At 40.3% G+C, this 144,179-nt stretch overlaps 1 protein-coding gene across 1 annotated transcript; it reads left to right on the plus strand.

The window, feature by feature from the left end:
* The first annotated feature begins 1,663 nt into the window (after nt 1–1,663).
* LOC309703795 (dachshund homolog 2-like) lies at nt 1,664–118,559 on the plus strand. The gene is made up of 12 exons (XM_082528701.1): nt 1,664–2,581; nt 66,703–66,818; nt 86,190–86,300; nt 94,734–94,964; nt 96,982–97,151; nt 98,075–98,180; nt 98,639–98,713; nt 103,740–103,840; nt 104,655–104,802; nt 104,958–105,134; nt 105,725–105,790; nt 116,757–118,559. The coding sequence occupies exons 1-12, from the start codon at nt 1,938–1,940 to the stop codon at nt 116,792–116,794; spliced, it is 1,983 nt and encodes a 660-aa protein (XP_082384827.1). The 5' UTR covers nt 1,664–1,937; the 3' UTR covers nt 116,795–118,559.
* Nucleotides 118,560–144,179: the final 25,620 nt, after the last annotated feature.

A 144,179-nucleotide genomic window follows, 5' to 3' on the forward strand; every position in this document is an offset into this window, starting at 1 on the left:
GAGAACGTGTTGGTTTTCTTTGCCTTCCTTCCTTCCTTTCTCTCATTGTTGTTCCTTCTGTCCTTTTTTGTATTGTTACCTGCTGTTCCCTTCTTTTCATTTCCTTCCTTTGCTCTTTACTTCCAAACTGTGATTTCTTTTTTCTTCCTTCAGCCCTTCTTGTTGCTACCGATTTTGTTCCCTTCATTCCTTCCTTCCTTTTGTCCTTGTTTATACTTTTTTCCACATACTTCCTTTCTCCTTCCTTCCTTCTACACACCTCTTTCTTGTCCTTACTTTTTCTCCCTTCCACTATATATTTACCCTTCCATACTTTTCATTGCCCTTCTTTCCTTATGTTTATTGTTGTTCTTTCTGTCCTGTTTTATTATTTATCTTATTCTTCCTCCCTTCCCATCCTTACCAATCTGTCTTTGTTTTCCGTACTTTTTATCATCACCTATTTTGTTCTCTTTCTTTCTTCCTTTCTTACACTGTCTTGTTTCATTCTTTCCACATCTGTCCTTCCTTCCATTTACTTTGCTGTCACCTCTTATTCCTTCTTCTTTTCTTTTCTTTACACCTTTGTTCTTTTTTTTATCATCACTTCGCCTTTGCTCAGTTTGTTTCCCTTCTTTCCTTATTTTATTTGTTTATTTCACTGCTCTCCCTCTCTCTTCCCCCTCCATTCTTCCTTTCTTGTTCCTTCCTTCCTTCTTTTCTCTTCCTGTCATTCATTGCTTCCTTTTTGCCTCTTATTCCTCTTCACTTTGTTAATTGTCACGTATGTTGTTTCTTCCATCCTTCCTTGTCTTACTTTTTGTCTTTTTCCTTTTGTTTTCCTCTACTCATGTCCTCCTTCTCCTTCCTTATCACAGTTTTATTATTTCTTCCATCTCCCCTTCCTTCCATTTCTTTTATTTTTACCTGTCCACACCTTCACCTCATCATTTGATTTTGATCTTCCTTCCTTCTTTCCTTCCTTCCTATTGTTGTTCTTTTCATTCTTCTTTACGTTTACCTACATTATTCCCTAACTTTCTTCCTTTATTTCCTCCTTTCTTCAATCCTGCCTTAAATTTCCTTTTCCTTGTTTCCTTCATTAAATATATATTCCTTTCATTTTCCGTCTTTCCTTGTTGTTATTGTGACCTGCTATTCCTTCTTCCCTCCATCCTTCCATCCTTCCTTCATTCATTCCTTCGATATTGCCACCTATGCACACTTCTTCTTTATTTGTTTTTCCTTCCTTGTTATTTCCATTCTTTTAATCGTTACCTGTGTTGTTCCCTTCTTTCATTCCTTTTCCCTTTTCACCTGTTTTTCCTTCTTTCTCCCTCCTTTCTTCCTAAACCTCAGCTGTTCGCAGGTCATCCTGCACACGCACAAACACGCAGCATGTAATTAAAAAAAAAAAAACTCGAAGAAGAAAAATAAAAAGTTCCCGTTAGAGACTCAAGCAACTCGTGAGAAAGTTCATGAAGCCGCAAAGCGAGAGATCTGACCGATACCCTCCACACATACACACACAAACACACATCAATGGGGGGCAATAAAGTCCTCCTCTCATTTCTACACCAATCATCTTCACAGTCCTACAAAGGACCGCGTCTGATTGGCCCAATGTTTAGTCAGTCACGCCTACAGGAGGCGGGGCTACGGCGAGGGCTGACCCGGACTCTGCTCCAGTCGCTTTTACGCACAGACCGGACAGTCCGCTTTCCACGCACGGATACCCGGAGCGAGAGCTCCTTCTGGATAGAACGAGAGGCGAGTGGAAGCTGAGGCGAGGAAATCAAAAATAGAAACGGAAAAAGTGAGCGGAAGCCCAACAGCAGAGACGCACAAGTGTTGTTTTTCCCTCTCCCAGCTGGACAGAGCGAGAGGACGAAAGAAAGTGCGTGTGAGAGTGTGAAAGCCTCAGTGCGTGCGCGCGTCTTCACCGCTGACCTTCCGTCATGTCGCTCCCCGGCTCCCCTCCGCTCCTCTCGCCGGGCTCGGGCGCCCCAACTCCGGTCGCGCTCTACCGCTCTGCCCCGGATGCGCTCCACACATCCGTCGCCTCCACCGGCACCTCCAGCCCGGCGCACACCAACTCCCACTCCCACTCCCTGTCCCCGTCTCCACGGCTCACCAGCAGCATGCTCAGCGCTTTCCTGCCTGGACCGGGAGGCGCACTGGCCGGCTTGGGGAACGGCGGCTCCACCGCCCCTCTGGGTCCCCTGAGCGGGTTGGGCTCGCTGAGCACAGCCGGCCTGACTCCGGGCTCCCCCAGCCTGGCGCAGACTTCGTCCGGCTCGGGTCTGTGCAGCGAGTGCAAACTGGTGGAGGTGCACGGCGTGAAGGTGGCCAGCTTCAGCGTGGACGGCCAGGAGCTGATATGCCTGCCGCAGGTGTTCGACCTCTTCCTGAAGCACCTGGTGGGCGGGCTGCACACCGTCTACACCAAGCTGAAGAGGCTGGACATCACGCCCGTGGTGTGCACCGTGGAGCAGGTGCGCGTCCTGCGGGGACTCGGCGCCATCCAACCCGGCGTGAACCGCTGCAAGCTCATCTCCAGGAAGGACTTCGAGACGCTGTACCAGGACTGCACCAGCGCCAGGTCGGTCCGCACTTTACGCACTTTTTCATATTTCAAGAAAAAAAAAACAAAAAACAAAAAGAGTTTGTCTAATTTTCAAACTTCTTCCAGCGTGATTGAATCGCGACATTTAGAGAACTCTGAGTCAGTTTAGCGGCGGTTTCATCCCCCTTTTAGGACTACAGCCTTGGATTGGCTCTGCGTCCGCACGTTTAAACTTGTGTACAAAGTGGTCCTGCAATATGTTTTTTAATGAAATGATTAAATTTACTGTGACAAGCATGTTTTTGGTAAAACACCGAGCTGTGGGAATCCTGATCTTTTGATATGAAGTTTTTCTGCAAAATCCTCCCGAAACTTTCCTGAAATAAATCATCCAGAGTCTTTCTCTTAATTTTATCCCACTCTTGTTTCTCTTTCTGTTCACAGCTCATTCATATTTCTATTTAGACTCCTGCTTCCTTTGCATTTCTCTCTCTCTCTCTCTCTCTCTCTCTCTCTCTCTCTCTCTGTGTGTGTGTGTGTGCTTCTAGGGTGCATTTTTATGACACTCTGCAAACATTTGTTGGAGGCTCGGGACTGTTTTTGATTAATGGTTATCTTCCACACTTCCTGTTCTGTTATCAGCACTGTTCCTTATTTTACTTTGGATGATGCTTTTACTGTATCGACTTTGGAAGGTGTGTGTGTGTGTGTGTGTGTGATGCTAAATGAGCACACAGACAGACACATGTTTCATTAGTTTGGTGTTTTTTTACAGGAACAAAAAGCTTATGGCAAACAAATGCAAAGTAAACAACCCGCTGCTTTGTCCTGTTTACACATAATCCATTACCTTATATCTCACCAGCAGATCTGTGTGTGTGCGTGTGTGTGTGCGCATGTGTGTGTGTGTCAGTGAAAGGGAAAGAGCTTTTCTGTGTCTTTATGTGGTGTATGAAAGGTAATATGTGTGTGAGAGGCTTTAACGGGAATCGAGTGGATGTGTGTTGCAGAAATGCAGCATTGATGTGCGTTTGTGTGTAAATAGGCTTTTCACTGTGTGTGTGTGAATACTTGCTGTACACCTGCCACCTCACCTGTCTGAGCCCACAGCTTCTATTTAGCTGGCTTCAAGTTCAAACTCGAAAGTGTTTGTTTTTTTTCTCCAGTGGGTTAAATTTTGATGTGAATCCACAGAACGAAGCAAAAATAGTTCACAACACACATTTCAAATGATTTCAAAATAACTAAAGAGAAGTTAGAAGCTGCAATGAACTCTTTGGACTTGCTGTTGCTTCATTGCATTCACATTTTAAAAAAATTATTGTCACTAATATAGAAAAGATTAAATCAAGTTTTGTTCAGACAATCAAACCAAAGAAGTTAAAATATTTCTCCAGTTTAGCGCTGAGTAGAAGAGGCCTCACAGTTTTTAGAAATGTCTTTTATTTGCTCAGTTCTGTTGTTTTTAACTGTGTCGAGCCTCATTTACAGAACATATTGGAAGACGTTTAAATCAAAGTGTTTTTGGTTTTACACGATTTGTGTTTAGTTCTTCTTTTAGGCACCTCAAACTGAATTGAAGTGAATTCGTTTTGGACAGAAAAAAATGTAACTGCCACAATTTTTAAAAAACCTTTTGCAGCATCTCCTGTGAAATTTCCGATTTTCCGCACCCTCTTTAAACTCTGACGTTTACTGTTTTCCACAAAGATGACTTTAAGACTTTCTCCCCGCTTCTTTTTTCCCTCTTCATATAGATTTAAAGTATTTCGGTTTTAAATTTAAACTTTAAAGATGTCGGGGAAATTTGACATAAAGGTTAAAAAAAATTGGTAATTAGTCATGTGAGAAGGACAGATGCGTTCTGAGTTCAGAAAAGCAGGTTTAAATGAGTTCATCACTCAGACTTGGCCTTTTTACCAAAATGGTCACAGAAGTTTTTCTTTTATTATTATTATTTTTAGCTGTATTTTGCTCTGATGGTCGTCTTGGAAAGAGTCAAGTGATCCAGTACCAAAGTTTAGAAAGATCACCTTCAGTCAGTCTGCGTTCTCAGTTTAAGTAAAGTGAAATTCATTCATTACTTAGAAAAACACTGACGATTTAAAATATTTAAAACCAGCCTTGAGTTCTGGCCAAACTCGTGCCGCGATTGTCGAGTTTATTTGATCACCTCTGCCGAGGAGCTCGTGCTAATTGCTCGGTTCGCCCGTCTGTTAGCGGGAATCTTCAAACCATCTGCAACTCGTTGTGGATGGAACAGGTGGTGCTTGGCCTTTCTTAGAAATTAATATTTTCTTTTACCGCTGCGAGGCGTTTCACGTCAAATCTTCACAAATACAAATCAAATTACATCCCGAGATAATCTGACAACTCGGTTCGTGCCAAGAATTACCAGCCTGGGTGGGAGGCGCTCGTCCTCGGACTGCTCTTGTTCTTAATTTTACACTGATGGGCTCGTATGCATTGGGCTGTCTCATGCCATGTTTTTGTTGCTGACTCTGGTTGCATAATTTATTAAAGTTCACTGTCCCTGTGCAGGAAAAAAAACACTTGGCAGCCGATTTCTGCGCTTTGTGCCAAAATTTGCACTTCTGCTTATGATCATTACTCTGATGTTAATGTTTTCAATGTCAATCTCTTATAGACATCCATAAATCTGCTTAGAAATCAGACATAATGGCACACCTCACAAAACCTGGAACCTACCTGAGAATCATCTATAGGTTTACGTCACTATCAGTGTGATCCACTGCGAGCTGCCTGTACAAGCAGACGGGAGCTGCTACGTCTAGCTTTAATGAGACCAAACAGGCAGGCACACTGGACCCCATCAGCAGCTTCTCTGATGGCTGCGTTATTCTGGGGGAGGAATTTTGCTGGCCCACCTTTGCTCTGACCTTTATTGTGTGATAAAGCTCTTCTCCTCTGATGGGAGCGATCCGTTCTGGGGTGACACTGCCTCCCTATCCGTGGGGCACCAGAGATGACTGAAAGGTTTAATTATGATGGAATTTAAATCCACTTTTAACAACCTAAACCAAGTGCTTCACAGCGCTCTCCACGCTCATGATTGAAATGCTAAGTGTGGGAATCTTATTTGGGATAATGGTGCTCGATTCCCTCAGGTAGACTTCCACAGACTCGGATAATCAGTGCTGAGGAGGGGTGGAGGTGTTCTGGTGGCTGAGGATTTGAGGTGGATATTTACCACTAATACTGGAAAATGTTGGGGTAACGTTTGTGATAATCTCTGGGCTGCATCTCTGTCAGTGAGTTAGTTGCTGGGGTGGCGGTAGCTCAGGAGATCAAGCAGGTTATCTAATAGTCAAAAAGTTGGTGGTTTGATCCCTGGCTGCTCCAGTCTGCATCCAACATAGCCTCAAGCAAGACAGCAAACCCTGAGTTCCTTTCTGCTGCATCCATCAGCGTGTGAATGTTGGACAGAAACCACTTAGGTAGGAACAAAACTGCTTATATGACTGGGTGTCAAAGGAGAGTAGAAAAGCACTGTGTAGGAATTGATCAAGTCAAACGTGGCTTGAGGAGTCTTTTAGTTACGGCTGTTTGGCCCGTTTGTAGCTGAGGCATCATCTCGGTGAAGAAGCGGGCTGTTGGGAGAACTTGCCTTCTGTGGATTTCATCTCCATTGTCTTCTGTCTCTTTGTGTAATCCTGGGCTGGCTCCATGATGTTGAGATCAGGGTGTGTGTGGGTCAGACCATCTGTTGCAGGATGATTTGTAGCTGAAGATGGTTAGTTTTTATGACTCCTGCCGAATGTTTGAGCGTGTCATCTCGCTGCAGAATGAATTTAGTACCAGTTGCGCCCGCTTTCTGATGAGAATCCAAACCTCTCAAGCGCCTCATATATTGCTGTGTTTCCAGAAACTCCTTAACAGAGAAAGAAAGAGAGACAGTGAAAGTTCACGCGAGGGCTGCAGCTGGAAGCGCAGGATGTCGTCTGCTCAGTTATTTTTGTTGATGGATGAACGGCTTTTTGTTTGCGCTCGTTCAGTATCGGCTAATAATTAACGGCAGATCATGTTGCTGTGGAGTCGCTGGACTGGTGATGAGTGGCCTGTTTGTTTCTTGTTTTTTGTTAAAGCTGACCACACACACTAGGTTACACTCTATTAAGCATGACATGTTCAGTCCTCTAGCTATTTCATAAAGAACAGAACAGGCAAGGTTCGTTTTACGACTTTGCCTAAATTCACAGGTGTAGTTCTGTTTTGGGCTAATTTTCTCTTCTTCCCAAACCTTTCTCCTCTCAATCTCAATCACCCTGCCTCTCCTCTCTTGCCCTCTGCTTCTCTCACACACACTCACTTTACACAGCGGTACATGTCAGGGGTAATAATGGATCATGCGAATGCACATGGAACAACACGGCTGGAGATCCATTGTTGTTGAACGCACAGCGAACACACACACTCCTCTCTCTCCAATCATATTGACATTCTTCTAATGCCTCTCGCTCTCTCTGTCTCTCACCCTCTTTAATGCCCCCTCCTCCCGGCTATTCCCTCCCTCACTTAACATTATTGTCTGGGAAAAGAAAGAAAAAATTAAACGCTCAAAAAAAAAAAAGGAAAGAAAGAGAACTCCCACTGGGCTTCTGCATAGTTTGTCTTCTCTGTAACCCGTGTGTTTGTGTTTCTCTGTGAGTGTGTGTGTGTATAAAAGCAATCACCGCTTCTATCCACTTGTACCTCTGGTGTCGGTTTTGTTAACTTATGCCTTGTTTTGTTTTAATTTAAAGTGCTCTTGATGTTGTTTTTATTAAAGATCTGCCCTTTTATTGACGTGAAAGAAAAGAAACAGGAAAAGGAGACCTGATGCGCGCGAGTAAGAAAGTGAAACAAAGTTCCCACACTTGCAGCAGCTGAAGTCTGGCAAAATGAATTATGAGTTATTTAACTCATTCACTGCCATTGACGTCTATAGCCGTCAATGGCAGTGAATGAGTCAATGGGTTTAACTCATTCACTGCCAATGGCTGGCAGTGAATGAGTTAAAGGAGGTGACATCAGCTGCTTGTAACCTGCGGACGTTAAATTGAGCTTGCAGCGCAGACCTTCAGATCATTTTATTCTTTGTTTCTGCTGGAGAAAGAGGGAGGGACGCATTTTTAATGTCTTCAGTGTCTTTGTTAAACTTTCCTTTAAATAACTTGAGAATCGAGCCTGGTGTCACAAACGGCGCGTGAGAAAGAGGTCAGGTCATTTTGAGTGTTATTGCGGGATCAATGTTGAGAGTGGTGCCCACCTGAGTGTCATTTTACGCCATTAAATGACATGTGAGAAGTTTAAAATGTGTTGACGTGACAAAGGCAAAACATACTACCTTTGGGTTGAACACACAAGCATATTTTGCTGCTCGTTTTATTAACTTTCCATCCAACTGATAAAGTCACAGTCTGAGATTTATTTTGTAGTGCACAATCACTGTGCTCTAATTTTGAAAGTTTAGTTGCTTATAACCGCCCAGGCCTGACCTTCCCTGTCTTATATTTCCCCACCTGCTGGTTGACCAGGTTGTATCATGAACTCCACCAATGCCACCACCCCAGACCGCAGCCAGAGGCAAAATCAGATTTCCCTAAACTGATGTTGTTGTTGTTCCTGGATCATTGTAATTAACGTCGGTCCACATTCAGCACTCCAAGGGACCAATCACACTGTTGTGATGTCATAGTTTTGCAACGTGGAAACACCCTCACACCAATTGCACAACCCTAACCCTGACCATGATCACGTCTTGACCCTGACATCACAAATCTATGACATCACAACAATGCGATCGGTCCCTTGCAGTGTTGAATGTGGACCCAAGTTTATTTCGATGATCCAGGAACAACACCAACACGGGGATATTGGGTGCATTGGATACCACAACCTGCATTGGGTGTACAACTACTAGAAATGTTCTAATGCAGCCCACTTGCCCGCTGCGAATGCGATGCAACATTAGCTGTGCTAAGCACATTAGGCATGTTCCTTATGACTAATTTGTTAGCTGTTTTTAAACAAGAGAAACCCTTATTGACACCCTCAAAAAACATTTAGAACATCCCTTCAACCGTCCAAGTTAAACATTAATCACGCCCCTCATTAAACAAATCAAATGTAGCTGAAATATGCAGCACATTGACCCGAGTATACTGTTGCACAAAAACACGCATTGTCAGATCAGTTTGCAGAGTTTGGCTAACCTTATCAGTGCTAGCACCAGAAGCCTTGGTTTCTTCTTTGCTAGCGTCTACACCCTGGTGCAGAACAATTTTACGCATCGGTTCAACTGCTTTTGTTATATTCTAGTTATATTTTATCCTGATGAAGCCGACAGCCAGGCGCTCATTTTTGTTTTTACATCAAAGTACAGCAAAGGAGTGCTAGCTAACACGGCTGCCATTGATTTGTTTTCAACCTCCGTTTGTTTAAAACTTACATTCAGAGGGAGCGAGAGAGGGGGCTAGTGATGTTGTAACATCTTTAAACTAGCAGCTTAGACGTTAATAAAATGATAATAACAATAATACAGTATTTCTGGTGCTAATGCGTCGATGTTAGCAGTGTTAAAGCGTCTGGTCAGCATACTTTGAACCAAAGAGTTCACAGGTTAAAGAATGGTTAACGGTCAGGTAACGTAATACTTGACTCTCGTTACCACAAGTTGCACAATTTGATCTGGTTGCCACATCACTGCTAGTTTATTTGTGTTTGCGTGCTCCATTTCGATGGAGTCGAACTCTGCACTCTTGCAACAGATCATTTTAACTCAAACCATAATTTTTCCGCCCCTAAACCTAATCAAGTAGTTTCAGTGACTAAGCCTAACCAAACAGCATCTGAAAGCCGCTCCCAGATGAGACTCATCTGAGCAAAAGTCTGTGTTTTTATGGCACCCACGAAACTCCCCTGTATGCAGTTTCAGGAATGCTCACAGGGATCCTTTAAGACTGTTGATGTGGTCATGTTGTTGGAGGACTGGTTGTTTTTGTTGTATCCTTGAGAGTGTTTGTGTTGCCCTCTAACTGAACTAAAAAGGTGGAGGACTGGTGTCTTTACTGCCTCCTGAATGTAAACATTATTTTGCTTAAAAACGAAGCAGACGATCTCTATCAAACCGCAGAGCTGTTTTGGTCTGAGTGTTTTCTGCCTCCTTGTCACCTCCTTGCTTGTGTGTGTGTGTGTGTGTGTGTGTGTGCGTGTGTGTGTGTGCGTGTGTGTGAGTGAGAGAGAGAGAGAGAGAGAGAATCGATAGTGAGTGACAGGTGGGAGGGTTGCTGATGTCGGAGTGTTATTCTGGTCTCTCCTTATCACGACAGGCTGTTAGAGCCCACACACACACACACACACACACACACACACACACACACACACACACACACACATACCGATGATGGAGGTCGCATTGTCTGCAACGCAGGGGGAGAAAAGTCGTTTTGGTTTGTTGAAGCGTTGCAGCTTCACACACTCTCGCAGAATAACATCCGCACACACTCAGCGTGAACTCCTTTCATCAATTTGCTGTTTTTCATTCTTTTACATGGGGCATTAAGTTCTTTTAATGGAGCACAGTGGTTTGTAAGACACACAGTCAAATGTGGTCAGTCGCTTTGCCTTCTGCCTGAGGTGTGTGTGTGTGTGTGTGTGACGGAGTAGAAAGCACAAACAGAGCTATCAGTTGTCACACTGTGTCAGGTTACATCTGTGTGTTTGTGTGTCTTGTTCTTGTCATGTGTGTCCTGCTGGTGCTTGTGTGCGTGTGTGTTGTTTCTGTTGGTGTGATGTTTCCCACGCACGCGTGCGCGCAAGTGTGTCTGGTTTCAGCTCCGCTTTGTGCTGTTGGTTAATTGATAAAGGTTAAAGCGTTGGCCGGCGGGGAGCTGAGGTCACCTCGCTGCAGTGTGACAGTGCGCGTTAGCAGCGAGGAGGTGACCAATCGGACGTAATCTTCACACATTGCATTAATCAGATTGATCCGTGACAAAGAGGTGCTTTTTTTTCCACCCTTTTTTTCTCGCAGACAGGCACAAAAAATTCAAGTTTGTTTAGAAGTCTCTTATAATCGCCACACAGTATGAGAGTTTTATTGTTGTTCATTTATTTGATTTTCTGAAAGCATCTGCTCACATTAATGCACACTGTGAGCCCGACAGGTCAGTTAGAGTGCTGCTTTTCACCTGTTTAACTGTAACTGGAGACGCCACAATACCAAACATGTGGCCGTTGGTAGTAGTCCAACTGAAAGAACGTGGTCCTCAGGTCCAAACAATCTGTAACGTGTCCCTGATAATTTGACTCGCACACAGAACAGCAACAATTAGGTCTCGTGTTTTTCTTTCCAACAAAATAGTTTCCATTTTTAAAGATGTAAAAGGAAACGGGCTACAGTATGATCTGCAAAACCTTAACTCATGAAACTAGTGTTCAACTCCAATGTGGCAGCACAGAGCTTTTCCTCCATCAGGGTTTCCAGTGTGATGAGTCCCACTGGGCAAGGAGCGACACTAAGACAGCAACTACCAACTAACCACTAACTAACCTGAAGAGTTACACATATGAGTATCTGAGAAATTTTAGTTATTGTTAACACATAATTGAGAATATCAGATTTTAACTTATTGCAATCTGGATTAGAGCCTGACCGATATCTTAAAACTGATACTGATACCAATATTTGGTGGTTTTAAAATTTCCCAAACGATGTGTGTTATGTGTGGCTAATTATGAGTAAGCTAACATGCCAGTGCAGTTTAAAAATATTCTTGTTTTATTGTCACAGCAAGTTGTGGATTGCTCGTTTACGCTCCGGATCAGCTGGTTGTTGTTTTTGCAGCATTCCAAAGAGTGCCCTCTGGTGGCCAAACTGTGCAACATCAGTATTCACAACATGGTTGTTCCTCCCATCTCTTCTTTACTACCTTGATTTTCATTTATCGTTTCATTCATTTACAATATACTGGTGCTGGGTTATTAGAAATAAGGAAAGTATCAATATTTGATTTATTTCGTTCATCCGGCTGATTGACCAATAAGTTTATACCGTAGCAAGGTGTCTGTTGGTTCCTCTATCTGTCCACTATTCAAAACAATCACTACTCCTGCTATCTTCCTTATTTAGTCAGATTTGGTCACACTGATCGTGTAATTGATCTTCACTCAAACTGCAGACAAGTCACACTTGTCCTTTTATGGCAATAATGATGGATTGTTAACTGGTTGGGCCATTGTCATTTGTGTTTTGTTTGTACATTGCTTTGACTTCATGTCTAAAAACACCAAAAATGTAATTAAATGCCAGTTAAATTCAACCTAGTCTCTTACAAATTAATATCTAAACATTTCTGAAATGTTTTATATGTTGTAATTTTTTTCCAGTTATTGAGCTTGACTATAATTGCTAAAGGGCATGCAAGCCTCATCATTTTCGTATCGCAGACTCAGGGTTGTGTAGGTTCCTGTATTTTAGCGAGTGAAAGCAGTTTGCTTAAGGTTTAAAAAAATCTGGTAATTTTGATTTAACATAAGTAAACACAGTCTGTGTTTTGACTGTGGGCTTTCTCTCCTTTAACTTCTAAATACGTGCTTTAAATTACGGTGCTGATCGTGAGCTCAACAAAGATGCTTAACACCTATAATTCGTGCTGATATTTCAGGCATTAAAGAAAAAATGATCAAATGAACAACAATTAAACGACAGCAAAAGACTAAAAAGTGTTTTCTCTGCCCTTATCAAACTGCTGTTATCGTTTAAACACTGTCATGAAGAAAGAGAGCTGACATTTCGGTTGCCATCGAACATACATGTGGCTTGTCTTAATCATTAAATCGACTAGCTCGCATCATGTTGATAAAACACGTAATTATGGCCACAGTTATGTTTACTCAAAAACATCTCTGTGTCGTATCAGCAGTATATAAATATTTCTGGGAGATGGGCTTAGACAACTGCACAGCTCATCTCAGATTATCGGGTTCCTCACACCCTGTGTACAGTTTGAATGTTTATCACATTTTCTATCCAGCCGCTTGGTGGCTGAGTGTGTGCTTGTGCATCTCTGGGGCCGAGGAGGTGGTTTCATGCTTCACTTACCAACCTACCAACCGGCCAGGGTGAGCGACACTGAGGAAAGATGCTCTCTCTCTCTCCTCCTGTTTTCTGGATGAAAACAGATAGAAGAGAGTGAAGGATCACAGAGAGGGAGGGAGAGCGTGAGGGAGGGAGGAGTGAAGATCAAAGCAAGAAATATGACCCTCTGTCACCATGGAAAAGAACTGATCCTGTGTGTGTGTGTGTGTGTGTGTGTGTGTGTGTGTGTGTGTGTGTGTGTGTGTGTGTGTGGACTGAACAAAACGGCAAAAGGGGAGAGGCAGGTCAACGTGTGTGTGTTGGGAAATAGATAATGTTTCACAAAGGCTGCTTCAGTCTCCAACTTTTGAGCCAGACTCCAAAAGCAGGGGGCGAGGGACACTGATAGTTCTAAAGAGAGAGCGAGAGAGGAAGGAAGTTGATTTCAGCAGGAGAGCGGGAAGAATAACAAAAATACAAACATTTTCTATAACATTCTGACTCTTTTTGTGAAACATCATCTTTTAAAACTGCTCATCTGGCCAGCTGTGGGTCAGACATGCTAAGTCTCTGCTCCCGACTGGCAGACATCTCCTATACTTAACCATTAGTTACGTAATTAGTAGCAACAGAAAAGCAGCTCTTTTAATAGTAACCTGCCTTATAGGCTGGTACATATATGGCACTGAACACTCACAGTGCTGTTGACTACATTCACACAGTGCTTTATTGTGTGTGCCCGGGATCGAGCCACCAAACATCAGAAACACCCTAACATTTCAGTCTGTGTCTGCAGTGTAATGTATATTTATTTCTGGCCTATCAGATACTGTTGGGTTGAAATGCCTAAAGTGCCCCTTGACCTTTGGTGTTCTTGTTACCCTGCTTAGTCTCAGATACAGATAGATCCTGCACTGACTGAACAATACTAGCAGCTAATTTAGTTAATTAGTAGAACTAACTTGAATAAGTAAAAGTGAAAACACGCAAATATTATGACTGTTATCATAATTTCATTGTGATCTGGGGCGCTGCTGCTGGTACAGCCTACTTTACTTTCTCTTCATGCTGGATAAACTCCTCGCTCACTCTTTTTCCTCTTATGTGTTTCTTCTTTTAAAAGTCAAAATTTATTTTTATAGCGTCAAATCACAGCAGCAGTATGAGCAATCACTTGGCGACAGTAGGAAGGAAAAACTTCCTTTTAACAGGAAGAAATCTCCAGCAGAGAACCAGGCTCGGGGAGGAAGACAGTTTATTAAAAGTTGCCATTATTATTTATTTCTAATGTATTATTATGTTATATTTGAGATTCTTTCAGATGATGGTTCTAGGATGGTTCCCCAGGTCACACACCTCTTCACCATCCCTTTCCATAACTATTTATTATTATCATTATTATTATTGTTTTAATTTATTCTGTGGTGTGAATTATTGCTCTTTGTCAAACCTATCAGTGGTTTTGGTCCGTCACTTCCTGTTTGTACAAAGATTTGCACAGTTATTGTCTTTCTTCTGTTTACTCTCACACCTGTTGCGACAGATGGCTGGCCGCCCCTCTGTGAGCCTGGCTGTGCATAAAGTTTCTTCCTGTCAAAAGGGAGTTCTTCCTTCCCACTGTCACCGTGTATAAAACAGGCGCGACTCATAAACTAATGTGTCACAGTCTTTGTTTTCATTTTTTTCTTTTTCCTTTTTTTCCCACTGAATGTAAAAATGCTCCAGCTCGCTGTGGACAGCCGGCGAGAGCTGTAAGAAATGGAAACCATTTTTCAGATTTAGCTGCTCGGTGTGGACGCACTCCAAGTGACAGAGAGAGATCGAGGGACGGGGAGGTGAGAGAGGAGGGAGGGAGGTTGTTGTCTGCAACAAGATTATTTGATGCCTGTGAACACACACACACACACACACACACACACACACACACACACACACACACACACACACACACACACACACACACACACACACAGTCTCTTAGGTGCACTTAGCAGATTGGTTTAGAAATCGCATTAGGGAGTGTCACAACAGCTTTTCCTCTCGTTCACCAGGTAATCTCTCCATCTCTCCTCCTCCTTTCACCTCCTCCTCTTCTTCTCTTTCTTTACCCTTCTTCTCCTCTTCTAGTTTTATCCTTTATCGGGTTTAATCTTATTTTCCATCCTGCACTTCTCTTAACTCCCTCCTTCTCATCTCTCCCGTTCTTTTCTCGATTCAAACCTTCAAATATTTCCACGTCATTTTCTTCTTTTCTTTCCTTTCCTCTGAGTCTCCTCCTTCTCTCCTTACTTCCTGTGTCTCTCCATCTGTTCATCATTTTCTGCCATCTTCCTCCTTTCTTCCTTTGATACTTCATTTTTACTTTTTTCTCCTCTTTCTTCCTCTCTTCCACCTGCCCTGGTCCCGCACCTCTTTTTCTCATGTTTTTCTTTCAGTTAATCTCACTCCTCTCTTATCCCCTTCCTTTTCCTTGCAGTCATCATTCTCCAACCCGTTCCTCCTTTTCTGTCCCTCTTTACCTTCATTCCCCTATCCCAGTGTGTCTTCTCCCATCACTCCTCCTCCTCCCTTTTTTCTTACAGCTTTCCATCTGTCGCCCCTTTCCTCCTTTCTTTCCGCATCTCCCGCCTTTTTTCTTTTCTCCTCGCTCTTCTTGTTGTTCTTCCTCCTCTCCTCCTCCTCCTCTTCTTTCTCCTCCCTCCCATTCTTTATTTTATTCAATCTTCTTGTCATTTACCCCTCCCTCCCTCCTCTTCCTCCACCTGGTCTTATCTCTCTATTTATTGTGACAGCTTGTCAGAGGTGTGCGTTTGTGTGTGTGTAGAGAGGGGAAGAAAAAGAAAAAGCGGTTGACAGATTTACAGTTTTGAGCGAGCGGCATCCGCAAACTGCAATATCAAAGCAAGGGAGAGCGAGAGAAGAGGAGGAGGAGGAGGAGGTCAGAGGCGAAGGAGGAGATGAAAGGAGAACAGAGAGGAGGAGCTGAGAGAGGGTAAAGAGAGGGCAGCTAGGGGGGATGACAGGTGATGTGTGTGTTTGTGTGTGTGCGCGCTCTCCCACAGACAACATATTATTAATAAAAACAGGAAGAAGACGTAATTACTATCCATTTTTAAAACACAGTGACGTGCAGATGAGAGAAAATAATTATAGCTGAAATCAATTAAAAACATGACAAGAGCATACATACATATCCGAGTGAGTGTGTGTGTCTGTGTGTGTGTGTCGCCCACCACTGCTCGTCATACAGAAACTTTACCAGACAGCGTGTTATTAGCAAAAACTTTGTGTAATTTGTCATGAGCAGTGTGAAAACATGTCAGGAGCATGTGAAATTCAAAGTCACTTCTTCGTCTTCTTCTTATTGCGCGTATTTTCATTTTTTTCTCCCCCCCCCCTTACTTTTTATGCATGTGTGCAGCTTTTGTATGAGTGTTTAAGCTTTTATTGTTGTGCCTCTGTGTGTGTGTGTGTGTTTGTGTGTGTGCTTCACCACCTCCCCGCGCGTCAAAAAATCCTTCCCAGACAGCGTGTTATTAATGAAAACGTATAATAATCCATTTAAAAACATGTCATCATGATTAGAATAATAACAGTGGTTAAACTGACTGAGACGTTTATGGAGGAAGAAGTTCTCATCATTCTACCGGTGTGTGTGTTTGTGTGTGTGTGAGTGTGTTTGTGTGTGTGTGAGTGTGTGTGTGTGTGAGCAAACAAACACGTTAGCGCTGCAGTTGAGTGCCAACTTCCCAAACTCCTGCCGTTTCTTCTTTTGTTTACATATAATAAAGAGATTCTGGACAAGAAAATGATGTTACAACAAGCGCTGTTCACCAAATAAAGTTTGGAATTTGACAACTTGGTCATGTAAATTATATATTTTTTCTTCTCTCGTCTCGTGAGGGGATGAAGTCTGTACCTGCAGTTTGAAGTCTAACATGTGCAAAAAATAAAACAAGATCCCGAGGATTTAGACTCGAATACTTTCTCTGTTAGTCAAAGTTTTGCTCCGTTAAGTCAGTGAGAAACTTGAGAAACTCAAGTGATGTAAAACGTAAGGAAACTGCTCATATAGTCAGGTTGCCGGACTAAATGCATCCAGATGCCTGCACTGAAGAATCTAGTATGTATTTAGGAACAGGTGACACGTAACACAGGCATTTAAGGAGCTTTTACAGGATCATATTTCATAATCATGAGCGTTAGCTTCTTATTGTCAATAAATTCTATATCTTATTCCTCGGTGACATAAACCTAATTTTTACTGTCAAAAACTGTAGATCAGCCGCACTTCCACTGTTCTGCTGCCCCGAATACTCACGACAGCATCATATTTGTATTGATCTGCAGCTGAAGCGTTACACAACATGGACAAAAGTACTGGGCTAACCCGCTTCATCTTTGAATGCAGGTGTTTTGAGTCCCTTTGCCACAGGCATGCAGTCTGTCTTTACAAGCACTTAAAGAACGGGTCGCGCTAAAGAGCTCGCTGAGTGTGATGCTGTGATCAGATGCCACTGTGGCAACAAGTCAGTTTGTGACATTTCTTCCCTCATATATACTCCACAATCAGCTGTAAGTGATAAGATTACAAAGTGGAAGTGTTTATGAACCACAGCGGCTCAGCCTCAAAGCGTCAGACCACATAAAGTTACAGCGCGGAGCTGCAGAGTGTGTAAAAGTCACCAGCGCTCTGCCAGCTTAAAGCTCCAAACCTCCTCTGGCATTAACAGCAGCACATTAACTGTAAACCAGGAGCTTCATGCCATGGCAGCTCCTGGAGGTGTCATGTGTAGGTGTTTCAGTACTTTTTGTCCACATAGTGCAGACCCCAACAAATGTACCATTTCCTCCAGTTTGGTTAAACGCAGCTGTGCTCAGCTTTGGTAAGAAATAATTAAATCTGTATGAATTTAAATTTCATATTTTAAAGTTGTTGTGAATTTGTATCTTAAGTAAGAAATAATACGTTTAGGGTTTAACGACTTTAATGACTGTCTTCCTTCATGGGCCATGTACTATGCAGCCCAGTTGGGCAAAGCCAGTAAAACCAGTGGAAAGTACAACGAAACAGACATTTATAAAATACATGAACAACCTCAAATGTCTTAATTTTCCTGTATTTAGTTGTTTTTTTATTACAAATAAAAGCAAAGGAATGCGTTAGCACGGCTCCTTGACTGAAACCCACCAAACTGGGACAAATGAACAGTTTGATTAACAAAAACTCTGAGATGATGCTGAAGATCACCAGTGAACCACTTCGGAGTAGGTTCAGGGTTAGGTTTGTAGTTTAACTGCATGCATAGTTTCAGAAACGTAATCGCAGCTCTTTAACATCCATTTTGATCCTGGATTCTCCTGTGCGTATGGCAAACAGGTAACAATACCATGCATACATATGAACGTCCTCCCACACTTTCAAAAAATGTTTCTAACCTCCTGTCACGCTTTAAAATTCTCATTTCACTGAAGTAGTTTTCATGCTTCAGTAAAATATGTTGTATAAGTTGATATAATTAGTTCCAATTTTTTGTGCACGGCTAACACGATATTATTCTGTTTATTGTTCTGCTTACGGTGTATACTAATGTGAATGAGATATACGTTTAGGTGCTTGTTATTATGCCAAAATAACACATTTCCTATGAAACACTGCTAGTGCTACACACTTTACTTTCTAAATTAATTGTATGTGCTGTAAAGCAGCTTAGTATGTTCTGTATTTTAGTTTCAGCACAACTGCTTCATCTATCCTTTAAGATCTTTGTAGCAAGTCCTCAACCAAACCTAGGATCTTCAGTCTTCATATATGAGCTTGTTAAACTTTGCAGCACCTGCACATTAGCATTTTTTTAAAATACATTTTTACCACTTTAAGGCTTCCTCAATTCACAGCTTCACCTGCAGGGAAAAAGCTCTCATTGTGAAAACAATGTTTGTTATCCCAGCTATGAGCTTGTCATTTAGTAGCAGCGTGGTGTGTATGTGTGTTTGTATGTTAATTTATCTATGCATGCTATTGCTTATCACATGCTTTGTGTTGTGTGTGTGTGTGTGTGTGTGTGTGTGTGTGTGTGTGTGTGTGTGTGTGTGCAGGCACACATGCTGTCGTTTTGATAGCTTGTCATTGAAGCGATCCGGTCCACTGTAATTTTCTACTCCAAGAAAACAATGCAACAATACATGCTTCGCTGTCATAAAAAGACTCAGCGCTCTGTGTGTGTGTGTTTGTGTGTGTGTGTGTGTGTGTGTCCATGCTTGTGTCAACTGGACTTGTGCAACGTCTTTATGTCTTTCAGGCTCTGTTTTCTCTCATTTTTTCTCTTTGCTTTATGTTTTCTCTTGTATCTATTTTTTTTACCTGCTGCTTGAATGTTTGACGTATTGGTGTCACCAATAAATCATTGCACGAAAGTGGGGAAAGAGGGACAGGTAGAGCAGAATTAGACACGCAGTGGATGAAAGGAGGTTTGTCATGAGATTTTCCTGGAAAAGGTGGAATGATAAAATCAGTTTTAGAGTCAATTTTGGTCTTGGGTGTAACTTTCAAAGAAAGTTTTGTTGTTCTTTTCCAAAGCTGATCCTTCTTTTTTCTTTCTTGAATGGCTTTTTAAGTCAGCTGAGTCTTCATTGAAGTTGATGCAGTGAAGTTAATCATTAAAAAGTTTAATGATTTAATGATTAAAATTCTTGTATGTGTAGAAAAAATAACACAACTGTACATTAGCCATATTTTCTATCTGCAGCCTGGCAGGTTGATGAATTGTATGAACGTTTAGAAAAACATCCTCACAAAAGCCCATAAACACATAGTGGTAAAAACAATGACATAAAACATGAAAAACATAAATAAAAAGTTACTTTTAATGATGATGTCTGTGTGAAATCAAAGTCAACCAAACAAACATGTGAATCGCCTGCAGGAATGCAATAAAGTGAAATTAAACTGCAGCTTAAAGCCAGTAAAATCACATACTGCAACCTGACATAAAAGCACAGTGGGACCAATAAAACTACATACTGTAACATGAAAGACTGCTGAAATATAGAGCAGTCATGCATAAAGACCAATACTGTTCATTCATTAACTCAGTTTTAATTATGGTGGTGGGCAGTTTAGTGTACAATTATGGTTTTGTAGACCATTCTGGCCACTTATTTGCTCCTATAACTAGCTGGCTGTTTCCTGTTTTAACTAGACCACCTTTTAAATACAGCTCAACTCTTTCATCTTGTCTATAGTGTTGCAGGTAGAAGTTATGCTAGAAAGCCTGGTGCCAGTCCATACTGCAGTAAGTAATGGATTTCATTACTGAACTCAGTTAAACAGTTTAAATTAAGAATGTTTACAAAAGTTAGAAGGTTTTCTGGCATTAATTCATTAATTCAGCCATCAACTGGTTGAACTGCACCAAAAAATTTCTTAGGATTGGTTTGGTTGCTAGCAGGTTGCCATCGTTGCCCATAGTTAACATGAAGATGTTGACTAGCCACAAATTTAATGATGATATTTACTTTCTAAGTATTGCTTGGCAAATATTGGAAAGTGTTGGCAAGTGTAGTACTTGGCATCTTAATGCAAAATATGGGTAACTATGGCGCTCTGCAAGAAATCAAAGCAAATGTACAGGGATTTTTGGTAGAGCATCATACACCTATTCACAAGCAATTTCACCGAGTGACAAAAAGCAACCAATCCCCAACTGGTTTGGGAATACACTTTTCCCCTCGTGACAGAGGGACACCGACTGGTCTCTAGGCCTGTGTGGCCTGGGCCTAAGCTGGCAGTGTTGAGGTAGATCATCTAAATATGAAAATAGAAAATATTTCATTAAAAATGTTTAATTAAAGCTGGTGAAGACTAATTTTCACTGGGAACTTGGAGTGTTTGAAGGGTAACCCAAACTACACTAAAATTTTCTGCAAATTTGTCTTACTAGCATATCTCCAAAGGTTGCTTCTGTTCATCTGGACGTAGCTTTTTGTGGGAGAAACGTTTCGTCACTCATCCAAGTGACTTCTTCAGTCTCAGCTGACTGCAGGTTTCCCCAATCTTATAAACAGGACATTTGCATAATGACTGAAACCAGCCCACTGAAGGAACAAAGGGCTGGGAAGTCAGTCTGACCTGCATCCAAGTGACTGAAGAAGTCGCTTGAATGAGTGACGAAACGTTTCTCCCACAAAACGCTACGTCCAGATGAACAGAATCAACCTTTGGAGATTTACTTACCTGGATGATTGAGCATGCATCAAGACGTCTTACTAGCATACTTATTGATAACTTGTAAGTGCTCGTACTGTATTGCTCTACATCTCTATTAGGTGCTGGTATAAATGAGGGAAAACTTACATTTTAAGTCTTCTCATAAACTTTGTTTTGTAGCTTAAATACAGTTTAAATATTCCAAGATCACATCTTTAATTTGAACCCACATATACCGAGCCCTTTATTATATTCCCAAGTAATGTGTGTAGCTTCATAGCAGTGTCAGCTAACACCAAGACACAAGGTCAATAAATCAATAAATTCAAATGTTCATCTGATTAAATTAATGTATGAATTCGGTGTGTTTATTGGTTTGAAAGGTTTATTTTCATTAGGTGGTAATCAATTACGCTAGCAGGCTGTTTTTAAATTACCACAATCTGATAATAAAAGACTGAGTAATATAGATTCAGTCACTGGAAGACCACTAACCAGGCTTAGTTTAACTCTTAACCAATTTTATGAGCTCTTGTAGACATCTGACATTTTAGAGTCCAAGCAGATAGTAGCTAAGCTCAGAGTTTAGCCACAAATACAAGCTGACACAAATCAATGAATCAGGGACTGAAGGTAATCAAAATCAATTTGCTTTAAATAAAAAGCCTTCAAATCTTAATCAAATGTATAAAATCTTTAACACGGCCGACACAGCAATTTAACACCAGCAGAAAACGGTTAAGCTACGGGGCTCTGTGCTAATCTGAGGCTGCATTAATCATTGATTTGGTGTCTGCCGGTAATTGATATGTAAATAGCATGTTTAACCTTCATTTACATGTGCGTTTGTGTTTGTGCCGAAGTCGCACACAAATGAGTGTGTGTGTTTGTGAGAAAGCCGGAGCGAGTGTGGGAGTGCAAGAGGCATGTTGAAGGAGGGGCAGGGGGTCGCTTCCAAGTTACAAAAGAAGTTAATTAAAAATGAAAAAAGAGATCGAAGGGAGGGAGGAGGAGAGGGAAGACGGGAGTGGACGGAAGCAGTCGGGGGTGGATGGAGCGGGAGGGAGGGGAAAAAAGAAAAAAAAGGAGGGAGGGAAGCAGTGTTTTATTGAAAACGGGTGGACAAACAGTGTGTAATTGGCTGGGGCCGCAGGGGCTAAAGGAAAGGTTCAAAGAGAGGAGAGAGCGATAGAGAGCAAATTAACAGATAGAGGAAGAAAGATGAAGGGGAGGAAGAGGAGGAAAGGAAAGAGATGACAAGGGAGAAAGACAGGGAAAAAAGAAATTGTTGACTCAGAGAAAGATGAGATTGGTGGATAGAAGAGTGAACTATGTTGCTTGGCCAAAAGTATGTGGACAGCATAACACCAGTGCATGGTTGTTAAACTTCTTATTTCTAAAGCACAGGTATAAATCCTCTGCTGGAGAACCCTCCTCTCATCTGGGAAAGTTGACCAATAGATTCTAGGAGACTTACCTCCACGAGTGTGTTGTTTCAGCTTTGAGTGAGATAATAACAGACAATCCAAGTAGTCTGGTTTGAGTTATGGATCAATGAACTTTGGAAGATTTATCCATCTTGTTATGTTGGACGTTGCACTTCATTTGGACAAAGTTATCCATTGATTTCCGGTCTTGAGGTTGCACTTAAATTTGGCCTTTCAACTCTCCCGAGGTGTGGGATGATGTTGAGGTTGGTTCTTTGTAGAAGTTAGTTGGGTTCTCAAACTCTACTTGGAAAACATTCTCTATGGGTTTGAGTCTTTACGTAAGGCAACAAGTCCTCCAACTAAATAAGAATCTGATATCCACTAACCATCATCCCACCCGTTATCTGAAGAATAAAAGTGCAATAGTTTGAGTTCATGGAGAATAAAACACTGCATTTTCAGATTATCTCAAAAACCAGCAAACATTCGCTCCTTGGCAGAACTATTTTATGCAATTAGGAATATGTAAATGGTCAGAAAGTTATAAAGCTTATGTGTTTTAATAATCATTATAGGACCTATTATTATATATTTGTTGTTAATTGACGACTCTTGATTAAAATAGCTATTAGAGTCCTTCTCTGAGGGACATTACAATGCTGTTTTCTGCCGTTTTCTAGCTCTTTCAGAGCTAAACTGAAATTTTGAGTTAGTATCTTAAAAAAATCAACTCACTAAGAGTCTGGAACTTTTGTCTTGCCGATGAGTAACTTAAAATTTTGAGATACATATTCTGAGAACCCAAAACATCTGGGGGAACAAATTGTAAAAATCAAATCTTGACTTACAGACAACAAGAACATTTTTTCCAGAGGTGGAAACAAGCGTCCACACATAGATGATAACAGCAGTCACATTTGGACAGTTTCATCCAGAATTTCTATTGATGCCTGCAAAATCTTTGGCTCCACATCTCGTCTCACACTGGGCTGTTTTGCTTCATCTCAGATAAATCTAAAAAAAAAACAAAAAAAAACAGGGCAGTCCAACTACTAGTTTAAGTGTAGTGACTGCCCCTCAGGTATATAAGGTTTATTAGCATGTGGTACATGCATGTCTGTGTGCGCACGTGTGTGCTGACGAAGGTTTATCAGATTCTCAGGAGGCGAGGGGGGAAAAAGCCAGAAGAAAGAGAGGTAAGGGAAAAAGACGGGAGGACGGAGGTATTCTCTCGCTCCCTGTCTGATTGAATGGAAGCTGAAAGGTCGCGACCTCTCTCTAAACACTCCACGGTTCTCAGCATTAATCAAATAACACTCAAACACACGCACACACACTCTGAAAAACACACACACAGTCCTGCGCTGACCTTCACACACTTGCATTCACGTACACCGATCATGCATACATTTAAAAACACACACACACACACACACACACACACACACACACACAATAATACAGGCTTACGTAGGCAGATGCAAATAGCGGGGTGGCTTGCATGTGACACACACACACACACACACACACTCTATCAGGTGAATTTCGATGGGATTATACACGCATGTGTCACTATATAAACAGTGTGAAATATCCTGTATGTGTGTGTGTTTGTGAATATGTTTCTCTTAGTCTGCATCTTCTTTGTGTGTCTTCCTTCATGTGTATATATATATATATTTGTGTGTGTGTGTTTGTGTGGTCGTAACAGTGACATCTGCACCGTTGGCTAAACAGCTTGCGAATATGCTGATAAAAACAACGCCGGCAGCCAAATTTACAACACCTATAAAACACACTCCTCTCTCCCTCACACACACAGACAGAGGCTCACACATACGTAAACACACACACGTACACTCAGAGGGCGTATTATAGTGAGATTTACGGTGTGTCTGTGTGTGTTTGGGTTTATTGCAGTTTACAGGACGGCAGGATCGTCTGTGTAAGCAACAACTACTATCTCTGTGTGTGTGTGTGTGTGTGTGGGAGAGAAGTGTGTGTTTTGTTTTAAAAGGACATCCAGACTCAGAATTTGACTGTAAGACTTTATTTTGTTTTGGTCGCAATTAAATTATATGTTCGTGTTCCTTTTTCTCTTGTCGTTCCTTTTTGTTTTGCAGTTGTTCATCACGCGCAGCATTTGTCGCCACTTCTGACCTTTGAGCTGTTTTAATATTGTGTGTTTTTCTCTGTTGGTGCTAAATTAAATGGGAACATGATAGTTTGTTATCTGTGTCGTTATATTAGTAGGAACGACTGAAGGTTTCGTGTCGTCACCTCAGTCGACAGTTGGCTGCAGTAATGTGCTGAGGACGTTAGCGATGTGGTAGTAAAGGCCAGGACATGATGACTGTAAAAACGTAGATTTACAGTGCATGCAGGCAACAACAACAACACAGCTCTGTCAGCACACCTTAAAATGAGACATTGTGTATATATATATATATATATATATATATATATATATATATATATATATATATATATATATGTAGTGCAATTTCTGTGCCCCATACACCGCACAGTTACAGGAAAACTCTTATTTATTTACTTTTAATGATATTTGAAGAATAAATCTAAACACGGTCATTGTCCTTAATCGGTGCATGAGTACTGGTCACAGTGGTTTGATAATACATTGTTCTTTACCACACAAATACACATGAATCCTAGTCTAAACATACCATAATTAATATAATGACTACATTAGTACTTTGAGGATATGAAGTTAAATGACAGTCCCATGAGTCTTTGTGTTTGCAGAAGAAGTTTACATGCACCACTTCTCATTATGTGGGGTAAAAAGTACAGTTAAATTAATACAAGCAAGTTCAAAAAGTACTATAAATTGCAAAGCTGGTGGGTTAAATCGCAGGAAGTCGGTCATTGTTGAATGTTAATCCTTTATCCAGAGATAAGAGGGAACCAGGTCTTGTTTAAGTCTAGTCACAAATAACACTGTATATGGGTAGGAACCCAAAGCAGAGCATCTGAACAGAAGGTAAATATTAAACATTTCCTCCCCTTCCTTAATCAGGATCGCCATTGTGCCATCGGGCAAGGCACTGACCTCCCAGCTTCCAGAGCGATCTGCAGCTCAGTGTGCCTGTGAATGTGTGGGAGTGTGAGAACGTGCAACAGGAAGTCATTAGAAATGAGTGTAAACATGCTCATGAAACATTTTTGCTGGATAAATACGGCACCATTCTCAAAAAGAGTCAGTGCACTCGGAGCCGGAATAAAAGGCCACGTGTGTTTATGCAGCCCTATATCAGGAGCTCTTAGCCCTGTTTTTCCAGCATGTAACCCACACTGAGTAAATTTAGCCTCAGCCTGGGACTCGGACAGAGACAGAACACACGTGGCTGTCAGGATCGAGTGGACCAAAGCTTGTAACCTGCTGCATTTTATAAGAGACCATCAAGTGCATACCAATTAACCAAATGCTGTTTTTTTATGTCAACAATGTAAAAGGAAATAGCTGAAAATTCACCTTCCAGTGCTCATGAGTTGACAAGAATGCAACACGCAGTTTGGACACCTGGCTGAAAGCATACATGACAGGTAATCATCCCTCTACAGGCTTGAAATGTGGCTCTATAACGGTGCTAGTGGCAGCCTGTTTTTAGAGTACAAAACAAAACATAAATACATACTTTTCAGTCCACTTCTGAAGCCACATATACTGTATTTATTCTAATGTTTGTATTATGAAGGTTTTATAGAAACGAGTACCATGGCAAGTACCTCAGCGTTTATGTCTACAGATAGTTTGTAGCACCTGTCTGTAGATACTCCTGCATCATAACAAGAAGATAAGAAAACAGGCAGTAAATGTATATGAAAAGAGCCAGTAAAAGTACTAGAAACCTATTTGATGTACCCCCACATGCTAGACTCAAGCATCCTGTCATCCACACTGTTTCTCATGCTCAAATGCATGTAACTACTCTAAATAAACGTTATTTGACATCGAAATCATTTAAATGGCATTTCCTAAAGCAGTCAAACTGTCATTGTTTAGGTCTGTTTTGTCTAAACTATAAATACATTCATGTAAACCAGGGGGTTGTAAACGTTATCCGGCATGCTCCACTATACAAGCCAAAAATAAGCTTCCCACACCCACATTTTTTTAATGGTCATTACCATTAAAGAAGAATCCAGAAAATTCATGTATGTAGTGAAGGAGGACATGCAGAGGGTTGGCGTGACAGAGGAGGATGCTGGGATAGAACAAGATGGAGGCTGATGATCTGCTAAAGGGAGCGGCCGAAACAACGAGAAGATGAAGACCAGTAAAAAAAACCCAAACATTTAGTTAAAGGTCATCAGAAAGCATCCAAAAACTATTTTTATTTATTATTCTGTATTTTCATAAACATAGTTATGTAAAGCTTCAGTTACACATGCTTGGAGATTGAAACCCTGCCAACCAGCGTGTATTCCCCAACCTATTGGTGAGTGGTTGTGATTTTAAGTAATCTTTTATGAAATCATTTTAATTCCATTTATGTTTTATATTCATTTGAACTTTTCAGGTATTTACATTTTTTTATGAATTCATTTCAGGTTCATGAGTACACCTTGTCGTTGCTTTACCCTCTTTTCCACAAGAACCTACAGTATTTGCCTCGGCTCGTCTTAACTCTGTTTGGATTTTAGGGTTTTCCATTAGTTGGTAGTACCTGATACTAGGTACTTGTTTTTGTACCTGCTTAGCTGGGGTTCCAAGTGAGCTGAGATGATTGGCCATTGCTGTCACTTGATGAGTCATAAGAGCAAAACTGCCATGTTTAAAACCCGTGCCCCTCGAGTCTGACAAAAAGCCATACAGCGTGTATCAGGTAACCGTCACTTCGACATCCTCCATTGCTGTGGTGTGCCTGTGCCGCATAAAAATGTATATAAATTTTTTTTAAATATATATATATATATATATATGTATATATATATATATATATATATATATATATATATATATATAATGTGTGTGTATATATGTGTGTGTATATATGTGTGTGTGTGTATGTGTGTGTGTGTGTTTGTATATTACAACAGTGAGCTTGAATTCTGTGTCAAAGATTCAAGTTGCAGTTATTTATATGTCCTATCACCTTAAATCTTCACTCAAAGACAAGTATCTTTGACAGTGTATATATAGATGTATTATACATAAGAGACAAATGTTGTTCCTTCAGTATGTTGGCATTACTAAATTTGGCTCAATGCTTACATACATGTGTAAAAAGAAAATGTACGAGCTGTGAAAACTGTTTCTGATAGAATGAAGAGTAGACTGATATATTAAATATTCCTTTATTGGGTGAGAAAATCAGACCATGTCATAACTGCTTTAAGTCATACAGAATAGACATCAGAGCCTTAAACAGGCTGACTTCTGCTAAATGGGTCAAACTGGGCAGAAAGTATACAAACACATAACATCCTTATAAAATATGATGTAACACTATAGATCAACTTACCTCAGAATATATAAAGCATATAAACAATTACAGCAATATGATGCAACAAACACAGCAGTGCTACTAATCCAAAATACTCAAAGCTTCATAGAACTGAAACAAACATTTATTTTTAGCTCCATTCTGCTGCTGATACATACTTTAGGTTTCTGAATGTTAAACTTGTTGCTGCCTTTCATAGTGTGTAACTTGAAGGCCCTGAGTACTTTCTCCCACACTGAAAACACTGGGAGGATAACATTATTTGAACATTACCTAATAAGACTGATTCAGGACAGACAATTAGTTATGTTAAACTTTTCTAGCAGTCCTTCACAAACAGGGAACAGTCTGTCTATTCTCTCCATCTGTCAGCTGCTGCTGGCTCTTCCTCCTCCTCTTCCTCACACACTGCTGAGTTTGTCCTGGTGGATCATCAGGGGTGCAAAGCCTCACAGATGATGTGCAGCAGTGGGTCCCTCAGTCTGTCCTCACTCTGGACACTTGCAGTCGTCACACATGGAAATCAAATGTGTGATAAGCTGCAGGATTCAAACACAAGTGTAACTTATAAATACATGTTCATACTTTTATTCCACAATCAGAGAGAAAGAAACAGAGAGAGAGAGCAGGACAGACAGACAGGTGACAGTCTCAGGTGTACACACTGCTACAAACAGGAGGATTTAGTTTGTGTTATTACGAGTGCTAAACAAGAAGAGTTCCCAGATGGTACAGTGGACACATGTGTGACTCCTGTGATTAAAGCATCTTTCTTTCAGCTTAACGAGTAAACCGTCAGCTCGTTCAAACACACGTTAAAGTCCGTTTGGCTCGACACCACCGAGCAGAGGCAGCAATATAACATAGCTAACATTAACAGTGCAGTGAATCCTGCTTGTGCCGTGATATTCAGGACTGGAGAAAAAGGAGAGTGGAAAAGTACGAGTTGTCATCGAGCAGAAACGGGAGCTGGAAGCATGTAAATATAATAATAACCACTGCAGCCAAAAAGAGAGCCTGACGAGCCCAGTTGTAAGTAAGCTATTAAGACTCGACTGTACACCGTGTTCATGTTTTCCTCTGAAACAATAAGCTCCACTGCAGCAGCCTTTCAACACCTCTCTCTGTCTCTCGCTAGCAAACTTGACCCAGACAACAAAGTAAAGCTATTTTTCAACCAGAGGTCCCTTTACTACCGTTCGAAGCCGCGGACCTTCAGTAATAGTAATAAATCACATTCACGTAGTTGTAAACAGCATAATAATTTATTAAGTAATCCAGAGTATTCAGAATACGTTACTCTCATTGAGTAACGTAATGGAATACGTTACAGAATACATTTTGTGGCATGTATTCTGTAATCTGTAGTGGAATACATTTTAAAAGTAACCTTCCCAACACTGGATAATATATGTAAACTACCCTCACATCAGGACAACTGAAAGTAGCAAAAAATAGATTTAGAAGTTTATTTTTGGTCATTTTTCTGGAGAAAAAAAAAGCACTTAAAAGCTCATATTATCAATACAGATGTGTAATGTTGAGTCAATATTAGCTGGACTTTTCCACGTTTGCTTAAATAACTATTGTGTGTTTTACTTTGGTCCTTTTAAGTGTTTCATACTCAAAAGTCTAATCTGTGGTGTGGGGTAACAGTTGAAATCCAATAGGATAAGCTGGTCTTTAAGGTGTTTACATGGCAGTTTGCAATAATAAGAGGCTTAAAGTGGCTGTAATTGAATTTTTGGAGTGAAAGTAAACAGTGATGGGAAGGTTTGGTGGGAATCGAGCTGCTCTGAAGATGAATATTTTCAGCCTCAAACTCAAGTCTGAAGTAGGAATGTTTGTGAATCTCTTAACTCGTCTCATGTTGCTACTCTTTTTTTCTCCCTTCCTCTCCGCCTCCTCCCTTCCTCCACTCCCCCGTCCGTCCATAACCATCTCCCTCTCTGTGCTTCAAATTAGACAATGAAAACAATGAATTTGGTGTCTGTTTCTTTCTCTCCCAGTCTCACCCTCCCCCATCTCGCTTGCCCTCTCTTGCTCACTCACGGTGACCCTGCTTCATACTCTCTTGCTCATGCCAACAACCAATACTTAACCCTTTTTTTATTCCTCTCTTTTTCTGTCTTTTACTTTTCCACTCTGTACTCGGACATCCTTTTTTCACCCTCTTCTTTCCTTATTGGCGTCTAGTCTTTTTCTATTTGTCTCTCTCTTTCTCTCTCTTTATTTCTATGTGATTTCATGCTCCAGCTGCCCCATTATCAGTCTGTCTGAGGTTGTGTTAACACCAACAATACTGCTGCACACACACTGATAGACGGATAGATAGTCAAGTAGTCAATGAGCAGATCTGATCCCTGCAAACTGCATGTTTTATTTTTCCACTGCGGCCGATCCAAGTCGAGTTTAGACAGAAGTTAAAGCTCAACTCGAGAGAAGACTTCTGAGTTTGTCAGCTTTCTGCTTAACTTCATAACACATTTTCAATCTCATGCAGTTTCAAAAGAATGTAATCATAAACCCGAACAAAACCCAAATTTTAACAAGTCACAGGTGTTGCGCCAAGTGGTTTCCCTTTTGTTTCCCCCCACAAGGTCAACTTCTTAAGCTGTTTATGGAAAAAGAAGTTTGGGTTTCAAGTTTAAGTTCAACCTGACCAGAAACAGAAAAGCAAATGAAGCAATGCAGAGTTAAAAAGTCTCTAACTAATTTGTTTTGTGCTCTTAAGCAGGATTTAATCAGGACAAGCTGCTGGTGTCATGTGTAACTGTGAAGCTCACAGACATGTTGTTGTCTCATCGTGTTTCTGTCTTTCTATATTTTCATTCCTGTGTTTAAGCTGCGTGTACGTGCAGCACATTTAAAAAAAGAAGTTAAAACTTAAAAACATGTAAAGAGGAAAATGCATAAAGTCTTTTTGAACATCAACAGTTTTTATAGATTTAAAAATCAGGGAGTCTTTAAGCAACAAATCTTTAGCCATCTCATTACATTTACTTACACTCAAAAGATTCTTGGCCCCCAATAAACACAAAGCAAAAACATATTAAAATGCAATTGAAACATATAAAATCAAAGCTTTACTTTTTCAAATAAAGTAAAATATATTCTGGATAAACTGAATCTATATCAGTCTTGTAAATTTCATTTGACCAGAATCCAATAAATGTAACTTTTTACATTGTAAAATTACTTACATTCAGTAATTTTACTTATCGATTGATTGGTTGTACATTTATTGGCTGCTCAGAGTGGTTCTATATTGTAGTGGTTTGCATGTGCCAAGTCAAACATGTGGCGGCTCCTTATGTTCAAGGATGAAGCTAAAAGTAGTTGTTGTTGGCAGATCTTTGAAGAAGAGGGCTTCAAATTGTATAATTGCTTGAACTCATGGGAAGAGCGTATGTGGTAGCTTTAGTCGACCCTCTGTGCGGCTGCATCGTCACAGCTAACCTCCTGATCCTCAACAAAATATTCAAAGTTTCTAAGTGTGTCCTTTGCTTCCTAAAGGATGCAAATTTAAATACGACACATGTAATTTCTGTAGTTTCTTCGGAGGCCGTCCTGGCACCTGCAGACGTCTCTGTTCTGGAGACGTTTTCCACCAACTCAACCAGAAAAGACACAAAGGACTTACTTAGTAAAAGTCCCCTTATATGTTGAATTTCTGCCTGGTGCTTAATTTTTATTTTATTTTTAGATAGATAGATAGATATAATTTTATTTCGAACATGCAAATATAATTGAAATAACAGCAGAAAAAACAACAACAACAAAAAAACTTAAAAATCATCAAGTTTTCATGTATTTTATTTTTCCTTCTCTGTACATAAATGAAGACACTTAAAGTGTTCCCAGTCCAAGTGTAACGATGTTAACAGCAGACCAGCTCAGCAGTCAGATGTTTCATCAAACTTATTAATAATAAAATGAGCATCAGATTATTTATGATTACCTAAAAATAAATTTGTTTACCTTCTGCTGGAAGTGGCTGGTTGTGATTCTTGTTGCGTGGCTTATGGTCTGAAAATAAATCTATCCATGTTACCAAAGGTCCCTCAGAGACAGGACTATTTTCTTTAGCCCAAAAGTGCTCCGTTTGAAAATAGGAGGACTCGGATGGAGTCCCAGAATTTAAAATAAATAAATAAATATATATATAAAGCTTCCTACTTTTATCAAAATGTTTGAGTTACTCTTTTTTGAGGATTTTTTTTTAAAATTTCACTCTTTTATTGTCTCTCACTTTAATTCTGCTTGTTGCTAAATATCATCCAACACAAACAAGGCAAACAATAGCTGCTACACAAATATACCAAATAGGAAAGTCTCACTACAAATAAACGTTTACACGTTACAGCTGGAAAAACGGAGTAAAACAAATTCACCAAATTAAGAAAGAGCAGAGTTTAGATTTAATCCACTCGGGTGTGACATCGTTTTCTACGCGACAGCCTGGCTGTGAGTGTAATATCAAACACATGTGTGACATGTTTCTGCAGGACAGTGGTTTTTATCGTCACTCTCTTGACCTTTGATCTTGTGAAAGAACGGAAGAGAAGGTGGGGAAAGATTGATGTTGGAATCAAATGCAAAGTTTCTTTCTCTCTTTCCATAATAGACGCACAGACAGAACGTCTTCTTCTTCTCTCTCCTCCTTCCTTCTTCATTAATCACTCCCTCCCACCGCTCCCCTCTCTCTCTTTCCTCCCTCCATTCATCTCGCCTGTCGGTCGTCTGTCTTCTTCCTCTTCTTCTTTTCTGCTTTTCTGAATGATGAGGTGCTTCAATCTCTTGTGAACCCCTTCATTCTTTCATGTTTTCCCATCTTGCATCCCTCTATTACATCCCTCTTTTTTCCTTCTTCTGCTTTTTCCCAATCCTACCTTTCCATCCTTCTTTCCTTCCTTCCTTCTCATCTTCCTTTCCTTCCTTCTTGTCCTTCCCTGCCCTCTCCCCGTCCTGTCATCCACCTCTCCTGTGTGTGAGACCCAAATCTTTTCAATGTTGTTGTTTAGATTCCTTCAGGATTTATCAAATCTCAGCCATGTTTGTAGTTTTTGTAGTTTTTGGACAGCAACCCTTTTATCTGTCTTCTTCTTCTTCTTCTTTTTTGCGCTAATGTAAAGAGAGAAGGAATGTGTATTTGTGTGTGTGTATGTGAACATCCATAACACTAACATGACTTTTACGCTTGTGTGTTTATCCTGTGCTTTCATGTGTGTTTTTGTTCAGATTCACTCCTCTGTAACACTTCCAAAATCTGACTTGTGTGTGTAAACTCATCTTTTAACTCAAACACACAGAGCTTAAAAGCAGCATTTCCTGCCTCAGAGGATGAAAGCTGCATGATTATTTGTCCTTTGTGTGTGTGTGTGTGTGTGTGTGTGTGTGTGTGTGTGTGTGTGTGTGTGACCCACTTGAGGCCAACAAATACCACAGGCCTTGCTGTTCCTGTGAACTCATTCTTGATTTTTTTTTTGTCATCAGTGTGTGTTTGTGTGTGTGTGTGTTTGGGAGGAAAGGGGAGCGAGAACATATGAGCCTGAATGCGTGCACCTGTGTGTTTGTGTGTGTCTTCCTGATCGGATGGTTGTAGATTAGAAGTGGAGAGTTCAGAGAGCTCTGCCAGCCTGTAGTGTGTGTGTGTGTGTGTGTGTGTGTGTGTGTGTGTGTGTGTGTGTGTGTGTGTGTGTGTGTAAGGTTCATTCCCTTATGCTTTGTTTTGGGGTGACCTACAAAAGCCACATTTGCTGCCACATTCTCCTCTCCTTCTGCTTCTGTCTTTGCTTCATGTTGTAGTAACATTTTTACCATATTGTACTTTATTCACTCTTAACTTAAATTAGAAATTCCTGAAATGACCAAGAATTAAAACAGGAGGGAAGCAGTGAGAGGAAATGGTATTGGATAAAAGAATTTTAAAAGAGTCAGTGTTGACTGTGATCCAAGGTCAAGCTCAGCAAATCACGTTATGGACCTAGGAAAAGTCTTTTTAAGTGGAAATGCCATTGCATCAAACATCTTACTGCTCTTATAACTGTTTTGCTTGTAGTCGTTCCGCTTGTGCCTGTTTGCAAAGAATCTAAGCCTGGTTCATTTTTGTAGCTCTAATTTACAGATGTCCCCTGAACACATCACAGAGGCAAAACAAAAACAAAATATTATTCAGCAGGTGTCAGCAGGTGTCTGACTGTATAGAAATGTTGGGAATCAGAAGCTGTCCCACAAACAGATGGGAGTCACTATGGGAGAAACTTTACCCCCAAAAATGAGAACTGCTCATCCAAATAAACTCGGCCCTGTGTTTACTCTGGCTCCCAGCAACGTGAGGATGAATAAATGCTGAGACAGGCATAGGATCAAAGGACAGAGATTTCACAAATCCACATTTTTCTTTCTTTAATGAAGTAATTGAGCAGATATGAAACTACGCTAGTTTTGATTCAGAGCAGAAGATTTTTTATAGACTTTTATGTCGGTCTGTAACTGTCTGTCAGACACATGTCTCAAACCAACTAATCATCTAAAACCTCCAGTTTTGTAATTTTCCAAGGAAAAAAAAAGAGACTGGCTACAGTATCTCCAGATTAAACGTCAGTTTTCAATGACCCAAACAGTCTATCAGCAGATATATTTTACCCTGTTGGGTGGATGGGATAGCTCCAGTGGATGGACAGAAAATAACCAACAAAGTTGTAGTTTGGTCAGAAGTTTTCATTGTGACCACAACTACAGCAAAATAAACTCAATGCTGTGCACCTGCATGCCTGTTTTCTAAGTCATTAACGATGCTGTACAGTCATCCCAGAAAAAGAACAATTGAAAGAAATCATTAAAAGATCTAAATTACCATGAGATTCAAGCCAATGAATGAGTGGATGTAAACTTCTGACCAATTGATTGCACAGTTAGACATTTTTAAAGTGTAAAGTTTCCACATCACACACAGTTAGACACTTTACAAAGGAGATGGCTATTGTGTACCTGGCAACAGTGCAATATTTGTTGCTTTTATTGTAAACTACTGGCAGCTGTTATGCAATCAGCTTCTCTAAACTTCCTCTGTTATCATAGCGTGTTATCTGACTTCCTGTTTTTTTCTTTTCTTTCTCTTTGTGGCTGCTAGTGCTTCTATTTGAAGCAGGAGTTTAACTTTAAATTGTACTTGAAGTTTTAGGGCTCAGTTTAAACAAACAACAGGCCAAATCAAATGAGTCTATTTGTCTCACAGACTGTATATAAAGTTGGATCTAACCACCGTCGCCATCATCACTCACTGGTTAGTCTCTTCAGTGAAGAGTTGAGCATTTCTTCTCCATTTTCATGTTTTGAAATTGGACAGTATGACTTAAATGAGCCACACCTTAATTTTTAATATTGCTCATCCTCCTAATGACACTAATACACCAATAATTTACAAAATCGACTTCATGGTTTATTCAGTAAAAGCCTTGAAAGTAATAGCTGAGAACATAAATTAATTTTAGTTTAGTTTAGTATTTACTGAGGTCATACACAGCAAATCCAGCATGTCCAAATTAACACTGTCGGATTTGATTTCAACACTATTAAAGTGTCCATATGGGTCCACACCAGAGTGTTAATTTAACTCTTTTTGGAGAGTTGGTACGTTAACTCTGATTTAGTGTTAAACACCAAATCTGTCTGGAGTTGATAATTTAACACTTGGTGTTAAGAGTTTATATATTAACTCTCAAAGAGTATTTTAGTTTAACTACGTAAGAGTTATCTTCTAATTCATTCTAAAAAGCGGGAATTTTACTGTTCTGAACTTCTAGAAATTTTTTTTGGAAATAAACATTTACTAAAAAGACGCAATGGTTTTTGAAAAACATTTATTCTGAACTGTGCACCACAATTTCAAAACATCTTCTGAAAGATGTAACAGCATACATGTTCTCACTTTCATTAGAATTTTGTTTATCAAAAGGTCTGACATGGTAAATGCAAATAACAGCATTCTCATCACTTATTTCTTCAATACAATATGCATGTCCTTCATTCATCCCTTTGTGGAACTTCAACGCACTTCTGCTCTCCCCCATATTCCATCTTCACAAGCATATCCTGTGCGGAGATTGAATAAAAATTAGTTGACGCTAATTAATGGCACAAATAATCCAGTAAACAATTGCAGCACAGAAAAAAAAAATGAATCCTCTTTGAGCCATTACTTGTGTAAAGTATTTTCCCAAAAGACAAGGACGCAGGCAACAGGTAATACTGAACTAAATGTAAAACCTCAACCTTTTTAATTTTTACCTAAACCGTGTGCACAAAACTCTGGAGGGATCTATGCTAACGTAGAACCCAGTCAGGACGTCTGCTACTGCTGTTTGCTCGTTTTTTGTTTTTTTAGCACCATTATACCAACATTTCACATTCTAGACATTGTTTTAGGTGTATTTGACCAAATGTTTGACTGAAAATTCACATGCAAGCTTTTTTCAAGGCTGTGGTATTTGCCCGCAAACAATACCTTTCAGCTAGCTAAAACAGAATATTATGCTATCACCGAGCAACATGGCTAATGCCTTTCACACAGCTTTGTCTCAACTCCAAAGAGCCACAGAAGTAAAAGCTAATAATAATAATTGAAACAATCGTTGAAAAAATGACTTACCAAGCATGGCAAACAACTCAAATATGTAGAGCAAAATGTTCTGAAACGGCTGCACTTCAGCTCCGATTGGAGCCGTGCTGGGGGCGGAGTCTGTGAATTTACTCTGTTGGTGTCATAGCCCCTGTAGGAGTTCAGAGTTAAGAGGTCAAGAGTTAATGTTTCCATTTTAACACCTCCAGATTTGACAGAGAAACACTCATTTTTAACACTCGATTTTAACTACTATCATTTTACACCTCAGAGTTACATTAAAAGAATGTGACTCTGCTTAGAGTAAAATCAACTCTACTTTTGCAAGAAGACTATTAACACCAAAAAATTTAACACTTTTGAATTTGCTGTGTAGAGCAAAAAGGAGGGCCCTATTCTTATAAACTTCTCTGTATTTGGACTTTTTTTAAGAACCAAAGATGCCATCCCCTGGTGGCCATTACTAAGAAACCAGGTTTGAGGCATACCTCCATAGCCTCCACCTTTCTTTAACATATGGTATAAAACTTCTCTATATTCATTTTTTATTTTTCTAACCTATAAGTCGAGTTTAAGATGATTCGTACTAAATTAATTAAGAAATTTAAGACTAAGAAAAAACCTCGAAATTAAAACGTATCTTAATCAGGAACCCTGAGGAACTCCTGCTTAAAACTATCAGTCAGAACATGTTTGAAATTTCGTTAATTCCAGCAGTTAACTGTAAGTGGAGCAAAATCCTGGGGGTGGAGTTTTGTCAACTGACTGAGAATACAGTCCTTTGACTTTGGTTCCAAGTTAAATTGACTGAACTTCTATTTAATATGTCCATTAGCAGCTGAAGTGTTTCAGGATATACAATAAAATTTTTCTCTTCTGCATCTTCTAACTTAAAGATGTTGTAGTCTTCTCCACCACACGTCCGAAATCCCATACTTATGCTTGCCACGTGAGAAGTATGAACACAGGAAAGGCAGTAAACTAAACCAAATTAAACACGTAGTGCTGTTTATACCCCGCTGCCTTCAGGGCTTAACTACTCTCTCACTTATATTTGCTGTCACTCAGTGCTGTCCTCGGGGCATGTCCTAGAAATGCTGAACACAAGAGCACCTCAGACTGTGTGGTGATGATTCAAGCATGCCAGACAAAATGGACAGGCCCCCCTTACTGAATATTTTTGGCTTAAATGAGAAAATTGCAACTAAAATCTTTCATCCTGAGCTTATAGTAGCTTAACTTGCTGGTGGACACACAGCTGTAGGTTTCACTCTGTGTTTGGTGTTATTTAGTCCAAAATCAGCTGACTTCTTGGAAATTTGAGTCTCTGTGATCAAAAGCCATCTAATAATTATGCCATCCTGTGGTGAAATCATCATCACAGTTATATTCCATCGGGAACAGTGACTTCATCATAGTCAATGTCATCAAAGAGTCCGATGACTCAGATAAACTTCTTAAATCATAGAAATTATTAATTTAATCCCTGTCATTATAATAATATAGAAGTATATGGAAATAGAGATTGCAGTGGGGGCAGGGGAGTCTAGTCATCATTCTACTGCTCAGTGACTCGATAGTGTAGTGGTTTACACATTTGCCGGACAAGTGAAAGTTCTGAGTAGAAACAAGTTAGACTCGATATCTGCGACTGGGAGTAGGGATTATTTTGTTATAATTTATTGTTGTGGTCGATTAATGTTGAGGTTTTGCAGACATATGACCACGAACCACATGACTTAAACTTGTCTGCTATTCTGGATGTGTGAAAACCATGGTGACAGTATCAGGTCAAGTGAACAGGGCCCCAGTCACACAGGCCTAGAGACTGGTCAGTGACCCACTGGCAACCACATGATGCTTAGAAAAATATATATTCTCCAACCAATTGGCAAAAACCTCCTTGTGATTGCTTTCGTTGCTAGGATGAGCTGCAGACATAGTTTGAAATGTTAGTGATGGACTTGTCTACAAACACCGTATGGCTACTCTTTTCTTTGCAACCAGTTTCACCCACCAACAACCAGCAACCTCCAGGAACCACAGCCTACACATTTCCCTAGCAACACCACATCCAATATCGGGGACAACTCTTGAGCAATGGTGTCAGGTGAGAAACTTCCAATAGCACAGTCTAGAAAGTTAATTTATTCCCATAATTTTAGGACCCTGTCTTTTAAGTAAAGGAAATCATATTTGTGGAATAAATAATTATTTAGCTGTTTATGAGTGTACAATGACAAACTTGAGTACATGGGTACTTTATATAGCTGCAGTTCTTCCCCCTATTTTTCCGTTTCCAGTTCCATAAACGTACTTTATTAAGTGTGAACAGAACAGAACTTCCATGAAACTATTTGTTTACTCTTGAAAACTTGGAAAAAAAATGTAAAGGTTAAACTACAACAGAACAAGTAAAAGAAAACAAAAGTGTACTAGTCACCTATGAGCAACCACATTATCAACCAAAGCCACAAGACATCCAACACTGACTGCTTCATTTGCATAGCCGTTGTCTCATGTGTTGTTAAATAAAAAAGAACAAAACAGGAAAATTATCAGTCAGCTATAATTAATAGACGACTAATGCTGACTCCATTAAAGCTTGTAGCTGGTTAAGGCTGACTCAGCAGAATGTGGAGAGCGCGGTGGCCTCCCTGAAAACAGATTAACTAGGCTACGACAGCATAATGAGGGCAATAACAAGCCAGTTTATTAAAGAAAAACAAAGTTTGGTTTGCTGTCCGTGAAATGTAGTCAAGCAGAAAGAGAGAGTCACGTTTTTACAGGCCGTTTGCTTCCAGGAAAGGGAATGAGTGTCACAGACAGAGAGAGAGGGAGAGACGATGTGTCACTCCGGGCCTGATATTTACTGGAAACACCGGTGAACTCATAAGCAGAGGCTTTGTGCTGTTTCACTGGTGAGGTTTTAGAAGCAGATACAAAGAGGGATGAACAGAAACAGACTCTATCCATTGGTAGATAAACCTAGAACGACTAACGCAGAGGGGAATGTGAATCAACATTATCCTTTAAGGTTTGGTGGGATTTTAGGTTCAAATCATTTAACTACTTAGAGGTTATGCCAGAGTCAGGCTGCATAATTTCGGCACCATCATGGGCCCATGTGACAGATGTAGCCATGGCAGTTGATGATTTTATCTGGCGTAAACCAGTATTGCATCTTAACACCAGCTTATCTCGCCTGATATGTCAGCTTCCATAACGTGTTTGTGACGCCCAACAGGAAAGCTGATATCCAACCCAATTTCACTCTTATGTCATCACATACTGAGACTTGGTTAGGACCTGTAGGTGTCCTCTTTAGGATTATTTATTAATGTAACAGGGTCTGTAAGAGTCCCTAACCATCTGAAATGGAATCAGTGAAATCAAAGGAGGTGTAACTGTCATAATCAGAAATCTGTGTGAAGCAGGTGGGACAAGTTTGCTTTTTAAGATGTCTTTTAAAATTGTGTCTCTTTTAATAAACCTAACCAAGTAGATGTCTTATCATCCAGGTAAAGAAATCCCAAAAAAGATTGATTATGTTCATCTGGACGTAGAGTTTTCAGTGGGAGAAACGTTTCGTCACTCTTCCAAGTGACTTCTTCAGTCTTAGCTGACTGACGGTTTCCCCAACCTTATAAAGGGTGCATTTGCATAATGGCTGACACTAGCACCACTGACTAACAATGGCCGTGAGCTCAGTTTCATTATCGTTAATATGCAAACTGTCATCACCATTGGTTAATGACCAATAATCATTGATCAGTGGTTTGAAGAGTAATGAAACTGAAAACGCTGCCTCCAGATGACCAGAATCAACTTTTTTGGTAGATGCTTCGATCTTGATGACTGAAAATGTTGCAAAACAACACGAAATTCAGATTTTTTCTGATCCAAAATTGTGTAACATGTTGACACACCAACGTCCTCAATAAAACACACCATGAAATGGAAGAAACAGATTTTGGGTTCAACCAATTCTCACATGAAGGCAACAACAGGGAGAATTTCATGGTTTGAACCAGGAGTTGAAGCTGTAGCTGCTTTCAAAATCATTTCAGAGAGCTGATTGACCCGGAGCAGCGTCTAGCTGTGTATCTGAGGTAAAATCGGATTATTTTACTATTTTCATAGAATGGCATAGTCACTACCGGTACACGTTTAGAGCTACAGTGCACTTGTTGCCAAATGCCGTAATCTGATTGGTCAGATCTGTTGAAAATCCAGCTTGATTTGAAAAAATAAATGCAGAAAATCTGAAAAATATTTTAAAATCAAGAAATATTTAGATGGATTTTACGCATCCAATGTGTAAAAGCCTAAAAGGTTGATATTTTCCATGTTTTTTTTTATTTTATTTGAAGTTTACTGTAGAGATTTGCCTGTAGATTGAGGTGTGTGTTCGTCATGCTTCTAAAGCTTTAACATTGTGTCATTGGGCTCGGGCTACAATAACATTTGTCCTCTGCTTTATTGGTGTGACTTTCATTTCATTTCAGTGACTTATTTATCATATTTAGTGTTTTACTGTCTAACTGCTAATGTGGCTTGTTCTGAGAAAGCACCTGACATGTTCTGAATCTGGTGTTTACATAGCATAACATCCTGGTTTCTATTGGACTGAGGTAGCTGGTTAAAGATTTATCTGTGTTTCTGAAACAGGACGGGTGTTATATGTTTAAACAGATAAGTGTTACATATATTTAACATAAAAATAAGGACATAGCTGGGATACTAATAACTGTTCAACTTGCAGCTCACACACCGCTTTTACATTTTCATTTCCTCACGCCACCATGCTCCAGCTCACCTGGTGTCGTTTAATGCAAAATGACAACGCTCCTGGTTTGGAGACCTGCAGAAATCCCCTGATGGCAGAAACTGTGTCATTTTGTATTAAATAGATTGTGTTTTGGAGCATAATGTTCTTGGGTGGCTGCTGAAATGAAGCATTGCGTCACTCTCAGCTAATGTACCAGCTGCAAAAAGGAGCCTGAACATGAGAAGGTCTCTTTTGAGAAATCTAGTTTTTATACAAATTAAAAGATCAATGTTGTTTCTTTTTATTTATCTTATCAACACGACATCCAAACTGTAGCTGTAAAGACTCACAGGAGTGATCCATTAAAAGTCTTCGGCTTGAAGTAATTAGAACAAGACTGTTTATCGCTGTAACCATGCAAGTCAGGTCATGAGATGTTTGTTATGAATGTTTTCTTGTGTTAAGGGTTGCTCTAGGCCCTAGTCACACAGGCCCAGCGATGGGTCAGTGGCACCCTGGCAACATCCAGTTGCTAAAAAAGCTTATTCCTTCAAGACTTGGTGAGTGGTTGTTGGAGATTGCTAGTGGTTGCTAGCACACAGTTGCCCAATCAAATCAAATCAAATCAAATCACTTTTATTGTCACATCACATGTGCAGGCACACTGGCACAGCACATGCGAGTGAAATTCTTGTGTGCGAGCCCCACAAGCAACAGAGATGTGCAAACACAACAACACAAACGAGCAAAATACAAGAATGGCCAACCTGAAACTAATAAATATATGTACAATATATAATAGTGTATGCATTTCTGGATGTGTATACTAAATATTTTCCTACGTGTGTGTGTGTGTGTGTGTGTGTGTGTGTGTGTGTGTGTGTGTGTGTGTGTGTGTGTGTGTGTGTGTACACATTTTTACAAATTAAATAGTAAAAAAAAAAAATAAAATAAATAATAATAATAATAATAATAAAATATATAAAATATACAGAGTTGAATATGTGCAGAACAAGTGGCATTTATATACAGTGTGGAGTGCATAATGTTGAAGTTCCAGTAGTGAAGGTGAGGTGTCTATGAAGTGTTCAGCAGTCTGATGGCCTGATGGAAAAAGCTGTCTCTCAGTCTGCTGGTACGGGACCGGATGCTGCAGAACCTCCTTCCTGATGGAAGCAGTCTGAACAGTTTATGGCTGGGGTGACTGGAGTCCTTGATGATCCTCCCCGCTTTCCTCAGGCAGCGCTTCCTGTAGATGTCTTGGAGGGAGGGAAGCTCACCTCCAATTATCCGTTCAGAGCACCGCACTACTCGCTGGAGAGCTTTGCAGTTGTAGGCGGTGCTGTTGCCATACCAGGTGGTGATGCATCCAGTGAGGATGCTCTCAATGGCACAGTGATAGAAGGTCCTGAGGATGCGGGGGCTCATGCCGAATCTTTTCAGTCTCCTGAGAAAGAAGAGGCGCTGCTGCGCCTTCTTCACTGTTTTGTTTGTGTGTACTGACCACGTAAGATCCTCAGCCAGGTGTACTCCAAGGAACCGGAAGCTGCTCACTCTCTCCACAGCAGCGCCGTTGATGGTGATGGGGGTGTGTACTTCTCTGCACCTCCGGAAGTCCACTATCAACTCCTTTGTCTTTGCGACGTTGAGGGTGAGATGGTTGTCTTGACACCAGTGGGTCAGGGCGCTGACCTCCTCCCTGTAAGCCGTCTCATCACCGTTGGTGATAAGACCCACCACTGTAGTGTCGTCCGCAAACTTCACAATGATGTTGGAGCTGTTAGTGGCTGTGCAGTCGTAGGTGTAGAGTGAGTACAGGAGAGGGCTCAGTACACACCCCTGTGGAGCACCAGTGTTCAGTGTGATGGGGGATGAGGTGATGCTGCCCAGTCTGACCACCTGGCGTCTGTCAGACAGGAAGCTAAGGATCCAGCTGCAGAGGGAGCTGCTCAGTCCTAGATCCTGCAGTTTCCTGTCCAGCTTCGAGGGAACGATGGTATTGAATGCTGAGCTGTAATCTACAAACAGCATCCTCACATACGTGTCTCTCTTCTCCAGGTGTGACAGGGCAGTGTGTAGTGTCAGGGCTATGGCATCATCAGTGGACCTGTTGTGGCGGTATGCAAACTGTAGAGGGTCCAGTGAGTCGGGTAGTGCAGAGCAGATGAAGTCCCTGACCAGCTTCTCGAAGCATTTGCTTACGATGGGGGTCAGGGCTACAGGTCGCCAGTCGTTCAATGAGGAGATGGTGGAGGATTTGGGTACAGGGACGATGGTGGCCATTTTGAAGCAGGCTGGGACTACAGACAGAGAGAGGGAAAGGTTGAAGATGTGCGTGAACACTCCAGCTAGCTGAGCCGCGCATGACCTGAGGACGCGGCCGGGAATCCCGTCCGGACCAGTAGCTTTGCGTGCGTTCACCTTCCTGAAGCACTTCCGCACATCCTCCTCAGACACAGTGTGCGCACTGACGTCATCCGCGGTGCGGAGTTTGCATAGTTTGCATTAGAAGATATCGACGTGTCCAAAGCAATAACAAGAACCTTCCTGCAACCAAGTTCACCTACTAACTGCCATCAGCCTACAACAGCAACTCACCAACCCCTCGCCCACTGGGTGGGGGATGTCTAACCCTGTGACCAGAACAAAGTGACAGCATGAAGCTGTCGGTTAAAACGTTCTACACATTAAATTAAAAAATGCTAATTTATTTTTCTTTTCATGGCATTGAGATGGCTGACTTCATCGATATTCTTTGTAATTCATAAATATGAATTTAACAGAGCTTTGTACTGTGTAGGCTGTGTAGTTTTAACTAAAATCTTGCCTGTAGCTTTACTGTCAGTTCACATAGTTGTATCTATAAATATATAAATAATAATTTAGGCTGTATAACAGGCTTGGGTAGCTATTTACATCTGCTTTTGAACAAAATTTTACCTAATGAACAAATTTTGGACTATTGCACATTTTTGATGGAAACATGCTAAGTTTATTTGGGTCAAGTAACTACAAATGTATACGTTGCATCTATTTCACATAATACATTTCACGTTTTTTGAGGAAATTTTTGAATGCCTCAGAGAGATAATTAAAAAAAATAGTTCTGAAGGACTAAAATCAACACAGCAAAGGTCTCAGCAGCTGCCAGTTGAACAACAGACGAACTAAGCAGATGGCGGTGAGGTTGTACTTTGAAATGTTAGCGTGACCCCACAGCAACAGTAATAATGAAGCTAGTGAACTCCCCCTCCCCTTCTTCCCATCGACTAACTGATAACAGAGTTAACAGCCTAATAAAGTGATACAGTTTGTGTGTAATCAAATACCATTGAGGGCCGTATAAAGAAGGACACTGTTAAAGCTGCAGACCGAGCCGCTCGGCTTCCTCCGACAGAGCTTGTTGACGCCACGTTTGGATCAGATTAGATTAAAATCACTCGGGCAGAAGGAGTTAAACACCACTGACAGATACATGTGCATCCAGGAGAAGGTGGAAAGTCTGGTCATGTTTGTTCTTTCTTTTTGTTTTTTTTCCCCATGTTCACCTATAAGTTAACCAAGTGAACAATATGTCCATAATATCGCCATTGGAGAGTGCTGATCAATATGAGCAGGTCAATAAAGACTTCACCAGCTGCTGTTTGTGGCTTTACTTTCTGTTTTGAAGCAGGATCCTGCCCTCCCCCTCCTCCTTTTCCTCCAGCCGTTCACCACCAACAACAAACACAGCTGAATATTTAACCTACGAGGGATGAAAAGCCCCTGTTCTCATGCCAAAAAAAGCACATGACAAAGCAGTTTTATTGTTCCAGTAGTTAGTACAGTGATATATTGCCTCCTCACTGGACGTTTCTCCAGGATCTCTGCTCTAATTAGCCAGATTACTTCTCGCTCCCTCTGTTGGGAAAATTTGATTGTATTGTTTGTGTCATCTACAGACCACCGTAGCTTGAGGGGATGTAACAGTCTGTGCCAAAGATGGGTGGTCCAGTTGGAGGTCAAGAAGGCCACAGATGATACTTGATAATAACCTTTTATTAAAGTAGGTTTATGTCAGATTTTTTACTAATTAATATAAACACAGAATTCAGCAGAGTTGAGCAATGAGAAAGGAATACATTTTTTTTGTTTTGTCCCATATATGTTGTTACAAAGGTGGATGCTCATGTTAAGCACGGCCAATTTTATAATAATGAGGTTTATATACAACGTTAAAACTTTTGTATCTAAATGATGTCATTGAGAGAAGACATGCCAAAGCAGAAGCCCCACCCACCTCCCATTGAAATCATCTGTTGGTGAGTGACAGCCAATCAGAAGAAAGTTGTCTTAAAGGGAACTAAAGTGCTTGTTACAGATGATGAACTACACAAAGGCCCAGTATAAATGAACAGGTATTCGTTTGAAATGCGACTCATGCAAAGCTAACATACTTGAGTCCAAGAATTAAAAATATGGCACTCAAAATGAGCATGCTGAAAATTGACACTGGAGAACAGACTGGGGTGACTTGTACAGAGCACAGGATTGTGTGTGTTTTAATAGATAGGAAGTGCTTCAAGCTAGGGAAAGACTGTAGTTTGTCAAGCAATTGACTTTTTGTGTGTTAAATAATTTCTGAAATCTTTGCCTAACCTAGAAATAAAGTGAAATAAACATTACAGCACCAAAGCATGAAGATTGGGAATTCATAAAAGAACCATCTTTTATTTTGGTAAGTACTATCATTATACAGAGAATAATCATATAGAGTGTGTTCTTTACATTCAAACTCTGAAAATGTCCCCCAGATAAGAAGAAAAATAGTATTAATGTGTTATTAACGTAAAAAAGAATTGTATTTTAAAAAACTTGGAAAAAACTCTTTCCTAAGTTAAAGACCTTCTTACAGAAAGTCATTATTTGATTGGGGAGAGAAACTGGGCACTCCATATTTTTCATCTTAATTTTCTGTGCCAGAATGAATAATGAGCAATCACCCACGTGGAGCACACAGTAAATAACGACATCATCATCATCATCACAGAAGCAAAATCACATGGCAGAAAGCAACATAAAACCAGCGCTGGAGTCTAAAAATGAAGTTGGGATGACTTGATACCATATCTTTTTGTACAAATTCCATTTGTACAAAAAGATATGGTATGGGATTATCATTTTTATTTTGATACTCCCATGTTTGTCTGACCTGCACTGCAGTTAACAATAAACAAATAAAAAGGTATGTATTGGGTGGAGCCTTCTTAAAATCAAATCAAATCACTTTTATTGTCACATCACATGTGCAGGTACATTGGTACAGCACATGCGAGTGAAATTCTTGTGTTCGAGCTTCACAAGCAACAGAGTTGTGCAAAATACAATAACATAAACAGGCAAAATATACGAATGGCTAAATCTGAAACTAATAAATATATATACAATATATAATAGTATATATATATAATATATATAATATAAATAAAATGAAAGTCTTCATATTTTCCTGCTATGGTGGGTTTTCAAAATACCTCCAAATGTTTCAGTTTTGCCGATAAGCTGTCTTCTTTGTGCGATTATCAATGGAAACTCTGACTTTGTTTCCTGGCTGGGGAGTCCTTGCTGCTGAAAGACGTCCAAGTCTGAAACTCTGCACTTAAAGTCACTTTGTCACCATAAACCGTTTAATGTTTCTGACTCCATATCAGCTGTTATAAAGGGGGAAAAAGGGGGAATTAAAATGGTTTAAATGGGTGTGTTAAAACCCGGCAGCAGCCTGAGAACGAGGACGGTCAGCCGTTAATAAAGTTGATATGTTAGTTCATCACTGTAAAACTTTACAACTCTTTGAATGTTTATCATTTTTTATAATAACCAGCTCTCTCTGTGTGTGTGCGTGTTTTATTACATTACAGTTATCACTTTTATAATGGCTAACCGTGTGTGTGTGTTTCCTTACATGGCCAAGCAGACCTACCACCAGGGTGTAATAGAATAAAAGCTAATCGCTGTGTGTGTGTGAATCTGCAATAATAATATATTCTGGGAGATTCAGAGTGTGTGTTTATGAAAGAACAGAGCTGTGTGTGTGTGTGTGTGTCCACTGTGACCAGTGTAAACTAATATTGATTCAGCTGTTGGTGTTATACACTAGTCATAAAACTGGACTTATTGTAGGATCTAGGCTTACCTTCTGACTCTGTGTGTGTGTGTGTGTGGGGGGGGGGGGGGGGGGGGGGGGGGGTGCTTTCTCATGTTTCTGTGTGTGTGGGTGTGGCGGGGTCCTGGGTTGGATTTAGACCATGTGCAGTTTATGTGTCAAATGCTTCACATTGCAAATCAAGAGCAAAAACAATCAAACTTTGAACGGTTCGCCGTTGCCCCCGTGTGCTAAGGCGTGCGGTTGGGTAAAAGTAGTTTTTGGGTTTTACGATGTTTCAGATTTATCTTTTCAGGTCTAAGTGTTCACAAAGACTAGCATTGTGGTTTGTTCCAGTCAAGCATTTATTAATTCATCAAATCCGTCAGTTCAGTTCTCTGTGCCTTTGTTAGTTTTAGGCTAGCTTTGTTTGTTGCCTATCTGATTGGCATTTTGTTTTTTCATTGAAAAATCATCTGGGCTTCAGTTTGTGTTGCATCATTTGCTCAAACAGGAAAATTCACTGTGAAGTTGTTGTTGGGGGGTTCTATTTTATGTGTTTGTAATTGCTCTTTGTAGCTTTGGTAACACTGAAGGTGATTTCCTGGATCTTTTTGGGCTTCATCCCTGACTCTTTTGCCTCTTTTCCACTGGTACCTACTCAGTTTGACTCAAATCTACTCTACTCTGTTTTGCTCACTTTCCATTACAATTGAATACCATCAACGTGCGTGTGGTCGTTATAGCAACATGGCCAAATGTCCCGTGATATCACTTGTATGCAACACAATAATGGAGTACGTTGAGGTGATGGTATACCTGCTGGTTCATACATGGCTTTTTGTCAAACTCGGGGCCAACAGGGTTGGTGTTTGTTTAACCATTTCCCTCGTTGTCGGGTTTCAAAAATGGTGGTTTCAGTTTTGTTAAGTAGTCGCTCTCATGAGATTGTCTGGGCTTGCTTGGAACCCCGGCTGAGAAGGTACTAAAAAAGTACCTGATATCAGATGTTAACAGAAATCTCTAAAACAGAGTTGAGTAGGTACTGGTGGAAAAGGGCTGTCTTTAGTCATTAGACTCAGTTTTCCAACACAAAAACTTGCTTCATACGGAGGCCCTGACATTATCTGTCGCTCTCTAATGGTGCGTTCAGACCAAATGCAAAGCAAATTTGTTGTGTGGCACAATTACAGACAGTAAAAAGTCAAATTTGCATATGGTGAAGTGAATTCAGATTCATATATTTAAGAGAAGTTTTGACCAACGTTTAAAAGGTTTTAGAAATTCTGGCCCAAAATGGATTCTGTTGATGTCCCAAACAATCATCATTGCAGGATGAGGTTGATTAAATTAAAGTGTTCCAGATGTATATTTAAATTTTATGCACATATTTACTTTAGGTGGGAACAATACTACTTTATAGGTACTTCCCAGACCGCAGAGTAACCAAAAATAAATAAATAAAATATGGCATCCATAAATCAAGAAAAATGGTAAATATTTTGACTTATTAACTCTAAATTTCAGGTTATTTTCCTTTTAAAAGGAAGTTCTTTTTCCCTACTCTTCCCAGGTCTTTGCTCATATGGAAACATCAGTGTAAAACACCTTGGGATAACTTTAGCAGGGAATTGTTGCTAAAAAACTACTGAACTAAATAACTGACGACTACTCAAATGATCATGTTGTGTTTATAATGGACAGTAAAAGAGTTGGAGGTTTGAAGAGATTCTAGTATAAAAGTAAAATAATGCCCCTGTTTATTTACAGAGGGCAGCATTTCCCTGAAGCCTATTTTTTAGGGCAGAAAGCGCTGCTGGTGTGGGTGAAGGAGAAAGTGAGAGTGTTTGTCTCTTGGTGTCCTTGCATGTCTGTTTGTGCACAAGAGAAAGATTCAGACTGTTTGTGTGTGTCGCTGTGCGTCCACGTGTGTGTGTGTGTGTGTGTGTGGGGACGGTGAGTAATACTGCATGTGTCATTCTGAGTCCCCAGAGTTTTCTTCTTCTCTTCTTCCTCTTCTTTCTCTCTCTCATCATGTCCCTCCTCCCTCCCTTGCTCTCTCCCTCCCATCTGTCTTCCCTTTCTTTCTCTTTCTTTATTTCTTCATCGCTCTCTTCTCTCCTTTTTCTTTTTTTTTTCTGTGACATTCCTGTCCGGCACTCAGAGTGTCATCCTAGTTTTCTGCTGACTCGGTGCTTCGCTGACACACACACAAACACACACACACACACACACACACACACACACACACACACACACACACACACACACACACACACTCCAGCTGTTGCGAGTGGGGGCGTTTATTGGATTGTCTGTGTCCTCTATTTGGATAAGGAGAAGGGAAAGAGGGAGCACGAGGAAGAAGGAAGGGAACAATGGAGGACAAGAAGGGACAAGAGAGGCAGAGGAGCAGAATTAAAGGAGGATGGAGGAAAATGGAGTAAAAAGTACAGCTGAGGGGACAAATTCAACAAGCTAGAAGCAACTGATAACAATTATTAGAACGTGATATGTTTTCCATGTACTGAATTTTTCCATTAAAGATTAACAGGAACAGAAGGTCTTAACGAAGATGCATCTAACGTGTATGTGTAATGAGCATTTTCCACTATTTTTGGGCTCCTCACAAACAAAAAAAATGTACATATAAATCAAGAAATACTATAGTGTTCAAACAATTGATACTTTCCTATTAGCAAGTGTATATTTTTATATATTTTAGGTGTTTAAGATTGTTTCATCTTAAAACATTTAGCAGGCAAAATTAAAAAAAAATCTTTTTTACACTGTACTTGTTAAATGAGGGAAGAGTTTGAACAATGGTTATTGTGCACATAATGTCTGCGTGGTGTTAAAAATCTGCATAATAACAATGAAATTTATGTCTGTCTGGTGCTAAATAAAGTGATCAATTCTCAGTGTTTTACAGTCTGATGACAGCACAAGGGGCCGACATGATCTGCATTGTGACAAACACACGTGCACGTTATGTTCGAGCCCCTCCCCAGAGAAATCGTTGAAAAGATAAAAATGGGTGTTTACTGGTCGACAGGACAGTAAAACAGATGAAGGAGCATTTATTTTCTTCGCATTATTCACAATCACATCTGCAGCTCCCACGAGTGTTTCCGTAACTGCGGCTTCTGAATTTTAAGGTGGCCACAGGGCTGACATGTACACTTATTAGTAATATGATTTTTAATGCTTTCATATTGGCATGCTTTTGCCGTATGGCAGGTGTTTGAAAATCCCATAATACTGACCTGTTTACCTGGAAACTGTAATTTATATCATAAAGATTTGTTGTAAATAAAAGAAACATAAAATAATAATGTAAGAGTCATATTTCAGAAAGTCCCAGTGGTGAATAAACCTATGTACTTAAAAAAAGAGTAGGTATTATCAGGTCATTTGACATCCCTCTTCTGAAATTTCCCTTTCACGGACATTTACCTGGACTCAAGAATGTAATGTAGAATGGCTGAATAAAGGTTCAATAAACACTGCGTTTAAAAAAAAAAAAGTAATTCTTTCATGGTTCAGGTTTGAAAGAGTTACGGAAAATATGAATGCACTCCAATCAAGTATATTTCACTGATCGCAAAACATGATTGTAAATGATTATTTTTTTAAATTTAATGCAACCCTTTACATTTTATTTATGTAACAAAATTACTTTAAAAAGTTTCACATAATTTACTTAAAGCTGACATTTTAGGCTTGATTTTAATTTTTTTAGTGTGGATACTGAGTTGTTTTTGCATGTAGCACGCAGGTGGGAGACAAAACAATGACATATCATTTGTTTTGTCGCCACTACAGGTTATAGTTTAGGCAAGTGTGTTTATCTTACAGGAGGCTGAAAACAACCAGATGACCACTTGCTAGTACGGCACAGTTTTCATGCCTGTGCACATTTGGTGAGCTTTGTACCGAAAAGCTGGCAGTTTCAAGGCGGGTTAATGTCCGATTTAAGTAGGACATTTGTGTTTTCACGTTCACCTGCATCAGGTGATGTGTAGAAAAAATCAGGGCTGCAGTTCTCATGGCTTGTGTTACTCAGGTGCCAAATACAGCCTCATCTATGGGTCTACACATTTTTCCTGCACTTCCTGTACATCTGATAGAGATCATTAACTTAGACATGTAACTATGATGTACGATAAAAGCTTTCATCTTAGCAAAAGCCCTTAGTTGCCTACACATGACCCCCATGTGGCTTAAGAACATGGCGCTGCTTACATTTTCCTTAAATCTACTGCGATAATAAATTGATATAATTTGACCAAAATTTCAGCAAAAGGCGATTTGAACTTTCCGTGGTGGTCTGTGTGTTCCTTTAAGCGAGGCCAGCGGGCAAAAGATGGACTGCGGAGACCTGAGACAGCAAAGAGAGGGAGCAAGCGGTAGAAAGACAGGAGGCGAAATGAAGAGAGGCTGAGATAAAAGATGGCATAGGTAGGAAGAGAGCGATGGAGAGAGAGCAGATGCTCTGAAAAGAACAATGGAGGAAGAGAGAGACATAAATGATGGTCGGTAAAAAAGAGAGAGGGAGCAAAATGAAGAGAGAGGGGCAGATGAAAGATGACAGGCGTGGGAGGCAGTGGACGAGTGAGAGAGATAGACTTAGAAAGGCAGCAATAGAGAGAGAGAGGAGAGATAAAAAGATATTAGGTGGAGGAAAGAGCAGCCGAGTAGAGAAAGAGTGAGGGAGGGGTGTGAAAAGGAGGGAGAGAGAGAGATGACAGGATGAAGAAGAAAAGGAGGAGGAGGAGAAGAGGTGAGCGTCCTTGCACTGTCAGGGGCGATCGATGGCACATCATTTACATTACACTGACTTAACTGCAGAGAGAGAGAGAGAGAGAGAGAGAGAGGAGGGGAGAGGAGAGAGAGATGGAGAGGGGAAGGAAGAGATTGATAGAGAGAGAGGGAGGAAGGAAAGGACAGGTAAAAAGGAAGAGGAGGAGGAGGGATGGATGTAGGGTGAGGAATGAACAGTCAGAGGAAAATTAACTACAGTTGGGGAAAGATGGAGGGATGGTGGGAAGAAGGCAAAGAAAGAGATCTGATGAAGGTTTCTCTTTCCCTTTTGACCGCGAGGCTCAAGCAGTGCTAAGGCCTTTACACAACGAGCACATCGCGAGAGAGCAACATGAAATTCTGAATTTATCAGATCCAAACATGCAGTGTAAGTTATATATGTATATAAACCTATTATATTATATTATATATTATAACTATTTTGTGGAAAAGCTTTCCTCAAAAAATTTAACTGGTCCTAGTGTTTCGAAGCAAGAACAGGAAGAAGGCAGCAGGGAGGATTTCATGGTTTGACTTAGGAGTTGACGCTGCATCCCGACATATTTCAGGATGTCAGTGGGGCAGTTTGAGCTGTTGGGACCAAATCTGAGGAGACAGATTTTAAATAACTAAAATAAAACTGGAAGCTAGACTCTTGAAAAGACATAAGATAAACACTTTCCTTATATTGGAAAACAAACTAAAAAAAAAAGTTAATTTGGTAATTTGGTAAATGTGTTCTCACAGTCTGCCTGATGAGGGTGTGATGGATGTTTTTATTGTGCCCTCGGATGTTTACAAACCCTTCATCCTTGTACTGATTTTCCAAAACCTTTCCTGAATCTAAATGAAATAAAAAGTAATAAAGACTAAAACCAAAACTAATAAACACTAACTAAACTTAAACACTTTAAATGAAAGCAAACCCCTTTGGACACTAGCAAAAAGTCAAAACAGACCACAGTACGTCAGGCTGAAGGACATCACGTCTGACACTGTGGTCAGCAGCACAGGAGCACCACAGGGAACTGTGCTGTCCCCTCTTCTCTTCACCCTGTACACCTCTGACTTCTGCTACAACTCTGAATTATGCCATATTCAGAAGTTTGCAGATGACACGGCCATCATGGGGTGTATCTGGGATGATCAGGAAGAGGAGTACAGAAGTCTGGTGAGGAACTTTGTCGCATGGAGTCACACAAACCACCTGCAACTCAACACCTCAAAGACTAAGGAACTGGTTGTGGACTTCGGGAGGTCTAGAGCAGGTCCACTGCCGGTTCAGATAGAGGGGGAGGAGGTGGAGGTGGTCAACAAGTACAAGTACCTCGGGCTGTGGGTGGACAATAAACTGGACTGGTCATGCAACACAGAGCACCTGTATAAAAAAGCCCAAAGCCGACTGTACTTCCTCAGGAGGCTGAGGTCTTTTAACATCTGCAGGAAGCTCCTGAGGATGTTTTACCAGTCGGTGGTTGCTGGAGTACTTTTCTATGCTGTGGTGTGCTGGGGGAGCAGCACAGCAAAGAAGGACTCATCCAGGCTGGAGAAACTGATCAGGAGGGCTAGCTCTGTGGTCGGCATGAAGCTGGACACTCTGGTGACAGTGGCAGAGAAAAGGACATTAAAGAAACTGATGGACATTATGGACAATGCCAGACATCCTCTGCACACGGCCATTAACAACCAGAAGAGTCTGTTCAGTGACAGGTTGCTTCTCCCCAAGACAAGAACTAACAGACTTAAAAACTCCTTTGTCCCACACGCCATCAGACTGTTTAACTCCTCTCTGGAGGGGAGAGGGAGGGGAAACAGGAGGACAAAGGAGGGGGGAACAACTAAGCTGTAGTGCCTCTTCACCTCACTGTACAATACCTTTTGTGCAATACTTTTGTAAATAGTCAACAGTGCAATAGACTCAATACTTGAAATGTGCAATTCACTTGTATTTTTATTTTTTATTCCTATTTATTCTATTTATCCCCTTTGTATATTTTATTTATATTTGTTTCTGTATTTATATATGTGTGTGTGTGTGTGTGTGTGTGTGTGTGTGTGTGTGTGTGTGTGTGTATATTTATATATATATAACAATTCTGTAACTGTAACTTCGGTCGTTGCTGTGCTTTTTTTGGAAATCGAATTTCCCAGAGGAACCCACCCGAGGGATTAATAAAGTTCTATCTTATCTTATCTTAAAACACAGTAAAAGAAAAACTGATAAGCAAATACAAAACTACCACATCTGACCCAAAGCTGTGTGCCTGACATAAAATAGTATTATTTTAATATTTCAGCATCAGTGAGCTACAGCACACTTGTTTTTAAATGCAGTGATCTGATTGGTCAGATCTGATTATTTGCATGTGAAAAATGTGATTTCTTCTTTATTTCCATAAACAGAAGATAAACAGCACTGTATCCTTTTTGGTGGGGTCCTTGACATTAGGCAGTATACATCTGCTGGTGATGATCAGCATCTTTAAACTGGCAGGTATTTGCCACCACTTCCTCACCCAATATGGGACAGTTGCCCAGTTTAACATTATAATGTGAGCAGAAGTCCCAGTATAAATGAACTGGAACCAGCCAAGAACATATGCTCCTTAACATGATAGCAACTTTCTCTTTTCACATATTAACGTCTTACTGTTACTGTGAGTTTCATAAATATGGGATAAATTAGGGATTAGCTAACCAGATACTCTGCTGCTAAATGTTTATCTAAAATCCTTTTAAGTCTCATTTGCGAGATTGTGTGGTGCTCTGTGTGATGTTGAGCAGTACAGGAACTGTCTTCTACAACTCTCAGCACAACTCCAAACCGTGCCACCTACAGGAATACTGTGAAGATTACTGCATGGTTGGATGAATTAGTGATGGTCAGGAGGAGGAGGAAAGAGCACTGGTGGAGGATTTTTGTGAAGCGGTCTGGGAGGAATCATCTGTTGCTGAATATTAATAAGACCAGAGAGATCAGGCTCGACTTCACAAGGAAGATGGGGGCTTCCTGGCCCATGTCTGTCCTTGGACAGGATATTGATGTGCAGGTGTACAAGTACCTGGGCATGAACAAGAGGCAGAGATTTTCTGTCGCTGTGGTCAGCTGAGGAGCATCATGAGAACTGGTGACACCAGTGAACTGAATGATCTGATCAGGATACCTGGTTCTCTGATTGGCTGCAAACCTGGAAACCCCTGAAGCTGAGGTCACCGAGCATGCTGTTATCCATCATGAATAGTCCTGACTCTGCACCTCCAACAGGACAGGCAGCGGAGCATCTTTTCTAACACACTGAAGCAGCACCAATGCCACAAGGGCACTTGCAGGAAGTCTTTCTTACCACATGCTAACAACCTTTTTAACACAAGATATCTGTTTGGCAGAGAGTCATCTGCCAGATGTTATTATTACAGTATACCAGTGGAAGCAGATGGCTGCCCCTCCCTGGTTCTACGGTTTCTTCCTGTTGAAAGGGAGTTTTTCCTTACCCCTGTCACCAAGTGCTTGTTTGCTTGTAGGGGCGTTGTATGACTGTTGGCTTTCTTTCTACTGTTGTAGGGTTTTTACCTTATAGTAAAAAGCACCCTCAGGCGACTGTTGTTATGATGTGGTGCTGTGAAAAAACTGAATTGCTTCCATCTTGGATAGAAAGTATCAAAAATTAACATTGCTAATGCATATGTTAATTATAGGACATTTCTTTTTAACAGTGACTTTCAAGCTGAGTGATTTAAGGATTTGTTAGCAATTAAGGAACTCTCTCTGATTTTGTCTTTTATGATTTCTGTGTAAGAATAAAGAACATTAGGGACAAATAAAGGAAAATAACAGAGGTTGAATGAGAGGAATAGAGGGTTTTCAAGACTATTCTGCAGACTAAATCTATTGATTATTGAATTGTTAGATAATCTATATTTTCTATGAAAACCACATAAGTCAGGGTCTTTGGGGAGCTTTTATATAAAGTTGCAGGTTTGCTTGAAGTGAAGGCGGCTTCCCAGCTACAGTGTAACCATCCATCCAGCTCCTCTAATCCTCCCTGTGTTTCTCCTTCCCTTGCTCCGTCCCTCCCTCGCTCATACCATATGTGACATTCCTTCTCAATGTGGCGCATTGAAAACTTCCTGTTGTTATAGTTTGTTATGGAGCACTTCAAAGAGACGGCAAGGGAGGGAAGGCAGGGGGTGGGGGGGGCGGACACACAGAAGAGGAGAGAGAGAGAACATGGAGTCTGTTATAGTTTTACCTCTTAAATGTTAACATGTGAGAGCACTGTGTATGCCTGTATGAATTATCCCTGCCTGTGTGTGTGTGTGTGTGTGTGTGTGTGTGTGTGTGTGTGTGTGTGTGTGTGTTTGCCCACATGCCGAGGAAGTAAGGTAATGGCGCTTAAAGCCATCACACACTCGCACACACTCACGCAGACATGCAGACACACGTTAGCCCATCGACCTGTATAACTTGTCTCGTCAGCGATTGTGTGTCGCTCAGTGTATGACTGTGTGTGTGTGTGTGTGTGTGCCATGTTTAATATTTAATAGGTGCTGGTTAAAAATGCAGGAGTGTTTTTGTCTCTTGTCCCGTTGCACACCTGTTCCACTGGAGAGAGAGAGAGCGAGAGGGGGAGATGGGTGGTGGTAGATGTAGAAAATAGAGATGGATGCAAGAATGGCAAAATGGCTGCATAGATGACTGATATGTAGATGGATTGATAGAAAAAAGAGGATACTAAGAATGGGTACGGAGGATGTGCAGATAGATATTTATAGACAGATGATAGAGAATGTGTGTTTGTGTGGATAGATGCATATACAGATAAAGGATGAATGGATGGAGAGGTAGAGGACAATGATTCCTAGAAGGATGGACTCTGATATAGATACAAAAATACGAATTGATTGGTACAGCAAAGAAAAATAGACGGTGTAGGTAGAAAAGTGGATGATTGGATAGATCCTTTGATTGTTTGATTGAGTGAATAAACAAATAAATTGTGTATAGGCGACTGGAGAGGCCACTGCTTTTTGGGTTTTGTTTTTTCAAAGTGGCCAATAATTAACATGTAAATTCCAATTGCTTTTTGAGAATTGCAGTTCATACACAGACATTAGCAGAGATATGCCTAGTGAATGACCACCGAATATAGACTTGTTGCATTGGAAGTCTTGCGGAACAAAGCGCCATTGTCGAAGCCTTTGGCTCAGAATTTTCTCTGACGTCTCTTTGTCCTAAAAAAGATTAAGTCTTAGACTGAAAACTTTGTCCGTGGTGGTCTTCAATGAAGTTTCCTTTCAGTCTGGGACTTGATACGTGTCTGGGAAAGCAGCTGTTGAACTTACAGGTCATGCAACCTGATAATTCAGTAACACAGTATCCTCTCCTTTTTGTCCATTTGGAAGAGTTTGTAAATGAACTTGTGAATAGGCGGTATCAACAATTATTGGTTGTCTAATTGCTAAATGTTAGCATACTTGCCAAACCTATAGAGCATATGGTGGCATAGATGGAGATACAGTTGATTAAAATATGAATAGATGGATATGAGATTTGATACATGTATATACCGATCAGTCACAACATTGAAGTAAATATTTGTTTTAGATTTTAGTTTTGAAGCCATGGTATTCTGCCTACTACTGTATAGATTCATCTCAGCAGGTTTGTCCCCTTCAGGAATGGTCATAGGACCTCTGGGGGTGTCCTGTGATGCCACTTGATGGTTGAAAAAGGGTCCTTTTTGGTCCTGTAGGGCGATTACCTCCCAGGATTCGGTTTGTTCAGGGGCATGCTGTGGATTCTTGATATCATTGGGATTTGGAAAACCTTGATTCTGGGTGAACAAACTTGGGCTCTTCGTCTTCAGAGAAGGAAGATGCAGTAGTTGGGGAGCACCATTGCCATAGAGAGTGTGCTTGGTTTGCAGCAATCTTCAGGTTTATTAGTACTTGTCAGAGTATATCCACATGAATCCCAGAGCCGAGTGCAAAGACTGCATTATAAAAAGATGGTAAGCGCTACTTGACCAATCAGTGGCTTTAATGTTAGGTTGCAGATAAAGGATGGATGGAAAAGCTGGATGGATTGTACATGTGATAGATAGACTGCTAAATGGACAAATGAATAGAAAAATAAGATGGGCAGAAGGATAGATTAAGATTTGAGCAGATGTGAGAAAATAAGTATAGGATAAAAGACAGGAAGTGGTAAGATAAATAGTAAGTAAGCAGAAATGGATAAATAGGGGTGAAAAAGAAGCGAGGGATGAGAAGAAGGAGAGAGGTGTCATCAGTTAATCAATACAGGATCCCTGTTTCCCTCCACTCTGTGTTTTAGGGTGATTTTTTTTCCTCCTTTATTATTTTCGCTCTACTTCCCTTATCAGTCAATACTTATTATTGCTTACCTTACTCCAGTGCTCTCTCGCTCTCATTCTCTCCCTGTCTTTCTTTCTCTTTTTTCCCCACCTCTTCCTCTGGCTCTTTTTTCTCCATGTCGAAAACGAAAGACAGAAAAAGAGAGAAGGAAACACACACACAATGAAGTCATTCATCTGTCCAATCAAAGAGGCGGAAGCCCAGAAGAAAGTAAACATCCATCTCTCTCTCTTTCTCCCTCTCTCTTGTGAGTCCGTGAGCGTCCATGATTATGATGCCTTTCCTTGTGAGTGAGTGTGTGTCTGTGTGTGTGTGTGTGTGTGCGTGGACAGACATGTATCCCATTTCTCTGGTGTCTCTTTAAAAAGAATGGATTGTTGTTCTGCTACAAACAAAGAGTAAAGACACACAGAGAGGGACAGAGAGGATGTAAGTCAGTGACACGATTTATGATGGTTGAGAGGTGCAGGGAGACAGAAAACGGAGAGGGAGCAAGAGGAAAATAAGGAGGAAAAAGATGGATGGAAAGAAGGAAATGTATAAGTGTCCACCAACCGGCGGTTCTGAGACAAAGAAAATAAACGATTAGCAGAGGTTGTGACATAATTTGACCTGAAGTTGTGAACGAGAGAAAGTACGTGTGGGGACGAAGTCTAAGACACTGCTGAGTAGAATGAAGTGTGAGATGCAGAATAACCAAAAATGTAATGTCCCTGTATGAGGACACAGGGTCTCAGGAGGCTATGCAACTGTAGCCCTGCAATGTATGCTAGCAGGCAGCTATCAGTTAAATGGGGACAAGGCTTCAGTGTGCAGAAACACAAAAAAGTGCCACAATCGAGAAACCAAACACATTTTCAGTAAGACTTGGAAATAGTGACCAAGCCCAAACTTACCAGACAAAACAACCAAAAGAGTGACTTTTTTTTTCTCAGATTTTCTGTACTTAGTCTAAGGAGCTTGGAAAGAAAAGACCTGGATGACTGCGAACCTTCACAGACATCTTCCTGTACTTAGCATTGCAGCAACAAGAATCACCCCCTGCTGATCATTAGCAAACATGTAGTTTGAAAACACCTTATCACTGGCTTCACTTTTCAGACCCAGAAGTCCCCCACAGGTGTGTTAGCCAGACTGGCGACCTATCCAGGGTGTACTCTGCCTTTTGCCCTATGGCAACTGGGATGGGCTCCACCTACCCATGCGACCCTGAATAAGCAGAAGATGGGTGTTAGCGTGTCCCAACAGTCGGCCTCAACAGCTGGGGATCAGATCGCCAGGCCCTCCACCCTAGACATACGACACACTGGAGAGAAGATTACGTCTCCTGAATGGCCTGGGAACACCTCTGTGTCTTTTAAAAGAACTGGAGAAAGTTGCTGGGCTTCTTAGGGTGTTGCCCCCGTAATCCATCCCTGGATAAGCAGAAAAAATGTTAGAATTTGTAAGTGCTGTATTTGGAGCATTCCTACAACAGACAGATGAAAGAAATATCCAAACAATACCAAAAATATATAAAAATAACTGAGTAACATTTCAGGATTATAACATTTTGGACTGTGACTATAAAGCTAAAAACTGACACATAAACAACAATAAGGCAAAGAATGCATCTGTAATCCTAAAAAAATATACTTGTGAAATATTTAGTTAATGTAAAAAAAAAAAAAGGAGTAAAAATGTTGAATAGATTTTTTCAAGGGATTCAACATTTGAAAGAAAATCTTGACAAAAAAGAAAACTCTAATAACAGATAAAGTAAAAGATAATGAATTTATCTAAAACTCACTGAGAACCCATTTTATCCTGACACCAAAAATCCAGAAGTTACAAAAACGTTTTACTTATTTGATGAGGGGAAAAAAAGGAAACAAAATCCAAGAACAAAGCCAAATTTGGAGGGCCGAGAGAGAAAACCAATAAATGAACAAGAAGAGGAAAAACCAAAAGAAAATGAGGAGGGGGAAAGATTAGCATGCTGATGGTGAGATGGGAGAAAGGAAAGAGTGAAGATGAAAGATTTTAGTTAAAGAGGGTTGACCCCTCGCTCAGCCCCACGTATTGACCGCACTAGGCTTTGATAAACTACACTGTGTGTGTGTGTGTGTGTGTGTGTGTGTGTGTGTGTGACCTCTGCACGTTCTGAGCTAAATCAATCTGTCAAACGTGTTAGCGAATCCGTGCTTATTCACCGCCATGCCTGTTTGTGCGTGTGTTATTTGAGTGTGTGTGCAGGCATCGGTGTGTGTGTGTGTGTGACCGACCCTGACCGGCCATCAGAGCCAATGACGGAGTATTGATCAAGGCTCCGTCACCATAGAAACGGCCATTTGGGAGGACAGGCGATGGGGCGCGTGTGTCAAAGTGGGAAGACTTACTTCAAGGTGGCTCATCAGATCGTTGGGGGTGTGGGCGTGAGTGTGTGAGTGCGTGTGTAAAATGTCACCTTCGTGTTTTCCATTCGTGGCGTGTTCTGGTGTTCTCGGCCAATTAAAAGGTCATCAAATAACCAAAAAACATCAGTGGCAAACATTTGGAAGCTACTGTGTGTCTTACTTTAATTAACCTCCATAAATCATTACCTGTGTAATTATGAGACAATATTATAATTACTGTAAACAAACAGGAGCAGACTGTGTCTCCTGTATAATTTTTCAGCCACATAGTTCGTTTCAGTCATGATTTACCCCAGCTCGTGTTTTATTCTGAGAGCTCACTTTAGCTCCACTAACACTCATTAGACTGACCAAAGTACTTTTTTATCTGTAGGAACACAATAGCAATCAATGAATCAGATCTAGTATAATGCCACATGCATGTGTGCAGCAGCATCATTAAACACACTGATTAATAAAGCTCTAAATCTCTCCATAGGGGAATGAAGGACTCTAGTTTGGACTTTATTCCTTTTTAACGATGCATAATGTCTGAAAGAAGTTCTAGGTTCAAGGTTGGCTTAAACAGAACGAATATCTGTAGTAACGTTTACTCAACTGTGAAGTGATGTTACAGGATTTAAACCGGAGATGTGGGTAACTTGAGATGGCTGTTTCTTCTTGATCGTAATGAAGCCCATCCAGTGTTTTCAGACAGAGACCAGTGATGAGTTACTGCTGTAGTGTTTGGGCACTGTGACAACACAGAATATCTCCATAGCCAAGAACATACATGTACCATACCATGCTATGGTTTAAAAGATGAATGTAGCTTCTAGTTCTGAAAAATTAAGCCAACCCTCAAGCACCTTGAGCCTGTATTATTTCTTATGGCCAGCAGGGGGTGAATCCGGGTCTTCTGATTATATAAAAGTCTATGGCAGGGGTGCCCAATCCTGGTCCTCGAGAGCTACTGTCCTGTAGCTTTTAGATGCGTCCTTGTTCTGACACACCTGAATCAAATGAATGGCTTGTTATCAGGCCTTTGCCAAACTTGATGGCATACTGAAGAGGTAATCAAACCATTTGATTCAGTTGTGTTGCAGTAGAGATGCATCTAAAAGCTGCAGGACAGTAGCTCTCGAAGACTGAGATTGGGCACCCCTGGTCTATGGGAATGTGACCACATGGCTTCCTCTCTCTGTCGCCGCTTTAAAGGCCTTTATGTTCACTTTATGGGCTCAATTGTGAGTCCACTTTGTACATTATGGTCATTTTAACAGGCAAAGAAGAGTCTAGGGTTTGGTCATTGTCTAACTATTTATCAATCACAAGTCAATTTCTCAATCAGATCCGCCACTCGCTCATCGCATCAGGCATCAAAACACGGAAAGAAAAGCTTAACTTCAGGATTCTGAACTGGACTTAACTAACTAGTGGCTGACATCACGGTGGCTACATCCATCGGTTTTTCTAACCACGAGGAAGTCGGACATTCTGTAATCCTTTATACAAAAAGTCTAGTTAAATTTTTGAGACTGTTATTGATTATGAGTCTTAAAGTATAACATTTGGACAACAGGGGGTAACTTTATCTTTCACTTTTCTTTTGTCTTCCACTCCTTTCACAGTGGAAGTGATTCGTTTTATTTATACTTCTACTGACCCTTTCAATCTTCTTTCTATTAGTAAAAACTGAATAATAGGAACAGTTAGGTAATAGGATCATTGACGAGCTTAACATTTGTAGCTTATGTTTCTAAAGTTGTCTCATGCATAGACCTGTTGGGGCCAAAGTTCTAATATCCTCCATGCATGCATTCTTCTTTTGCTTATCTAATCCAGAGTCACGGGGTGGGGAGGCTGAAGCCTGTCCAAGAGGCAGGATAAAGGGTTAGGGTTTGGCCAGTCTGTCGCAGGGCTAACAGGGAGAGACAACCATTCACACCTATGGGCAATTTACAATCTACTAACCCCACTAACTACATGTCTTTAGAGCGCTGGAGCTGGAGTATCCACAAAGAACCCACACAGACACAAGGACAACATGCAGAGAGAGACCCGTCCATTTGAAATAACCACAAATATATCTCAGTTGGGCTTTGATGAAGCCATTTCCACTTGTTCCATCTGAGACATTACACTATAGATTCGCTGTGGTCATCATCCTGTCGAGGGGTCCTTTAACATTTCAACTTCATCTTTCAGACAGATGGACTTGCTCTATCCTCAAGCACTCTGTGTTATGATCCTCAGCCCTCAAATCAGCAAAGCCCAAGGCATAGCATTTCACCACCAAAAGCTCAACAATTATTCTCAACAAAAGCTGTCTTTGGTCTGTGCCAAGCATATCTGCTTCTGCTATGGCCAAATAACTCTTCTGACTCACCTCTCCAGAGCACATTTTGCAATAGTTACACCTGCAGACCAGGCAGGATGAACGGCGCCGATTCTACTGGATCATTCGTCACACATTAATTAGAGTTGGGCATTGTTTGGAATTCTATGATAAAGATGTCCGCAATTATAGGAAAACTTTGACTCAAGGTCTAGCTGGGACTTGCAGCATTCCCCATGGAGCAGTTGGCAACATTTATCTGCATCGCACATGAAAATTACAGGAGACTACAAGGACAGTCTTCCTGTATTTGGGATGAAAAATTCCACAAAAAGAAGGCTGGTTGTGTTGATCCACATCCACACACATGCACACGCCAAAAGGGTCTGATTGGAACCAGGCTAAGAGAGGCCTAAACCTTGGTTGAAATGGAAATGAGAGATAAATGTGGACAGGTACAGAGGTTAAGGGTGAAAGGTCACCGGCATAACTATCCCACATCTTCAGTGCAGAAACAGGAACCTGTGGACAAGAAGTGGTCTTGTTGCTGTTTGCAGTTGAGGTTAAGGGTTAACAGATGAATGTAGGTCAATGGACTGGCTCTGAAGTTTCTGTGTGTGTGTGTGTGTGTGTGTGTGTGTGTGTGTGTGTGTGTGTGTGTGTGTGTGCATATATGTAGCATGTATGAGCATATGTGGTTCCATTTTTTTCCAGCTCATGTCTATGTGATGTGTATGTGTGTGTGACCTGCTCTTTGTTCCTGTGTTCGGTGCAGTAAGGAGAGTGGACCGTTGACGAGGATTAATGCCCAACATATGGCAACCCTACGGGACACACACACACACACACACACACACACACACACACACACACTGCAGTCATTACTCTGAACAAAGAACTGTAAGGCTAATGAGAAGGCGATATCATGTGTCCTCTATACACTCACACACACACACACACTGCATGAATTCATGTGGATGCGCACAAACACACTCTAATGTTGCTTACACATGGATGGATGCAGATGAGCACACACACACACACACACCTGGTACTGTAACATGTATCCATTGTGTGTATGTGGGAGTTGAAAGGTAGCAGAGGGTTGTTGATGGAAAGGTTTTAAGGTTTGAATGCAAACACCTGCGCGCGTGTGTGTGTATCTGTAAAAGAGAGAGAACAGGGAGTTTATTGCAAAGATGAGTGTGTGTGTGTGATTGAAGGAGGACGAGGTGAAGCAGAGTTCAGAGGAAAAGTGAAGGTTCATGTTTTCATTTCTTCATGCTCCTCTGCCTCTCTCTCTCTTTTTTTCGGTTTTTGTATGTGTGTTTGTGTGTGTGTGTGTTTGTGTGTGCACGTCTTTTTTCTCACATACAGATCACACCCAAAAACATTTGCAGACGTTTTCTCTCTTTTAGCACACTTTCTCTTTTCTCTCTTGCTCCGCACCTCCCAGTGGGATTTGACCGATATTCAGTACTCTGCTGTTGTAGTAGCTGACCCGTCTGTAAGCCCACACCCTTGTTAGGTGCTTTTCAGACTTGCACCCACTTTCCATTTATCTGATGGCTTCATGTTTGAATAACAGCCCTGATGACTTTTATGTAAAAGTCATGATGACAGTCGTACTAATTGGAGAAGGTGTGTTACCTGTAAAACTGTATCTCCAAAATGAGGTTAATTCTGTATTCATATCTGGACACTATGAATGATATCTACGCTAGGGCCTAAAGACCATTTACTAGGGAAAAACAAAGCTGTTTCTCAGTATATCACTAGAAACACAACTTAATGCACTGAGGGCCACAATTAAACATACAAAATTATGATTTCATAAGTTGGAAAAGCATGTGCATATGTTTCACTTTTCTATATCAACAGCTGGTATGAATAAAAACAGTAATATTTGTTTTTTCTTTTATTGATGTACAATTAAAAACCAAATACATTGCTGTCATGTGTAGATCTTATCCTTTTAAGGCATTATTCTTAGTGTTTTCAAGGTCTTTGCAAATGACATTAACATAACAGAGCAGTGCTGCTTTTGTTGGGACAGTGTTGGTATAAAGACTATAAAATCCAACTAAAAGGATTATTTAAGAACACTTTTACAATCACAAAACAGTGCGTTAGTTATCTGTGTATTGCCCCCAGGTGGAGATACAAGACTAGTGTCCCATCTAAAAATGATGACAGAAACTTATAAGCTGGATGCATAAATTTCAGATTTTGTTTAAAAAAAAAGTTTTATTAGAAGTTTGACCCTCCAGGTTTTTTAGCGTAAGTACTGGAGTCACTTTTCAAATGACTTTGTTAAACTGTGGTTGCACGACAGCTACAACACAAGTGGCTCAGTATTTCTTGGTTTAACTGTCAGCAAGCAGATGAGCTCCATTCTACTTATTTATTTAATTAATTTTTGACGGGGTAGATTGTGTACCACACATTTGCCATATTTAGCACTGAAGTCGTTTCCCTTTGTTTCAAAGTCAAGTAATAAAAAGCTAGTTAGCTATACAAGCTAACGTTAGTGCCTTCTGTTAGCACAGGGAAAGTCACACTTTTGTACTTTCATTACAGAAATCTTAGGTTTGGAAAATAAAGTAGAGTGTACCTGCTTCTATTTTTTCTAATCTCATGCAGTGGCACTATGTCGAAGTCTTGAACAGGTTTTATTTTTTGGCCTCTCGCTCTCTCTCTCTCTCTAGGTGTAAATGACTTTGGATGGCCATCTGTTACTTAGCTACCCTGCAGAGAGTTGGCCTGCATGCGCACCTCCTCTGTGTGTGTGTGTGCGTGTGTTTGTGTGTGTGTGGCTTCCTTTATGTTTAGCCGCATGTGTTCAGTTACAGTATTCTTGTTTGAGTGTGTTTATTTATGCCTACGTGCACATGCATAATACAGTAGGTTGTGTGTGTGTGTGTGTGACAGAAATAGGGGGGTTGAGAGAGATGCTGGAGTGTGTTGAGTGTTTATTCAGGTTCACTTGCTCATGTAGAACATGTATCCCAGCTTATGTATGTAAAAAGAATGCTGTTTTACATGAGTGTTAGCATATTTGTTCCTCCTCTGTCTCTCCGTGAAGACTGTAAACTCCTTAAAGTCCATCGGCAGCAATAACAATCTGCATATCTAAACAACATTTAAGTTTTCTGCTGAGTTTCCTTCCAGGAGCTTCTTCACAGGAAAAAGTCTGTCAGCCATACTCAGGATTTCAGAAACACTTGGTGGACATGAGACTTTGTACTTCATAGTCTTTCAGTTGCTCAAAGGGCAGGATGAAATATGTCGGTGAGGCAGCTTTTACTTTTTTGCTCGGAGTCCTTGGAAACTTGTCTGCCCGACACAGCTGACAGTGTTGATATCTTTATATGGAAAACAAAGACCTCAGATGTGAAACTGATATACATGAACCTAAGTGCTTTGAATGATACCGTATTGTATCATGTTTGATGCAGATGGTCTGAGAGGCGTGCACAGATTATAATGGCTTCATTTTTCTGCACTCAACCCTGGAAAATCTTAGAAACTAATCTCCTTTTCTCTCTCTCCCCCTCCAGCTCTCGCCCAGGCCGTCCTCCCAAGCGTTGTTCTGGTGCAGGGATCCAGGAAAGCCCCAGGCTGCTTCACCCAGGCCTCCCCGGCCTGCTGTCCCCCAGCCTGCTGTCCCACACTGGTAAGAGAAAGAGACCGAGACATGAATGATTTTCTCGTTTTTAATGCATCTTATTACCTTATTGGGATTTATTTTGAGTCCTTTTTTTGTTGTTCCAGCAGCTTCTGAGGACTCTGTGATAGTGCCCTCTACTGGTCAAAGTAATTATGACAGAAAACAGAGAGGAAGTTGTGTAGGGAGGAGGTAGGGGTGGATGGATGGGTCAACAACTGCTGTTTGATGCAAATTACTTTCAATAAATACTCATCTAACCCAACCAAACACAGGTGGAAAAATCTGGGATCGCATACAAGCATAAACTGTGTTGATTTTTAGATTATTTCCAGACTGAAGAATTTCAGATTCAGTGACTTGTAGGGACTGAAATCGTCTCTTTGATGCTTAATTTAAACATACAATGCTTTTCATGCTAACATGTCCCGCGACCTGATGTTGTAAGTCTTGTATATGGTTTAGGACCAAAATACATCAGTGACCTCCTGATCCAGTATGAACCTTCCAGATCCCTCAGGTCATCTGGATCCGGTCTTTTATCAGTTCCCAGAGTCAGAACCAGACACGGAGAAGCTGCATTCAGCTTTTATGCTCCTTATATCTGGAACAAACTCCCAGAAAGCCTCAGATCAGCTGAAACACTCAGTTTATTTAAATCCAGGTTGAAGACTCACTTATTCTCAGCTGCATTTGAATAAAGCACCAAATCCACACTTTTAAGCTTAAATTTCAAAACTTACACTAACTACTGATCTTATCTATTTCTGATTTTATCTGTTTTGATTTTATATACTGTTTTGTTTGTTTGTTTGTTAAGTGGGCTTAGAGCTCTGGGTAGCTCCCCAGCTGGGTCTAGACTGGGTCTAGAGAGTATTTTAAATTCAGGGAATTTAAAATAGAAAGTAGCTCGTCCACAGAAGGACTGGTAGCTCCCCTTACGATAAGGGTTCAGATCGCGCGAACAGGTGTGAAATGTGTGTGTTTAGTTAGTTTGTTTGTTTGCTTGTTTTAATCAATTTTAAATCATGCTTTTTATTTGTTTTTGTTTCTAATGTCTCTGTAAAGCACTTTGAATCACCTTGTTGTTGAATTGTGTTATACAAATAAATTTGCCTTGCCTTGCCTTGACTTGCCTTTCCATGAAAATGGAGAGCACAGGTAATGAGGCGGGTTTTGCAGATGACAGGTCACATACAATGCAACGTAAGGAGGATATTTTCTTCCTTTCATACAAGATGCAGTGATGAGTGACGACTTCATCACCTCTACCACCTGTGGTAAAGCACAGCGATACACTGGATTGCTTCCATACCAGCGGTGTAAGAGCAAACAGGAAGATAACTGAAAGATTGTGGGGAAATCTGTGGGAAAAGTTGTTTTTGTGCCTAAAACTGCAAAGATCTCTAAAGTGATCAATGGTTAGTAGGAAATGAATGTTCCTGTTAGCTTGGGCTGTGTAATTAGCTGGTGAGGGCTGTAGATTTTACGAATGCTGTGGGCATTTTTGCACTGAACTGGAAGAGAAAATTCAACTTTTAACCAATTTAAGCTCCTTTACAGCACTTAAAGTATTGGCTGAACACAGATTTTTGTTCACATATTTTTTCAGTCATTAGTCAAGGACATGCACTCAATGACCAGATGGACTTGAGTATGAGCAATAAAGGATTTTCTGGTGCATTTTCAGGAAGAACTAATGAAAAGCTCGGTGACCATTAGTTTCCATGAATTTCTAATTGGGTTTATGAGTATACCTAAAATTTGATTAAGAAATGACTTGTGTTCCCTTTTGTGTCATTAAGTTTGCACATGTTTATGAATACGTGGTCACAGGAACTTCAGTCGTGTTTTTTAATGTGAAATATTATTTATGCATAGTCTTTACTTTGTTAATACTGCACAACAGTTGTCATATCAAAGTTCGTGTTTCCCCCTCGACCGCTCTAAATTTCGCTGCTGGTCGGTCCTGAACGGCTCGCGCTGGTCGGCTCACTCTGTTACTGCGTTTCCGTGTCTGTTTAATGGACCTAATGTGTTTCCCGCTCTGTGTTTGACACGTGTTTCAGTTTGCGAATTGGTGACAGCTGGTAGAGGAGCCAACTGCTGGCCTTTAATGGAAAAAAGTATCACATTGTTATGCTTATAACCTCCAGAGAAAATGACCAGTAATCCTCATAAAGCTGCGCACTGACACATTTCACTAATTTTGAGCTTTCACATTAACATCTACCATGAATCCCGAGCGGGCTGTATTTTAAGGAAACACTCATATGTTTTTTAAATTTTTTTGATCAAATGTGTAAACATCTCTGTAGTGCCTGTAGTGCTGTTTAAGCATCTAGATTGTGTGGATGCAAGTTGCCGAGTTGTAGAGATACGGACGTTGCTCTGAGTACTCACAATATGTTGCTCAGAGCACCATAAAATATATTTGTACGCTCAATAGGAATGTCTCCTTCCAGAAATCATGAGGTGTTTTTATGCGTACCCTGTTGTGAGCAGTTTCATGTAGAAACAGTTTTCTCCGTACCTTTTGCATCTGCCAACCAAAGAAGCGTGCAGATGGGTCACTCCGTTATCAGATCAACCAAAAACGAAGGAGGTCCCCACTCGACCTCCTCAGAATCAGCTATTACAAGCATATTTAATGAAGCCATGTAAAATATAAAACAAGAAAAAAACACAGTGTGTCAGAGTATAGTAAATAATGTGGATCCATAAAAGAGAGCATCTGGGCAGGGCTGCAGCCCACCTTTTGGTGATCTGTGATGTGAAGTAACCAACACGCATCGGTACTCCGAATGTTGGAGCTCTTTTCCTCTATCCTCATCCTTTCTTTCTGAGCAATCGAGATGGCAAAGAAAACAAAATGAAAGGCTCCCTCTTTTTTCCCCCTCCTGTAGCCACAGAAAGTGGAAATGGAGGGAACGCAAAGGATAGAGGAGGGGGAGAAATGGAGAGAAGAAAGGAGGGATGTCGCCAGAGGAGGTAATGAAACCTAAAAATGACTGCCAAAGTACTGAGGAAAACATGGTTGGAGGGACCAAAGAGTGGGAAAAAAAGACGGAACCGAGGAAGAGGCAAGGAGTGTGACAAAAATGGCGCGATGGAAGATGGATAAACGAGTGGATGACACAACGAAAGAAAAAAACGGGTAAAGCGAAGGAGACGAGGAGGAGGAAAAAGACCTGCAGAGAAAGAGAAAGGGAGAGTGAACGAGTGCAGATTGCATGGTGGTGTGATGAATGACACGTCTCTGGGGTCCCACTCCTCCATCTGTCCATCCTCCCCCCTCCTTCCCTTGCTGTGTCCCTCTTTTCTTCCCTTTCCCTTCTTCCTCAACTCGTCTCCCTCCCTCCTTCCTGCTCTGTCATCCAGGTTTTCATGCTCTTCATTTTTTAAGTCTCTTCTTTTCCTCCTGCCTGCATCTTCCTTACTTTATTACTTCCTACTTCTTTCACTCCCTTCTCTTCCCCCCCATGTCTGCCACCTTTCTCACTTTATTCTTTGCTTCCTTTATTTTGTCACTTTATCCTCTTCAATCTCCACTTCTTGTCTCTCCTACTCCTCTCCTTTACTTATTCTGCTATTCTACTTCCTGCTTTCCTTCTTTCCCCTCCTCCTTCTTTCTTCCTTCCTCCCTCCCCTTTTATTTCCTTCTCTATCTCCTCTCTATTTTCTTCCCTCCTCTTTTGTCTACTCATTTTTGTAATTGCTTTCCTGTGCCTCCTCTTTCTTCCTTTTTGTTTCTCCCCCTCCTCATGCTTTAATTTCCTTATATCCTTTACTTTCTTCTGCTTAATTTGTTCTTGTAACCTTTCTATCTTCCTTGCCTTATTTTCCATCTTCTTCCATCCTGCTTCCTTCATCTTACTGTCCCCTACTTGCCCTCCATTTTCCTAACCTTTGTTTTCTTCTTTTCCTTCCTTAAACTTGCTCCTAACTCCTAACACACTTCCTATCCTCCCTTCTCATTTCCCTTCATTCCTTCACTCTTCCCTCCTTTTTCCTATAAGTTTTCCTCCATTTTCTTCCTTTCTCTTCTTGTTTTTTGTATCCTGCTTGATTGTCTCTTGCCTTGCTTCCCTGCTCTGTTCACATTTTTATTCCTAAACTCATTCCATTCATCTTGACTCTTCTTGTAAACTTTTCTATCCTTCACTCTTCCTTCTTTTTCTTAGTTCCACCATCCATACCTTGTCTTCCCCCCTTTCCTTTGTCTTCATATTCCATGATTTTCTTTCCATGTGCCACTCATTTGCTGCAGTTGTCTTCTTTCTTTCTCCATCATTCCTTTTTGCTTTCCTGCTCCCTACCCCATCCCTTCGTCATGCCCTCAGCGTCATTCTCCTCACCTTCTTTTTCCCGTCTTTGTATTCCTCCTTCATCCCCTCACAAGCTCTTAATTTTTCCTCACTTTCCTTTTTTCGTGTGCTGTTTTTGTATCCTCCTTGCTTCTTTCGTTCTCTCCTTCCCCCTGTTCCCTCTCCCCCAATTATGTCCTTTTTTTAAAAGAAATCCAAGCATCTTTCTTTCCCTCCTGCTCCCTCTATCAGCTTTCTTCTCTCTCCTTTGTCCTTTCTGCTTTTTTGGGGTCACTACCCTTCCTTCTCTTCTTCTGCTTTCTTTCCCTTCATTTCCTTTTTTCTTTAATTTGTCCTTTCCTCTTTTATTTCCAGCCTTTCTTTCCTTTCCCTTTCTTTCCTCCTTCCTTTCATTTTCCAGATCTTCCTCCTCCACCTCTTTTTCCTTCCTGTTGTTTCTTCTGTCATTTCTTCAACCCTGAATCCCCCCACGCTTTCCCTTTCTCTTCCTCTGCTCTTGCCTCCTTGACTGTCTCCTTCCATCTTTCCCCTCTCACCTCATCGTGGTCCCACACTAAACTTTCCTTCTCTCCTTCCTACCCTCATTTCAATCATCTCCTCTTTCCTTTCCTTCCACATTGTGAACCTCCTCACTTCTCTTCCTCTGATCTTCATTTTGCTTCCTCTTCATTCTCCACATATTTGCGTTTCATTCTTGCCGCTCTCGTTCCTTCAGATCTTTCCCCTCCATCACCTCGCCAGTTTTTCTCCTCCATCCTTCCCTCCATCCCCCTTGACAGTGACTGTTGGCCTCCTTCTCTCCTCCCTCTCCCTCTACAGGATAAATAAAACATGGTTTTGTTTAGTGACATATGGACACAGCTCACTGTGGCATACTAATGACACACACACACACCTGATATATGTGTGTGTGTGTGTGTGTTTGTTAAACATTAGTGGAACCCAGAGACAACATTTGCTCACTTATGATCGCTCATTAGCTCACACACACACACATACACACACACACACACACACTCACGCACATGCATGCACAACATATATAAAACACACACACACACACTTGGCAGTTGTCAGATGTCGCATTCTGTCTCAGTCACACACACATGCAGAGTCCGTCGTCTTAGTGGCCCTGCGTCCATGGAGACACCACGTTGCTGGGGGAGACGGGCTGTTGTTTACGACCTCGCGGGCGCCACAGCAATGGGGGGCATCGGCCAATCGCAGATGGACATTTATCACACGGTTAGGAAACGCAGAGAGAGGAGGAGGAGGAGAGAGTTTGGAGGAAATGGTGAGAGAAAGGCAGAGGACATGAGGGCGGAAAATGAAGAAGAAGAAGAAGAAGAAGAAGACGGGACAATGAGGAGGGCAGAGAAGAAGGGAGATGTTGGAAGAAATCATGGATGAGGGAGGAGGTGGAAAATGTGGATGGAGTACTTTAAAGAAAAAAGTAAAGAAACCAGCCGACGAAGACGAGAGAAAAAAAAGAGTGAAGAAGGAAAAAAGGTTCAAAACTGAGAAACAGAGAGGAAGGAGACAAAAACAGGAGGATGGAACGTAAAGATGAGAGAGAAGAAGGGAGGGCAGGAGGCGTCAACAACAGCGAGAGAGTGATATCAGTTTAATTGGCCTCATCTTCCTTAACAAAGACGCTGCGATGATAAGCGTGGGAGTGTGTTTGTGTGTGTGTGTGGTAACCTATGCAGGGTGCTGCGGCACTCATTTGACTTGTTAATTCACTTCAAAAACAGCTCAATGGTTCGCCTTGTCTTCAAACACACACACACACACACACACACACACTTACAGGGATGCACAAGTGTGCCATTTTTTTTCTTTTTTAAACACACACCTATAACGGACTTTGTATCCATGCACAATTGGTGCGTAAACACCTTTCTTTAGCACAGTCTTGTGCAAATACATCCAATTTGAAGTGATGAACACATCTGGCTGTATGAAAACACACACACGCACGCACGCACGCACGCGTGCACACACACACACGCACACTCTGTGTAGGTTACAGATGAAGTGCTTTCAATCTTGTCCTAAAAAGAATACACTTGTCTGAGGACTCTTATGTGCACCTGCAGAGAGAGAGGGAGAGAGATGAAGGAGGTGGAGTGGGAGAGTGAGAGGGAGGGAGTCTGAGGAGGACTGAGGTGACATTAAGTTTTTTCTTTTTAATCCTTCCCCTCCTGCTGCATCACTTTTTAATCACTCTTTCTTCATAAAAGCCAGTGACGTTGGCCAGCGCCTCTGACAAAGGAGCCTATTATGCCCTGTCTTATTTTCAGGCAGATATACAGTTACAGTGGTGATGCTGATATTAGCCATATCCAAAAGTTTGCAGTAATAAGGTCAGTGTGTGGCGTACACTCAGTTTCAGGCTTTCATGGAGGGAAAATATCCTTAATATGGGCATCTCAGGCACAGTGAGAACAGAAGCCCCACCCACATCTGCTGTTTGCATGGATCAGCCAATCAGAAGAAAGTTTGCTTACTGAAAGGATGGCTTATTTCAGATCAAGGTTAAACTGAGGAGCCACGCATACACCCAACATAAGATAAATGAGGATTATTTTTGAAGTGTGACTTTTGAACTTTAATCTGTAACTACAGACATGACTATGAAAATGAGATCATAACTACTGACTTTTAACAGGAAAGTGAACCCACAAACGTCAGGCAGTAAAAAATACAAATCAATCACACCAACACACAGACATCAACTTGAACAGTTAACAGAACATTAATAGTTAATGGAAACTATAATAGCCATCACTAATAGGCGATGTATCTTCTTAAACATTCGTTTTTTGGGTATAAGGTGGACTTACATTTACCTGTAAAGAGCCTCTCATCATTGCTAATGACTTTTAAACTTTCAGCTTTGCTTTGGTTTTGGCATGTAATCAAGTACTAAAAGCTCTAACTGGTGGCTTTATTAAGCATTAAATCGCTTAAATTGTTCATCTAATTAGACAGTAAAGTCCCAACAAATATTTATGAGGCCGACAGAACCCATAATCATTGATTTTTACTTCTGACCTTTAACCACTAAACTGAGAACTACCATTGAGCAGTTGACCGAATAGGCAATAACTTTTGACTGAATATGATGGTAAATCTTAGTAGGCAACAGAACCCCAAACTCTAATAGTCTAAACTAAATAATAAGTATATATCATAGTGAATAGAGCCCTAATACTGGATTTCATTATATTACCCAAAGTTTACATCAAACATTGTCTTCAACGGGCTTTCAAATCTTGTTTCTATTTGACTCAAGTCCCTAACCTACAAACCCAGTTGTTATAGCAGTTCATAAAGAAACCTAATGGAAAAGTTTGTATTGATTCGGGAGAACAAATGCAATCCCCAAGCCTTCTAGTTTGAACTGTTCAAAGTCAAAGACTTTGCAAAAACAATCACTCTCCAGCTAGTGTCTATTTCCATTTGAAATAGCACAAAATGGCGGCTGCAAAATGGCTGCAAATGGGCATCGTGAACATTCAGTAAGAGCTAAAGATGGGCGACCTAAGTGCCAGAGTACTGAGCTGAAATCTATTTGACTCAGCACAAGAGCAATCGACTGCATTTGTAAATTGGCACTCTCGAGTGCTCGCCGGAAGAAAGCGAAGGGGAAAAACAAAAAAAAAGCCAGAACAGTGTGTTTCTAAATTCAGAACACAAAGAGCAATTTCTCTGTTTTCCTGTTTGTTTTATTCAAAGTGTCACTCCATCTCTGAGAGCACGTTCAGAGCACTTCGTCAGAGATGTAGGTGCAGTGGATTAAATATTTACAACCGCAGCCAAATGGGGTGGGTTTCACGCGAGCTCGGGAGGGGGGTTCAGGACTGTTGAATATCACCCAACGGCCTCCACCAACAAACTCAAAGCTATTAAAGACTATCCAGACCCACTGTGGAGGACACTGTCAGATCTCATTTAGGATATCGCCTGCCATGTGGTGGATGCTTTTATCAAGAAAGGCCTTTCAGTAGCTAAAGAAGGTACATGTTTGTGATGCTAAGGAATTAGTCCAACTATTGTATTATGTAGGACATGGACTTAAAGTTTTGTGTTTAGAAGTAGGTTTTGGGTGTAGCATGTGAAATGTAGCATGACGTTGAAAATAAAATCAAATAAAAACCACCCACTCCTGGTTACCCAATTGATGAGTATTAAGTCTTTATTGAACTTTGTCTTGCAAAAAGTTTCAAGTCTGGATTTTTGGATTTTCTGCTTGTGCTTTTTCAATAAGTAAAGATTAAACAACTAATGACAACAAGGCCTTTTTTTATTTTTTACTTTTTTAAAATACCAAATCAGATTTTATTCAGAATTAACAATCCTCATCTTTGCATGCAACAAACCCAAATCCCAACCTGCTATTGGCACTTCAGGGTATATTTAGGAAATATTCAGCAAATATGAACGTCTGTAATTTACAATTTCACAGACCTTGCAGTTGGAGGAAAGTTATGATACCATAAATTTGATTCTTGATGCTAAATAAAAGAATACATATACACACAGATCTGTCCTAACATTAAGACTCCATGTTAAATACTGTCTAGGTTTTCCTTTTGCTGCCATGATAATAACTTGAATAATGAGGTTTTCATTTACTAATATGTGCAAATGTTCTTACCCTGTGCAAGAAAAAAGCACTTAAGCAGAATTGTTGTTGGATTTATGACGTGTGTACTGGCCTGTCTTGTTCTTACCACCATGCATATATTAGCAGGTATCATCAGACTGCTTCTTATGTCAGTTTTCTACTTGAGTAGAGTCAAGGCACATATATAACATGTCATATTTACCCATTCACACACACTCAATACAAGCATTTTTACCTAACGTGCACACTCTGAATGCATTAGGAGTAACTTGGGTTTCAGTATCTTACCCAAGGATACTTCACCATGCCAGGAATCGAACCACCAGCCTTCCGGTTAGTAGATGATCTACTGTACACAATCGCCTCAAGCTTACAGCAGCTAGTATTCCCAGGTGGTCTCCCATCCAAGTACTAACCCAACTGTGCTTTGATTCTGAGATCTGATGAGATCAGGTGTGCTCAGGGTGGTATGGCTGAAAGCCAGTGAGCGTACCAGGTGCCACAATTTGCAGCCAATCTGCATGCTCCCTGAACACTGCCAGAGAGTCCAATCTGACTGTGAAACCACACGCTCATTGGCTACTAACTTGTCAGTCCCAAGTTATTAAACTCATTTGGAAAGTGTTTACTTAGGTCAACTTTGGTTACGTTCACGTTGCAGGTCTTAATGCTCAATTCAGATTTTTTCGATCAAGTCCGATTTTTTTGTCTCCTTGTTCACACTATAAATAAAATGCAACAGCAAACGCGCTCTAGTGTGAACGCTCAAAGCGGCCCGCATGCGCAAAAGAAGACGTCACACACAATGCGCTCTGTTTAGACCCAGACCAAACAGTATTGCTGGACTGGTGGCCCTTAATATAAAGACTTGTTTCGGACTTTACGTTTCCCAATTTTGCTTTAAGTTTTAAAGTTATTTTGTTATTTACATATGGCCCAATAATTATCCTTATTGCTGTTTTAGAGGAGCAGTGCTTCAAAGGATAGTTGCAGATTTCTGTCAGAATCTGCAGATTATACAGTTCAAATAAAATGTTCACGTTTCTCCAACATTGTCTTCCCAACAGTTTCACTGACATCTACACGGGATGACCAGGAAGCGGCCGCGATGTCTTCTCGGGCGCTTCTCCGGCGCTGATAATTGGCGTCTGTCTTGTGTCAGTGACGTAAAAGACAGATTTAATGCGACTTGACCGTTCAAACAGCAGTCGCTTTCTAAAACATCGGATATGTATCAGATTCAGTACCACATACGAAAGTGACCCAGGTCGGATTTGAAAATATCGGATTTGTGCCGTTCACACTGTCATACCATGAACGGATATGGGTCACATAGGGTCAAAGAAAATCGGATTTGATGCGCTTTCGCCTGCAGTGTGAACGTAGCCTAAGAGAGCCGTTCTTCCCATTGACATATATCAGACCGGAAATCTTATTGGCACCACAGGTAACGCCCTCTGGTGGCTATTAAAAATGAATGCAAGTTCTAGAAACTTCCCGTTTGTCTTTATTTTTCAGACTCAGTAGCTATATCCATCTTCGACATTGTCTGACACTGGACATATCAGCGTGATTCATATTACCTCCCTGTGGTTTCATTGCTGTAGCCAATTGGTGTAAGTGACTCAAATAATTGGATGTTGTAACATAGGATAAACTTTATTTATTTAAAAATGAGATCTAAAAGCACAATGGTATATTTCCACATACTGAACAGTAGCCTATTAATATTACAGGCCAAACAGGCTAATAATAGCCTTTATGAATGTCATGCATGGAGTATTGCTGTAACAGATCCCGTTTTAGCAACTTTCAAACAGTAACGTTAACAGATTATTAATATTAAGTCACTTTATTTCTGGACACTAGTTTTTAAAAAGTGTAACACCATCTCAGTGCTGGTGGGAAAATCCTTGCACTTTCTTACAATCTAGTCCTGACTTTTGCCAAGTTATGCTGATGATTCTCTGTTTTCTCTATTGAGATCTGCTCTGTACTCCTTGTTTTTTCACTCCTCCTTTATCACTTCTCCTCTTCTCCTTTCCACCGTATGTCCTTCGGAAAGCATTACAATGCACAAGATGGAAAAAAGAGATGGGTAAACGATGTGCAGACAACCCACAGGGGGATGCTGAAACACACGCACTTGAAGACAAACTGGAAAATATATATATTCCCTCTCTCTGTCCTACACACACACAGACACACACGGAGGCTATATGATGCGTGTGCCTTTGAAGCAGTCTGTCAATCAATCACACACTAATTCCCAAGGTTTCGTGGTCGCCATTAGGGACGGGGGTCGATGCTCGGTAACCGTGGACACAGCGGACAGCCATTGATCTGAGATAGGAAGAGAGAGAGCTGTGTGTGTGTGTGTGTGCGTGCATGTGCGTGTTTGATAGTCATGATGGAGAACAGTATTGTGGCTCTGGCTTTGCTATTGATCGTCTTCTGGTTGCATTGAGGCGGAGCGGGCATTCTGACTCTGTATCTGAGTGTGTGTGTACATGGAGATCAAATGTGTGTACGTGTCCACCCATGTGTGTTTCCTGTATCTGTAAATGCAACTCTGTGTGTGTGTGTGTGTGTCAAGGTGTTCCTCAGAGTAATCAATGTGTAAATGCAGTCCTGACCCCACAGAGGGACTCCATTTTCTATTTTAACCCCATCCCCTTGTACCTCTCTTTGTTTTCTATTCCCAAGCGTTCATTCTCAAATTTGAAAAACTTGAATGGAACATCTTGACTTCAACTTTCAACGCAACAAAATGAAAGTGACTTATTTATGTTCTGCACTTGTGCCCACAAGTACAGGACAAAATATCTCAACAACTTTTTTTCAGATGAAAACTATTAATGAATAATAAGTCTGTCATTCAGACGACAACAAATACAGATACCATCCATCCATTTTCTTCCATTTGTCCAATTAAGGGTGAAAGTGGGTTTGATGTGGGATACACCCTGGACAGGTTGCCACTCAGGGCTAACACAGAGAGACAGACAACCATTCACACCTATGAGCAATCCAGATGGTGAATTCAAAGTGTTTAAAGTGGGTTTAACTGACTGTCACTGTTTCTGCATGGGTTCTGTCCGGGTACTGGTGCTTTCTCTACAGTCCAAAGACATACATGTTAGGTTAATTAGCCATTCTTAATTGCCACTAAGTGTCTCTTTCTTTGTTAGCCCTTTGTCCCATTGGCAACCTGATCAGGGTGTACCCTGCCTCTTGCCCTGTTGTGGCTGGGATAGGCTCCCTGCACCCCTGAATTGGATAATTAAAGGAGCTTCTTTGATATGTAAGGCAAGGCAAGGCAAGGCAAGTTTATTTGTATAGCACAATTCAACAACAAGGTGATTCAAAGTGCTTTACAGAGACATTAGAAACAAGAACAAATAAAAAGCATGATTTAAAATTTGTAGTAAAAACATCTATGATAGCATCACTTTGAAACCAGGTTGCTTTTAAAAAACTGTTCACAGATATCCAGTAAGATGTTTACCTGTTGAAAAAAGGTAAGGAAGAAATAATAGATTAGATTGGAGTTCATTTGTATTCAAAGAAAAGCAGCAACATTTTTGATGAATTATGAATATATATATTTTACCTTCTTTACAGTTACTCTTTTACTCAAAGACATTTGATACATTAAATCATGACATTCTCATCCATCAACATGGCAAACGTTCAAATCTTTCCTTTCTAATCAGAAAAATGATTTTAAAAAACTTAGTCCTTTCCAACAGGTGTTCCACAGGGATCTATTCTCAGCCCACTTGTTTTTCTTCATGTATAAAAGACTTCCCTCAGCTCTGGAGCAGGTTTTCAGATGTATGCTGATTACATGGAGATGTATGAATGAGGTAAAAATCATGCAGAGTGCCATGTTAACAGCTCTGTAGCTTTAAAAATAAATGCTTTTCTCAGTGTGCCAACATCAGCATGCTAACGAGCTATATTGTTAGTGTTATACTACAGCATTAGATGAGGTTAATCAAAATTACGTTTTTGCTGACATTTTGAAGTAGGACCCAGGTTGAAGTGTAAACCTGATCGTGATGTTGGACAAAAACTTAGCTGTTATGAAGGGAACATTTGTTTCAATCCAGTAATTTTGAGGTTCTCTCAGTCACAGTTTTCCAGCTAGCATTTACTACTGTTCCTCGGGGGAAAAATTAATGGCATTCAGTCTCATCAAAATATTCAACTTAAAGGTACAAACCTAAATTTGTTGTTGCATTGGTCTAAAGTGAAGCATCAGAATATACACAATTTTATAGTTCTCGATCCAGTAGTTGTTGAAACCATGAAGCCTGAGAAAAGTCAGTTCATTCATTGATTAGTATATCATTTTAAGGATTCATCCTCAGAGAGACACAAGTACATGTGCAAACTTTTATGTCAGTCCAGCTAACTCAAAGCAACAAATGCTAAATTCATTGTTGCAATAGAAGAAAAGTCAGAGGTTTTGACCTGTTTCATTTGGGAATATTAACACAGTGTCACACATATTCACCTAACAATTGTACACTCCTGAATGAACCGTAGTGGTATGAATTTCGTTGACACATTGACACTGTCCTGGGTAAAGAGCCACATATTTTCTTCAAATCTTTCCCATAATATAGTTTTGTTTCATGCTTCTTCGTTCTTTCCCTTTTCCCCATAAAACAGCAAGTTTTTCCTTTCACTTTTTTTTTAATCTATCTGACCTTCTTTCCTTTATCAGTCCCACTTTTTCCCATGCCATTCCCCTTTTTTCCATTTTCAAACTCCCTTTCTATGTTTGGGCCTTCCTTCATATCGTCTTGTCTGAATGTTTTTCTTCATTCTTCCTAATAGAAGACTTGTCTTCACTTTTTTCCCCTTGAACTATCACTAAGGTATTTCACCCATTAAATGAAAGATTAATAATACAAACATGTCAGTTGTGTATATTAAATTACAAAAGCTATTTCTTGAATTTATACAGAATAATTTTAAAAAATCATTGAAAATTACGTGACATGATTTAATTTAGAATCATGTGCTTTCTTTAGCGTTTTTGGGCAGCAGTTCGATGGCGTCGACTCAAGAAAAAAAACTTATTTTTGCCCTCTTTTTTTCCATCATCTTTCTTCATTTCATCCTCCTCCTCCTCTCTCAGCAGGCAGCAGACAATACGTCTGGTCACTCTCCCTCAGGCTCTCTGAATAGACCTCTGTCTTTCTTTCGGTCGCTCTTTCTTTCTGCTCGATCTGTTGTTTTTGCCATTCGTGGACTGATTAACAGTCCGAGTCATTGTGTGCTGAAGAGGAATTTCAGTTTTGGCTTTGCCCAAGTTTTCTTTTTCTTTGATGTGCAATGTTTTTTAAAAACTGGAACTGACAAATATGTAAGTGTGTAAATGTTTTGTCTTATCACCTGGTCCAAAAGTAGGTATGATGTCCAGTCTGTACAGCTTTCACCCCGAACTCAGGGATGTTTTTATTTATTTTATTTGCTACATTTCTCGTATTTGCTACATTTGCATAAGAGAAATGTCACATTTTCATAATTTTTGATAATTAAAAATCCATTTAATTTTCTGTCAGAGAATATTTCCCTTCACAAGTGTTACTTTATATTATAAATTATAAAAAGTGTGAAAACCTATGAGTCAAAATTGATCTAAAGCTAATGGTTATTTTCCATATTACAGTTTTTTACAGACGCTAGGACACATTTCTCAATACTTAGGTCACTTTTGCAAAACTCCTCACACAGTGAGCACAACAGAAGTCTATGTGGGCTAAACTGAGGATCTGTTATCATTGTTTTGGCACAAAATGCATTCAATGACTACATCTCTCAAATTTCATGAATTATTTTCTCACTCAGACACAACAACTGCCAAAAATCTTTGTACGTACAGGACATTTTGCATGTGCTTACATACTGTTTTCAAAACTGTTAAACTTATGGCCAAAACAATAACACAATGCAAAACTTGAAAAGACAGCAAAATCCAACAGCAATATTTTATTGAAACATATTTTAAATCTAAAAATGCAGTTTAACCAGCCACAGCTGATTCTCATTGTAGATGAACATCTACACATTTTAAATCATGCTTTTTATTTGTTCTTGTTTCTAATGTCTCTGTAAAGCACTTTGAATCACCTTGTTGTTGAATTGTGCTATACAAATAAACTTGCCTTGCCTTCAATTTTTCAACTCCTTCAATTCTGGAATGCCAGAAGATTCTTTCCTAGGTGTATTGCCCTAGATGACATAAGATGTGATGTGGATGAGAACCTGTGGCCAAATGGAGGAGACCGAGTAGATTAGCATTACTATTGTATGTGTATCAGTGGATGGTGTGTATACAAATTCTTGTATTTTGGGATTACTCAGTGCAAAAAATTAAAAATACATAAACAAATATTAACAAATTCTGCATGATGTCTGATTCATTCCAGTAACATATATTGAAATTATAAAGAGAGATGTGTCCTTGTTTTACACAAGAAAACACTGTGTAATGCTACATGTTGTTAGTGTTTTTTAGGTCATTGTTTTGTGGGTGACAAAGTGTGTTTGTCGGCTGTCAACCTTTGCTAGTGTTCTGGAAGAATGAGTTTATTTGAGACCTGAATAAAGTGTTTTGGTAGTTGTAGTGCATTTTGAATGTGAAATGAACTGCTTTGCCAAGCTGAAGGTCAGTTAGGAGAATTGTGTGAAGAGTTTTGCAAAAGTGACCTAAGTATTGTGAAATGTGTCCTAGCGGCTGTAAAAAAAACTGTATTTCAATATTGTACTGCATTCTGCTATTATAGTATATTATTATTATTATTATTATTATTATTATTATTATTATTATTATTATTATTATATATTTTCTTAAATGATCCTATATTTTTTCTTTTGGTATGAAAATTGTATAAAACTGCCTCCTCATCCACAGGATAAGATGAAATGCACTGTATTGATCTAAAAGTGGATAAACTCTTGGGTTAAAGCAGCCAAACCATAAGCATTAGCAGAATAGCTCAATGAAATGAAATAAAATAAAATAACACAAAACCAAAATAGCTCCATAAAGTTTCTGCCTTTTTCAGCTTATTGTGTTCAGTGTTTTGGTAATGTTTTATACAGTTAGCATTTTACACCTAATGTTTTTGATAATAAAGTAAAATTAAGTAAAAAGATAAAGAGATAGACACAGTAAAATAAACAGGCCGTTTTAAAATAACAGAACCAGAAAGCCTGTTTAAATACACAAGTTTCTAACTGCCGTATTTTCACGACCATAAGGCGCACTGTGCTAAAAGGCGCAGTCTCAGTTATGTGTGCCCTTACTGTATTTAACACACACATAAGGCGCACTGGACCATAGGGCGCATACAAGTACCGTATGCGTATTTAAAAATAAAGCGGGAGCAAACCTGAATTCGGTACCTTACTCACATTTCTATTGCCGGTAATCGTCATCATCAACAACACACAAGCATACAAGTGTGCGTATTTAAAAATAAAGCAGGAGCAAAACAAAGTTTGGTACTCACATTTTATCATCAATCAAACCCATGGAAGTCCTCATCCTCTGTGTCTGAATTGAACAGCTGCGCTAAATCTCCATCAAACATGCCAGGTTCACTGTCTTCACTGTCAGAGTCACTTTCCGTGCCGTGCGGCTCCTCGGAAACGATGCCGGCTTTTGTGAAAGCTCGAACAACAGTGCCAGCAGACATGTTAGCCCAAGCATCTACAATCCATTGGCAAATTGTGGCGTAACTCGCCCGGCGCTGCCTTCCACTCTTAGTGAAACTGCGTGGAAAAAACCACCTGGTCTCCTTACATACACCTCCCTCAGCCAGTCTTTCATCATTTCCTCATCCATCCAGCCCTTTTCATTTGCCTTAATGATGATTTCTGCTGGAAACTTCTCTTTAGGCAAAGTCTTTCGCTTAAAAATCACCATAGGCGGCAGCTTCTGTCCATTAGCATGGCAGCCAAGCACAACAGTAAAAGAAGACTTTTCATACCCCGTTGTGCGTATCGCTACCGTGCTGGTCCCCTTCTTCTCCACAGTGTGACTCACCGGGATGTCAAAAGTGAGCGGGACCTCGTCCATGTTTGTGATGTGGCTTGGCTGGATGTTTTTGTCGCCGATGTGTTTGCTGCAGTAGGAGCGGAAGATGGCCAGCTTTTCCTTATAATCCGCTGGAAGTTGCTGCGCTACCGTAGTCCTGGTCCGGATGGAAAAATGGCACCGTTTCATAAAACGAAAGCACCAAGACGGACCTCCTTGGAAATGTTCAATGTTCATCTCTTCAGCTAGTGAAACTGCTTTTAGCCGAATGGTGACCGTCGAAACGCTTCTCCCGCTCGCTCTTTGCTCGATAATCCACCGCTCGAGTCTTTCCTCCAACTCGGGCCACCTCGCCTTATGTCCGCGGAAACTCAGCTGCGTTTTCTTGACCTGCCGGAGCTTGTTTTCCAGCTTCCTCCATTTGCGAACCATCGATTCGTTAATCTTAAATTCTCTCGCCGCTGCTCGATTTCCATGTTCCTCCGCGTAGCTGATGGCCTTCAGTTTAAACTGTGCTTCGTAAGCGTGTCTCTTTGCCATTTTCAGGGTTGTTAAAACAACGACGTCCTGCATAATGCACATACCTGTTCTTTTATACAGGTATGTGCGATTGTCCCGGTATATACGATCAACGCCCACACTTCACCCTTTAACGTTCTCATGGTGTTCTCTACTACATCCTCCTTACAACACATAGGGCGCACCGCGCTATAGGGCGCGCCGCACTTTTTGAAGAAAATCTAAAACTTTTAAGTGCGCCTTATGGTCGTGAAAATACGGTGCTTTTTAAGAGTCCCAGCGGAGGTCATTAAATAAGAATCTAAATAAATAATAGAGCAAAAAAAGTGAATGTAATACAAAAAGGAACTTACTAAGTTAAAAACTGAAAAAAAAAGTTACGAGATATATCTAAAAAATCCAGTTGATGAGTTTTGTGCTTATTAATAACTGCAATAACTGCAAATTTAACGAATCTAAACATCACAATAACCTTGAAGGTGATAGGACTCACAGTGCTCACCCTTTCTATCTATTAATCAATATAACAATCATGGGTTCACTCCAATACCCTGTGAGGGAAATGTACTTTTTTATTGTACATTTGCTGGCTTATAGGACATTCAATTAAAATATTTTGATAAGTATTTCTTTTCACTTCTGAATTATGGAGATAAATATTTGTATATTAAAGCATTACATATACACATCCACACAATGTTAAGCTGGTAGAGACAGTTATAACTGCTTCATGTGCTGCTGGGGAGCTTAACTTTGGAAAACAAATCCACCTGTTACGAGTACATAAATGTGCTTAGTTACTATTACTACTGATTAAAGATCAGGTCTAGTTTAACCTGCACACAACTTCCTCTCCTCCACACCTCCCCCTCCTCCCTCATCTATCCCTCCATCCTGCTTTAAATTAAATTTCAAACAACCCCCTTTTCCCTTCCCCCTTTTCCTCCTCCATCCCTCTATCTTATTTTCTTTATAGCGTACAGACAACTGTACTGTGTGTAATGGACATTCCTCCAAAGCCATCAACCGTGACCGGGGCAAAGCCAACTGACCTCCACACACACACACACACACACACGCACACACACACACACACACACACACACACACACACACACACACACACACACACACACACACGCACGGATAGCAGTGATAAGCATGCATGCATTCCCTCACATTCACATTTATACATGAAAGCAAACTGTACAGACACACTCAGCACAATGCAAAAGCTCACGTGCACACTCACACACATAATAGGGGTTTTACACAATAAGACACACACACACGCACGCACACACAGGGTCATCTCTCTCACTCTGCTGGTTGTTGTGTATAGAAGTCAGTTCCAGGTCAGTGCACAGAGCCAGGGATCTTAGTTCATACAAAAGGGTGTGTGTGTGCGTGTGGGGGGGGGTCAGTGTGTGTGTGTGTGGGGGGGGGGTATCTCCCTGTATGCGTGTCACATTCTGCATGTGTATCAGCGAATACACATCAGGCCCAAGGCTCCTGAAACTGCGCTCACAACCTGAAACATTTCAGCAAAACACTGGCACTGAAAAGAAAATTTGACAGCGACAGCCCAGTGCAAGCATCTGTGTGTGTGTGTGTGTGTGTGTGTCCCAGCTTCCTGCAAGTCATCATGGGTAAAGGCAGGTAGGACTTGGGAGGTCCAGGGACGCTGTAACAAGTGTTGTGATTGGTTATTCATGAGAAATGGTTGAACTTGAGAGCAGCAAATGCTTTAATTTGAATTTTGATTGACTGGCATGACGGTGAGCCTGAAGAGCTATGCCATGATGAAACTAACCGTGTGTGTGTGTGTTTGTGTGTTTCAGGCCTGACAGCTGCAGCCATGGCCGAGCTCCAGAAGCTTCAGAAGATGAAGATGATGATGAGCCTCCAGAACGGTAATGAGTCAGACAACGAGGACTTACACTCCAATACAGGTAAGACAAACACACACACAAACAAACACACACTTACATTAGCATCCAAAGTTATTGGGTACATTTCAAGTCTAGTTAGTCAACTGTTTCTGGAAAGTTCCTGTGAATATCGGTGCTAAATCGGTGGCAAATTTGAGTTTTTAAGCCCAGTTTCTTTTATTATGCAGCATAATGAACACTAGCCTGTTTATTTTGCAGATGTTAACATCATTTAGCAGCTTATGATATAGAAAGAGGGAGCTCATTGCTTTAGAATTCTTTTGCTTTTCTGCAATTCCATGGAGCGATTATTGTATTTTAAACCAGGCTAAACTGGCAAGCTGGAGACCTAAATGAATAAGCCTGACCACTTAACCGTTTACAGTAAAGTGACAAACATGAAGCAAAAAATTAACAACCAGCGACGGACTCGGCCATTTGCAGACAGCTACAAACAGAAACTGCTAAAAGCTAATTCAGCATACTTTAAAAGGTTATGTTTGCCCAAGTCTAAACAAATAATTAACTGTATCCATGGCACCATTAATGCACACCCCCACTGCTACACTCTCTGTCGCACACACACATACTCCCTTTTGTAAGGTCTAAGATCCATGGCTCCGTGCACTACAGAAAAAAAGGGCTTGTGATGTAGCGCACAGCCAAGTACTGTAATTAAATCCATGGCACATTAAACTTGTAATCTCTAAATAATAAGTGCGATGAAATCAATTAATATCAACTCTTTAGCTTTTTAAAATACTAAGGCACACACACACACACACACACTTTTCCATCTATAAATGAATAATTATTAAACCCAGCAGCTTTGAAAGCAATAAACTGTTTAGTTAATCAACAAAAAAAAGGAAAGAGCAAAGTAAAATGCAATGTAAGTGTAAAAATATTACGATATGTGTGAAAGTGAGCCAGTCTTCAACAATGACCTGAAAAGACTTTAGTTCTTGCTAATCATTCAGCCTGCTCGCCTCACTTTTTCAAAAACTGAAGTGTAAACCGACACGGATCAGTAAATGTAAGAGTGGACTGTCAGAACACAGATGTTGTGTGGAAGTCTCCAGGGACACAAGTACATGGTCATAAGAGGTGTTTAAAGACTCCAGGAGCCAGTTTTAATGAAAGTTGGTCACAGATGGTGTTATTTTATATAAATTAGTTATTTTGCGTTTATTTCTGAGTATGTTCAGTCACTTGAAATTCATAGGTGCTCACAAGCCAGACAAGAACTGTATAGGTACAACATAAAATATACAACGTAATGTGAAGACAAAGAGCTGAATTCATGAAACTTAATGGTTGAAAATAAAGTAAAAAGGTTTCTAATTAATGCTAACAGTGCTTGATAAAGTTATTTTCAAAGGAATTCATTTTTCTTTTAAAGAAATGTGGTAAAAAAAATACTCAAGTAAAAAAAACCTGCTTGTTGTATTATATACAGGAAAAGGAAAGTATACCCTCTTTCTAAGGTTGTATTAAAAATTATAAAACCTAAGCTGAAGACCAACATGACATATTACAAAATTATTTCATAGAAACGAAGCCATTCTGTTGTAGATTTGCTGCTGTGCTTGGGATCATTGTCCCGTTGCAGTTTAAACCTAAGTTAAACCAAACTTTAGCCATCAGACCGACCCATAAGGGCCTTACGTTTGACCCCAGAGTCAATGAGTTCATGTCACCTCAGTGACTGCAAAGAGCCTGGGTCCTGTGGCTGCAAAACAAGCACAAATCATCACCTCTCTAACTACCATGCTTTACAGTTGGTGTGAAGTCTTTGTGGCAAATATGTTGCTGTGCATTATTGTTAAAGAACTCCACTTTGGTCTCCACCGTCTAACCAACTTAGAAGTCTTGAAGTTTGTTCACATGAAACCAAAGCCACACTGTCATTTTGTTTTTAGAGATTAAAATTGTTTGGAAATGTCCTTTAACCCTTCCCAGATGGTTGGACAGCAAATTTGCTTCTCTAAGATCATTACTGATATCGTTCCTTCTTGATTTTGTGTTAACACACACCTGAATGCTTCCGACCAGCAGTTTGCCAAAACTTCAGCTTTCATAGAAGTGCTCTATACTGACGATCAGTCAATCCAGAGGGTGAGTAGCAGCCGTGTGTTGCCAGGTTCTGTTCTTAATGGGGTAAGCCTTGGTAAATATGCCCAACCTTACTGTGGAGTGGTGGTATTTATTTAAAAAAAAGACAAATCAATTGCACATCTAAAACAACATAAATTAATGAAGAAACGTTACAGATATAACAATGATTTAAAAAAAAACAATAATAATAACAGTCAAGTTGTGCTTTGGTAGTGTAGTCTGTAACTCTCGTCTTATTTGAATTTCAGTACACCACAAACAAAATTTGGGATCAGGGGAAATCATTAAATTGCAACTCTTTGAGATTTCTGCCTTTTTGTTAATGTAAAACCTCCATTTACTTTCATTTTGAGGTCCCTGAAGATCGATTAACACCATTTAAAGTTTCTTGTCTGCCTGATGACTGCAGGGTAAAGCAAAAAAAGACAGAAGACAGGAAGGAAATAAAAGACAGACAAAAGAAAAAGAATACTTCAGACAAAAGTAATGAAACTAAACCTGAGTGCCTGAATTCCATGGAAATTTGCTCATCTCTTATGTAAGTTCTGGTCAGATTACAGCCTGACAATAGCTGAAACATTAAACAAATGTATTAATCAGTCCTTTTTTTTTTAAATTTATAAGTATTATGTTTTAGTCCTTTTTCATAGGTAACTTAGGCACACACGTGTTTTCCGGCTCAGTCAATCTCTGCTGTGTTTGCTTCTCTGAATTATTAAAAAGACAGAAAACAAAAAGCAAAAGGAAAAGAAAGGAGAGAGCGTGGGGTCCTTCCTTCTGTTTCCACCCAGACTCTCCTGTTTCTATTTTTCTTTCTCTTCCTTTTCTTCAGCTGACCTGGCAAATGGGCCGATAGAGTTACTCTATTCTCTCATTTTCTTCTGTCGTTTTTTATTTATTCCTTCCTGCTCGTCTCTGTGTTCTTCTCCTTCTTTTATTTCATTCAGAGTGATTTTTTTCTTCTTTGTTTTGTTTCGTGAGTGCGTGGAAAGCCTTCTTTTCATTGTCCGACCTTGTTTTCTTTGTAAGGGACACTCACACCGGCCTGGGAAACTGTGGCGGACAATAGCGCAGAGGAACGAAATGAAAAAGAAAATAAAGCGAGAGGAAAAATGGACTCACGAGGAAAGAAAGGGATATTTAGGGCGAGAGGAAAAGGGGAGAAAAAGAAGAGATATTTTGCTGTTTTGATGGGTGAAAGTCGATCGCTCGGGCTTGTCCAGATCATGGTGACAGTCACGTTTTTTAAAATGTATTTATTTGTATTTCCTCTCATTAAAAATGAGAAAAACACAGATTGGAATGATGGAAAAATGAGAAGGACCAATTTATGTGTGAATGGAAAATATATCTTCTTTTTTTTCAATGGAAGAACGAGGAAGAGGAAGTTTAGGAAACAATGGCAGACATGGGAGGAGAGGAAGTGCAATAGAAAGGACAGAAGAAACAAGAACTTGAAATAACGTGTTCGTGAGGAGTTGCGCAATTCATATATTTGTATTAATCGCAGGTTTATTCATAAATACAACGCAACTTTTTATATTTTTTTAAGCCTACTGTCGACACCAGCAGGCAGAAGGATAAGAAAATAATTACAGAAGCGTTTTGCACATGAGGACAAATGCATTAAAACAGAGAGTGCTGGATGGTAGGATGAACCTGTTTACGACCCTGAGCCACATTCTTTATAAGCTCGGGGTCTTGATATCTCCGTGCTTCCCATTCCTGTCCACTCAAAGACATTACATGTAATATAGCAAGTAAACATAAAATATAGAAAATATAAAAATTGTGATTCTCCTTATTTTTACTCATAAGGTTAATTTTTAGATGTTGCCTTCAACTTCGAAATCAAAAATCCTCCCTTGGACAAGATATCAAAATGGCAGATAATTATTGGTGCGAGTTGTTTGAAAGACCATCAACCAGCAAGCAGAACCTAACAGTGAGTACCTCAGAGGGACAAAGTTAGAGACGCAAGGCTTGGATGGTTTGAAAAGGAGGGATAGTTGATATATTGGACAAAGGATGTTGAAGAGGAAGAGCTCAAACGAGTTACATGGATGTAGCGAAGGAGGACATGCAGAGGAGGATGCTAGAAGTGGGGTGATATGGAGGAAGGTGATCCACTGTGGTGACCTCTGAAGGGAGAAACCAAAGGAAGTGGAAGAGAGTTCTTGGCGTTAAAAGCATGTCACATGTGTACAACAATTAAAGAACAAATGCTATAAGTGTACACAAATGGTGTAAACTGTCCATGGTTCAAGAGACCACCCCTCTGATTGCTCACCTGAATCTTCTTTTTCTGCCGCCTTCTTGAGGAGAGAGGACAGTTGACATGCTGCTGCAGAGTTAAACCTTTGCATCGTCGGCCCGCAGTTATTTCTGTATCATTAACCAACATGAAACCTGACATTTAAATCATAGCGCAACACTTTTTGTGCCATTCTGTGAGTCACATCAGCACATTTAAAGTCTTCTTTTTTAAATGTCATTTCACATCACGCCATTTGTTTGTCCACACCGATGTTTTGTGTGACGGTGTGATTTGGTGTGTAGATGCAGATGTTCCACAGTGTCACACTGGAAATAAAACACTGTAGGTGGAGGTGAGAAAGAAGATGGAGTTAATAAAACCTATGAGGAGGAAAAAACTGCAAATACTTCATAGCAACATGGTGATTTCATATAGAGCAACTTTGTGGCAGCAGCTTTGGTTATAAAGTGCTTGTAACATGACATATGTCTCCATGGCAGCTTCTAACCATTGAACAGTGAGAACATGTGAGACGCTGGGCCAAAGCATGTCAGCAAAATTACTCACGTGTCAGGTTTTTGTGTCGAGTTAGAAAAGCAAACAAGTGTTTTTTCTGTATAGAAACGTGGATAAATACTAAATAACAAATCAATAAATATGTTGAATCCTGGATATGGATTTGTAAGCAATGAAATTTGAAGTAAGGGGGTAGGAACAGGAAAACTCCTTTTCGAGCACACACATTCTGTAGACATCGATATATACATGATGATTTTTAAGTTTTGTTTTTTTCTCTTGTTATTTCAATTATATTTGCATGTTCGAAATAAATCGTATCTATCTAATATAAATGAATGAAATCAGAATTTTTGAACAAGAGCAGTGTTATTTCAGTGAGGATTACTCAAATTAAAAGGGCCATAAACTCAAGAGTGAGAGATGAACACATGGGTAATTACTATTAAACCACATTGAGATGATATTTTCTTGGTATTCACAAAGGAAGGTAACGCCATATCTCATTATTTTTCAAATCTGCCTCTAATTGCTTTATTAATGGAGAAAGAGCTACATTACTCGAACTCCTGCTGATTATTATAGAGCTGCTGTGATAGGAGACAAAATCACTAATTAGATTATGTTTGCAAACGTTCACTGTAGTGAAGGAAGCAGTTAATGTATAAACAGTACATTTGCATAATGACTGAAACTACTTGCACTGACGGTGAAAGTTTAACCTTTTAAAGCACAACTTTTCCTTTGAAGGTGACTAGTGCCTGCAGACCAGCACAGTCTCTGGGCCTGTGTGACTGATGCCTAAATAAGCTGTAGGAGAAGAGAAGTTTTGTAGCAAACTTAATTTGACACCATAGTTAGTGGCATATAAACCTAAAACAGGTTCGATCCATCCTGTCTTCTGCTTACACTTATTAGGGTTGTGGGTGGGCTGGAGCCTATCCCAGTTACCATAGGTTGATGTTTTAAAAAGTGAATAGGTGGAGCGATGACTTTAACCAAAACATATTTCTTCCTGTTCATGCTGGTTGTCCTTTTGTAGTTTAGCATCAGAGGAAATGATAGGGGTCATGCAGTCCTTATTGTGTGTGTCAACTATATCTGAAGCTAATGAGGGTTTAGGAATCTGAATTCATCTATCCAAGTGGATATCCTCTGGAGTGGAGTGGATAGAGGGCAAGTAACAAAAACAGCAAATTCTTTTTCCTAAAAAGACCATAAGGTCAGAAGATAAAGTCTCACAACCCTCTTATTAGCTTTAAATAACTTGCTTTGGGTTTAGTCCCCACTCCCTCACACTAAAAGCCTGTTAAGACTGGATTTTATTTTACCCTAATGTTATGAACAAGAGGAATGATTACTGACCCCAAAATAAAGGAAACAAGAGCCACAACTTTGCAGCAGCTAAATTGAAATCCAGGTGTCAGAGCTGCAAGCTGTAGCCTCAGAGCAAAGGTGTAAGTTTCTAAGAAAGTTGGAGAGAAAAAGGAGGAAGAGACACACAGAAGACTCACACGGAAATGCAAAAAAGGCCCAAAAAAGTGAAAGACAGAGAAACATGGAGGAGAGGCAAAGAGAAAAAAAGAGGCTGGGAGGTAGAGGACAAGGCCAAGGAAAAAATGAGAAGAGAGAGAGAGAACATCTGCCCATCTGTTTATACTTCTTTTCTTCCCCGGTGTAAATGGCAGAGGGGATGAGGCCCAGCTGTCATCCACACACACACACTCTTACACAGACACACACTCACAGAGCGCAGGGAATTCAGTAGGCAATAATAGAGAGAGACGGTTGCTAATTCAAACTAATGGAGGGAGATGAAGATGGATGAGAGAGGGAACAGGGGAGCAGAGAGAGAACTGTGCAGAGCGAGAGAGGCAGCACTATACAGAGAGAGAGAGGGAATGAAGGTGTGAAGTGAGAAAGTGATTAAATTCATTTTGGATCCAAACAACGGAAAAAAGTTGTGGTGATCATCATTTTATCACAATAATAATGCTTCAGTCAGTCATTTACATGCGTGTGATTGTTTACAAGCTAAATGTATTTCATTTATCATTTTTAATTATAAGAAACAGCATTTTGGACACTTTCTTTATTCCCTTTTAATTTCACAGACAACCAAATGTTTCCTGCTGTTTGAAGAAGCTTTGAAAATGTACCAGGATTTTTAGATCAATTCTATCGATCGATATATCCATCAGTAGTGGTCTGAGTTGCTCCACAGAGACCTCGGCCTTTCTGAGAAAACATGTAAAATTAAATTTGGCTTCTTTTTTTTAACCTGATTTATGTGCACTTCGCTCTTTTCATATTTCCACTGTGAGAGTGTCTTTTACATTTTGACATCATCTATAGTCACGCTAATCTCTCTCCTTTGCTCTGGGTTTTTGCCATGTGCTTAACTCCTGTGCTCCCCGCATACAGAGCAGAGCTACATTATGCTTCAGTCACTTGCTTTAAAACAGAAATTCAGAAACTCATCAACAAATAGTGACGTAGTTGCTGCAGGATGGTAGTTTAACTGCAAAATTATACAGGTGCTCTGCATTATTCCTTTTATATAGGAATATAACCAGAATGCAACCAGTCAGCGTCAAGATGAGTCGAGTCCTGTGCTGTAAAGAAACGTGTCAGAGACGAGCTGCAGTCATCGGCGCAGACTCGCTCAAGTTGATTGCAACTTGTTGGCAATCTGTCTAAGAGTGATTACAAGTAGAGTTGGACCACCAGTCACTTCTGATCTAAAGTGGTGGACGAGTTGGTCACTGCAACTACTTGCAATCAGTCAACAAAAGCAAAACAAATCACTGGGCAACCAAACATTTTTCCTGGTTCCTGTCATATTATACTATAGTGAGCCATTAAGTGCAGGGTACCACTAGCTGGTTGAGCTGGTGATCTATATATTGAAAGAGTACTTGCTGCACAGGCTTTAGATAAAACAACCATACTACCTATTTAATTCATGGCCTTGGTAAACATTTCCTTGAGAGTTCAGGGTCTCAGTAGCTAATTTTAAGTCTAACTAAACAGGAAGTGACGTTCAGTTTGTACATTATTGTCCACCTTAGGGTAAAAAAGGATGATAAAGCAGGGCATGCTTTACAATAGGCAGGTTATTGAGATCTACAGCCTACTTGCTGGTTTCACAACAGTAAGATGGCAACAACAAAAATGCTCAACTCAAAATTTGTAATGCCTTGCTAGCCAGTGGGTGGCTTGATAGTAACTACATCTTTTATTTACAGTCTATGCTGAACACAGTTTTGTAACAGGTGTCGTTATGAAATGTCAGCTTTTCTGTTTAAAGGTTTAAAGGCTGTGGTTACAATTTTGGAGGGCTCTAAAATAGTGGTACCCTGTCCGACGCTGTTGTAAGACTGTAACAGAAATTAACTTTTAGCCACAGTACTTTATAGGGTCCTTCTTTCCCCAGAAATGTACCCAGAGATGGATGAACCGATGAACTGTTGTTTAAAAACGAGGGAAAAAAGACACACAAACATGTATTTGTTTGTTATTTTTGGACCATTTGGAATAAAAATATCTCCATCTCTACCCAGGAGGAAGTGAGTGTTCCTGGGATAAGGAGCGTCTGACCAGCCCCCCTGCTGGTGCCCACAGCGGAGGGCCGGGAGGAGGAGGAGGTGGTGGTGGTGGTGGAGGAGCACCACCAGTGGGAGGAGGAGGAGTAGCTGGTACTGGTGGTGCAGCGGGAGGTGCCGGGAGGGGGCCCGCCTTAGGAGCTGTCAATCAGCAACAGCAACTCCAGCAGCAACAGCTACTGGCAAACAGTGAGTGCACACATCCACGCCACGAGAGACAAACCACAAGGAAAAAAAGGACAACACACACACACACACACACACACACACACACACACACACACACACACACACACACACACACACACACACACTGAAGGTGTGTGAGTTTGTGTGTTTAAAGGGTGGCAATATTTGTTAATGTACGCCATTTAATCTGTTCCCATCTCCTGTATTAACACTCTGCCGGGATTAATCAGCACACACTCTACTAAATGACTCAATTCATCAACACCACACACACACACACACACACACATAAACAGAGACACACTCATACTCCTTTTCTAACTGCAGAAGTAATATATTTACACACAAACAAACACACACACACAAAAAGAACAGCGGCGGCAACAAACACTCACATTGATTATTCTATCACTTCAATCGTCACGACAACAGCAATCAGTGTTATTGTTTCATTGGAATGAAAGCAGCCGCTGCACATTTGTGTGTGTGTGTGTGTGTGTGTGTGTGTGTGTGTGTGTGTGTGTGTGTGTGTGTGTGTGGGACAGCTGAGGCGTCTGCTCAAGTGTGTACATCTAGCTGGGAGCTCGTCTTGGAAAATAAGTGGCCTATCTGAGGGTCAAGGGGGGGGGGGGGGGGTCACTGAGGTTGGAGGTCAGAGGTCAAGGTTGGACTTCTAAGAGGTTTTGGAAGGGGGGTTTTAAAGGATGAATCGAAGCTAATGGATAGTCCTAACAAACACGGTGAAATGTGTGGTTGGTGATGTGCATCTGTGCATGAGGTAAAGAGAGGAAGACGAGGGGGAGGGAAAGAGGGCAAACTGAGAGGTGGATAAGAGGAGGATAAAAAGGAGAGCTGGGCAAATAAACGTAAAAGTGTTGCTAGAGATAAAGCACAAAACCTGGAGACAGGACATGCACCAGTACAGGATGTATTCAAAGAGCGCAGGCAGAGAATAAAACAGAAAAAAACCTACAAAACTGACCTTCTCTTTTTCCCTTCTTTCACCTCATCACCCTTCAAACCTCTGACCTCCGTGTTTTATTGGTCTTCCTGTCTTTCTTTCTCTCTGTCCTCCTCTGCTTGGTTAACTTTTGTTAGCGAGACATTCGACACTGAAATGACACCTCTCCTTCTCCCTCTCTCCTCAAGGTTAAGTTCAACCTGAGTTCACAGACACAATCTCAGACTGTGTTACTGTCTCGTTTTCACCATCAAGCTTCAAGTAACCAAATGTAAAAAAAAAGAGAGAGAGAAAAAGATCTCGTATGTAATATTTTACTTGGGTTAAAAAGAAAACATATTCGCATTTTCTTCATTTCATGTCATATTTCTGCTGTTACACTAGTGGATGCTCCTCTTAAGTTAAGCTGCTTTAAAGCAATGGTTTGCAAGCTTTTTCTGGGAGGCCGCACTTGTGTTGTGCCTCACCACCTTTATAATTTTTTTAATTTTCTCATTTGTTTTTATTCTTATTTTATTTTCACTTTATGTTTTTAATCCTGTTTGATTTCAGTTCTTTGCCAGGGTGGATTTCCTTGTTTTAGTTTGCTTTTTATTGCTTAAAAAATGTTTAGTTTTGCTTTAGTTTTTATTAGTCTCACTGTTAGTTTTAGTCTTTTTTTAATTATTATTGCATGGCGGACAAATGTCAGATGAACACTCAAATAAATGCCTTTGTTAAAAGTTTTTTTCACATATAGCTTTAAGTTTTGTGTTTAGCTTTGGTTAACTATAATAATCTTCTGCTCCACAGCCAACAACTCTTACCAATCACTATTTGCAAAAAAAATTCTCAGTTTCATTTAACTGAAATCAACGTCAGCACAATAGCATCAGCAAGAACTTTTCTCTGAAAATTTAAATAAATGATATGGACTCATCTTGGTTTCACTTCCTGTCTTTCATCTAGTTATTATCCACGTCCCACCAGTGGGGTCCACCTCACAGTTTGAGACCCCCTGCCTTAATGTCAGGTTGCCTCAGAGTGAGGAGAGTTTATCCTCTTTTTGTCTCTCAGGGTTGGATCTGCCTTTTATGATGATGCCCCACCCTCTGCTGCCCATGGGGCTGCCGCCTGCGTCTGTTGCCATGGCGATGTCACAGATGAACCACCTAAGCACCATTGCCAACATGGCCGCTGCAGCCCAGCAGATACACACTCACGTACACCGTGCACCTGTCATCAAGGTAACACGACACGCAACTGCAGAGGATCCGACTGGGATCCATGAGGAACTCCTGTGTGAAAAATCTTTTACATCTTTACATAAATCTTTTATTCGAGAGTTTGTTTGCCATTACAGTGCTCTTTAGTCTTATGTGGCTACTGCAGCCCACCAGATGATTACCATATACCCTACTTTTCTAAATATTTAGGCTGCGCAATAACACAGTAGACCCAAATATAAAGATTAAAGCCTTTTATAGAAGCAGATTGAGTCCTTAAATTGTTAAGAAAAGCTCATTTGGTTTAAATTGCAGTGCAGTCAGTATCAGCTTTAATTGACCAAGTATGTGTACACATGCAGGAGTTATTTTTCTTTTGCTCTAAATGTACTTCACATTACACAGACAATAACAACACGTACGTCATGTTTATACACATACATGCAGTGGTGCAGACTGTGAAGATGTTGGAATAGATGTTAAAGTTTCTAAAGATGTGTAATGATGTATTGTTTCATAATAATAAATACATATTTTAAGTGAAAATAAATACATGCAATAATTAAATACATTTTTCAAGCAAAATATCCGGAGGGAATTTGGATTTGGGAAGCTTGGCTGTGTTGTTGTCAGTTTGATATCTTTAAGTTTTGGATTTTATTTTATTTAATCAAATTTCTGACAAAATATGAATTAGTTGTATTTCTACAACAAATACACATTCATTTAATCATCTCACGTAAACATCTGTGCAGCGGACCATCCAAAGCCAGTCTTACTCAACTTTGTAATTATCAATGAAAAATTTAATAAAGTTTATCTTTATGACATGTTGAGAATGATTATAGAGAGAGAGAGCTTTAATCACTGGCAGCCAGTTATAAGCCAGTGTAACATGTTTGAATCTCTCCACTTACTTTCATTCATTGCCTCTCCTCCTGCAGGAGAGAGTGTGCGACAGCCCCTCGCTCTCCCCGTCTGTTGACGAAACCAATACTCCTCTGCAGTCGCAGCCCAGCAGCTCAGCCTCCAGCTCGCCTGAAAGACTGGGTACACACACACACACACATACTCATCACACACACAGCAAAGAGGCAGATTAAATGCAAAAATCTGAGAAACCATGCAAAGTACTCACATTTCCGCCTCTTGAATCAGAGGATTTGCTGCTTTCTTTGTCACATCAATGTAAACTGTGTACTTTGAGCTTTTTTTAAGTGATTTGCTGACTGGTTATCATGAAAGTAAGTTTTTAAACATAAAAATAAATCTTTAATGGTTTTAAGCGTCTTAAATATGTCTAATTTGGTTATGCTGTCTTTCATTCTTGAACACAGGCAAAACATAAGTTTTTAGTAATTGTCTTACATTTTTTTAAACAAAGCAGCATGTATAGTAAAGATCTTACACACTAGACAACACACAAGTAGGAAGATGTACATGTATGCAAACACATGCGTCCACACTGTAATGCCCACACATAACCAGAGCATGCTTTCGTTCAACAGGACTGGTGTCAGCTGATGCAGATGTTGCGCTGACCAACTCTACTCCACCCATCAAGAAAATAACAAAGGACAAAGGTTGGACCACACACTCGCACACACACTTAAATATAAGTGAGGATATTCCATTACTCGCCTTAATCTAAGCCCTCTCCCGGTTACTTCTGACATCTGATAAATTTCCTCACTTAGGAGGGCTTTCCTCATCTACTGTATTCACACGCACACATGCAGAGACAAACACACACTGAGAAACAGAAGAGTCAGGATGTTCTGCCCCTCCTATTGATCACCTGTCTCCAAACCATCAATCAGATGAGCAAGGGAGGGAGAGATGGATAAAAGATGGATAGATGGATGTGGGGTGGGGGTGAGCGAGGAAAGCTAAGTGAAGGAAGCGTGGCTAAAAGGGGTCAGGAGGTCACGCACTAAAAGCAAGCAGGGCCTCTCCTTCCTCCTTCACACTCTTTCTTCTCCACCCCCCGTCCGCTGTATTTTCCATTCTTATAACACATTATTCTTGTAATTCCTCTTTCTCCATCCTCACCCCCTCCCCCCACTTCCACCTTTCACGCTCCTGAAGCTCCACTGCAGACATCAGCAGGAGTGCTACTTCCTTTAAAATCAATAAGGGCTAAAGAAAAATAGATAACTCGGTCTCGAAGATTGTCTTCTTAATCCGATATCTGCGGTGGAGTCAGGCCACGTGACCCCCCCGCGCCAGCCCTCCTTCATAAATGTGATGGTGTGTTGCCTTTTATAGTAGGCTCTGTGAACCAATCAGAACTGAGGCTTTTTAGACTGTGTTGATGTTAGCTAGTGAAAGCATCAGAATTACTTTAAGAGCTTTAAGGTTCACAAACACAATTTGTTTCACATAATTCAGTTGTTGCTTTTTATCTATCAGAGGAACTATCTAACACATAAACACTCTGCCATGTATGGATGAATATGAAAGTTTTCCCAGATGGAGGTTCCTAATACAGTTAGAAAAGTGTTGATTACAGGTGGCAGATTTCTCATAATCTTTAAAATGATTCATTTAAAAAACGCTTTTTACCACTCGGCCATTAAAGGTTGATGTTGTCGACACCTGCCTTTGTGAATACGATAATTGACCGGTTCTTATATAGAGCTTCTCTACCTGAGTTCTCAAAGCACTTTGTCCAACTTGCCTCATTCACCCATATAAGCACTTTTTTTCCTGTGCTTAAGTGTTTTCTATCTAACATTCACACTCCGGAGACCAACTTGACTTAATATTTTCTCCAAGGATGTTTAGACTGAATGAGCCCGGGATTGACGCGCCAGCCTTCCAATTATTAGATGACCTGCTCTACCCCCTAAGCCAGGGGTGGGCAATTCCAGGCCCCGAGGGCCGGTGTCCCTGCAGGTTTTAAATGTGTCCTCCTCAACATGTCTTGAAGTTCTCCAGAGGCCTGGTAACAAACTAATCATGTGATTCAGGTGTGTTGACCCAAGGTGAGATTGCCCACCCCTGACTTATACCATAGATGAATCCACTAAAAATCACAGATTTCACTAGCTGGGCCCATCTCCTCGTTTTAGGATTGACAACGTTTTAGTAGGTAAAGGTGAATGCTTGGACATGAATTGGCCTCGAAGGGGACTGGCGACGGCTCCTGGGCCTGGCAGATCCCCATGTACTAAATAGAAGTGAAGAAGTTAAAGAATTGAGTACAAGGAGGGAGGGAGGGTGGGGCACGTAAGCGAGAATGAACAGTTGCAGAACTGGTGAAACCTATATAGATGGCAACCGGAAGGAGCGTGTTTAGAGGCGTGGTCCCGCTCCTGAAATTCAGATACATAATCTCCAAAAGTTTGAATCTTGGGTCAGAGATCAAATTTTTTGAAAATCTTGAACATGAAAATCTTCAAGAACATGATCATTCGAAAGATGTCATGTAGGATTTTCAAACTGATACAACAGGTGTATACACTAAGAACCTTGGATGAGTTTGAATCTTGGTGAGTTTAAACTCTAAGTCGAGGTCAGTGATGAAGTTTTATCAAACTATTAATGAAACGGAAATTAAATGTAATTTATTCAACTTCCGCTGCATTTTGTGTCCGTTTGCAGCGTTTTTCTATTTGCTGGTGTTTTCTTAAGTTACAGTCCGTTTGACCTCTCAGGACCACCGTAAGAAAAACCTAACTTTGTGAACATGATAACTCCAGAACAAGGCGACGTAGGATTTCCAAATTGTTACCATAGGTGCTTGTAGTAGAAACTAAAAGGGAAGCACTGACGGCCACCTTTCATTTTTGGAAAATAATGGGTGGGAATAAACCAGGTGCATTAAGTTCTAGCTACAGTGTCGCTACCAGAGATGATCTCGGCGACTCAAGACAGTGATTGTGATTCCAGAAGAGTGATTCCAGAAGAGTCTACTCTTTTACGGAGGCCGCATCAAGCTGCTTGCTATGAAGTTTGTCTGTGAAGAAATTTTTTTGAATGATGGAGCAGCCACACTCCTGCATGTGAAAGGATGAACCCTAACCTGAGCGTCATTCTGCAGAACGCTTTACAGAACCGGGTCATTTACGCATATTTACTCGACTCTGAAACTCCCAAAGGCTGCTTTTGATGTCGGTAAATGAACGGGGTCGTCTCCTTTCCTGTCTGGAGATTTTCAGATGTGGGTGAAAGAGGGGTGACGCACTGCAGAGGACGCTGGAAAGCACAAAAAGTCCATCAAGCAGACTGTTTTTTGTTTGTTTTTTTAACAGCTTGTTGTGCTGTCGCATTTTGACATTCTAAAAAAGGACATGATACAAATCAAGTTGTTGAGTATGGTTGGATCTACTAATTGGAAGGATGGTGGTTTGGTTCTGGTTCCTCCAACCTGCATGTCAAAAAGTCTATGGGCAAGATCCCGTGAACGTTAGATTCAAAGTTCTTGGTATGGAAAAAATGTGGCTGAATGAGCCTTTTGTAAGAAGCTGCTTTAAATTTAAGTACATTTACCATTTAATTGATGTTTAGAATTATTCTATATACGTTCTTTATACATTAGTTATAAATAATAAACAGACCTACATTTTTCCATGTATATAATGCATTCTTTGCCTTCCAGGTAAATTTAAGATTGTTAAATGCCACAAAAATCAAATATTGTACAAATGATTCACTCTAGAACAAAATACATATGTTAGGATAATTTGACTCCTAAGTCTTAAGGAGTTTATGTGCTAAAAGGATTTTATGTTTTATTTTCAGATAGACAGGAAAGTAACCTACAATATTTACTGTGTCTGTAGTGTAGTTGGTATTGTTGGAGAGTGATTCAACAAAAATTATGTATTGAGTAAAAAAACTTTTAAAAGCCACAAAAAGACACAGGAAGTGCTGCCGCTCCTCTCTGGGGTGTTAACAGACCACAATGTTCCCTGTGGCCTCGCTCCATCTGGACGGTGTAGTGCAGTAATTACTGTAGCAGAGCAACATAATAAACCAAACTTGTTATCAAAAATGACCTGACAGCGCTTCAAATCCTTGGTTGTATTTTTATTGTGTCTTTTCTTTAAATGGAAACTTGGAAGTTGACATGAAATTTCATTCATAGTGTTTTTTATTCTTTCTTTAGTAGTATGAGCTGTAGTATGGATGGTATGAACTTCAAATTGTAGCCAGCCAACAATGAATCTCTTTCACCATCTATTGATTTTTCAAAATAAAAGCTCAAATATGTCTGACACTGATGAACATTTCCTCCAGCTCCTGTTTTTGTTCCTTTACTATCTCCTTGTTTGTTCTCCTTATTTAATCTACCTTTTTTTCTTAAATCATTCTCTGCTCTTCCACCTCTTCACCCTTTATTTATTCATTATTTATTTTTTGGCCAAACATATTTTAGTGAAAGAAATCAGGGTAAATATATGAAAAGCCTGCCCGTTTTCAGTGTTTGATAATGAAAGGGGTGGCAGGGGTCTGAGTGAAAAGCAGAGGAATAAAAAAAATGGAGGTGATGAATCAGTGAAGATGGAAACATAATAAGGAGATAAAGCAGAAAAAGAAGCATTTTGAGGCTCAAAGCAGCTATAAATGAGAAATAACAAATATTGTAGTTAGTGTAAAAGGGCTTGCTCATAGTGGCAAACTTGCAGAGAATTATGAGTCGATCATTCAGAAGTGACAAAAATGTTCGTAGGGACCAAAAACAGAGCTAAAGGTGTGTTAGTACTGGACCTGCAACTGGAAGATGGTCAGTTTCTACCTTAAAGCTTGTTTCCACCACTCCAAGTAGCCAAAAACCACAAACTAGAAGCTTAACATAGAAGGATGAACAGAAATAAGGAAATTAATTGCAGAGAAATAAGGAAAGGAGCAGGGAAGACAAAAAGGGTTGAAACGATAGAAAGGATAACCTGACATGGATTTAAGGAAATGGGGAAAAGAGTAACGGAGGGAAAAAAGAAGCATGAAAAGATGAAGATGAAGAAAAGAGATGAGCTGAGGTGGAGAAATAAATGATGAAGGAAGATCTGGGAACGATGGGAAAGGTAGTCGAGGGATGTGTGGATGAAGTGGCAGATAGGGGATGGAGATTTTGTGTGTGTGTGTGTGTGTGTGTGTGTGTTAGAGTGCATCTTAATCAGCGTTAATTTCACAGCAGAGTTAACCCAGTTGTCAGTGTGTTAGGCATTAAGGGCTGAGCAGACACTGTGACGCACTCACAATGAACACACACGCATACACACACAAATCAAGGATGTCTTTAATCCTTGCCAATTAGTACCCCACATGATTGTCTGAATACTAACGACCTCAGAGTGTGTGTGTGTGTGTGTGTGTGTGTGTGCGTGCGTGTGCGTGTGTGTGTGTGTGTGTGTGTGTGTGTGGGTTTGGTGTAATTGATTTCTGTGACGCTGCTTCGTTGCCTTTTATACCTTAGTAAACATTTCATAAACTTCACTCTGACTTCGTGACAAGTACTGTCGAAGGAACCTTTCTTCTTTTTTTGAATTTGTGGAGCAGGGTCCTCACAAATTAAGACAGCGTCTTAAATGAACCAGGCAGATAAACCATTTCATCAGGTCCAAAATATTTAAAGTTGCCTGCTCTGTTCACTGTTTCTCACAGAGGAGTCTCCGCTCGGACAAACCCTGCCGCCCGGGTTTCCTGCTCCGTTCCTGTTCGCTGACGGCCTGTCGTCAGTGGAGACCCTCCTCACCAACATACAGGTGTGATGCTGTTCTCACTGTCACTGTCGCTTTAACAGCCGCTGGGAAAAGGCAGCAGATGGACTCCAGGAGTACGAGGGACTTATTGCACTTTTTTAATGCTACTGCAAAGAACACTACAGCAATATTACATTAGGTCATATAATTCTTATGGTTGCATATGTTTGGAATGAGAAGCAAGACAGAATACGTGTGTGTGAATGAGAGGGAAGCAGGTGGAAAGGAGACGAGGTAGTGAGGGTGGATGAGTTTGAATACCCGGGGTCAACAAAGACAGGTGACGAACAGAGTGGGTGACGAGGAGTGATCTGAGAGAGAAAGATGAAGAGGATGTAGATGGTGGTGCTGTTAAAAAGACAAGGTGGACACGATTAGAAATGAGGGACAGCTCAGGTTGAGTGGTTTGAAGACAAAGTTTGGACATGTGCAGAGACAGTGGGTTAATGAGTTAAACAGTCACTTGAACATGATGTAACAGAGCTGATGCTTTTGTAATGAGCATGTGTATTAGCTAACTAAAGTAAGGAAACAAACACGTATGGTCACAGTCTGTAATCGTGACATTTCTCTCCTCATCTCTCTGTTTCAATAAAGAAGTCCTTGAAAAAATTAAAAATCGGTAAAAATAATATAATTTGGCAGATGCACTTTAACTTATACAAAAGAAAAATTCATATATACAAATTGGGATTTAATTTCTTTTCTTTTTTTTCTAAGTACTCCTAATTTAAACACTGACGACACGGCAGGTCTCTGTCTCATCTGCACGTCCTGAACAGTGTTAGAGGTTATAAACTCCAATCTGTGCACTCAGGGCCTGCTGAAGGTGGCTGTGGAGAACGCCCGGGCACAGGACAAACAGATCCAGGCGGAGAAGAGGGAGCTGAAGATGGAGCTCTACAGGGAACGGGAGATGAGAGAGAGTCTGGAACGACAGCTCACCTCTGAACTACAGAGCAGAGGTTAGAGGAGGAGGAGGAGGGGGGGGGGCATTTGACAAGTTCTTTGAAGATGAGCCTCAAAAGCAATGTTAGAACATAAAGGGGCCGTTAGAAAGAATGGAAATTTGCCAGTGAGTTACATGGTAGATACAAGACGAGCTATCTTCTTCCTCCAGCCTCCATCCAGAAGCGGCTGAAGAAGGAGAAGAAGGCCAAGAGGAAGCTGCAGGAGGCGCTGGAGTTCGAGTCGAAGAGGAGGGAGAGAGTGGAGGACGCTCTGAAACACTCGTCCTCGTCCTCCCCTTCTCCTGAGCCGCTGCACGCTGCCAACAACAACAACAACAAAAAGAACGGTTTGTTTTCTCGCCGCCTCCTACTTCTTCTTCTTTCGTCTTTTTAAATTCTTCCCTTTGTCGCTTTAGCTCGAACTGCCTGCGTTTAAAACTGCTTAAATGTTTGCCTGTTAGATGAATGATTTCCCCCCCCTTCAGCCTCTTGTTTACCCTAACAAGCAGCTTTAAAAGCAGAGTTATAGGCTGCTGCTGTTTTTCTGTCGTCCTTCCATAAAATTCGGAATAATCACCAGCAGCAGTAAACGTGCAGTTAATCTGTCTGCGTGGCACCGCTGCAGAAAAACAACGCCAGCGCAGTTTGCAGCACTACGTCTCGTAGAAGCAGCTCCACGTTTGCTTCAGGTTGGTGCTCCTGTGCAGGCCGATGGCAGTGACTATGCCTGTTTATCATTAATAAGGAGAAAAGAAGCATAGCAACGCCCACCGATGTGATTCTCACGAAGAAAAAAGTTTAAAAAAAAAAACACTGTCTGGGGCTGGACCCTCTGTGGATCCGGTTTGTCTTTCACCTGCACGCAGTTACAAGGTGCTGTTTGTTTTTTATTGGCCGACCCACTGAGACTCTGTCTTGTCTTTGTGTTACAAACCAGACGCTGCTGTAGCCGAGGACAAACCTGAAGTTAATGGGAACCAGCAAGACAACGGCGCTGTACAAGGTATCCACACACACACACACACAAGCGCGTGCTCATTCAGACACAGTCACGCCGATACACACACGCGCAAACAACATGACGCAAGGTGCCATACGTTAACAGATACACACATGGCAGGCACATGTGTGTGTTGGGGCCCATTTGAGATCAGTGGAGACGTTAAGCAGGCGCAGTGGCCTCCCTTTGATGTGCACCTCAACAGACACGCATGTGACGACGAATGTAAATATTTCACAGAGCTCATGTTTAAGTGTGTGACGGCTGCGTGTCAGTACGCAGGGCTTTAAGCTCTCCGTGCTGGAATTCCAGCGTGTCTTAGATTTGACAGTAAATAATATTCATGGGAACTAATCCTGCTTTTTGTTTAACTGTCCTGTAGAAACACGTTTTTCTATAAAAAGACTAAAAGAACATGTCATTGAGATACCAACAACAAGAAGAACAGAGTGACTGAGCTACTTGGCAAAAGCGACTTTGTATCAAGGCTACTTGTTTGGTTTTTGGGCCAGTTTGAAAGTTCTTATTGGCCCGTTACTCTGCATAAACACTGTTGGGAAACCAACTGAGCAACAAACACTGAAAATTATACTTGCCAGCCACTTCTACTAGCAGGCTGGAGCTCCTTGTACCTTCAGAACTGCCTTCATTCTTCATGGCGCACATTTGACAAGGTTCTGGAAACATTCCTCAGAGATTTTGGTCCATTGACACGACAGCATCACACAGCTGCTGCAGATTTGTCAGCCACGATGTGAATCTCCCACTCCGTTTAAAAACTTCTTCACCTTAACTTTATTTCAAAGTTCTAAAGCCTACCCTGACCTTAATGGCTGAGAACTTGCAGGCTTTCAGCAGGTCATCTTGACTATGTCTGCATACCTGGTATGCGATTGGCTGATTAGAGTTCTGCATTAGCAAGCAACTGACCAGGTGTATCCAGAGCCATTAAATGGAAGAGTTACGTCATCTCCGTTCATTCCAGTGGAGTTTTGTTTTTGTTTTTTTTTACAGCAATGGCAGATCCTGAAGCCTTGCAGTAGTTCTGAAAGTTATCAAAAGATGCTAGGTGCGCGATAAAGATATAATAGCACAGAGGTTTCATATGCAATGTTTCAACTGCCTTCTGCGCACCCGTACATGACCCACGTGACAACCCTGAATTCTGAACCCCAGCTGACACAACTCTGACTTACTTACGGGCTCTGGGTGTACCTGACAAAGTAGCTGGTGAGTGTACTAAGTGTATTTGTGTGCACATCTTCTTGTACTTCCATCTTTGTCTGGATCAGTTTAAGGTTTTTAAGAAATGTATAAAGTTTTAGAACAAGATAAACAATATTTATGGATTATTTTAAAATCAAACTAAAGGTTGAACAATTAAGAAAATAGGGACATGCTTATTAAAAAGCCTGTCATAGCAGAAGGTAGCTTCTGGCTGGGCCCGGTTCTTCCACATGGCTCTTCCTGTCATTGGGGACTTCTTTCTCCCCACCATCACAAAGAGCTTATTCGGGGAGGCGGGGTAAATACAGAAAGTAAGAGGAAAGAGAGCAACAACATTAGAAACATCCTTGACGATCTTTTGGAATTTGTTTCAATTTTCAAAGACAAAGGACATTATTTAACAAAGATTTTGCAAAGTGAAGCAAAGAGAAAGATCAATCTTTAAGTCAAAACTTGCATTTATTCGAGTTTGCATTTCTTCAAAAGTAGTGAGCTGTTCAGTGGAAGACATTTTAATAGAGTGCAGACTTTCTTAAAAGCTTAGTCATTTAGAAAATTCTTTGTTATTACTCACAGCAAACACATTTTAAAAGGACTGTAGTAAGGTTAATCAGCATATTTTGAGACTTGCAGAGACTAAACATATGGCGAGTTATTTTTAGATGCCAGCAGCACTTGGTTAAAGAAAAGATCCAAGTCTGGTTTAAAGACAAATTCCAGACTGAGTTTATTTATATTTCACTAAAACCACAGTCGTGTCTAACCCGAGCAAAACTGATTTCGTGACCTGCGTTTAACTCCAGCCTGGGCTCAAATGAGAGAGTCGCAAGCTCTGCACTCCTCCTGACAACTTCAGTTCAAGCTGCCTGAAAGTGAGACGACAGTTTAGTCAAATAGAAGGTTAAAGTGGGATTTGGCAGTTTAGGAAAAAGTGACATGCCTGTTTTCTGACCAGTGCTACTGCTGCCGCTCTGGGGGTTACTACACTTTGTGGATTTAGCCAGCTCCGTTCTGTGTTGTATGGGGGGAAAGCTTGTTTGCACCACTGTAATTACCCATCCACAAGTCAAAATTTCAGGTTATTATCTCAAAGTTTTAACTTCCTCACTCTAAATTTTGAGATAATAACCTAAATTTTCAGCTTATCTATGCAAACAAGAAACAAGCTTCCATAACTGTCATACTGTCACTGGACTGTCGTAGTTTCATGGCTGCTTTCCGGCTTAAAATGAATAAGCAAATGCCATGTAAAAGAGCCAAAATGGAACTTTAACAACACATTATATAGCCTGTCTGATTAATGTAACTCGTAAATAAATGGCAATACTCGTGTGGGCTTTAAATTTCTTCCACTTTGTTAGATTAAGTTGATGAGCAGACTTTATCCTTAAAAGCACCAGGACATCCTCTGCTGCCCTGTCCTTCTGGCAGCTCTCTCCATCTTTAAAAGTAAAGTTTACATCCAGTAATGTTGTAAACTCTCTGTAAATACAGCTACAGTGCCGCTGTGTAGCAGAACAGATGGACACACATTTGTTTGGTGATGTTTGTTGAGTAGATTAGATTTTTTTCCCATTGAATTAAGGCCTCTGCACATCAGGCGCATAACAATTAGGCAAGCTAAAAATGTTTTAGACTCACCTGTTAATCACACGAACCACGTGATGTCACCGGACAAATTCAGAATAAACAGATATGGCCAATCAGACCACTGCATTAGGCAACAGGTGTGCTCGTAGCTCAAAACATGCAACAGTACTGATTATACCTCTCAAATCGCTCTCTGCCTCCTGAAATGTGATCCCATCTCTGAGCTCAAAGTGCTCCACTGACATCCTGAAATATGTACGAAAGCTTCAACTGCTGGATCAAGCCATCAGATTCTCCCTGCTGCTGCCTTCTCCTGGGAACTGGATGAACCCAGAATCTCAATTTCTTAATTTTCTTGTCTAGAACCATCAGGACCATCTCATTAATGCTTGATGTTGATTTCATTTTTTTATTTGTGTGCATTTTTGATGATGAATTTTTAACAAAAACTAACACTTTTGAACAACTTCGGATCCGAAAAGTTCAGAATTTAATATTCTTGTTTTTTTCACAATGCGCTTGGTGTGTAACAGCCGTTGACGCCGAGGTGGTGGCGGTAAGACATGCGAGCAGCCACACCCAAAATTTAAAGAAAAATACATAGTACCACCACCTCCACAAAGTCCACCTTCTTGGACTGATGGTGCTCCTGAGTGTCGCTCACTAAAGCTGCAAAGCAGAATAAGTACCACCACCATCTCCAGCTGTGGTCCAGGATGAGAGACTATAACGGCGACCTGATCAGATGACCTTAAGGAAAAACACAAGACAGGAAGGCCTGGAGCTAGGTTGTTAAGTCTAGGCTCTTTCAAAATAAGAGCATGGCTACTGTTGGGATTAAAGAGGCGATAGTAAATCGGTGATATCTTTGGCACACACAGATGAAAATGGATAAAACGAGTGCCGACTGTTAAAAGGACGTGTGTTGGTTGCGGGGTGGGACTGTGGGGTGACATTAGTTTCTGATTTGTTGAGCATCTCCGTGGCCTCGGGTGGAAAGAACGGCAGGCTGTAGCGCATGAAAAATGAACTTGCTTTACTTTGTTTGGCAGTTTCATAAATAATAGACTTATTTACTTATTAATCAAAGGTGCACCTCTGCGGATGGGTCCGGCCCACTTTAACCTCCGGCCGCAGATGAACATAACCTGAAGGAAGCGGCGCTGGAGTCTGACTGTTTTCAGGTGGAGGGGGTTGAAAAGTTGAGCTGAAGTGGAGGAAAGGTCCAAGTCCGAGTTATTGGTTTGGAAGTGCATTATGCCAATGAGGGTCCTCACAAGTACAGCGCCGGTGTGTGCGTCTGTGTTAGTATGCATGTGTTGTCCTCTTTCCACCAGCTGTGCTCAGTCCTCCCTGACATTGAAAACCTTCACTTGAAACTCTGCGTGTGTATAAATGAATATCTACAGGCGCACACCGTGTGTGTGTGTGTGTGTGCTCTGTACCTGTAGTTGTGCATTTCTGTGTGTGTTTGATCCACACTCTTGTGAGACAGGGAACTCTAATTAGCTCTCACTCCTCTTTAGACCCCTTTTAGATCCCCTCTCTTCTGCAAGCCAAGCACTCCGACAAACAAACACACACACACACACACACACACACACACACACACACACACACACACACACACACCCCCACCTGATTTCATTAATGTTGATTGGCCCAGTAGGACCCCTTTGCACACACACACATAGACAAATACACACTCATCCCTCCTGCCATAAAAGCATTTTGCACCTATGGTGGTTTACTTACACACACAAACACACACACACCTCTCCCCTGCCTCTCTCACCTTCCACACTCTTAATTAACGAGTGAGGAAGAAAAGTGCTGAATACAAAGAAAGACATCGCATTACAATCAAAAAGAGAGAGAACGAAGGGAGGGAAAAACGATAAGCAAGGGAGGGAAAGCGAGAGAGGGTTAAAAAGAAAGGAAGTGAGATCCGTTTCATTTGGTTGTTAAAAGCTGACCAGGCTAATTGGCCATGTAAAAAAAAAAGAATTGAGGGAAATTAAGACAGAGAAAAGGAAGTTAGAAAGGGGGAGAGGGCGAAGAAAGTGGAGAAGATTTCGAGGTTGTGGGAGGCTCTGAAGGAGGAAGTTAAAAGATTGAGATGGTGAAAGGGGAAAACTGAAGGAATATAGAATAGAAACATGGCCAAATGTAGGAAGAGAAATGGGAGAGAAAGGGAGAATTGGGAAAAAGAGAGATGCGAAAAGGGAAGGATTTGAGAGGGAAAAGGCAAATATGGGCTGGAAGGAGGGTGTGGAGTGAAAACAAACAAGAGAAGGGACAAATAGGATGGAGGATGGAGAAAAAGGAGAAAGGTTTGACTGAGATGGAGAAAGAGAAGAGGAAAATGATGTCAGAATGAATGAAAAGAAAGGACAGGGAAAAGTAAGCAGAAGAAAGGAAGAGGATGATGAGTTAAAAGCAGTAAAATGAAGCAGGGAGAAAAGGTTGATGGAGCGAGGGGAAAAAAAGCAAAGGAAGACAGGGATAAGAGTAAATGTGTGGAAAAAGAAGAGGGAAAAAATCAAAGGATACCAGATGTTAGGTGGAAAGAGCAGGATGAGAAGGTGTCCGTGCGTATATGGACATCGTTTTTATATGGAGTCCCAGACACGTGAAGGGGGAGCAGAGGAAGGGTTAGAGAAGAAATGAAACAGTGAGGATTAAAAAAGATGAACAAACCAGGGAGGAAAAGTGGGGTGCAGTAGAGGAAGAGGTGGGAAAGGAGGACAGCAGGAGGAGGAGGAGGAGTGGAGAAGGTGGAGGAAGACTAAGCAGGTTCCTTGGGACGGAGTTGAAAAATGTGACCTTGTTCCGAGACCTGGTGACATTTTCTCCACCCTGCTGATAGACTTTTAACAAGGCAGGTCAGCGTCATTTTTAACTACGACAGCAAACACACACGCACACACACACACACGCGCACACACACACACACACACACACACACACACACACACACACACACACGCGTGGGCTGGAGGTGTATTTTATAGTGACAGATAGAGGTGAGAGGGAAGTGTACCGAAGCAGTTACAAAAAGGCAAGACTCAGACTCACAAAGACTCAGCTGCTTCATGTTTTGTTATTTATTTTAGCAGATAATAATTTGAAGAAAAGAAATCAGTAATAAAACATCAGAGAAGAAAAAGGAAACCCGAGTGCTAAAAAGCGAGTTATTCTTAGTCTGTAAATGAATGTTTGGAGCAGAAACAGCCAGTAATTCACAGCTTCCTGGTTTTCTTTTGTCTTCTTTGACACTGAACTGAATATTTGGGCGTTTCGTGAACAAAACAAGTGATTTGTTGATTTGGGCTTTGGGAAAAATGCGATGGACACATTTGGTGCTATTTTGTAAGAATGATTAAGTACTAGACAATTCATTAAGGGCTTCAAGTAACAATTACTTTTATTACAGATGTATTTTTGTTGATTATTTGTTTTTTCTTTCCTCGAGGAAAATATTGGAAAGCATTTTTGCCCAGCACGATGTCGTTGGCCTAAGGTTTCATTTGGTTCCACCCAACAGTCTAAAACTCAAAATACATACTTGTCATTAAGGGTACAGGGAGGATCATCATGTGGCATTAAATACACATTTTATACTTTATGGGGGAAAGACTTAAGCTGCGTTAATTTTATTAATAATAACTAAATGTAAATTTGATCATCAGAAAATGAGCTTGAGGGTCTGTGCGGACGTCCTAACTGTTTTTTCGTGACTCTGCAAACTGAGACCTGTGCCGTGGACTTCAAAGTAGTCTACCAGGAATGAGTGCCTGGCCGTTGGGTCTCCAACTCCATGACCCACAAATATCCCTGGAACATGGACTGATTTTCCTGACCGTGGGCCTCTTGTGCTCTTCCTAGACACACACAGTTCAGTCAAACAGTAATACATCACGTATGACTTTGAACTTACATTTGCTATTGTGAATGTATATACTCTTACATTATTTACATTCTTAAGTGGTCTGTAATCTAAATAAATGAACAGTGAGTAAAGTGCTACCTAAGGTCTCAGTCACGCAGGCCTAGAGACTGGTTGGCAACCCCCCGACAACCTCTGAGGATGTTGGCATTTGCTGAGTGTTGATAGATAAAATCGGTCACCAAGGGAGTGCTTACCAAAAGTCTCCTTAAGATTGCTTTGGTTGGAAGCAGATTGTCGCTTCGATAGATCACGTCTGCAAACACTCGCTGAGTGGGAGCAAAACTGGGAAAAATGGGTAATAGAATGGAGACTGTTGCATCGAATAACGCACAACTTTTAGTTTGAAGCCAAAGTCACAAAGAGGTTGCGCAACACAGTTTACTTCTTTGCAACCAATTTCATATAGTGACTACCAGCAACCTCCAAGAATACACATTTTAGGGTAGTTGTCAGTTGGGTGTGTGTGTGTGTGACCAAAACAAAGTAGTGTTTCAGGAATGTCCTACTGGGAGGAGGCCCCGGGGTAGACCTGTTTCTCAGCTGGTGCAGACATGCTCATGTGTTTCCCCACATGAGCAGGAGAAGGTGGGGCGAGTGTGGTCTGGGCTTGTTCTGGACCCAGACCCAGATAAGTGTCAGAAGCTGGATGGATGTACGAATGGATGGACATCGAATTTACCAAACACTATTATACTTTCAAAAAAGCCCTTTACTTCAATGATACCGTACATAAAAAACAAATGCCTGCTTATGCCCTTGTGGGCCACAAATGCAGGCGAATCTAGGCTCGTTTGGTATGAATTTGCCTGCGGGGCCAATAATTTTGCACTTCCTTATGCAGAATCTTTACACATAAGTTCAATATTCAGGCAAAATCTCAAATTACGCTCTGGGTGCAGCTGCTCAAACGTGAGGCTCTGCTGCTTTGTCTGTTTTTTTGTCTTTTGGACCGCTAGATGCACAAAACAAGACATTTATAGAGATTTCCTGGAACTGTGGGAGCCTGGAATTGACATTTTCAAAATTTCCACCAAACAAAGAATAAATAACAGGTCAAAAATAAAACAGATTAGTTCCAGTGGACAGTGGAAAAATGAGCGCAGCCATAGAAAAGCAAGCTGATGTGAAAGTTTTTGATATTTTAACTGGAAGAAGTTACAGGTTCGAGTTTTAAGGACAGCACTGTCGGAGGGGATCAGCGCGGCTCTCCACTCTTTAAGTTGCAGGACAATTTTTAAGCACCGGGCCAAACCTGCTGCCTAAAGGAGAAAAAGAAAGGACAGGAGAGGACAGAGAGAAGAATGGGGCGGGATAAAAATAATATGAGAGTAACAGATAGAGGACAGGAGGGAGCAGAGGGGAGGTGAGGAGGAGGAGGGGATGCATGTAGAATAGAGGGATGAAAGAGGAGGAGAGGAGGGGGTTTGAGTGGATTGTGGAGTGATAAAAATAGGGAAGGGCAGGAGATGAGAGGGATGAAAAGGAGGGAAGGCAGGGAATATGAAGGAGGAAACGAGGGGCGAGCGCGAGATGAAAGAGAAAATTTAAGAAAGTTTCTTTTTTTTAAGTCCAACACAGAGACCATGGGTCTGTTTCATATCCAAATAACAAAGAATCATGAGCAGAGGACAAAACGAGAGGGCAGGAAGATGACTAAGAGCTTAAAAAAAGTAGTAAGGTAGTAGAGGGCAGGAGAAAGAGAAGTGCAGGGTGGAAAGAGGAGGGAGGGCAGGTTTATGGTTGCTGTTATGCAGAAATGTAAACACTTTGCAACGTTCGCAGAAAACAATGACACCGCAGGGAGAGGAAGGTTTTCACACGTGTGTGTGTTCCTGTTGTATGCATGCGTGTGTTCGGGGTTTTAGTGTGCGCACGTGCTCCTGTGTGGGTGGGTGCAGCAACAGCACTACGGGGAGCGGAAGGAGAACGACGGAGGTGAAATGAGAGGGAGAGAAAAAAGAGAGGAGGGAGAGTCGACCCTGGCAAAATTGGAGAGACGAGATTTCTGTCGTAAACGGCATAAAGGGAGAACAAGTGAAGAAAAAATACTTCCTGCTTTAATGATCATAAAGAAAGGGTGAAGTTCCTGTGCAAACGTCTCATTAGACTTTAAACTCTGCATTTTTAATGCGCTTAAAGACACTTTAGCTCAATTTTAGTTGCTACAAGTGGAAATTTTAATTCATATGGCCAATTTTTGGAGGAAAATGTTTACTGAGTTAGCCTTCAGGGAGTATAAATATGACAGCGGAGGAAGGAAAGAAGCAGGGATAATGTGTCACCACCTTCTGGATTTCTGTTTTAGGTTAGTGCAGTCGTTCCCAAGCTTAATATTAGCCAATTTCTCAATCTGGAAATAAAAACAACAAAAACAAGTTTTTGGCCATACCAGCTCCCCATTTTTACCTGCTGATGATTTACATACTGAGGTTGATTCCCAGCTTTATTGTCAGCAGTTCTTAGCCTCTCCTCCCTTTAGTTAATTATAGTGTTCAGTCTTTGTTATTGTCATCACCCTGCTGGCATCACCAAGATTGTGAACACACTAACTCAAGAATGAGGATTTTCAAATTAATAGCATAGATGCATCTACTGAAAATCACAGAAGAGTTCAAACCTCATTGACCTTGAGTTCAAGTCAAGCTCAAGTTTTCTCAAAATCTTGTGAAAATGATGACTCGAGAAAGATTTTTAAGCTGATACCATGGGTGCATCTACTAGAACCATGTTTGAACCATGATCATAGTGCATCATATACACACTGTACAGCTTACCTGTTGCTCAGTAAAGAATGTTCAGCTCCTTGAGCAGTTTTGCAGTAGCTGGATGGGCGGATTTGCAGTATGTAAAATCACTCCATTGGCACATTTGGCGGTCAGACAAACTAGCTCAAGGTATTGCATTAAGAAGGTAAAAAAACATCATTACAATTTAAAACTGGCTAACCTTTTAGCATTCATCTGCTCTGTAGCAATGCATTTAGAGTTAGGAAATGGGTTACGTCCAAGTCACACAGACCCCTAAGTGATGCCATAACAGCCAAGAATCCTCACAGACTTCAGCAACTGGTGAACAAAAAAAATCGAAACTTTCATTCACGTGGGTGGTTGGTGTCAGGGGATACACATTTCCCCCCAATGACTGGTGGTTTCCAGGAGGTCACAGACTGGTCCCTAGGCCTGTGTAACAGCGGCCTTAGCTTCACATCTACCCCTTTATAAGGATTTTTTCCCCCATTTGGCAGACTTAAATGGAAATTTCATCGCAGAAGAACTCTAGTCAAGAAGAAGAACTCGTTATTTTCCAAAACAAGTTTTGGAAAATAACTTTGACCTTAAAGAGCAACTTATCTCCAACGTTATCCCTAAGTGTTTGGCCTGGTAGATGTTAAGGGGTTAATATTTTGCCAGTTGTGTGTGAAGCTGTTTTTTTCCTCATTAAATTATTCCATTAATGTCATTTTAAAGGTCTGGCAAACAAATTATTGTTCTACCATCTAAATGTATAACCTGGGCTTTTTGCAGTCTGCTGACCTAGGACTGAAACATTACTAAGGAGACAGACACAAGATGCACATAGATCTTCTTCTTTATGATCTGCATGTTTGGTTTTGCATAGGTTTTATGCCAGATCCCCTTTGTGATGCAGCCTTCCCCTTTTATCTGGGTTTGGGATCAGCACCATCACTGGCTTGTGGCTGGGTTACAAGATACAAATAGATAATGAAAATAATTAAAAAAATAAAATAGTTGCCTAGTTTGATACAATCACTTCCATAACTTTATCAATGTTTTACCAAAGAAACAAGTTCTTCAGTTATTTTAAGGTAGTATCTAAATTTATTATCACTGGGATATAGGGATTGCTGGAATCACCAGTCAAATATGATGGAAGCTGAGAGTTTTCTGACTTTGTGCCAAAGGATCCCCCCCCCCCACACACACACACACACACTCAGTTTTATACTTTTATATTTGCTGTTCTAGCATTTTCCCAAACATTTTGGTTGTGGCAGGCCTGGAGACTTTCCCAGCAGTCAAAGGACGACACATGGGTTACACCCTGGGCAGGTCGCCAGTCCATTGCACCCATGAATTCTAATAATTGTTGATTCAGGAATCTTTGAGTGCTATGCTAGCTGCATGTGCTACCTTTTTTTTCTTTTTCTTTTTTAAATGACATGTTTATGTTTTTGCCTAGAATCGCGGCCGTTTCTGAAGACTCCCATGATGTTCTAGAGGGAGACTCCGCCTCCAGAATCCCGGCCCTGCACAGAAGAACTCCACCAGCCCACTTCCACGGCAGCCTGGATCACCACAGATATGACCTCCCCAGGCGGGACTCTATCTTTGCTGCAGAGCGACCTTTTTTTGACGTTGCTATGATAAAAATGGGACTACTAAGAGACAAACTCCCTATCTGGACGTACTTTGGGGCCTGTCTCTCTACCTTCTCTTTCTCCTTCTTCTTCTTTTTAGACAAACTTCACTCCATTCATTCCTCTTTATCTGTCCTTGCAGCAGAACTTGTTCCTCATTTGTTTCCGAAACTGAAAACTGAAAGTCATTCCCAAGGATTTGAAAAAAAAAAAAAAAAAAAAGAGGCAGCAAGATGTGACTGGGCTGGATGACGTCAACATACTCTCAAATTCGGACAGATGAGAATCAACATGGTTGGACATAATTTAGAAAAATCAGTTAAAAGAAAAAATTCCAAGGCTGTTGATGATTTGCAGGAGCTAAAAAGTTTCAACTCTCACTCTCTAAGTGTGTCGCTGGACAAGAGAAACAAAAAACACACAAATAAATAAATAAATGAATAAAAGGGAGGCATGTATAAAATATCAGGAAGGAACAAACTGAAGATGAAAAGAGGAAAACAACTTGGGAGGCTATTTCTGTCTTGTGTTTCATTAATTTTTATTTTCCGTACAGGGACTGAAAAGAATGCATGGGAAAACTTTTGTGTTGTTGTTTGGCTTATTTTAACCTCCATACACTCCTTAACTTGAACTCTCCCTTTTCTTCCCCCTCTTATGAACTCCCCACCACCTCTTCATTTCATTTCTACCTCTTATTTTTTTTAAATCCTTTTTATTAAACCCCTCCCATCCTTCTGTATATTCCCACTGCCCAATTCCTCTCTTTCATACTTGTTTTTTTCCCGTCTACCTCTTCGACGTCTTCTCTCTCCCTCTCTCTGTAAAGGAGACATTACTCTGAAAATGTTGGATGCAGCTTTTCGATGTATGAAGTATTTTCTATCACCCTTAAAACAACCTATGGAATCAGTTTATGAAACAATGCAAGAGTTAAAAAAAAAAAAAAAAAAAAAAAAAAAACCAAAATGCAAAATGCAAAAAAACAAAAACTGTTTTTTTATTGCAATGGAGTGATTTTTAGACACATACTATCCTAAAAGTATGTCGAATTCTCTTCCTCTACATTTGACCTTTTCACATTTTGATGCCCGTTCCTGTTACCAGGAAGTGTTAGTACAGTTTCTGTTGTTTGTCAAACTAAAGATGGGGAGTTTATTTTATTATTATTGTTGTTGTTATTATTATTATTTTTAACTGCCCTGAAAAAAAAAGGTTTATGAACTTTCTATAACTCATTCAGTTTTGCTCCTTTTCTGTTGGATTTGAGAACTTTTCAGTGATCAAACGTACCGCAGGTGAAGACGCTCTCCTGCAACATCAAACACCAGAAAGCGTTCACTTCCTGATTTTCTGACCTACTAAGAGTGCAGACTGTGTTGAAGTTTTGTTTATTCCACTGCGTGTTTTGTTTATTTGTTGAATTACTATTTGAAAAGTGTACGGGAGGAACGAGGGAGGGCTGGGCCAGGGTGGGTGGGCTTAAAGGGATATTAAGTGTAGATAGAAATGACATTCAGCGTTTTCTTGATTTTTGTTTTATTATGTTTTTCTCCTGATGATCTCTCAGTCTGTCACTGTTCTCTGGGTTTGAGCTGACTGCAAATATACAGTATTATAATGACTGCTGTCTCCTGGTGTTTTACATCATGAGTTCATGTACGTTGCTGACTTTATGTGAACGGCATCATAAGCTAATACGATTTAAACACTCTGCAGAGTTTTGAACCGTAAAGTCCTACGAACTGTGACACCACACTTTCTTGTATCGAGTTATCCTTGTGTTTACAGAATTTAATGCTCTATCACTATGTTTTTTACAGACATGGGGGAAAAAACTACGCAAAGCAATTGTGCTCAGTGTATTTCTGGTGGCTTGAGTATTTTTAAATTGGATGTAATGAACGAACAGCAAGGCATTGCGTCAAGCATGTCTGATTACTAGGAGTTAAATTCAGATGAAAACAATTACGATTTCATCCTAGGCACCCATGGAGACAATAGTGGGTGAGGTCACAACGGCTGTGTAGGTCATTATTATGCACTCCAGGACAGAGGTGAGTAATTAATTTTCCCATGAGGGCGCACATGAGAAACTGGGCCGCACTAGTAAGCTCAACTAAATTCTACTTAATATTAATTTGATCTCCTTATGTTGTTTGTGCGGCCCTCCACAACAGTCCACATGGGACTATTGTGGAGGGCCGCACCATGTTTCTAATGTAGGCCCTTGAGAAAATGAACTCTGTCCTAGAGTGTGGATAAATCATGTAGATAGCTACACACCTCACACAATGTTTTCTTTGAAGCTTCAGTCGCAGTTTTTTAGCAAGGTTAGTTTTTTTTAGACAAGAAGAAGTTCCAGTAGTTGAACAGTGTAACAGACTGATATAATACCATTTTACTCACCAAAATTAAGTTGAGAAACTTTCTAAGATTTGTTTTATAATTAAAAGTGAATGTCTGAAGACAAGGAGAGAGAAAGAGTTGAGCCAGAAATGCCCAACGACAGATACAATTCTTGATTACAGATTTGATCATTATGATCCAACTTTTTGCTTTTTGTATTCATTTTCACCACAACATTTTATCTTGTTATAAATCAAGCACACCCGGCCTTTTCAGAGGAGTATTTTTACACTCACTCACTGTTTACGTCAGCTTTAGCCCATTTGAAAATGAAGAAATCTTTGAAGGTTGCCTGTTTGGGTCTGTCTTGAATCTTTCCGTTTTTTTGTGTCACTGATGATTTCACACCACTGATGATGATACTTTGTTAGATTTTGGAAAAAAATCATCACAGATGGTATTAAAGTCAGACATAGGACATGAAGTTTCACTAACAAGTTAATTAACGTGTAATTAACAAGTTGTAATTTACATCTTGTTAATTACAAGTCCTCAGCCAGCGAGCACACCCTGAATAGTCCTCCTCAAATTTAAGATAATCAAAATTTTAAAAATGGACTTAATTTTTTATGGAGATTCTGTGTTTATAGCTGTAGGGCAGTGGGCTATTTTTTTCCATAGACTTCTACAGGACAAGAAGTCTTTATGCATCCACAGCCATCACCCCCTGCTCACCATTAAAAAGAATGCAGGTGTGAACCATTTGTTTGTTTGTCAGTGGTGAAAATACAAGAGTTTCCACAAACCAAGCATGGTTATTGTTATTGCTATGGTGCTGCTTTGCCTCTTAAAAGCCTCCAGACCATACTATGTGCTGCAGATTGTCAGGACTAACAGGAAGAGTTTTGCTCACGAGCAAATAGGTTACTGTTTCATTAGCATTTCATGTTTTGCCATGAGAACAGGCTGGCTTTGGTCTTCAGATGTCTGAGCGTCTCTCATCCGATCTGCTTCTGGGGTCACACAACTGAGGTGTTGGTTAGTTATGCTATGACTCTTTGCCTTGTGGCCTTCTCTTTACCATCTAAAACACCCACTGTTCTGGGCATCCACACAGATTTGAAGCCAGACGAGCAGAGACCATAGAACGTCAAAGACATTCTAAGAGCGATGACAGACATAATAACCACGGGCAACGCGAGGTGGGCAGGTTTTGAGTTAACCTTTTATCAACTTTTAAGTGAACGACTGACATGAATACCAATGACAGTGAAGGATAACATTGATTGACATGTTACAGGGTGGTAAATATAGATTGGCACTTAGGCAACTGGAAACCGGAATGTCCACTAGGGACCAACAAAGGGATAAATGACAAAGAAATCACTTCCTGTGAGGACCATTACTCCTCCTCCTACTACTACTCCTTCCACCTCTTCTATTAATATGAAATTTGAACTTTAAATATAAAACAAAGACATTTGTGTAAGATGAAACTCTTCAAACAGTTCAGTAAATCTGTGATTAATAATGATTAAGGTGTTTGCCATAAACATGCAAGGATAAAGCTCCTGGGTGACATCTGATTCCAGAGGACAGAAGAACAACTATCCGGGATAAGGAGGCATTTTCACACAAACACTCTGGTATTTCAGAAGATATTCACATACTCACACACAGATAACCACATAATACAAATAAGGATTGGCACTTTGGTATTCTGGTAATGTATTTTGTGGCCATACACACACACACACAAGCGCAGAGGGCTGACAGTAAACACACACACGTCGTCTATGTTCCATTTAGACTGTATATTTACTCTGCATTACGGGGTTAATGAGGTGAAGCTTTCCCCTCTCTCACTCACTCTCTCTTTAATGGATCTCTCTCGCTCTCTTCCTGTGCTTGTCTCTTATTCTCCTCTCATTCCTGCCTCTGTTTTCTTTCCTTCTCTGTTTTCCTTTTCTCTTTTACAATCATTCCCACTGTCACTCTTCTGACCTTTGCTTTCCATTTTTCTGCCCCTTCTGTCCTTTGTTTCATCTTCTGTCTCTTTCTCTCACCCTCCATCTCTCTCCGTTTACCAAATAGCTGATGTCACTTTTTCCATTTCCTCCTAATGGAGGCAGAAACACAGAGCGATGGACGGTGAGGAAAAACAGCCAGAGATGAAGAAGGATGGATGGAAAGCGAAGGAGTCAACAAGGAAGGATGAAAAGGTGACAGCCGGGGGAAACAGAGACTGAAGAACCTGGGAGTTGACGTGGGAGAAAATTAAGGAAGATTGAGAGAATGAGGGGAGGAAGCAGTAAAAGAAAGGCAGATGAAATGATGGACGGAGAGTGTAGGGAGGTGAAAAGATGATGGAAAACAAGACGATGGAGAGAGAGTGGTGGATTATGGGTAAGAAAAAGATAGTGGCCCATCATAAAAAGGTTAATTATTGATTTTTCTGAAGGAGAAATCAACCTGAAAACATCACTGATGCTCAGTCTAATGACTCAAGTCTTCTGTTTTATTCCAAACAGGCTAGTATAGCTCCAGCTGGCAGAAATGCTGTCAAAGTGCAAACTGTGTGGTGCATTTAAAAAAAAACACATCATGGCTAAACTGTAAATACACACACTAAACACAATCAAGCATTTTTAACTGAAACCAAGTCTACAGGAACATTTTTGCAACTATTCTAACATATCTGAAATAAATTTCATCACGTTGCATAAAAGCTACAGCAGAGTTTCATACAAAAAAAAAGTTACATAATTATTCTGTACATATGCAGCCCAGTCTTACAGAAAAAATAAAACGGTCACAAAATTAGTGCAAACAGTTTTCAGGTGCATTAGCAAGAAAGACAGAAGCACGAAAGTACGCCGAGTCTGAAATACAAAAGGGCGGGGTCACAGATGCAGATAGAGGAGCATGGCAGACACAGGAAGACCACGACAGACGGCGTGTTTCCATCAGATTTGATAAGATCTCCAACAGCATTGACTGAAATGCAGCACAAACCATGACACAGCCTCCACCGTGTTTCACTCATGGCTGTAGACACTCACGCTTGCACCTCTCCTGACCTCCTCTGGACATATTCATGATGATTTCAACCAAGAATTCCAAATTTGTATTAATAACTCTACCAGACCTGTTGTCACTGATCTTTAGGCCAGCTCTTGTGCAATCAGACCTCAGCCTTTTGTCCCTTCCACTGAGAGCATTTCTGATGAGGCTTCAGTGGTCAGTAGATGGATCCACTGAAGGTCCTGATGCATCTCTCAGGTCGTGTGTCAGCTCTTTGCTGGATTTCTTTCTCTCTGTCTTACAGACATGATGTTTAGATACCATGTATATGCTATAGATATTATTCTTTTAGGCCTGTCACTTCCTCTTTCTCTTCTGTAAGTTTCCAGTTAACAGTTCTTTGGGAATCACTTTGTTGGTGCAAAAATACTATTTTATGTCTGTCAAACTGTGTTATTTTTGACCTTTTTCATAGATTCAAATACAGAAATGGGAACAAATTATCTGTTTTTTTGCCTAAAGATACAATATAAAATCAGTTCTTTGCCTGTGAGTTAGGTGACTTTTTTAATCTTGAATGAAAGCTTGAAAGTCTGCTTTAACAAACAAAAACACATCCCTCTTAAAATGATCACTTACAAGAACTTGGACTGAAAGGGAGTGAAAAAGCTGAAAGGAGCCTCGGGCCTTTTGCACAGTGCTGTATGTGTCTGTATACAGAAAACAATAAGTCAAATCCAGTACTAACAATAATGTTCGGGTTAATCAGTCCTGAATTATATGTTCCAGCCCACCTGAAAAATGTAAAAGGAAGAAGAAAATACATCAAAGGGAAATAAAGGGCGACTCAAATGATGGAGAGATGGAAGGAAAAGAGAGCGAACAGAGACATTCCCAGACAGAGCAGCCAGGCTGTTAAGACACACACACACACACACACACACACACACACAAACACACACACCTTGCTCCATCATTAGTCTTCATTAGGGCCTTTATGAGGAAAATTAGAAAGGGAGTTTCCTCCCAAACTGAACCCTGGGGTCCAACCTGCCTCTGTGTGTATGTGTGTGTGTGTGTGTAACTGTGGTTAATTTCTACATGAGGTTTAGCAGATGAAAGAGGAAACAAAACGGTAACTCAGTGTGTGTGTGTGTGGAAACTATGTACTAGATATTTGATACAAGCAGACACACACACACACACACACACACACACACACACACACACACGGATCTGAAAATGTAAATAAAATGATGTAAATCAAAAACTGTGTGAGGATTCCTAATTTTTAAAAATATATTACTGAACTAAAAGCGAAGGATCACATGGGGTATTACCGGCTAAGATAGGAACGAAAAGTCTAAGACCCGAAAACAGCAGACATGTCAAAAAATATTGTAAAATTGTGGTGTTAGCTGTGCTGTACCCACCTGCAGTATCTCACGGTGTGTGTCAAGGTCAGAGAGCTGTTTGGCGTAGGCCCTACAGTAGGTGGAGCTCTGGAGGCTTCACATACACCACTGCCAGTATGACCAGCGAGACAAGACGGACACTTATTTATTTGTTTATTTTTTTTTGACCATAATTAGAGAACCTAATAGGACAGATATCAGCAGAGCAACTGGAGACCAAATGTGTCATTGCAGTTGGGATCTTTTTTTTCAGATATATATATATATATATAATAAATAAGAAAAACAAAAATCTTAAAAACTCTATCGCATAAACTGTATATGGAAGATGGGCATGTCCACTGGTTTCTGAAGGCCCGTCTTGAATCCTCGAGATGCACATTTCCATGATTGCCATCATGGTTGAAAAAAACAAACAAAAAACAGCTGTGACAAGGAGGGGCAGGACTGACAAAAACTTGAGGCTCATCATCTAATAAGTTGTGATTGATAAGTTTCTAATGAGTCTGTTTTTTCAGACCACCTATAGTAGAGCTTGTTTTTCTCTCTTTCCTCTCCAATTCCCCCCACAAAAAAGGAACATTCCACCCGATAAACAACTCGATTAAATTCACACATATGAGAATTCATCCACTAATTGCCAAAGTCTGATGATATTATTTACACTTCAACAAAAGTTTTAGTAAGATTGGATAAAGAGCAGCTACCACAGGCTAGCAGCAGCTAACAAAGACTAACAGTGGCAAAAGCAGCAGCACTGACATTGGACACAAGTTAGTATTTAAGGTGACTCAGGTAAAAAATTACAAAACATTTAAGTTTAATTCTGATTTATTTTTGTTATTTGTTAGCCAGCCACAACAATTATATTATACCACTGACTGACATATGAATACATTAAAAGGTTAGCAGAGCCTGGAATTCCTGTTACCAATCAACCATCTGCAACAAAGCGATCCATGACAACTGAATTGCTTCATTTGTAGACACCAACTTTGAAAAGAATTCGTTTGTGGGCTTAAAAAAAAATCATGCCTTTGTGCATCAGTGCTGAATGTTACAGTGGCTATGTCTTTCATAAATACAGAGAGCAGTATTCATAGGCCATCTACAGAATGTAACCAATCAGATAATATTATGGGAGGGACATTAAAGTGTTAGCTGTTCAGAAAGAGGCAGCTGTATCACTTAAAAGAAAAAAAAAAAGAGTCAAGCCAAGCCATTGGTTGCTGCCTAATTGGCACCACCTGACACCTGGCTTATTCTGTCTTCTCTAAAATGCAGGATGGGATAAAGAAACTGAGGCACACAGACTGTTTTCAGGCCTGTGACTGAGTCACCGCGTGTGTTTATGCGACTGCCTTACAGTGCGTGCGTAAATATAAGGTGTGTTTCTTTGTGTAACTATTAGCGTGTGTGTGTCCTGTCCTCTTGGTGCTGACAGCTTCTCATTAGCCACAGACAGCTGGAGGAGGTCATCACTGCCCCGTCTCTCTGTCACGCAAAAACACACACACACACACTCTCTGTACTGCTGAGGACCCTCGGTGGCATTGTTCATCCACTAGTCCACAACCCTGACCTAATTAATTCATTACTCTCAAAAACTGTCTCTAGTTTGCTCAATGTGTTTTTAATTTTCCAGGATGAGCTTACTTTCCACAAAATGTCTTCCTTCAAAAAGTCATAAAATGCCTTCAAGTCATGCAGCACTACATTTCTCAAATACAACCTTGAGGAAAATAGAGCAGTATGAAAATAAGAGCAGAGCTTGTGCAACTTCCTAAATCTTACGTGCTGACAGGACGTAGGAAACCCAACTTAACACTTAGCCCTACTTTGCAAAGTAGGGTTAAGTGCGCTCTTTTAGCTTGTTTCTAAATGTGGGCTAAAACAGCAAAAACATTACTAATGGATCGACCACAGCCAGTAATTTTAAATAAAATAAGCATTTCTCATCTCTCATTTCTCATCATTAAAAAGCTATTAAAAAGCTAAGTTGTCACTTTTAGACAGCAGACATTAGTTTACAGACTGAATTTCTGTCTATAAAGTCCTTACTTTACACAAACACTGGCACATGCATGAAACCAAAGCATGCTCAAATGGGATTTTTCAATAGCAGTAGGACTAGTCATCTATTTATTTATATCTTTTTTATACAGATAAAAAAATACAGTGGTCCCTGCTTATCACAGGAGTTTATGTTCTAAAAATAACCTGTAATAGGCTAAATAAAGTAGCCAGCTTTATTTTTTTACAATCACTATAGATGTTTTAAGGCTGTAAACCCCTCACTACACACATTATACACTTTTCTCAGACAAGCATTGACATTTTCACACTTTTATCTGTTGTTTAAACACTCTCAAAGTTCAAACGTTCGTAGAAAAATAAGTCCAGTATTATGGAATGAAACCAAAGGTACGGTTGACAATACGTTGTTGTGTTTGTTGGGGAGAAAACTTACAAACATACAGTGCAGCACTTCAGAGTCACGCTGCTACCGATCAAAGATTTATGTAAATTTGACAAGCTGAACGCATTCTGTACTGTACAGGAGACACGGCACGGGACTGATTGACAATGGTCTACAGCCAATCAGGACACAGAACACAATGTGCTGTAAAAAAAAGAAAAGAAAAGAAAAAAAGCATGCAAAATTGCAGAAAAAAAATCTGCCAAACACCGAGGATGCGAAAGGGGAACCGCATTATAGTGAGGGACCACTGTAAACCAAATCAGAATTACAACTGCAATCCAAATTCCTTCCAAATATTAAATGTGTTGTCATGAATTCAGAAACTAGATTAGCGGTTTCACAAAACATGAGAAAATAAGCAACCCAGTCAAAAAACTAAAGGTCACACTGTTTTTCATTAAGCAAAAAGCAAACTGAATTCAGTTTTTTATACTTAAGTTTGAGAAAGATGTCAGAAATTAATCAAACATAACATTCAACCAGGTTCAGGAATCAGTAAATGAAATCTGGCATCGAAAAAGTATAAAGCACTTTACTATTAAATACTACTAACTACTGCAAAACAGGAAGTGTGAAAATTCATGGCCAACAACTATAATTAAATTTTAGCATTAAAAACATTTGAAATAAAAACCTTGGGCACAGTGGTGGATTTACCATTACAGAAACAAATCAAGGCAGTCTATAACTTTTAAATAAACTTGACATAAAATTATAAGCTCATAAACTTTATGGATTTTTGATGGTGGATTAATACATTTGTTATGCACTCCGTGAGTATATAACATTATAATATATATATTTCTTTAATTAATTAATTAATTAAAATACATATGAGACATTTTGATAAACAACCTTATTCTTAATGGTCTGTGCCACATTCAAAATTCAAATAGCTCCATATAGATTTGTCCGTGGCTCATTCGATAGTAAAAGTTACCAAAGCTGACCAACACAGTTTCACTGTTCCATCTACCTGTACCTTCAATCTTATGTACCTGAGAATTTGCATGATGTTAGCTTGATACCAGTAGGGTGATGACACTTTCTGATAGGACGTTGAATGCCCTCCACTGCATGTAAAGTTTTCTTGGCAAAATCAAAAAAAAAAATTATCTCTCTTTTTAAAATTTAAATTGTATTTGTATTTGTGAATATGTGTAATTCTGCTCTGTCTCACAATTGTGAACCCTTCCATCAGCCCCTGGATCCAGATCTGGACAAATTCCAAAAGGTAATCACTTCTAAGTTCGGCCAAGCCCTGATAAAAAAAAATTAAAAAATTAAAAAAATCATGTAAATGCATCCATAAATTCTGAGTAATAACTGAGCCAATTACACAACGTCCTTGGCAAAGATAATTAAGGCCACATAAAAATAAGATCGGGAAAAGTGGCTCATGTCTCATCCATCCTGAGAGGAAATTATCATCCTGCGCTCTCTCAGAGTGACTGCTGTGTGCATCCTCAGAAAAAATAAACTCTACACGTTTGCGAGATGTAATTAAACACCTGAAGCGTGGGGGTAGGATGTGAAATAAAGTCAGCAGCTGACTATGAACAAACAACAACAAAAGGAGGTGGGGGAGTTCTCTGATAGCAGCACTCTGATAAATGTTGTAGTGCACTGCTTACAACTTTGATCATCAGGACTAATCTCTAATGTCTTTAATGCGATCAAAAAAATCAACATTTTCAAGGGAGAGGATCTTGTGTCACGGATGATTTGGCCCTCCAACTCTAATGCTCTAAATGCCCCAAAGCATGTGAACATTTCCTTTCATTAAAAAAAAAGTAAGTATATCATGAGTCTAACAAGGATTGAGTGGTCGAATCGGTCAGGATGTGTGTGTGTCCGCCTACTGAACTGGTAAAACAAAAAAACCATCCCATTCTCCTTTCTCCATGTCTCTCAACACTCATTTGCTTTGTCCTTCTCTCTTTCAATTTCACCCACACAATCTCACAATCATATACGTACAGCCGAAAATACACACACGCACACATCCCTTCATCTCTCTCTTTCACACGCACACAATAAACACTTGTCATTGGTCGGCATCACTCGTTTATTCTTGCCCGAGCGAGGGATTTGTTTTTGTTCTTCCTGTCATTCGCCCATTTGACTTGATGGATGGTGGGTGGTGACGCAAAACACCTGCCACACGCGCACACACAGATGCACACAACCTAAAATGGGCCACAACGCATGCAATCAATGTGTGCAAATATGCTTGAAAGAAGAACGCAGCAAATAAACACACAAATACTGTCTATACACAACATCTGAGGTCACAAACTGATGTCCACATGAGAGTATAAGTACACAAACAGACACACCACAACACAAAGCTGCCATTTCCCAACACTAGCCAAACCATTAAGTACTTTCTTGTTAACTTCCAGGGATTTTTTTTATTATCTAGTCTTGCGAGGACCAAATTAAGGACAGCAAGCACACATGCAGTCGACACCAACAGACAGACAGATCCCTCTTGCCATGGTTGACTTCCGATGTGGCCTGAAGTGTAAACAACAGTTTATCTCCATAGAGGACAAATGGACAGCAGAAGCACAGAGAACACGAGAAGCGGGGGAGGATTTGAACCCCGAGGTCATCACTGCAAATCCCACAAAGGAAGAAGAAGAAATGAGGGAAATCTGAGGATTGCGCTCCTAAACAATTTCTCACCACAAGAGCCCTTGGTTCCAACACAAAGCTAAATGAAGAGCATACTTGAGGATAAGGTAAAGTAAACAGAAATGACTCCAAAATGACTGCTGCTCTGGGCCTTACAGATGTATAAAAAGACCATTTAAAAACTAAAAAATTTACACTTAAGCACCTATTTTAGCAAAGATATGGAAATGGTTGTTTTTTCTGGTTACTATTGGCCAAACATCTCAATTAGAGGTGTCACAATAACTGTATACAAATAACACCACAATATTTATCTGACAAATATCTGTCAATCATAGATGCATTAACATTTTAATTAAATGTGTAAATGATTATTTTGTTTGCTTAATGTAATTAATGTAATGTAACCCTCTCTACTTGTATTTAGAATCCCATTAATTTGTTAGGACAACACAACAGTAGCAATTTCGCAGGGCAAGCAAGGAAGACTGTGCTTGCCCAGTGAAATCTAAAAACAATTAAAGGACAATTAATAGGCAACAATTAATACACACGTGCCAACACAAAAGCATTCTTTTTCCTTGCATCTGTTATTGTCAGTTCTACAGATCTTCTGGCCTGTTTGCAGCCACCTTTAAAAATGTGTCTTTGGAAACAAGCTGGGCTCTGCTTGCCTCTAATTTCACTGAAATCTGTAAGTGAGGCCAGTATTTGGATGAGCACACGAATGCCTCGTTAGCAATGTCAGACCCAGAGAACAGCAGCTTCTTCTGGTTCTCTGGTCTTTGACAGAAAATTGATAGAAAACTACCATGCCCACAAGCTGCCACTGGCTTTGCTTTCACTGCTCTGGGATCAGTTAGTTACAATCGACGTGTATTAGCATTAGCACATAACCAACTTCTCTGTGATTTATGGGATTTTCTGTGAATTTGTGATTTTTTTGGCAGTTTATTTCAGAGAATATGCACGATGAAGCTCTAATCTAAGTATTAAAACATGTTCAGCAGCTCAAATAGAAACGAGAATGATGTGTAGCAATAACCTGCATGTGTTTTAAGCTGAATTTAAGGTTTAGATTAGCACATTTACACTCCACTGATAGTCTGGGGACCGCTATGTGGTGCAACTGGTCTGTGGGACACTATTGGTTGTGCTGCTGTTAGTCCATGAGCCAGCCATGAAGAAGAATGAAGTTATAATATACAAAGACTTGAAGCGAAACTGAGTGTTAAAAACAAAAAGTCTCAACTTCAGCCACTTTTTTTTAAACAGTTATTCGCTTACAAGTGAACTCAGCTGTCAGTAGGGATGGGAACTGACACGAATGTAGCTATTTTGATTCCATTATCAGTAGCAGTTATTGATTTGATTCTTTGTCAGTTCCCTCATCGATTCTCATTGGCTCCACTTTGAGAGTCCCCACTATCTCCACGTAGGAGACACATTTGCGGGATGATAAATTACACTTTATGTGGAACAGCCTTCAAAAAAATTTGTAGGTCATCAAAAAAATTTGGCCAAGGACATGAATGTAAGCTATAACCTCGGGTAAACACCATATCATGTGCAACCTTTTTCACATGGAAAAATTACTTATTTTAAGTTGTATACTCATAAAACTGATGCACAATAACAGTCTTAATTAAGATACATGATTATGCCTAAAACAAATCAACATATTTTGTTTTTTTAAAACCCTGATGTTTAGGCTTGCAAGTGGTTATCTGAGGTCAGCAGTTAGCTAAAGAAAAAAAAAAGAAAAAAAAAGTTTGTTTATGTGTTACATCCTCATTTCCTGGTGATAAACCACAAGACCAACAACCAATAGTCTGCTTCACATTTCCACTTCTCTCTTCAGGATCAAAATGACAGATCGATAAAGAAGGCCATTTTTACATTAAGTTATGTTAATATTCAGTTTGATGCTCATAAGAACTGAGATTATGTCAAGTGTGTAAAATACAGGTTACCTTTCATGAAAAAAGTATATGAAAAAGTAACGAGCATCATTAATAGTGCCACTCACAAGCTAAATGCTAAGATTGCTAGATAGCCTAAAAAACAAAACATGCACAAACACATGCACACACACAAAACAAAACTCTCTGTACCAAATGTGCAAGTGCACAAATATTGATATAAGATAGCCAAGGACACAGGGTGTGACTTTAAAAAGCAATGTTAAGGGAGTCTGTTGTCCATTTAAAATGTTCCAGTACAACTAAACAGTTTTAGAACTTGATGGATGGAATCATGATAAAATAATCACGAGTCCAAAAACATAATTAAACTGATTATTTCAGATGTAAAACATAAGGGAGATAAAGAGAGAGATAAACACAGACACTGATGTAAACACGGACAACAGGATGTGAATGACGTCGGCCAAAATGCTGGAACAACTATTTCTGTCAGTTGCGATTCTGGGGGTGGGAATGTGTGTTTGTATTTGTGTGTGTGTGTGGCCCATATGGTATCATGGGAATAAAATGAGAAAGCCACGCACACTCAGACTCTCACACATAGGGCAATGACAAAACTGGACACAAATTGATACCAAATTAGAAACTGTGTTTTTGTTTTTCTCCAAACAGACCAAGAGGAGCTTGGCAGGCAGGACAGACACTTGACAAGAGAGAGAAAGAGAGAGAAAGAGAGAGATGAGGATAGAAAGAACGTGAGAAAGAAAGCAGAAGGGAGAATGGAAGGAGGAATTAAAATAAAAGTGGAATGAGGGCTGGTGAGGTGGAAATTGATCCACAGGGATTCAGTGTATATGTGTGTTGTTTTAGCTGGATGCTCTTGGATTCTTTGCTGACCTTTACAAAGATAGCAGCTGGCCATCTCGTATGGTTTTAGGATTGGTTTGTGTTCTGGTTCTCGAGCGCAAAACGAGCTGAAAAGCAGATGGAGAGCTAAGGAGAGAGCAGCGGCAGAAAAGAAATTCTCCTGTCGTTCATCGACCTCTCTGGAAGAGAGAGGGGAGCTGAGCAAAAGCGGAACTGCTTCAAGTGAACTGAGAGAAACAAAACTGGCAAATATTTATTTTTTGTTCTTGTGCTCTTTCATCCAAATAAAGCTTTCACTTCAATTGAGAACTGCGAGTCTGGCCGAGCTGCGTCCTTTCAACTTTTATGCCAAGAAAAATCACTTTGAATTTAGTTGAAGGGATGAGTTTTCACAGCAAGTTAAGAGTTGGTCGACTTTGGACAAAAAAAAACTTTTCGCAAACACAAACTTTTTTGTCCGTGTCACTGGTCTAATTATTTAGGGATGGTCTCACCAAATGGTTACAGTTAGGCACAAGCTGAAACCTCTTTGAGCCACTTCACAGGGCAGTTTAGCTTCAACAGCTAGCTTCAGACGTGTTTGGAATACAATTCCCCACACTGTCAAAGTGAGTGAAATCCAGAGTGTGGCTGTTCACGAGTGTGGTGTCAGTGTTTCTACAGGTATATAAACAAGATGCAAGACTGGGGCATGTTGATATTTAGTGTGAAGCAGCTTGGATGAGAATGAGCTCCTCAAAGTCTGAAGTCTGAAGAAACAACTTGAGGTGATTCAGACATCTGAACCTCCAAAACAAGGTTCTATGAGGTTCTATTTCAGGCATGTTCTAAAGGAATGATAGTGTCTGGCCAGCTGATTTGGGAATTCCTTGGTGTGCCCAAAGAAAAACTGTAGGTGGTGGCTGGGAATCTCTATTTAGACCGCTGCTCTCTCAAACAAGACCTGGATAAGTGGATGCATGGGGCTGAGGGGCAGATGGCCAGACCAATGGAGCTAATGGCTGGACCAAACTTCAAAATGAACAAAAACCTTAAACTTAATTATTTGACCAGTGTCTATTTTTGGCCAGTCATTTTATGCAGAACTTTTGTTTTGATTGGTAACGTTAGAAAATAATGTGATTGCAATTTTTAGCACTTTAATGTAAAACGATACAACATTTGATTGTAATTAGATTATTTCTAAACTCGACGTAGATTCATTTGTAAAATTTAAAAATGTAACATACAAGTCTCATAGTCGGAAGTCCAGACAAACAAAAGTCAGAACACTTTTGTATTAAAATATTCTGCTGTTTCAATTTCTCTCTTTCTTTTGTTCTTTTTTACACTCCTTTATTTTTAACCACTGACTCAGCCCTCCTCAGCATCCAGGATATCAGTGTTATGAAGTCCTCCTACAGTATTTGTTTTACTTTTCAGAGTAGAAACAATAACATTATTGAAGCGTGATATAATTGCTGTCAAGCCTGATGCACCAACAGTCACCAAGTTTGTCTATAATTGCTAGCAAAGCACAGAGTTATTTATTTATTTTTATATAAAATATAGACAGTACTTTTCCATTCTAGTGGGAACATACTGGGAGGGAAGCACCATAAGATGATTGGAAAAAAGAAGCACCATACTGGAACTCTAGCAGAAACTGCTAAAGGTCCTGGATGTAGATTCAAGGTGCCCAAAGTTACATTTTTCTCAAACATCTTTGCTTTTCTTATCTGGAGGGGTGATCTAAATATTTGTGGCTTACATCAGATGGAAAACTGACAGTTCGATGGAGCGTCCGGTATGTTGGAGCATTTCTTCTGTATGCTGTTTATGACTACAGAAATTAATCACATCCAAACAATACGAGAGCTGGAGTCAGAGAGTGATTGGGCGGTTTTGCTTGATAAATGGAGGAAGTAATTAAATTGTAGTAAAAGTTACTGCAGACTAAATTACTGTCAACAGGCTGGATCAGCATAAAGGATGCTGTGTTCTGTATTCCAGGAAAAGACTGAACAATGCAAAACTAAACAAAACAGCCTCTATAATTATAAGGGATATGTGGCAGAAGTGATAGGGAGATGGACGGAGGGATGATCTGATCAGAAAGATGGATGCGAGATGGATGGATGAAAGATGAAGGGAGTGCCGTCCTCAGATCTGTTTTACTATCATTTCACAGCCTAAACGTGCAAAGGTCAGCTGTTATTAATGGCAGGCCCCGAGGAGAGCAGATGAGTGTGTATGCAAATGTGTGTGACAGGCAGCGAGTGTGAAGGCTTGCATGTCACACCTTTCTGCTCTAAATGCCATGCAGGCTGCCATTAGTGTCGTTGCTGAATCGTCCCCACGGGGCTTGAAACTCAGGGTGTGTTTGGAAATGTGACCTGACACTCCCTTCACTGCTTTATTCGACCACAGAAGAAGTTTAATTTTTCTATTATGAGCTAATATCTGCGCAGGAGGAGATGCATGTTAGCACCTAAATTTCTCCCTGGTGCATTTCTCCAAATTGCATGAGTATTAAACTAACAGAAGAGCTTTGTAGCATCTATTTTTTGTGACAAGTGTCATAAAATCCTTGGAGAGCACATCTTTATGGTTACTTTTTTTACACTATGAATATGCATGTCTCTGTTCACAAGCCGTTTCTTTTTTCTTTCAACACACTACTGTGCTCCTATGTCCTGTGTGCACTTCAAGGATTCGGCCTCATTTTACCACCAGACAAATGCAATGCATTTGCCACCAAGCTAGCTTTGTTAGCAGTGTTACTCAGGACTGTTTGGTCAGCAGCTTAGCTGTGAGTATTGCGGGGAGAATGGGGAAATGTCCTCTGTGAGATGTGTGATGAGAGCACACAACATGCTATCAGGCTCTTTTTGCAGACCAGCACATCTTCAAAAACATTGCCACAATACCAAACAGATCCTTTACCTTGTCTTGCTGAACTACACAGGATCCATAGAGACTGCATGTGGAAGCGCCTTAAACAGTGCATTCTTTCTAATGGCCAACAGGGGGCGACTCCCATGATTGTTTAAATGGGTTGTGTCAGAAAGACAACTATTGTAGTTTCTGACATCATTGTGTTGTCCACCTTATTGGATATGATACAACCACATGTATCCGCTGACCAAAAAATTCTCTGAGTGACTGCTTTGGTTGCTAGGAGATCACCGTTTCCTGCAATTTTTCCATGTTAGTCAACAAATACTCGCTAACTACTAGCCAAGCAGTTGTGAAAATGAAGGGTGCAACACAAATTTCGCTTTCAAAGTAAATGTTTTTGACTGCATGTAACCGATTGGTGAGTAAATGGCGTCACTCGTGGAGTCATGAGAGCGACTCTACCCATGTTGTAATGGAAAGTGACCAAACTTGAGTAGGGTTGAGTTGAGTAAGTGTTACTCTAATCAGAGATGAGGCATAACAGTCATGGGTTGGCCTCCCCCAGAGCACGGACCTCAACATTATCAAAGCAGCGGGTATCATCTTGACAGAGAACAGAACAAAAGGCAGTCAACATCGACAGAACAGTCTCACTGAATAAAACAGGAAGTTCAAGCTGTACATTAACATGTTCATTAGCGTCCAGAAGAACATTAAACAGATGAGCCTAGATTTTAGTGACAAAATTCAGGTTTTGCAAGTATAATCTCTAAAACATTATCTGCACATAAAGAAGATTTTTGATAAGAGAGGCTTTCTGGTTTCTGTTTGTAGTTCAGTTTTAGTCAGAGATCTGCTGACGAGTCAAGTTTTGGGAAGAATAGGTTGATTGTAGGAAAAGAGCGCAGCTGTAATAAATTTATACATAAAACCAGGTAGGCTTGGATATCTGCTGTCTACAACCAGAAGCTTCAAAAAATTAGGCCATAATGGGTTGCCAACATGGTATGCCAGTATTATCTGATTGGGAAGTACTGTTTAATATACTCGCTTCCAAAATTACCAGAATTATTGCAGTTTTTGTCAACAGCTACAATATAACTGTTTGACCCAAACAAACTGATAAATGCCTCCTGCGATTTACCAAAAACACATTGTGAAAAGTTTGCCTTGAAAATATACAGGATGAAGTCATTTAGATTTTCTTAGATCAAGTCTAAGGAAATCTAAATGACTTTTAATCTGCCCTGCTACACATGTGGATGGACACAGTAATTTAGCACAATTCTCTAAACTTAAAAGCAACTAAATGTCACCTCGTCCCAGTCTTTGCTTCTTCCAAAAGGACAACAAATGCAGCGTAAACGCAGAACGAATGGGGTGCAAATGCATGCAGAGGTGCTGCTCCACTCCACCTAATGTATTTTTGGCTGAAGCTGTGTCCCAGTTGTGTGCGGCTCCTTGGCGTTGGGAGGCAGGTGAAGGGTGTCTGGTGACAAAATGCCTGGTGTGTAGCCTATTTTCCGGGTTTTGACCTTCCCTGAACACACCGCTGTGAGGAGAACGAAGATGAATTGGAGCGCTGAAGCTGTCCACTCACAGGAAAAATAAAAAAGGGAGGAGGAACCGATTGATAATAAGTGTTTCTTTCAATTTCTGTTTCAGTTTGCCGTTTTCTCTGCAGTTTTCTTTGAATGTCATCTGTTTCTCCTTCCCTCTGTTTCCTGAATAGGGAGTAATGGAGTGTTTGATGTACATGGAGAGGTTTGGGACAAACAGCATGCCAGATTGTCTCCTGTTTAACCTGCGTGACATGGAAACACAACAAACTGCCAGCAAACTAAATAGAAGAAAACAGATTAGACTGAATGGGGGAGCCAGTGAAAGATTTGAATTTTAACCTTTAGACATGATGGTGTTTGTTCTACCAGGCCATCCAGGGTTAGAATATCACTTTTCTTTTTTATAAATCTCACCTGACTCCTTCACACACATCATTCTTCTTCATTTTACTCCCTCCTCTCACTGTCAAACATTTCTCCGCTCTCTTGTAATTACTGTCACCTTCTTTGTTTGTACTTCCTTTGTGTCACGTTCAGGTCACATTGCAGCAAGCTGGAGAGAAGGATGACATTTTATTGCTCTGGCTTAAAAGTGTTGATGTGAACAAGTTTGAAATAGCCGCAATGTCAACATCCGAGCTGACAGAGATTATTTTTAAGCTACTTGATTTTTCTTTTTAAAAAGGAAAGAAAAGGATGGTTAAAAAAAATGCTTCTCTGGAGTTTATTTTGATTTCTTGTTTACAATTTGGAGCACAAATGGATGCAATTTTCAGTCATACAGAAACTAAACACAATATTTTTATACTGCGTTTAAGTTTTAGTTTTTCTAAAAAAATATCTAATCAGGGTGTAGGCCAAAAATAATGAATGAGATTTCTTTTGGACTCACAGGTTACTGTCATCATTTCCTATTCCTTAAATACTTTTGTTTAATTTTGTTAGTCACTATTTAGTTTTGTTTCATGCGTGGTCAAATAATTTATTCAGATTATTTTTAGACATTTTGCTTTTGACATCTTTTAAACATTTTTTTAGCCCGTCGTGTCTGCCATCTCAATTAAAATTTAGAAATTTTAGTCACCTGCACCAGGGTAAACCTCCGCCTACCCTATTCCTGCTTTACAGGTGAAAATAGAGCAAAAGGACCGCTAGTCTTTGACTTTATTTATTTTCTGCTGTGTTTTACTTGCATCTATTTGAAAGAGTGAGTGTTAACACACAAAAAAAAAAAAATTATGTGCTGGAATGTGCAGAAAATAAGTTTAAATGTTAAACAAATTTCTTCCAGTCAGAGAATGTTGCATATAATTAATTTTTTGCTTGATGCATAAAGTTAAAAGATAAAAAAAGTTTTAAAAAGAGACTTTTCCATTTGATTACATTTTGTATGATGGATTATGTAGAAAAAGTAGAATTGGGATGAAAGATCTATCGCTTTATCACCTATTCAGGTTGTAAATCGTGTTTTTAAAAAGTAACTAAGTAACTAAGTAACTAAGCAATTAATTACTTTTGAAAATAAGTAATCAGTAAAGTAACATGATTACTTTTTGGAGGAAGTAATCAGTAATTAGTTACTGATTACTTTTTTCAAGTAACTTGACCAACACTGCTTGCCAACGGCTAAAAGGCTAATATTACTCACTGGTAGGCTAAATAGCGAGTCTCAATTTTTAAACCTTTGATTTAAGAATTCTATTAATATTTGCAAATTTTACAATTTCTCTCCTCTGTATCAATTTTACAGACAAACTTAAAACAAACTTTGGTGGTGACGGTGAGGCTAAATAACTGCACAGCTTCCTTTCAGCAGCTAATATTATAGCTATCAGCTAGCTAATGTCTGTGATGTTAGCTAGCCGCTAATATCGCAAACAGCACAAAAGATTGAGGTAGCCATTGTAGCATCATCCATTGGTTTTGGAATTTTGGATGTTAGCGCTTTGAACACTGCAGAGTTTGGTTTTTAGAAGATGAAATGGTGCAGATCTTAGTGATCAGCTAATCCTAGCTAGCTTGGCTAACAAACTGCAACACCGGTACTTATTGTGAGAAGTGACTGACCAGGTGTGTTGGAGAAATAGCTGCAGAGACACAAAACTGAACGCCTTTAACATTCATCCCTGTACTTTAGTCATCCATAAGAAGCTGTGGATACAGTAAAGTAGACAGTGAAAGAGAAAAGAGCTGTGATAAACTGCACAGTGATACTGTAACTCCAGCTGTGATATGCACATTTTTAGGGTGCTCTACAAACACCCGTGGCTGTCACAGAGCTATTAATGCAAACTGGTTTACTTCCTCTCCTCTCCACACAGTTCAGAGACAGAGAGACAAAAAGTCTAGAGCACTTTATAGGTGCATAAATATATAATTTATTAGTAACTGTGCATTTGTTTCAAGGGACAGAAAATCATTTCTGAGGGTTTGTGAGAGATGGCAAGAAAGGTAAGCTTGTATATCACACACACATTTACGCACAGAGTGGGGGACAGATAATACCAGATGAAGATTGAAATTGGAGGAAGAATCAATATTTCCATTCAAACGTCTGTTTCATTTTCTCCAGATTAGAGCAGACCGTTTCTCTCTGTTCCATCACCAAACAACTACCGAGCACACAACAGTGTTGCCGTGTGTGTGTGTGTGTCTTTCAGGGGTGATATTTTTCCACCAGCTGCTCGGTGAAGGACGTTCAGTTCAGTGCAAGACTTCCTTCGTATGCTACATCCTATGATTCAAAGAATAACAGAAATTTATCGTTACGTCTGCCTATTCACACTCACGATGGAATTTTCTAGCTTTTACATGGAATCACATACAAACACACTATATGGGACCTACTGTGTTTTTCCCTTATTTTCTGTCATACAAACACAGATACAGCGGTGGATGATCCCATTAAACATGGCCAAAGTTTAAAATAACTAGGTCAGAACACACAAAAGCTCAGGTTCAGACATAGAGCCAAACAACACAGTTATCAACAAGTGCTAGAGCGCTTGCTCATAGTGGATCATCTGATTGTTGGAGTTTTCTCTGTATTATTGTAAGCTCTTTACCTTACAATATAAAGCGCCTTGAGGGAACTGTTGTTGTGATTTGGCACTATGTAAAAACTGAACTGTATTGAGTTTGAACTGTGAATCATGCAAATCTGCTCTGTTTTAATTTATTTTTTTTAAAAAAGCATAAAAAGGCCCTCTTAAAAACCAAACCCGGCAAAACAATATTAGGAGAAAAATGAGAGAACGCTGATCAATAATAAAGCTTGATCTTGAATTTATTATTATTAGAAATGCTTCAATACATCGGCCTTGTTGCTGATATTGGCATATAAGCAAATAAAGTGTCATTTAGAGATGACAGTGAGTGAATTTTATCTGTTTAGTTTTAGCTCAATTTTCAGTTTAATTTTCAAAGATACTGTGATGAGAAGCTAAGACACTTAAAAACAGTTGAAACATAGTATTATGTTTTTTGTGACGATATCTCTGTCTTGAATACATAAATATGATGAACTTGTAATTTGTGCAATGATGAAACTTCACTGGCATGGCATGTCTGTTACAGTGACCGTTACAACCACTCAGTAACTGACAGTGCTGTGCAATACTGCAAATTTGGTAGCAGTGTAATAATAAGTAAATACAAGGTACCAATATTGATATGGATACTTTTATCTTATAAATTTGTTTTATGTAGAGGAGAACATTTTCACATGATTTTTGAGATCATTAATTATTAGTTTGCATATTCTGAACATACTAATGACCCCTACATCAATGATTTCTACCTTTCACAATTGTTTAAATGTGCCACAAGCTATAATAATGATAGACGTGACAGTCAACACAAAAAGGTTCAGATAGTTTATATTTAAGCTATACTTTCTATTAACAATCAAAATAAATGAACACAATTCAGTGGGCTACATGCTGAGCGTAGAAACAAAGTATCAATCCTGTTGCACTAATATCAGTCTAACACCAATATCAGCATTGATATCGATACTATCGCTATTTCAATCCATCTGCCTAATGAATCGTTTTTTGCATTTTTCAAATAAAATAAGAAAAAATGTGTCATTTGTGACTTGATATTGAATATTTTATCTGCCGGAACAAACCACGGTGTTAAATCAGTGAACGTTGAATAAATGAATGTGTGCTGCATGTGTCTCCATATAAGCCGACTTCCTGTACATAGACACAATCACTGGCCTCCACAGGGACTGACAAAGAGGGAGATATGGGACATATGAAGACACTGAGAAGCTTCCGTGGGTACACATACACATGTGTGTGTGTGTGTGTGTGTGTGTGTGTGTGTGTGTGTGTGTGTGTGTGTGTGTGTGTGTGTGTCTGTACATTCCATTTCCAGCGTCCACAGTGTCCAAATAAACTGTCAACCCTGAAATGGCTGATAAAGTGTGTGTGTGTGTGTCACAATATTTGTCCTGTGTTATTGGAGCTCTGAGGCCGTAGAGTCTTCTATAAACACCCAGCTGTGAATTATTCAACAAATAAACACATCCAGGACCTCACACACACACACACACACACACACACACACACACACGCACGCACACACACACACACACGCACGCACGCACGCACGCACACACACACACAGTATTGTTCTCATGCAGGACACATACATAGGCATATTTAGAGCAAACACATATTTGTATGTAAAGATAGATAAATGTTATTTGTTTCAACAAACACACACACTCTCTATCACACACACACACAGACCTACCAACCAAAAGATAAAGATGACTGATACCTTAGTTTGACCATGAAGCACACAGTTACTACACACAAAAATATGTGTATGTGGATTTGATTTTTAAAAGGGAGGAAAAGCTGATGGAGAGATTGTGCATCAGAAAGACACACACACACCATTTCACTTTGTCTCAGCTTAAGTGGATTTAGCTGTTGGTCAGTTCAGTGCAAGGTGAGACAAAAATTATTGGCCCATTTAATGATGGGGGGACACCTACAGTTTGAAGGAGGTACTGCGTCACACACTTTCTGGTTTGTTCAGAAGTCAAGCTGTGTGTAGGTGTGTCAGGTGTGTCAGTATCTTCAGTAAGATAACATTATAGGTCATAGAGTGTTTGCAGGAAATAAAGCAGGAAACATATAGATACAGCATTAAATTAATCAAAACTAACAAAAATATTGTTTTTCTTGTAAATAAGAAAAAATGATTATTTTCAGTTATGATCAATGTTTTTTTTGTTGGTGTAAAACACAAAAAAGAAACAATGAATGATTCCATTGCACTGCATGTCATGCTGTGTATGATTGTGTATTTGACACATTCAATATGAATTTGATTATATAGGTTGCATCAAATTTAATGAAATCTTTCCACCACAAACAAAATCTATTGAAACTGGAAATTTGTACATGACTGTCTGTTGACTGTTTGTATTAGTTATTATATTATTGTACTGCTCTTAACTAACTAATATGTAACAATAAAAGGAAATCCTGAAACTAATAAAAACCAAAAACAAGTAAATCCACTCTGCATCCCTCTAAAGTGGATTTAGTAATCAAATAAGTAAGGATCTTCCATTGTTTGGCAACATTAACTGATGCAGTGAGTAGTTTCCCATAATCACACGAGAAGACATCCTCTGTGGTCATGTTACTCCATTTCAGAAGACAAATTATTGCATCAAGCAAAGAAAACTAAGGAGACAGATGAAAATACTAAACCTGGGAACTGTTCAATGCACGTGGTGGACTATTATCTTGGAAGAAGAAATGTGATCTGGAAAATGAAGATTGGATTTTAGAACCTCTCACAGCCTCATCTGTTGTAGCAGATGACCGCCCCACCCTGAGCCTGATTCTTCTGGAGGTTTCTTCCCGTTAAAAGGGAGTTTTTCCTTCCCAACGTCGCCAAGTGCTTGGGTGGGTTGTATAATTGTTGGGGTTTTCTCTTTGTTCTTGTTTGTTTGACTTGAGGCACCTGTTGTTCTGATTTGATGCTACATGAATTGAATTAGCTTAACTGAACTGAATTGAACTGAACTGGAAAAAAAGGTCATATGGTCCAAGGAGCCCAAATTTACCCTGTTCCAGAATGTTGGTTGTATCAAGGTAAGAAGACAGATGCACCACGTTTAGTGACTACTGTGTAAGCTTCATCTACCTAGGAAGCATAGTCAACAGAGATGGTGGTGCAGATGAAGACGTTAGGAGCCGGATCAACAAAGCAAGGCTTGCATTCAACTCCCTGCGACCTATCTGGAACTCCAAAGCCTTATCCCAGCGCAGCAAGATCCGCATCTTCAACACCAATGTGAAAGCAGTCCTCCTGTATGGGTCCGAAATGTAGCGGGTGACCAACACCATTACCAGCAAGATACAGATTTTCATCACCAAGTGCTTGCGACACATCCTTAACATCAGATGGCCTGAGAAGATCTCGGACACAGACATGTGGAAGAGAACCAGCCAGAACCCAGTCGGTCAAGACATCAAGAAGAGAAAATAGGGCTGGATAAGCCACACACTCCGAAAACCATCCGACAAAGTCACAAGGCAAGCACTGGACTGGAACCCACAAGGAAAAAGGAAAGTGGGGAGACCCAAACAGACGTGGAGAAGATCTGTCGAGAGTGAAGTGAAGGCCGCCAGAATGACGTGGACCCAGCTGAAGAGAACGATCCAGAACAGAGTCCATTAGCGTGGTGTTGTGGCCCTAAGCTCCACCAGGACTCTACAGGAAAATTGATTGATTGATTGATTGATTGATTGATTGATTGTATAAACTGGGACACTTCAGGTCTAGCTTCCGCAACATTCCCTAAAAATGAGGTCACCCATTGCTTCTTTCATGTCAACATAAATACACTGAATGACCAGGTTTTCCTATGAATTGATTTTGTTCTTCCCTGAAGACTTTGGGCTGAAATTGAGAATAATTTGGAGAAAACCTCATGCAGCAAAAGTTGTGACACTGTACAAGCTTAAGCTAAACAATGCCATGGTGAATGTGCCCTATAAGGCAGCCCAGTGAAACAGAGTGATTTTTTGTTAATAAATCAGGTGGTGCATAACAACTTAAATCATGAAAACATCACATAAAGGAGAACAAATATCTCAATAGAATCATGTGACTTTTTTGGCTTGTCACCATTGCAAGCCAAAGACCTGAAAACTGCTGATCATCAGCTACCAGTGAAACAGAAGAGGAGGATACACAAGTGTTCCACATGAGACACAAGATTTATGTTCTACTTAGTTTCATAAGACATTTTCAAAGATAGATAAATTAAAAATTCAGCCCACTCTATAACTTTAGTAACTTGTTCCACATCGTCCAGCACAAACGTTTGCTAGGACCTGGTCACCCTACCGGGACCTCAACCAAAAGAGCTCCCACTGGCTACAGAACATGATAACATGACATAGCATAAAACTTTTGAGGATGCACCAGTTTACTGGCCAGTCATTACTCACCTTACTGACTGCCAGCATTAAACGATGTGGACTGGATTTGTCCTCAATAGCACCATGAAGGGCTGAAACACCTGTACACAGTTTTCCCAGCACAAAAGCTTGAATTAATAACAAGCAAACACCATCTGTATAGGACAGGACTTGTTAAAAAATAAAAAAATAAATAAACAATAGGAAAATGACAAAGAGGAAGTTCATGTCACGATAGAGGTCAAACTAAGTCAAATTACTGCATCCAATAAGGGCTATGACATAAAATAATAACAGCCTGGCACAGAGGCCAGATAACAACCCACTCTCATGGAGGTGGCAGATGCAGCAATACATCTGTAGTAGCCACACAAACAGCATCACAAAATTCAGCAACACTCGTTACTTGTAATATATTGATCATTTCCATTTTTACAGTGCTACGTAAAGAGTGGTGAAGCTCATGAAAATAAGAGCAGATCACAAATTAAAAGGACATTTACTGGTGTCCCTTTTTTCATTTTGACCAACTCAGAACTCAAACTTGACTTGCCTGAATGTAAAGCATGTTAAAAACACAAAGCAGTGTCCACGGTTGTGTCCTTTTAGGACTATTTACATCCTTTGTTAAGATTAAT

The sequence above is a fragment of the Aulonocara stuartgranti genome (genome assembly GCF_965226115.1).
Source record: "Aulonocara stuartgranti genome assembly, chromosome: 3".
NCBI classification, from domain to species: Eukaryota; Metazoa; Chordata; class Actinopteri; order Cichliformes; family Cichlidae; genus Aulonocara; species Aulonocara stuartgranti.

Coding starts and splice junctions, on each gene's coding strand:
- LOC309703795 (XM_082528701.1), top strand. CDS start 1,938: ATGTCGCTCCCCGGCTCCCCTCCGCTCCTCTCGCCGGGCTCGGGCGCC. Junction 98,181..98,638: donor CAGCTCGCCTGAAAGACTGG/GTACACACACAC, acceptor TTCGTTCAACAG/GACTGGTGTCAGCTGATGCA. Junction 103,841..104,654: donor CCCTCCTCACCAACATACAG/GTGTGATGCTGT, acceptor CTGTGCACTCAG/GGCCTGCTGAAGGTGGCTGT.